Genomic DNA, 140702 nt, shown 5'->3' on the forward strand with positions numbered 1-140702 from the left:
GGGCAATTTTGGTTTTTTTCCACTCAAAAAACTAGTGTTTCAGGACCCAATTTCTGTTCTATTTAACTTAGAATGTTCATTTAAAAAGCACTAGGTAGGAAAACATTAATTCTAATGATCTACAAAGTTTTAAGACCCTACTCCATAAAAAACTCAAAAATTTTGGCAATTTTGGGTTTTTTCACCCGAAAACCACATGTTTCAGGACCCAATTTCTGTTCTATTCAACTTAAAATGTTCATTTAAAAAGCACCAGGTAGGAAAACATTAATTCTAATGATCTACAAAGTTTCAAGACCCTACTCCATAAAAAACTCAAAAATTTTGGCAATTTTGGGTTTTTTCACCCAAAAACCACATGTTTCAGGACCCAATTTCTGTTCTATTCAACTTAAAATGTTCATTTAAAAAGCACCAGGTAGGAAAACATTAATTCTAATGATCTACAAAGTTTCAAGGCCCTACTCCATAAAAAACCCAAAAATTTGGGCAATTTTGGTTTTTTTCCACTCAAAAAACTAGTGTTTCAGGACCCAATTTCTGTTCTATTTAACTTAGAATGTTCATTTAAAAAGCACTAGGTAGGAAAACATTAATTCTAATGATCTACAAAGTTTCAAGACCCTACTCCATAAAAAACTCAAAAATTTTGGCAATTTTGGGTTTTTTCACCCGAAAACCACATGTTTCAGGACCCAATTTCTGTTCTATTCAACTTAGAATGTTCATTTAAAAAGGACCAGATAGGAAAACATTAATTCTAATGATCTACAAAGTTTCAAGACCCTACTCCATAAAAAACTCAAAAATTTTGGCAATTTTGGGTTTTTTCACCCGAAAACCACATGTTTCAGGACCCAATTTCTGTTCTATTCAACTTAGAATGTTCATTTAAAAAGCACCAGATAGGAAAACATTAATTCTAATGATCTACAAAGTTTCAAGGCCCTACTCCATAAAAAACCCAAAAATTTTGGCAATTTTGTTTTTTTCACTCAAAAATCATGTGTTTCAGGACCCAATTTCTGTTCTATTCAACTTAGAATGTTCATTCAAGAAGTACCAGGTAGGAAAACATTAAATCTAATGATCTACAAAGTTTCAAGGCCCTCCTTCATAAAAAACCCAAAAATTTTGGCAATTTTGGTTTTTTTCACCCGAAAACCACATGTTTCAGGAACCAATTTCTGTTCTATTGAACTCAGAATGTTCATTTAAAAAGCATCAGGTAGGAAAACATTAATTTTAATGTTCCACAAAGTTTCAAGGCCCTACTCCATAAAAAACCCAAAAATTTTGGCAATTTTGTTTTTTCACTCAAAAAATGTTTGTTTCAAGACCCAATTTCTGTTCTATTCAACTTAGAATGTTCATTTAAGAAGCACCAGCTAGGAAAACATTAATTCTAATGATCTACAAAGTTTCAAGGCCCTACTCCATAAAAAACCCAAAAATTTTGGCCATTTTGGTTTTTTTCACCTGAAAACCACGTTTCAGGACCCAATTTCTGTTCTATTCAACTTAGAATGTTCATTCAAGAAGCACCAGGTAGGAAAACATTAATTCTAATGATCTACAAAGTTTCAAGGCCCTACTCCATGAAAAACCCAAAAATTTGGGCAATTTTGGTTTTTTCACTCAAAAAGGTTAAGTTCACCCACTTTTAAGTTTGTTTAAGTGATAAATACCAATAAAAAAGCTATTTTACTAACTCCTGCTCTTATTTCTATCGTTAGTTGAACGCATTGCTGCGTGGCAACATCGCGCGGTACCGAAGTGAACTGCTAAAGTCACAAATTACTTCCGATGTTGCCATGTGCCTTTTAATCATAATTTGCGGTTCTTTTGCCCACTAACCCTCCTGATTCGTCTTCATTTTCAATTAATATACTCAATATTAACAAACCATTTAATGGAGTGTACAATTCAAGAACCACACTCATACCACGAATTTTCTATTAATATGTATCCTGCTGGAGTTTATGACAATAAGTGTATAAGACCTTGAGTAGGTATAAAATTTCAGGAACGTACTTTCAACATGACGTACCTACCTCAGGTGATTATTTGTCAACTGACTCTCCTGACAAGTCTAATTTTAATTAAAACATTTAAACGAAGTCATTATCTGCCTAATGACTTGCTGACTGCCCCGACTTAGCATCACTTACTTTTACAATCCAATGTGTGGCAACAGAGCGGAATTAGATGCTGCCTGAAAGCTTTCCTTCAAAACCAGCTGCTAATCGAACAAATAATTTCCAACGTTGCCAATAGAACCATACAAAGAGCATACTTTAACGCACTTAAATCAACATTTTCCAGGTTTTTTGAGCTTTTTATTTAAAACAATTGACCCAATTGGTTCTGGAGAACCTTCCTGAAGCATGGAAAAATTAATCGAACCTAATTAAAGTCTATGCAACAGTGGAGGTACTGTGTGCTGTCACAACGAAACACAGACATTTATATATATGTATGTATGTCAGATCAGGATGGAAAAGTGAAAGAAAACAACAAATGGGCAATAAAGAATCGAGAAAAGTGAAAATCCAAGCCCTAATTAGATCCTAGCCGGTACGAGGAGCCGATTTTCGAAGCAAAAAGTGCCCGAATACAAGCGGAGCGGCCTAATCGAGCCGTGGAAACATGAATTGGATGCCGCAGATCGCTCGTTCCCATACGTTTTCACAGCTGGAGAGAACCAGTGAGTCTATTTTTGTGTTGTTTTTTTTTCCCTCTAACTGTTGTGGTACTTAGGCAGTAGATAGTACTGTAACATTCCAAACAGGAGAAGCAGTAAGAACAAAGACAAAAAGACCTAAATTAGAACTTTCTCTCTCTCTTTTAAACCCGAGGGATTAAATAAGAAAACAGTAAAAACAGTCTTTGACCGATATTTCAGGTCACATAACAGAATTTGTCCCCAGAATGAGCGGCTACTCCACGTCCCCCTCGTCGAGTTTCAGCCACAGTTCCTTCGTGTCGGTTTCCCCCTCGGCTTTTAACAGTTTGGCGAAAAAGTTTGAGGAACAAGAGCTCTCGGGGGGCGAGTCCACCCCCGTGAATCACTCCCCCGCGCACTCCAGCTCCCCGATACTCCAAGAGAAATTGAATGTCTCGAATGGGCCCGTGGTGGTGCCCGCTTATCACGAGAATGTTGGCGGTACCACCTACTTTTTCCAGCAGTACCCTCAGGACTCCAACGGAGGTAAGTGGTGCGAAAAGAGGAGGGTATTGTGTGTCATGAAATTGTTTTAAATTAGAAAGTAGTGAGGGTGTGCAACCGATTGTGGGTTCCTCGAATGAATATGTGCCGTTCGTGGCCAAATCTGAGATGTCTTACTTTGTTGCCGACGATATTAAGCAGGACGTGATGAACAGGAGTATGTTGAGTCTGTTGCAAGGGAATTCTACGCTGAATTCGGATTTGCCTCAGGAGGTGGAGAGCTATCATGAGTTGTACCCTTTGGAACCTATCTCGAATCAAGTGAGTATTTAGTGATTGAAATTTTGATGTTTTATTCAATTTAAGATGTTCATTCAAAAAGTGTCTTGTAGGAAAATATTAATTTTAATGGTCTACAAAGTTTCAAAGCCCTACTCAAAAAGAAACTCACAATTTTTTGGCAATTTTGGTTTTTTTCACTCAAAAATCATACATTTCAGGACCCAATTCCTGTTCTATTCAACTTAGAAGGTTCATTCAAAAAGGACCAGATAGGAAAACATTAATTCTAATGATCTACAAAGTTTTAAAGTCCTACTCAAAAAAAAACTCAAAATTTTTGGCAATTTTGGTTTTTTTCACTCGAAAATCATACATTTCAGGACCCAATTTCTGTTCTAATCAACTTAGAATATTCATTCAAAAAGCACCAGGTAGGAAAACATTAATTCTAAAGATCTACAAAGTTTCAAAACCCTACTCAAAAAAAAACTCAAAATTTTTGACAATTTCGGTTTTTTTCACTCAAAAACCCCATATTTCAGGACCCAATTTCTGTTCTAATCAACTTAGAATATTCATTCAAAAAGTACCAGGTAGGAAAACATTAATTCTAAAGATCTACAAATTTTCAAAACCCAACTCAAAAAAAAACTCAAAATTTTTGGCAATTTTGGTTTTTTTCACTCAAAAATCATACGTTTCAGGACCCAATTCATGTTCTAATCAACTTAGAATGTTCATTCAAAAAGTACCAGGTAGGAAAACATTAATTCTAAAGATCTACAAAGTTTCAAAACCCTACTCAAAAAAAAACTCAAAATTTTTGGCAATTTTGGTTTTTTTCACTCAAAAACCACACGTTTCAGGACCCAATTCCTGTTCTAATCAACTTAGAATGTTCATTCAAAAAGTACCAGGTAGGAAAACATTAATTCTAACGATCTACAAAGTTTCAAAACCCTACTCAAAAAAAAACTCAAAATTTTTGGGAATTTTGGTTTTTTTCACTCAAATATCATACGTTTCAGGACCCAATTCATGTTCTAATCAACTTAGAATGTTCATTCAAAAAGTACCAGGTAGGAAAACATTAATTCTAACGATCTACAAAGTTTCAAAACCCTACTCAAAAAAAAACTCAAAATTTTTGGGAATTTTGGTTTTTTTCACTCAAATATCATACGTTTCAGGACCCAATTCATGTTCTAATCAACTTAGAATGTTCATTCAAAAAGCACCAGGTAGGAAAACATTAATTCTAACGATCTACAAAATTTCAAAACCCTACTCAAAAAAAAACTCAAATTTTTTGGGAATTTTGGTTTTTTTCACTCAAAAATCATATGTTTCAGGACCCAATTTCTGTTCTAATCAACTTAGAATGTTCATTCAAAAAGCACCAGGTAGGAAAACATTAATTCTAACGATCTACAAAGTTTCAAAACCCTACTCAAAAAAAAACTCAAAATTTTTGGGAATTTTGGTTTTTTTCACTCAAATATCATACGTTTCAGGACCCAATTCATGTTCTAATCAACTTAGAATGTTCATTCAAAAAGTACCAGGTAGGAAAACATTAATTCTAACGATCTACAAAGTTTCAAAACCCTACTCAAAAAAAAACTCAAAATTTTTGGGAATTTTGGTTTTTTTCACTCAAATATCATACGTTTCAGGACCCAATTCATGTTCTAATCAACTTAGAATGTTCATTCAAAAAGTACCAGGTAGGAAAACATTAATTCTAACGATCTACAAAGTTTCAAAGTCCTACTCAAAAAAAAACTCAAAATTTTTGGCAATTTTCGTTTTTTTCACTCAAAAATCATACGTTTCAGGACCCAATTCCTGTTCTATTCAATTTAGAGTGTTCATTCAAAAAGCACCAGGTAGGAAAACATTAATTCTAACGATCTACAAAGTTTCAAAACCCTACTCAAAAAAAAACTCAACATTTTTGGCAATTTTGGTTTTTTTCACTCAAAAACCACACGTTTCAGGACCCAATTCCTGTTCTAATCAACTTAGAATGTTCATTCAAAAAGGACCAGATAGGAAAACATTAATTCTAATGATCTACAAAGTTTCAAAGTCCTACTCAAAAAAAAACTCAAAATTTTTGGCAATTTTGGTTTTTTTCACTCAGAAACCACATGTTTCAGGACCCAATTCCTGTTCTAATCAACTTAGAATGTTCATTCAAAAAGTACCAGGTAGGAAAACATTAATTCTAATGATCTACAAAGTTTCAAAACTCTACTCAAAGAAAAACTCAAAATTTTTAGCAATTTTGGTTTTTTCCACTCAAAAATCATACATTTCAGGACCCAATTCCTGTTCTAATCAACTTAGAATGTTCATTCAAAAAGCACCAGGTAGGAAAACATTAATTCTAAAGATCTACAAAGTTTCAAAACCCTACTCAAAAAAAAACTCAAAATTTTTGGCAATTTTGGTTTTTTTCACTCAAAAATCATACGTTTCAGGACCCAATTCCTCTTCTAATCAACTTAGAATGTTCATTCAAAAAGCACCAGGTAGGAAAACATTAATTCTAAAGATCTACAAAGTTTCAAAACCCTACTCAAAAAAAAACTCAAAATTTTTGGCAATTTTGGTTTTTTTCACTCAAAAATCATACGTTTCAGGACCCAATTCATGTTCTAATCAACTTAGAATGTTCATTCAAAAAGCACCAGGTAGGAAAACATTAATTCTAACGATCTACAAAGTTTCAAAACCCTACTCAAAAAAAAACTCAAATTTTTTGGGAATTTTGGTTTTTTTCACTCAAAAATCATATGTTTCAGGACCCAATTTCTGTTCTAATCAACTTAGAATGTTCATTCAAAAAGCACCAGGTAGGAAAACATTAATTCTAACGATCTACAAAGTTTCAAAACCCTACTCAAAAAAAAACTCAACATTTTTGGCAATTTTGGTTTTTTTCACTCAAAAATCATACGTTTCAGAACCCAATTCATGTTCTAATCAACTTAGAATGTTCATTCAAAAAGCACCAGGTAGGAAAACATTAATTCTAACGATCTACAAAGTTTCAAAACCCTACTCAAAAAAAAACTCAAAATTTTTGGCAATTTTGGTTTTTTTCACTCAAAAATCATATGTTTCAGGACCCAATTCCTGTTCTAATCAACTTAGAATGTTCATTCAAAAAGTACCAGTTAGGAAAACACTAATTCTAATGATCTACAAAGTTTCAAATTCCTACTCAAAAAAAAACTCAAAATTTTTGGCAATTTTGGTTTTTTATACTCAAAAATCATAAGTTTCAGGACCCAACTCCTGTTCTAATCAACTTAGAATGTTCATTCAAAAAGTACCAGGTAGGAAAACATTAATTCTAAAGATCTACAAAGTTTCAAAACCCTACTCAAAAAAAAACTCAAAATTTTTGGCAATTTTGGTTTTTTTCACTCGAAAATCATATGTTTCAGGACCCAATTCATGTTCTAACCAACTTAGAATGTTCATTCAAAAAGTACCAGGTTGGAAAACATTAATTCTAACGATCTACAAAGTTTCAAAGCCCTACTCAAAAAAAAAACTCAAAATTTTTGGCAATTTTGGTTTTTTTCACTCAAAAATCATACATTTCAGGACCCAATTCCTGTTCTAATCAACTTAGAATGTTCATTCAAAAAGCACCAGGTAGCAAAACATTAATTCTAAAGATCTACAAAGTTTTAAAACCCTACTCAAAAAAAAACTCAAAATTTTTGGCAATTTTGGTTTTTTTCACTCAAAAATCATACATTTCAGGACCCAATTCCTGTTCTAATCAACTTAGAATGTTCATTCAAAAAGCACCAGGTAGGAAAACATTAATTCTAATGATCTACAAATTTTCAAAACCCTACTCAAAAAAAAACTCATAATTTTTGGCAATTTTGGTTTTTTTCACTCAAAAATCACACTTTTCAGGACCCAATTCCTGTTCTAATCAACTTAGAATGTTCATTCAAAAAGCACCAGGTAGGAAAACATTAATTCTAATGATCTACAAATTTTCAAAACCCTACTCAAAAAAAAACTCATAATTTTTGGCAATTTTGGTTTTTTTCACTCAAAAATCACACTTTTCAGGACCCAATTCCTGTTCTAATCAACTTAGAATGTTCATTCAAAAAGCACCAGGTAGGAAAACATTAATTCTAAAGATCTACAAATTTTCAAAACCCTACTCAAAAAAAAACTCAAAATTTTTGGCAATTTTGGTTTTTTTCACTCGAAAATCATATGTTTAAACACCTAATTCCATTCAAATGTTTTCAAGAAACACTAGCTAGAAAACCATTAGTGTCTACAAAAGTTCCTAAAGCCATTAAAAAAAAAAATCAAGTAGTACCACATCTGGTAGACAGGCGGGCCCAATAGACTCAATAATTAAAATAATCAAAGAAAAACCATCAGGTACTGCACAAGGCCCACCTGGGCTACCAAACGTCCATGTACAAAGCGACCCACGCGAAAACCGGGGTGCGTTACTGCCTGCGCAGGATCCACGGCTTCCGTCTGCAAAACGCCAAATTCATGACGATGGTCGAAACGTGGAAGAAACTGAACCATCCGAATATCGTGCAGCTTAAAGAGGTCTTCACCACGAAGGCCTTCGGTGATAATTCCATGGTGTTTGTATATAGGTAAGACAAGAGTGTGTGTATATAGAAAGATGGAGGAGAGAACGAGATGGAATGAATTTTAAATTTCAGTTATTATCCGGGTTCGGAGACCCTGATGAACAAATTCTTCTCCAACGACCAACCGGGTTACCTGGACCCGTTCGCCAGCGACAAATCGACCCCGATGCCGTACAGTTATCAAAAGAACAACCTGCTACGGCACCAGCAGATCAATAAACTGTCGGAGGCCCTCATTTGGAACTACGTCATGCAGTTGGCCTCCGCCCTACGGTCGATCCATTCCAGTGGGTTGGCGTGTCGCAGTCTCGATCCCACCAAGATCATTTTGACCTCGAAGAACAGGTAACAGCGGTTTCGCCTTGTGTTTTTGAAAATTGTGCGTGTTTCGGTTATTCGGATTCGAATTTTAATGAAAGTCGGCTCATCGGAGAGGGTTTTTAATGCTGAACGAAAGAGAAGTCTACAGTTTTTATGCTGGACCTCATAGTTTTAGAGTTACGGGGCAATTTGCAAAGGTGTTTGAGATCTTGGCCATATTGAGAAGTTTTTTGGAATTTCGGGTATAACTTTTTTTTGGTACATTTTTCGAAAAAGTTTTATTAAGCTTTTTTAAAGGATTTCATTAGTTCTATCGATGTATTGAAATAAAATTAATTTTTTCCAAATTTTTTTTTTTTTCAAATTTTCCACCAAAAAGTTGGCAATTTTTCAAAAATCGTCCATAACTCCTTTATTTCGACATTTACGACTAAGAGTTATTCTATATCATTTGTAGTATTTTTGACTAGGAATCAAATGGTACAAGAAAATTTTCAATTTTCCCAACAGTTTTCGAGAAAATTCGGGAAAACTGTTTAGAGGTTTTTCCCGATTTTCTGGAAAACTATTGAAGATAAAATTAATTTTTTTATTGGATCTGATGCGCATTGACATTCCAAACAACTTTTATTAAAACATTTTTTTTCTCCAGCCAATAGTTTTCCCGGAAAAAAATAAAAACCAAAAAAACTAATATTTTTCCAGGGGTACCCCTTTGGATTTTTTGGGGAACGAATTTTTCGGAAAATCGGGTATAACTTTTTTTAAGTAAATTTTTGAAAAAAGTTTTATTAAGCTTTTTTGAAGGATTTTATTAGTTCTATCGATGTATTAAAAAAAATTTAATTTTTTCCAAAATTTTTTTTTTTTTCAAATTTTTCACCAAAAAGTAGCCAATTTTTCAAAAATCGTCCATAACTCCTTTATTTCGACATTTACGACTAAAAGTTATTCTACATAATTTGTAGTATTTTTGACTAGGAATCAAATGGTACAAGAAAATTTTCAATTTTCCCAACAGTTTTCGAGAAAATTCGGGAAAACTGTTTGGAGGTTTTTCCTGATTTTTTGGAAAACTATTGAAGATAAAATTATTTTTTTTATTGGATCTGATGCGCATTGACATTCCAAACAACTTTTATTATAACAATTTTTTTCTCCAGCCAATAGTTTTCCTGGAAAAAAATAAAAACCAAAAAAACTAATATTTTTCCAGGGGTACCCCTTTGGATTTTTTGGGGAAGAAATTTTTCGGAAAATCGGGTATAACTTTTTTTAGGTAAATTTTTGAAAAAAGTTTTATTAAGCTTTTTTAAAGGATTTTATTAGTTCTATCGATGTATAAAAAGAAAATAGTTTTTTTCAATTTTTTTTTTTTTTCAAATTTTTCACCAAAAAGTAGCCAATTTTTCAAAAATCGTCCATAACTCCTTTATTTCGACATTTACGACTAAAAGTTATTCTACATAATTTGTAGCATTTTTGACTAGGAATCAAATGGTACAAGAAAATTTTTAATTTTCCCTCCAGTTTTCGAGAAAATTCGGGAAAACTGTTAAGAGGTTTTTCCCGTTTTTCTGGAAAACTATTGAAGATAAAATTAATTTTTTTGTTGCATCTGATGCGCATTGATATTCCAAACAACTTTTATTAAAACATTTTTTTTCTTCAGCCAATAGTTTTCCCGGAAAAAAATTAAAACCGAAAAAATTAATATTTTTCCAGGGGGTACCCCTTTGGATTTCTTGGGGAAGAAATTTTTCGGAAAATCGGGTATAACTTTTTTTAGGTACATTTTTCGAAAAAGTTTTATTAAGCTTTTTTGAAGGATTTTATTAGTTCTATCGATGTATTAAAAAAAATTGAATTTTTTCGAAAAAATTTTTTTTTTCAAATTTTTCACCAAAAAGTTGCCAATTTTTCAAAAATCGTCCATAACTCCTTTGTTTCGACATTTACGACTAAAAGTTATTCTACATAATTTGTAGTATTTTTGACTAGGAATCAAATGGTGCAAGAAAATTTTTAATTTTCCCAACAGTTTTCGAGAAAATTCGGGAAAACTGTTTAGAGGTTTTTCCCGATTTTCTGGAAAACTATTGAAGATAAAATTAATTTTTTTGTTGCATCTGATGCGCATTGACATTCCAAACAACTTTTATTGAAACATTTTTTTTCTCCAGCCAATAGTTTTCCCGGAAAAAAATAAAAACCAAAAAAACTAATATTTTTCCAGGGGTACCCCTTTGGATTTCTCGGAGAAGAAATTTTTCGGAAAATCGGGTATAACTTTTTTTAGGTAAATTTTTGAAAAAAGTTTTATTAAGCTTTTTTGAAGGATTTTATTAGTTCTATCGATGTATTAAAAAAATTTAATTTTTTTCGAAAAAAATTTTTCAAATTTTTCACCAAAAATTAGCCAATTTTTTAAAAATCGTCCATAACTCCTTTATTTCGACATTTACGACTAAAAGTTATTCTACATAATTTGTAGTATTTTTGACTAGGAATCAAATGGTACAAGAAAATTTTCAATTTTCCCAACAGTTTTCGAGGAAATTCGGGAAAACTGTTTGGAGGTTTTTCCCGATTTTCTGGAAAACTATTGAAGATAAAATTAATTTTTTTGTTTCATTTGATGCGCATTGATATTCCAAACAACTTTTATTAAAACATTTTTTTTCTCCAGTCTTTAGTTTTCCTGGAAAAAAATAAAAACCGAAATAATGGAAATTTTCCCAGGGGTACCCCTTTGGATTTTTTGGGGAAGGAATTTTTCGGAAAATCGGGTATAACTTTTTTTAGGTGTATTTTTCAAAAAAGTTTTATTAAGCTTTTTTAAAGGATTTTATTAGTTCTATCGATGTATTAAAAAAAATTGAATTTTTTCGAAATTTTTTTTTTTTTTTCAAATTTTTCACCAAAAAGTTGGCAATTTTTCAAAAATCGTCCATAACTCCTTTATTTCGACATTTACGACTAAAAGTTATTCTACATAATTTGTAGTATTTTTGACTAGGAATCAATTGGTACAAGAAAAATTTTAATTTTCCCTCCAGTTTTCGAGAAAATTCGGGAAAACTGTTAAGAGGTTTTTCCGGTTTTTCTGGAAAACTATTGAAGATAAAATTAATTTTTTTGTTGTATCTGATGCGCATTGACATTCCCAACAACTTTTATTATAACAAGTATTTTCTCCAGCCAATAGTTTTCTCGGAAAAACATTGAAACCGAAATATTGATCATTTTCCCATAGGTACCCCTTTTCTAATTCTTAGACTGAGATTTTTGGGAATAGTGTCTGGAAATAGTGTTTTTCGGGTTTACCAGGTCTGATTATACTAGAAAAATATCACTTTATTACCATCCTCTTCTAATTCTTAGACTGAGATAGAGATATATAAATAAGAATTCATTTTTTCCAACCTATTGTCTATATCATTGTTTCTAGGCACAAAATGCTCATAACTCTGAAAATAATGAAGTTAGAGAGTTGAAAATTTAAACAGAACTTCCTCTAATAAAATCATTGGACACCTATTTCAGCATTTTTTCCAAAAAATGTTTTCAATAAAGATACATGCCTTGGAAGTTGAAAAAACAAATTTTACAAAGAAATTAAAGTTCCTAAGCACAAAATGCTCATAACTCTGAAAATAATGAAGTTAGAGAGTTGAAAATTTAGACAGGGCTTCCTCTAATAATATCATTGGACACCTATTTCAGCATTTTTTCCAAAAACTGTTTTTTAATAAAGATACATGCCTTGGAAGTTGAAAAAAACATTTTTTACAAAGAAATTAGAGTTCCTAAGCACAAAATGCTCATAACTCTGAAAATAATGAAGTTAGAGAGTTGAAAATTTAGACAGGGCTTCCTCTAATAAAATCATTGAACACCTATTTCAGCATTTTTTCCAAACATTTTTTTAAATAAAGATACATGCCTTGGAAGTTAAAAAAAACAAATTTTTCAAAGAAATTAAAGTTCCTAAACACAAAATGCTCATAACTCTGAAAATAATGAAGTTAGAGAGTTGAAAATTTAGACAGGGCTTCCTCTAATAAAATCATTGAACACCTATTTCAGCATTTTTTCCAAAAAATGTTTTTAATAAAGATACATGCCTTGGAAGTTAAAAAAAACATTTTTTACAAAGAAATTAAAGTTCCTAAGCACAAAATGCTCATAACTCTGAAACTAATGAAGTTAGAGAGTTGAAAATTTAAACAGAACTTTCTCTAATAAAATCATTGGACACCTATTTCAGCATTTTTTCCAAAAAATGTTTTTAATAAAGATACATGCCTTGGAAGTTAAAAAAAACATTTTTTACAAAGAAATTAAAGTTCCTAAGCACAAAATGCTCATAACTCTGAAACTAATGAAGTTAGAGAGTTGAAAATTTAAACAGAACTTTCTCTAATAAAATCATTGGACACCTATTTCAGCATTTTTTCCAAAAAATGTTTTTAATAAAGATACATGCCTTGGAAGTTAAAAAAAACATTTTTTACAAAGAAATTAAAGTTCCTAAGCACAAAATGCTCATAACTCTGAAACTAATGAAGTTAGAGAGTTGAAAATTTAAACAGAACTTTCTCTAATAAAATCATTGGACACCTATTTCAGCATTTTTTCCAAAAAATGTTTTCAATAAAGATACATGCCTTGGAAGTTGAAAAAACAAATTTTACAAAGAAATTAAAGTTCCTAAACACAAAATGCTCATAACTCTGAAAATAATGAAGTTAGGGAGTTGAAAATTTAAACAGAACTTCCTCTAATAAAATCATTGAACACCTATTTCAGCATTTTTTCCAAAAAATGTTTTTTAATAAAGATACATGCCTTGGAAGTTGAAAAAAACATTTTTTACAAAGAAATTAAAGTTCCTAAGCACAAAATGCTTATAACTCTGAAAATAATGAAGTTAGAGAGTTGAAAATTTAGACAGAACTTCCTCTAATAAAATCATTGAACACCTATTTCAGCATTTTTTCCAAAAACTGTTTTTAATAAAGATACATGCCTTGGAAGTTGAAAAAAACATTTTTTACAAAGAAATTAAAGTTCCTAAGCACAAAATGCTCATAACTCTGAAACTAATGAAGTTAGAGAGTTGAAAATTTAAACAGAACTTTCTCTAATAAAATCATTGGACACCTATTTCAGCATTTTTTCCAAAAAATGTTTTTAATAAAGATACATGCCTTGGAAGTTAAAAAAAACATTTTTTACAAAGAAATTAGAGTTCTTAAGCACAAAATGCTCATAACTCTGAAAATAATGAAGTTAGAGAGTTGAAAATTTAAACAGAACTTCCTCTAATAAAATCATTGGACAGCTATTTCAGCATTTTTTTCAAAAACTGTTTTTAATAAAGATATATGCCTTGGAAGTTGAAAAAACAAATTTTTCAAAGAAATTAAAGTTCTTAAGCACAAAATGCTCATAACTCTGAAAATAATGAAGTTAGAGAGTTGAAAATTTAAACAGAACTTCCTCTAATAAAATCATTGAACACCTATTTCAGCATTTTTTCCAAAAAATGTTTTCAATAAAGATACATGCCTTGGAAGTTGAAAAAACAAATTTTACAAAGAAATTAAAGTTCCTAAGCACAAAATGCTCATAACTCTGAAAATAATGAAGTTAGAGAGTTGAAAATTTAAACAGAACTTCCTCTAATAAAATCATTGGACACCTATTTCAGCATTTTTTCCAAAAAATGTTTTCAATAAAGATACATGCCTTGGAAGTTGAAAAAACAAATTTTACAAAGAAATTAAAGTTCCTAAGCACAAAATGCTCATAACTCTGAAAATAATGAAGTTAGAGAGTTGAAAATTTAGACAGGGCTTCCTCTAATAATATCATTGGACACCTATTTCAGCATTTTTTCCAAAAACTGTTTTTTAATAAAGATACATGCCTTGGAAGTTGAAAAAAACATTTTTTACAAAGAAATTAGAGTTCCTAAGCACAAAATGCTCATAACTCTGAAAATAATGAAGTTAGAGAGTTGAAAATTTAGACAGGGCTTCCTCTAATAAAATCATTGAACACCTATTTCAGCATTTTTTCCAAACATTTTTTTAAATAAAGATACATGCCTTGGAAGTTAAAAAAAACAAATTTTTCAAAGAAATTAAAGTTCCTAAACACAAAATGCTCATAACTCTGAAAATAATGAAGTTAGAGAGTTGAAAATTTAGACAGGGCTTCCTCTAATAAAATCATTGAACACCTATTTCAGCATTTTTTCCAAAAAATGTTTTTAATAAAGATACATGCCTTGGAAGTTAAAAAAAACATTTTTTACAAAGAAATTAAAGTTCCTAAGCACAAAATGCTCATAACTCTGAAACTAATGAAGTTAGAGAGTTGAAAATTTAAACAGAACTTTCTCTAATAAAATCATTGGACACCTATTTCAGCATTTTTTCCAAAAAATGTTTTTAATAAAGATACATGCCTTGGAAGTTAAAAAAAACATTTTTTACAAAGAAATTAAAGTTCCTAAGCACAAAATGCTCATAACTCTGAAACTAATGAAGTTAGAGAGTTGAAAATTTAAACAGAACTTTCTCTAATAAAATCATTGGACACCTATTTCAGCATTTTTTCCAAAAAATGTTTTTAATAAAGATACATGCCTTGGAAGTTAAAAAAAACATTTTTTACAAAGAAATTAAAGTTCCTAAGCACAAAATGCTCATAACTCTGAAACTAATGAAGTTAGAGAGTTGAAAATTTAAACAGAACTTTCTCTAATAAAATCATTGGACACCTATTTCAGCATTTTTTCCAAAAAATGTTTTCAATAAAGATACATGCCTTGGAAGTTGAAAAAACAAATTTTACAAAGAAATTAAAGTTCCTAAACACAAAATGCTCATAACTCTGAAAATAATGAAGTTAGGGAGTTGAAAATTTAAACAGAACTTCCTCTAATAAAATCATTGAACACCTATTTCAGCATTTTTTCCAAAAAATGTTTTTTAATAAAGATACATGCCTTGGAAGTTGAAAAAAACATTTTTTACAAAGAAATTAAAGTTCCTAAGCACAAAATGCTTATAACTCTGAAAATAATGAAGTTAGAGAGTTGAAAATTTAGACAGAACTTCCTCTAATAAAATCATTGAACACCTATTTCAGCATTTTTTCCAAAAACTGTTTTTAATAAAGATACATGCCTTGGAAGTTGAAAAAAACATTTTTTACAAAGAAATTAAAGTTCCTAAGCACAAAATGCTCATAACTCTGAAACTAATGAAGTTAGAGAGTTGAAAATTTAAACAGAACTTTCTCTAATAAAATCATTGGACACCTATTTCAGCATTTTTTCCAAAAAATGTTTTTAATAAAGATACATGCCTTGGAAGTTAAAAAAAACATTTTTTACAAAGAAATTAGAGTTCTTAAGCACAAAATGCTCATAACTCTGAAAATAATGAAGTTAGAGAGTTGAAAATTTAAACAGAACTTCCTCTAATAAAATCATTGGACAGCTATTTCAGCATTTTTTTCAAAAACTGTTTTTAATAAAGATATATGCCTTGGAAGTTGAAAAAACAAATTTTTCAAAGAAATTAAAGTTCTTAAGCACAAAATGCTCATAACTCTGAAAATAATGAAGTTAGAGAGTTGAAAATTTAAACAGAACTTCCTCTAATAAAATCATTGAACACCTATTTCAGCATTTTTTCCAAAAAATGTTTTCAATAAAGATACATGCCTTGGAAGTTGAAAAAACAAATTTTACAAAGAAATTAAAGTTCCTAAGCACAAAATGCTCATAACTCTGAAAATAATGAAGTTAGAGAGTTGAAAATTTAAACAGAACTTCCTCTAATAAAATCATTGGACACCTATTTCAGCATTTTTTCCAAAAAATGTTTTCAATAAAGATACATGCCTTGGAAGTTGAAAAAACAAATTTTACAAAGAAATTAAAGTTCCTAAGCACAAAATGCTCATAACTCTGAAAATAATGAAGTTAGAGAGTTGAAAATTTAGACAGGGCTTCCTCTAATAATATCATTGGACACCTATTTCAGCATTTTTTCCAAAAACTGTTTTTTAATAAAGATACATGCCTTGGAAGTTGAAAAAAACATTTTTTACAAAGAAATTAGAGTTCCTAAGCACAAAATGCTCATAACTCTGAAAATAATGAAGTTAGAGAGTTGAAAATTTAGACAGGGCTTCCTCTAATAAAATCATTGAACACCTATTTCAGCATTTTTTCCAAACATTTTTTTAAATAAAGATACATGCCTTGGAAGTTAAAAAAAACAAATTTTTCAAAGAAATTAAAGTTCCTAAACACAAAATGCTCATAACTCTGAAAATAATGAAGTTAGAGAGTTGAAAATTTAGACAGGGCTTCCTCTAATAAAATCATTGAACACCTATTTCAGCATTTTTTCCAAACATTTTTTTAAATAAAGATACATGCCTTGGAAGTTAAAAAAAACAAATTTTTCAAAGAAATTAAAGTTCCTAAACACAAAATGCTCATAACTCTGAAAATAATGAAGTTAGAGAGTTGAAAATTTAGACAGGGCTTCCTCTAATAAAATCATTGAACACCTATTTCAGCATTTTTTCCAAACATTTTTTTAAATAAAGATACATGCCTTGGAAGTTAAAAAAAACAAATTTTTCAAAGAAATTAAAGTTCCTAAACACAAAATGCTCATAACTCTGAAAATAATGAAGTTAGAGAGTTGAAAATTTAGACAGGGCTTCCTCTAATAAAATCATTGAACACCTATTTCAGCATTTTTTCCAAACATTTTTTTAAATAAAGATACATGCCTTGGAAGTTAAAAAAAACAAATTTTTCAAAGAAATTAAAGTTCCTAAGCACAAAATGCTCATAACTCTGAAAATAATGAAGTTAGAGAGTTGAAAATTTAGACAAGGCTTCCTCTAATAAAATCATTGAACACCTATTTCAGCATTTTTTCCAAACATTTTTTTAAATAAAGATACATGCCTTGGAAGTTAAAAAAAACAAATTTTTCAAAGAAATTAAAGTTCCTAAGCACAAAATGCTCATAACTCTGAAAATAATGAAGTTAGAGAGTTGAAAATTTAGACAAGGCTTCCTCTAATAAAATCATTGAACACCTATTTCAGCATTTTTTCCAAACATTTTTTTAAATAAAGATACATGCCTTGGAAGTTAAAAAAAACAAATTTTTCAAAGAAATTAAAGTTCCTAAGCACAAAATGCTCATAACTCTGAAAATAACGAAGTCAGAGAGTTGAAAATTTAAACAGAACTTCCTCTAATAAAATCATTGAACACCATTGACTATTTCATTATCATACAGTAAATTAAAGGTCATTAAATGCCCTTACTACAGGAAAAAACAGGACCAAAAACCCCTCATATAAATTTCAACTGAGAAGTAATTAAATCAAATTTAAGGTTAAGACTGAGCTGTCTGGCTGTGATGGACGTGGTGATCCACGAGGGAACCTCGGTGAACCACGTGGCCCTGGTGCAACACTACCAGCAGCAGGATCTCACCTCTCTGGGCAAACTGGTGCTCGCCCTCGCCTGTAAATCAACGGTAAATTGATTAGTTGGAGGAGGATTTTACGCGTGTTTCGCTTATTTCAGGAGGGCATCATCAGACTTTTCAAGGGAAACGCGTGTAACTTTCCCCCCTGGAACGCTTGGTTCTCGTTTATTTAAATCGAAATATTATTATTCGGCTACAGATGGCTGTACAAAGGGACAATATGCCCATAGCCTTGGAGATGGTGCAGCGCAGCTACAGTCCCGATCTACATCACTTGATCTCGACTTTGTTGAGTAATTCGCGGAAAAGCGTTACGGATCTGATGCCGACCATAGGGGCGCGGTTTTTCTCGCAACTGGACAATCTGCACGGTCACATCGACGCTTTGGACGGGGAATTGGCCAAAGAGGTGCAAAACGATCGACTTTTTAAGTTGATGGCGAAACTGACGACGATCAACGAACGGCCGGAGTTTAATATGGAGAGCACCTGGTCGGAAACCGGAGATCGGTACGAATTTATTTATTTTTTTTAAACTTTGGGTGGCACTTTCATTGTCAAAAGGGGCTTAATTAATATAAAACATGCCTTGTATCGCATCCAACAAACGCGTTAATTACGGTACAAGTTTTTCGATTTAATTTAGGTACCAAACTTGAAGGATTACATTATAATTTTGAAGTCTCTTGCATGCAACAAATGCAGAGTTTTTCGTCTATAGTATCCAATCTAATAGCACCGTTTCTGTATTAAATATTTATTAATATACATATAATTATATTAAATTTAAATATACAAACTGTGTTATTAGATTAGATATGAAAAAGCAATGATTTTTGTAAAGAATTTCTTACTGATAAGTAGTGTGGGGTGGGTGGGGGGCCAAGGCTAGAATAAATGAAAAACGCCTTTTTTGCAGAAAATAATTGCCTGAGAAAAAAATCCTTTTTACGAAAATTATACGCGATAAAAAAATCTATAGTTTTTGGATCTATACTTTTCTCACATAACCTTAAGGTTTTTGAGTAAAACGTGAAAAACCCATATTTTATCGCTATGAAAATTGCAGTAGTTGTGCCATTTTTTTCAATCGCCAATAAGTGGAAATTTTGCAAAAATTTCAGTTTCTCAGCAAGTTATTTGTATATTTATCAACCAGGTAAATTTATTGAACCGTAGAATATACGTACAGTGGTGGAAAAATGTATGGAAACCTTTTATTTTCACAAGTATATTTGTTTCTAATATTTATCGCACCATATGCATAGTAGAATACGATTTCTAACGATATTTATTTATGTTTTCATTTTATTAAATAATGATTATTCATATTAATAATTATAGCTAATTTTCGCACAACAATAAGTATGGAAACTTCTAGTATTTTATAAAACAAAAAAAAAACGGTATTCGTCAGCATCGAAGAGTACGTGACACTTTCTAGGCACGGAGTCGACCAATTTTTGACCAGTTTCTACAAAAATTTTCGACCACTCAGACTTAATAATGTCCCAAAGATGTTCAACGGGGTTCGGGTCTGGGGATCGAGATGGCCATTTAATTAGAGTTATTAACTTCGCGGACGAATGTTTCGGTTCGAATCATAAATGTCCTGTTGAAATATCCATCCCAATGGCATACCTATCTTCTTCTGCAAATGGTAGTAGCATTGTATTTTCCAATATTTTTTTATATTGTAATCGGTTCATTTAACCCTTCACTTGAGAAAACATCCCCAGACCATTATGTACTTTTGCCTCCATGCGCTTCGCAGTTGGAATTTTGGTACTTTGCTTTGAATCTTGCACCCATCTTACATATTTCCTACCATCGGATTCAAATAGGGAAAATTTGCTTTACCTAATACATTTGCTATTTCGTTTTTCTCGAGGCCAAGAGAGGAGCCTTTTGGGGCTTTTCTATTTTTCTTTGATAGAAGTTGTTCCTATATTTAAAAAGGGAATATGGATGATCCATGAAATCATCGACCAATATCAGGTAATGGTAGACTACCTGGTTGATGCATTTGAGGGGGGCAAGACAGTGAGTGCAATTTTCTGCGACCTCTCAAAAGCGTTCGACTGTGTCTCGCATAGTATTTTGTTGAGCAAGTTGGTTTTTTATGGTATCCGGGGTATTTGCCTGGAACTTATCCAGTCCTACCTTTGTGAGCGTCAGCAGATGGTGACTTGTGGAGGAAGAACATCCTCCATACTTCGAATAACAACAGGGGTGCCTCAAGGATCAATCTTGGGTCCTCTTCTGTTTTTACTTTATGTAAATGAATTACCCGCCGACTTCTCAGAGGTGATATCTGTACAATATGCGGATGACACAACTCTTCTCAGTCAGAATTCAGATCTGATTTTCCTATAGAATGGAACTAGTGCAACTCTTCACAAGTTAAAAGTATGGTTTGCTGACAATAATCTGTGCTTGAATCTTAATAAAACAGAGGTGGTTAATTTCTCTTTAAGGGAAAGACATCAGAGAATAGACGCGATCAAATTTCTGGGTGTTTATCTAGATAATAAATTATCATGGAAGAACCATATAATAGATCTGGCAATAAAACTCTCGTCGGTTCTTTTTCTGTTGCGCAGAATTGTTCAATTGGCGCCTCCAGTAGTATGTGAATGGCGTATATGGGACTTTTTCAATCAAAGTTGTCATATGGACTGTTATTTTGGGGTAACTCGGCTGACTGGCAGAGAGCATTTAAGTTGCAAAAATCAAAACAACTACATTCTAATAGATTTAAGCAAGTAACGAAAACCTGATTTTGGAGATCTGTCCATACTCATTGGACGAATTCTACAATAGTCTTTAACCTAGTCTATCAAAATTTATCGAATATTATACTTTCATATTTGTATAACAAATGTTTCATACATACTTGTGAGCATTTCTGATGCGAACCAAAATTGTATTTTGTTTAATTTTTTTTTTTTTATTTGCTATGTTATGTAGGTAAAACTCTGATAGATTAATGTCTCCCTTTGTGCACTGTATTATTGGCGTTTGACAGTCTATACCTTTTGACGATGCTAAGCTGTTGGATGTGTTTGAGCAAATAAAGAAGTATTATTATTATTATTAGAAGTGGCTTTTGAACAGCAACTTTCCCAAAAAAAAACCTCCCATCAAGCAGACGTTTTCTTACGGTTCTACTTGTTACGTTAACACCAAATTGCGTGCACCGGTTCTTAATGTGTGTGAAGGCTTTTCTAGGATCAAGTTTTGAGATTTCGAGGAGTGACTTTTTTCTATCCATTTTAAATAAATCCAAAATTTGTTGTCTGAGATCACATGGAGAATAACGCGGTGTTTTGGCATGATAAATTAATCTTTTACAGAACTATTTACACTGAAGGATTCACATTAAGAGGATCTTTGACACTTTTTTATAGAGCTTATAAAGCCCTATGCCTAACGGATGATTGAAATAGATATACATATTATGTACCTGAATCCCTTGTCAATTATTTTAAAAGCCTTAATTTTCTGCCTTTTGTAAACAGAATAGTATACGTAAATTCTCGCCTAGAATTTTTTCAGAAAGCATTTTTCTCTTAGGCAATTATTTTCTGCAAAAAAACCGTTTTTCATTAAGCCTACCCTTAGCCCCCCACCCACCCCACACAACTTACCAGTAAGAAATACTTTTCAAAAAACATTGTTTTCCAAAATAATACGTATGAATAACAGCCAGTTTTGTCGTTAATATCCAATCTAATAGCTCAGTTTGTTTATTTAAATTTAATATAATTTTATACTATTCCATAAATTTGTCCATTACTGTATATCATCACCTAAAAAACTGTCTATCCCCAAAAATAACCCGATTTCTTTGTGATTTACCCTTAAATCGCGATCTTTATCTTGTTTCTAGCAATAAATTGACTCTTTATGGCAAATAAATTTGAGTTCAATTCCAATTCGATTTACATTAATCAATCATAAGGACGTTCAAAAGTTTATAAATAAGCATTAAATCATTATTAGTGCGTCTTTTAAGTAAACTTCAGTTCACTCAACTCTTTCTAGTGCTATAGAATTATTCATGTAAAAAGGAGACCAAATTATTGATCCGTATTCAAACAAAGAGACAACGAAGGATATGTACAACCTTTTGCAAGTTTAAACTGACTAAAGAACTGTTTAAAATGCTTTACGATTATGCAAGACCAAAACACAGTCAACAACTTCTGCACACCACTAAATCATTCCTATCCCATATAGAGTTGAAAAAAAAATCTTTCAGTCACCCGATTGTGGTTCTAAAATTTTTTGTCAACGTGCCAATAACTCGAAAACCAAGAAAGTTACAATTCCAAGAAATAGTCCGTCTTTTCTCATTAAATACTAATGAAAACAAACTCCAAGTCACAGGTTTCGAATTTGTTAAATTAAAGTCAGATGATTGATTACACGTGTTTCGCCCGTACTAGACATCATCAGATCCACCTGGGTATTCACTCGTAGAAAAAAAAAAAAAGAAAAACGAAGCAGAGAAGAAAATCAAGGGTAGAAATCAAGTTCAAATTGGTAAAATCGGACGGAGCGAAAGTAGATATTAAAAAATTCATTAACCCTTAAGTACCCCGAGCCATTTAAAGGGAATCTTACTGAATTTAAGAATTTGTTTTTGAATTTTGAACAATCTAAAATAACTCAGGGGTCAATGCCAGGCATTCGAATGGCCCAAGTGCCTGGAATATTTAATTTAACCGAACTTGGAACTTTATTCTTTATTTCTAGAAGGTTTAAAGAGTTTCAAGGTCTAATTCCTGGCAGTCGAGTTGGTTTAATGCTTGGTAGGATTTGTCACAGGCATTAAATCCCTGGAATAATCTGTTTAAGTACTGAATGACCCAAGTGTCTGGAATATTTAATTTAACCGAACTTGGAACTTTATTCTTTATTTCTAGAAGGTTTAAAGAGTTTCAAGGTCTAATTCCTGACAGTCGAGTTGGTTTAATGCTTGGTAGGATTTGTCACAGGCATTAAATGCCTGGAATAATCCTTTTAAGTACTGAAAAGCGTCTTCCAGGCGTTTAGGAGGGATCTTATGGGAAGTAGGGTAAAAAATAAACTGCCTGGAAGTAACAATTTGCTTTTATCCCAAGGAGTTAAACGAAAATAATTTTTTTAGTTGTAATTTTTTCAGATATTAAGAATTTCAACTGCCTGGAAGTAACCAATTAATTTTTTTCAGGTAATTGAGTAAAAATCAAAGAGATTTTTCAATTCTAGGCATTTAATGTTTTACGATAATAATGACCGAAAAAAAATGCGTTTTTATTCATTTTAACATTGGTAAAGAATATTTCATTCAAACTGTTTAAATCACCGGTCTTCAGCTCTTGTAACTTAATTTTCTCATACTCTCTAAACCTTCTACTTCATTTTTTTTAATGGCATTTTTAAGTTATAAAAACCAATCGACAATCAAAAAACAATAGAAACTTCCTCTCTTACTTGATCGTCATCGATAATTCTCATTCGTTAAGGTTCATCGCTGTGAGAATTGCAGCAGTTGTGCCATTTTTTATCGCAAAAAAGTGGCAGTTTAGTTTTTTAAGAGAAGTCAATTAGATTGAAAGAACTCGTCCATTATCTCAAAGAGACCTACGTAACTAGAGAAAAAAAAATTAAAAAACTCCAAGTCTCTTCTTATATGTCACGAAGGTTACATGTTTCGCTAATAAAACATCATCAGACCTTATAGATAGATGACCTGCTAAGTACCAATGTACTTAGAGAGAGACTGAGACTTTGAGTTTTGAAGGAATTTCATTTTTTTTTTGGTTCTACACAACTTTTTATTATCTAGGTTCAAAAATATGTCTGTTTAATGATATCAGCTTGAATTACCATCATAACCTGGTGAAAAATACAAATTACTTGTGCACAAGGCCTTGTACTAGATAAAACATTCAGTTTATCCTTAGAACATTGAAGGGAACCTTTGAAAAGAACCTTTCAATGTTCTAAGATCATAATCTTTTTCGCTATTGGTCCGATCGGTTTGAAATTTCCGATGGCCATTAATAAATTTTGACAGATAATTGACGTTTGAGGTTCAGGTCGCGTGACTCCTAACTTTATTTGTACTGGTCCAAGGAATTTGATGTTTAATTTAAGATGCAGTTAATAAATTCTGACAGATATTTGACAAATTAAATCTTAAGATCATGTGACTTTCATAACTGATTGGTCATGGATTTTGTTGACATTCGGTATTTAAGATACCATTAATAAATTTTAACATATTGACATACAACGCTAGTATATAAATACAATATGGTTCTTTGAAGCATATTATAAACTTTGGCCCTCATGACTAACCAGACTTAAGTACACCGGATAATTTGTGATTTTTTTTCTTTTAATTCCTTGATAACTCTTCACAGACATGACCTAGACGTTCGAAACTGGTCTAGAAAGTAGGGGAGCAAAGCGGCATTTGTAATGGGATTGATCTCGTGTATTAATTAATTAATAACTTAATAATAGAAATGCAAAGTACCAGGATCTTCTTATTAAGGACATTTTTTGGCTTATATTATGACGATTGCTATTAAAACAAGGGAAAACGGTTTAGGTACATGCTGAAGCTGTTCAGGGACTACGTGTTCCACCAGGTGACGGAGGAGGGTCAGCCCTGGATCGACATGGGGCACATCATCCAGTGCCTGAACAAACTGGACGCCGGGGCGCCCGAGAAAATTTGTCTGATGTCCAGGGACGAGCAGAGCGTCCTGGTGGTGACTTACGCGGAACTGAAACACTGTTTCGAGCAGTCGTTCCAGGAGTTGTGCGCGAACGGCGCCCCTTTGCATCTACATCACGAGCTCGACGACAACAGTAAAGTTTAATTAATTAATTAATTGATTGATCGTTAATTAATTAATTTTTTTCTACTTTTATTTTTTTGGTTGTGTGTAAATATTCGAAAACGCGGACCGTGCGAAGAGAGCGCGCGACGTTGGTCGAGAACGCGCCACGAGATTCCAGTGTGTTTAAATTATTTAAATAGAATATTTTTTGCATATAAGTTATATTTTCTTGATAAAAATAAAAATTGTAAAAAATTTGTTTTGGTTTTGTTATTTGTTCTTGTTAATTTGGAAGGTTCATTTAAAAAGGACCAGGTAGGAAAACATTAATTCTAATGATCTACAAAGTTTCAAAGTCCTACTCAAAAAAAAAATTAAAATTTTTGGCAATTTTGGTTTTTTTCACTCGAAAATGACATGTTTCAGGACCCAATTTCTGTTCTATTCAACTTAGAAGGTTCATTTAAAAAGGACCAGGTAGGAAAACATTAATTCTAATGATCTACAAAGTTTCAAAGTTCTACTCAAAAAAAAACTCAAAATTTCAGGCAATTTTGGTTTTTTTCACCCGAAAATCACATGTTTCTGGACCCAATTTCTGTTCTATTTAACTTAGAAGGTTCATTTAAAAAGCACCAGGTAGGAAAACACTAATATAAATGATCTACAAAGTTTCAAAGGCCTACTCAAAGAAAAACTCAAAATTTTTGACAATTTTGCTTTTTTTCACCCAAAAATCACATGTTTCAGGACCCAATTCCTGTTCTAATCAACTTAGAAGGTTTATTCAAAAAGGACCAGGTAGGAAAACATTAATTCTAATGATCTACAAAGTTTCAAAGGCCTACTCAAAGAAAAACTCAAAATTTTTGGCAATTTTGGTTTTTTTCACCCGAAAATCACATGTTTCAGGACCCAATTTCTGTTCTATTTAACTTAGAAGGTTCATTTAAAAAGGACCAGGTAGGAAAACATTAATTCTAATGATCTACAAAGTTTCAAAGGCCTACTCAAAGAAAAACTCAAAATTTTTGGCAATTTTGGTTTTTTTCAGTTGAAAATCACATGTTTCAGGACCCAATTTCTGTTCTATTCAACTTAGAAGGTTCATTTAAAAAGGACCAGGTAGGAAAACATTAATTCTAATGATCTACAAAGTTTCAAAGTCCTACTCAAAAAAAAACTCAAAATTTTTGGCAATTTTGGTTTTTTTCAGTTGAAAATCACATGTTTCAGGACCCAATTTCTGTTCTATTCAACTTAGAAGGTTCATTTAAAAAGGACCAGGTAGGAAAACATTAATTCTAATGATCTACAAAGTTTCAAAGTCCTACTCAAAGAAAAACTCAAAATTTTGGGCAATTTTGGTTTTTTTCACCCGAAAACCGCATGTTTCTGGACCCAATTTCTGTTCTATTTAACTTGGAAGGTTCATTTAAAAAGCACCAGGTAGGAAAACACTAATATAAATGATCTACAAAGTTTCAAAGGCCTACTCAAAGAAAAACTCAAAATTTTTGACAATTTTGCTTTTTTTCACCCAAAAATCACATGTTTCAGGACCCAATTCCTGTTCTAATCAACTTAGAAGGTTTATTCAAAAAGGACCAGGTAGGAAAACATTAATTCTAATGATCTACAAAGTTTCAAAGGCCTACTCAAAGAAAAACTCAAAATTTTTGGCAATTTTGGTTTTTTTCACCCGAAAACCACATGTTTCAGGACCTAATTCCTGTTCTTATCAACTTAGAAGGTTCATTCAAAAAGCACCAGGTAGCAAAACATTAATTCTAATGATCTACAAAGTTTCAAAGTTATACCCAAGGAAAAACTCCAAATTTTTGGCAATTTTGGTTTTTTTCACCCGAAAATCACATGTTTCAGGACTCAATTTCTGTTCTATTCAACTTAGAAGGTTAATTTAAAAAGGACCAGGTAGGAAAACATTAATTCTAATGATCTACAAAGTTTCAAAGTCATACTCAAAGAAAAACTCAAAATTTTTGGCAATTTTGGTTTTTTTCACCCGAAAACCACATGTTTCAGGACCCAATTTCTGTTCTATTCAACTTAGAAGGTTCATTTAAAAAGGACCAGGTAGGAAAACATTAATTCTAATGATCTACAAAGTTTCAAAGTCCTACTCAAAGAAAAACTCAAAATTTTTGGCAATTTTGGTTTTTTTCACCCGAAAACCACATGTTTCAGGACCTAATTCCTGTTCTTATCAACTTAGAAGGTTCATTCAAAAAGCACCAGGTAGCAAAACATTAATTCTAATGATCTACAAAGTTTCAAAGTCATACTCAAAGAAAAACTCAAAATTTCAGGCAAATTTGGTTTTTTTCACCTGAAAATCACATGTTTCAGGACCCAATTTCTGTTCTATTCAACTTAGAAGGTTCATTCAAAAAGGACCAGGTAGGAAAACATTAATTCTAATGATCTACAAAGTTTCAAAGTCATACTCAAAGAAAAACTCAAAATTTTGGGCAATTTTGGTTTTTTTCACTCAAAAATCATACGTTTCAGGACCCAATTCCGGTTCTATTCAACTTAGAATGTTCATTCAAAAAGCACCAGGTAGCAAAACATTAATTCTAATGATCTACAAAGTATCAAAGCCCTACTGAAAGAAAAACTCAAAATTTTTGGCAATTTTGGTTTTTCTCACCCGAAAATCACATGTTTCAGGACCCAACTTCTGTTCTATTCAACTTAGAAGGTTCATTTAAAAAGGACCAGGTAGGAAAACATTAATTCTAATGATCTACAAAGTTTCAAAGCCCTACTGAAAGAAAAACTCAAAATTTTTGGCAATTTTGGTTTTTCTCACCCGAAAATCACATGTTTCAGGACCCAACTTCTGTTCTATTCAACTTAGAAGGTTCATTTAAAAAGGACCAGGTAGGAAAACATTAATTCTAATGATCTACAAAGTTTCAAAGTCATACTCAAAGAAAAACTCAAAATTTTTGGCAATTTTGGTTTTTTTCACCCGAAAACCACATGTTTCAGGACCCAATTTCTGTTCTATTCAACTTAGAAGGTTCATTTAAAAAGGACCAGGTAGGAAAACATTAATTCTAATGATCTACAAAGTTTCAAAGTCCTACTCAAAGAAAAACTCAAAATTTTTGGCAATTTTGGTTTTTTTCACCCGAAAACCACATGTTTCAGGACCTAATTCCTGTTCTTATCAACTTAGAAGGTTCATTCAAAAAGCACCAGGTAGCAAAACATTAATTCTAATGATCTACAAAGTTTCAAAGTCATACTCAAAGAAAAACTCAAAATTTCAGGCAAATTTGGTTTTTTTCACCTGAAAATCACATGTTTCAGGACCCAATTTCTGTTCTATTCAACTTAGAAGGTTCATTCAAAAAGGACCAGGTAGGAAAACATTAATTCTAATGATCTACAAAGTTTCAAAGTCATACTCAAAGAAAAACTCAAAATTTTGGGCAATTTTGGTTTTTTTCACTCAAAAATCATACGTTTCAGGACCCAATTCCGGTTCTATTCAACTTAGAATGTTCATTCAAAAAGCACCAGGTAGCAAAACATTAATTCTAATGATCTACAAAGTATCAAAGCCCTACTGAAAGAAAAACTCAAAATTTTTGGCAATTTTGGTTTTTCTCACCCGAAAATCACATGTTTCAGGACCCAACTTCTGTTCTATTCAACTTAGAAGGTTCATTTAAAAAGGACCAGGTAGGAAAACATTAATTCTAATGATCTACAAAGTTTCAAAGCCCTACTGAAAGAAAAACTCAAAATTTTTGGCAATTTTGGTTTTTCTCACCCGAAAATCACATGTTTCAGGACCCAACTTCTGTTCTATTCAACTTAGAAGGTTCATTCAAAAAGCACCAGGTAGGAAAACATTAATTCTAATGATCTACAAAGTTTCAAAGCCCTACTGAAAGAAAAACTCAAAATTTTTGGCAATTTTGGTTTTTCTCACCCGAAAATCACATGTTTCAGGACCCAACTTCTGTTCTATTCAACTTAGAAGGTTCATTCAAAAAGCACCAGGTAGCAAAACATTAATTCTAATGATCTACAAAGTTTCAAAGTTATACCCAAGGAAAAACTCCAAATTTTTGGCAATTTTGGTTTTTTTCACCCGAAAATCACATGTTTCAGGACTCAATTTCTGTTCTATTCAACTTAGAAGGTTAATTTAAAAAGGACCAGGTAGGAAAACATTAATTCTAATGATCTACAAAGTTTCAAAGTCATACTCAAAGAAAAACTCAAAATTTTTGGCAATTTTGGTTTTTTTCACCCGAAAACCACATGTTTCAGGACCCAATTTCTGTTCTATTCAACTTAGAAGGTTCATTTAAAAAGGACCAGGTAGGAAAACATTAATTCTAATGATCTACAAAGTTTCAAAGTCCTACTCAAAGAAAAACTCAAAATTTTTGGCAATTTTGGTTTTTTTCACCCGAAAACCACATGTTTCAGGACCTAATTCCTGTTCTTATCAACTTAGAAGGTTCATTCAAAAAGCACCAGGTAGCAAAACATTAATTCTAATGATCTACAAAGTTTCAAAGTCATACTCAAAGAAAAACTCAAAATTTCAGGCAAATTTGGTTTTTTTCACCTGAAAATCACATGTTTCAGGACCCAATTTCTGTTCTATTCAACTTAGAAGGTTCATTCAAAAAGGACCAGGTAGGAAAACATTAATTCTAATGATCTACAAAGTTTCAAAGTCATACTCAAAGAAAAACTCAAAATTTTGGGCAATTTTGGTTTTTTTCACTCAAAAATCATACGTTTCAGGACCCAATTCCGGTTCTATTCAACTTAGAATGTTCATTCAAAAAGCACCAGGTAGCAAAACATTAATTCTAATGATCTACAAAGTATCAAAGCCCTACTGAAAGAAAAACTCAAAATTTTTGGCAATTTTGGTTTTTCTCACCCGAAAATCACATGTTTCAGGACCCAACTTCTGTTCTATTCAACTTAGAAGGTTCATTTAAAAAGGACCAGGTAGGAAAACATTAATTCTAATGATCTACAAAGTTTCAAAGCCCTACTGAAAGAAAAACTCAAAATTTTTGGCAATTTTGGTTTTTCTCACCCGAAAATCACATGTTTCAGGACCCAACTTCTGTTCTATTCAACTTAGAAGGTTCATTTAAAAAGGACCAGGTAGGAAAACATTAATTCTAATGATCTACAAAGTTTCAAAGTCCTACTCAAAGAAAAACTCAAAATTTTTGGCAATTTTGGTTTTTTTCACCCGAAAATCACATGTTTCAGGACCCAATTCCTGTTCTAATCAACTTAGAATGTTCATTCAAAAAGGACCAGGTAGGAAAACATTAATTCTAATGATCTACAAAGTTTCAAAGTCCTACTGAAAGAAAAACTCAAAATTTTTGACAATTTTGGTTTTTTTCACCCGAAAATCACATGTTTCAGGACCCAATTTCTGTTCTATTCAACTTAGAAGGTTCATTTAAAAAGGACCAGGTAGGAAAACATTAATTCTAATGATCTACAAAGTTTCAAAGTCCTACTCAAAGAAAAACTCAAAATTTTTGGCAGATTTGGTTTTTTTCACTCAAAAACCACGTTTCAGGACCCAATTTCTGTTCTATTTAACTTGGAAGGTTCATTTAAAAAGCACCAGGTAGGAAAACACTAATATAAATGATCTACAAAGTTTCAAAGGCCTACTCAAAGAAAAACTTAAAATTTTTGGCAATTTTGGTTTTTTTCACCCGAAAATCACATGTTTCAGGACCCAATTCCTGTTCTATTCAACTTAGAAGGTTCATTTAAAAAGCACCAGGTAGGAAAACATTAATTCTAATGATCTACAAAGTTTCAAAGTCCTACTCAAAGAAAAACTCAAAATTTTTGGCAATTTTGGTTTTTTTCAGTTAAAAATCACATGTTTCAGGACCCAATTTCTGTTCTAATCAACTTAGAAGGTTCATTCAAAAAGCACCAGGTAGGAAAACATTAATATAAATTATCTACAAAGTTTCAAAGTCCTACTCAAAGAAAAACTCAAAATTTTTGACAATTTTGGTTTTTTTCACTCAAAAATCACATGTTTCAGGACCCAATTTCTGTTCTATTCAACTTAGAAGGTTCATTTAAAAAGGACCAGGTAGGAAAACATTAATTCTAATGATCTACAAAGTTTCAAAGTCCTACTCAAAGAAAAACTCAAAATTTTTGGCAATTTTGGTTTTTTTCACCCGAAAATCACATGTTTCAGGACCCAATTCCTGTTCTAATCAACTTAGAATGTTCATTCAAAAAGGACCAGGTAGGAAAACATTAATTCTAATGATCTACAAAGTTTCAAAGTCCTACTGAAAGAAAAACTCAAAATTTTTGGCAATTTTGGTTTTTTTCAGTTAAAAATCACATGTTTCAGGACCCAATTTCTGTTCTAATCAACTTAGAAGGTTCATTCAAAAAGCACCAGGTAGGAAAACATTAATATAAATTATCTACAAAGTTTCAAAGTCCTACTCAAAGAAAAACTCAAAATTTTTGACAATTTGGGTTTTTTTCACCCGAAAATCACATGTTTCAGGACCCAATTTCTGTTCTATTCAACTTAGAAGGTTCATTCAAAAAGCACCAGGTAGGAAAACATTAATTCTAATGATCTACAAAGTTTCAAAGCCCTACTCCAAAAGAAACTCAAAATTTTTGGGAATTTTGTTCTGTTTCATCTGGAAAAATTCAAGTACAAATATGTTTAATTCTTTAAAGCAATATAATCTTCTTTTTTTTGTTGTTATCTCATAAGTCTTCACTATAATAATTAATATGGTACAATTAGGCACACACACAAATTCCCAATTCATCACACATCTGTTTTATTACATCTGTTACACTGTATCTTTTGCTAAAAAAATCTCATTGATATTTGTATTCCATATAGGTTTAAATTTATTTCATATGGCAATTTTTATTAAGTCAGGGGCATATAAAAAAAGCCATGGATAAAAAATCCAAAGGCCCTAGGTCAGGATCACGGGAAGGCCAATAAAAATAAACAAAACCAACAGGTACAATAATTTATATTACAATAACAACACGTTCAAAAAAGAAAAAAAAATCCTCTAAGGTCACACCTACTTACTGGATAAAGGCAGTCTGAGCTATCCACGCCTTAGGCCCCAATTTGAAAAATAATAAACAAGACTTGCGTATGTATCACAGACTAATTTAAATAAAATTTCTGGGATAATATATGACAACCTCCCTCCCACCCCCTTTGTAAAAATCATCACTTGCTAAGTACTAAAAGTAACCAGTTTATTAAAAAAATAGCTATATAATAATATATAGTAAGATTTCCTTGCACTAGACCGAATCATCTGCAACAAAAAAAAAACAGTTAAAATAACAATTAAAAAGGCCCGAATCACTTCTCATTTTACCATGGTACCACCACTTTGTCTTCTTTGGGTTTTTATTGCATGTCTTCACATAGAAGGCATTATCAGGGGGCCTTTGCTACAAAAAACACCAGAAATTAAACCAATTTTTAAGAAAAACACCCTATGAAGTACCTTTTCCTTGCAACTACTGAGCATGGAAATAATGGAAAGACACACAGACTGCACTGACAGTGCGGGAGACCAGTCGTCCGTTAAAATCGATAAGCATATGTGCCCGTTACTGTATATGTGAGGGTGCACTGGGATGTTAGCCCCGGTAAATGTGACCTAAAAAACCCCTTATTTTATAAGAAGTCTCTCGGGTTATGTGGCACTCACCTCTGGTGAATCAAAGGGATATTTACTACTAAATTTAAACTGTAATTGAAAGCGTTCGCCCTCATAGAGGGTGCCGGGGGCACCGTCCATATGAATAGTCCATCTTTAAACCATAACAAGAAAAAAAAGGGTTTTTTGACCTAGAAAAGGGAGAGATTTACTTACAAGGAGAGATTCTGTTCGGCTTGGTCCGCGTCCACGGACACCCCTGGCGGCGGGTCTTTTACCAGGGACATCAGTTCTTTTTGTAACCTTTTCTACAATATTTAAGTGTGTGTGAGTAAACAATTTTTGAGGGAGGACAAAGACCCCCCCCTGTATAGTTTTACTTACCTCAGAGGGAGACATCGCTGGAGAGGTCCGCGTCAAGCATAAGGTGCTTCTTTATTGTTTGTTTTTTTAGCTAAACGGACATTACAGCATCTTTTTTGCGATTTAATAACGTTTTTTGAGGCGAAAAAACAAAATATAGTACTACTTTTGTTGTTGACAAGGACAATGTCGGGAATGACTTTGACAGCCCGCATGACGTTGTTGTGTCAAAGTCATTCACGGTTGCAGTAAAATTAGGGAGTTATTGGAGGTGTCTTTATTTTATTATCGGTAATTCTGTGGGCACTTCACTATTCACTTACACACAAAAAAAACCCGGTAGATATATAAAAAAACATGTATTATTACGAAAAAATTAATTGTATATGTCTTTTGCTAAGTTTGTATGTCTTTAATTTGTAAAATAAGAAGTAATTGGTCGAAAAATAATAAAAATGCTCTACGTAAAAATAATATACCGGTTTAACACCAATAAATACCTATTAAGTAATTATTGGTACCTTGTATTATTTAATACCTGCAATATAAAATGTCATGACTACTTTGTTATCAAACATTTCACACAAACTAAGGTACAGAAGTTTAAAATGTTATAAGCTTAAAAATTACCGTATCGGCTATAAATAAAATAGCGTTTACGGGCACCCGTTTACTAGCTCCCTATTTAATAAGGGGCCGCGTTGCCACATCTAGTGTCATTTCTGTTTTCTTAACTCTTTAGGCGTTTTTAAGGCCTTTAAAACTAAAAAACCCTTTATGACAAAGAGATTTAAGAAAAACCACTGAGGCTGGAGCCCCCCTAAGGCTTTAAACGCCCTAAAACCCTCAATAAAGTCTTAATCAGGCCATGAACGGCAACGCCGCGTCTAAAGCCAACGAAAATACTACTCGTTTAAATGAAGATGCTTTTCCAAGGGGGCTTTTTTAGGGGGGTTTCGGAGGTTTATGGGGCCCCCGGAGGCTTCTGGGGCCTCCCCCGGGGGCCAAATTGCCTAAAACTAATCCATTATGCCAGCAGTCGGAATCTTCTAGAAGAACTTTTGGCGACCAGTCGATAAACCTGACCAATGGGGCGAGGGCATTTCGAGGGGCGTGCTTTCGACCGCGCTCCTATTCGTTTCGCTTTAGAAATGTGATCGGTTCAGTTATATCACGTGACTTTTAGCATGACAAACTGACGCTCGAGTGACAGATAAGTTGCCCCGGAGCGAGTAAGAGGGACGAAAACGAACGAGCGGGGGCCCCCCAGTCCGCCATTTTGTACGCGTCTTTCGCGGTGCGATTGTTTGAGAAACGCTCTCGCGGCCAGCGTTTTTAACACGCTAGTAGTATCGTGTAAAATAAATATACAGCAGGAGAAAGTAAAGTTTCTCCGAGCATAGTAGTAGTAAATCGTTTAAGTGTAAGTTAAGAGGGAAAACCGGCGATGGGCGATTATCAGGTCGGCGTACAACAGGACGCGTTGGGGGCCGTACAGTTGGAACTCGGCGGGAATCCCAACAGTTTGGCGTTGAGACGACCGTTCGACCCGCTGGCCCACGACCTGGAAGCGAGTTTCCGGTTAACGCGGTTCGCCGACTTGAAGGGCCGGGGGTGCAAGGTGCCCCAGGAGGTGCTCAACAAACTGGTCGAGGGACTGCAGCAGGACTACAACAGCGGCGGGGACCATGAGCACTTTATGCATATGGCCATCCCGCGGATCGGTATCGGCTTGGATTGTTCGGTGAGGGCCCCCCACGATTTATTTAATTAATAATTATTTGTTTGTTTACTGGGGTTGCTATCCTGTTATTTCGAAACATAACCTCAATTATTTCACCCTTTTCGGTTAGGGCTTCAGTCAAGTGTTATAACAAATAATTCCCTATTTATTTACACTGTTTTTTTGAATAATAACTAAATTATCCCAAGAAGTATAGATAGATAGGTGGTGTAGCCGAGGAACTAGGTACCTCATTTTTTTAGGAGCGAGCAAATATAACCTTTTCAGGTAGGGTTCTATAAGAAATTGATTATCAACAAGTTTGTTTACACTTTGGGCTTTATTCACACCATCTACTGGCCAAACATTTAACTATACAAAAAAAAAAATAGGGAGGCCAAGGAATTAGGTACATAACCTCACTTTTTTCGGGGTTCAGGGTGAGGATGGGGGTAATATCACAAGAATCAAGAATTTCTAATTAATTTTTACTGTCTTGGTACCATTTCTTTGCCCAGGAAAGAGGAAATGAGTGTAGCCGAGGAATGGGACTACATAACCGCAATTTTTGAATGGGAAAAGCACCTTTTGGGGCGGGTCTTCAGTGGAAATTAATTATCCACAGAACCTTAATTAATTTTCACTGTTTTGGGCTTCGTTTGTACCATTTCCTTATCAACAATTTAACTATCCAAGAGGAAATGATGTAGCCGAAGAATGAAGTACATAACCTCAGTTTTTGTAGGGGGGCGAAGCACCTTTTCAGGTAGTGCTCCAATGGAAATTAATTATTTCAAGAGTTCTTGGCATTTTTAATTTAAAGCCTCGACTAAGGACCTACAAACATTTATTTCACAAGACAATCCCTTTTTCCTTAAATACCTTTAAGAAATTTTTGCCGTTTACTAAAGTGCCTGTAACTTAATTCAACTTTAACGCAACAAGACGTTTCATACATGAAATCCGTCCTCAGGAAGCCCTTTTCATTGGAGCGAAAGAATGGTGAAATTCTCTTGTATGGTTCCGAAGTTATGCCTGGAAATGTCTCCCGATGAATTTTTTATTTGATATCAAGTAGTTCCAGGTGAAAAAATGATGTTTCAGCGATTAAATGCCTCCACGGGAGGTGCACATTTGAAATGTCTGAAAAACAAAATTGAATGCCTGAAACATGTAAGAATTCACCTGAATATTCAAGAAATCACTGCAAATGAGCGAGGAAGATATGCTTTCAAGGGTCTGGAATGAGACCTGGAAGGAATCCCTCGATTTCAAATGCCTGGGATAAAATTGTTAGTTCCTTTAAAAGTCTGGAACCTTTTCCAAAAGAAATCATCAAAACTGCCTCAAACTGGACTAACGAATACTTTAAATTCCTGGAAGGAATTCCTTGACTTAAACTGCCCGGAATACAATTGTTAGTACCTTTAAAAGTCTGGAACCTTTCCCAAGAGAAATCATCAAAAGTGCCTCAAAGTAGACTAACAAATACTTTAAATTCCTGCAAGGAATTCCTTGACTTAAACTGCCCGGAATACAATTGTTAGTTCCTTTAAAAGTCTGGAACCTTTGCCAGCAGAAATCATCAAAAGTGCCTCAAAGTAGACTAACGAATACTTTAAATTCCTGGAAGGATTTCCTTGACTTAAACTGCCCGGAATACAATTGTTAGGTCCTTTAAAAGTCTGGAACCTTTCTCAGACGAAATCATCAAAAGTGCCTCAAACTAGACTAATGAATACTTTAAATTCCTGGAAGGAATTCCTTGACTTAAACTGCCTGGAATACAATTGTTAGTTCCTTTAAAAGTCTGGAACCTTTCCCAAAAGAAATCATCAAAAGTGCCTCAAACTCGACTAACGAATACTTTAAATTCCTGGAAGGAATTCCTTGACTTAAACTGCCCGGAATACAATTGTTAGTACCTTTAAAAGTCTGGAACCTTTCCTGGAAAAAATCATCTGATTCAAACATTTGGGAGAGAATTAAAAGGACTTTAAATGCCAGGAAGAAAAAATTGAAAATTCCTTCAAAAGTTTGTAGAAATTGACATTAATAAACTTAGATGTTCTGAACGTCCATGTGTCATATATTCAAGAGTCTCTATAATAATTTCAATAATAAATACTCTAAATGCCTGGACTAAAAATGAAAAATGACCCAAAGTATCTAAGATACAAGAGGAAAAATTGCTTAAAATATCACACAGATATCTCTAAAATGACCTCATATGCCTGGCACACTTTAAAAATACATCGAGAAGTGACCTCAAACCATGATATCGATGAATGCCTCGGGGGAAAGGCTTCAAATTTCAGAAATGGTGCCAAATGCCTGGAAGATCACCACCTCAATTTGGGTTAGATCAGGTGCTCAGGCAGGCCGATAAATAAAAAACCTCTAGAATCTCATAGAAAGAACTTCAATCTTCAGGGTAAGAAAAGTAGACTTGGTTCCTTTGCCTCTTAAGGACAATTTCCTTGTGTTTAATCTGGTGGGTCACGGTAAATTGACGTTCTTTAACGACTACTATATCTATAAGTAAATAATTGTATTACGAAGGGTTTTGTTAAAAATTAAAGTTCATATATATATCTTTTAAATACTGAGATAATGAGTCTATTTTCTCTTTCTTTTCAATATTTGAGAGCGCGTGAGACAGTATCAAAACTAAATTGATTTTTACTATATAAGTGACATAATACCCGACAAAACAAGCGAAAAACTCTTCGCAGGTGACCCCGTTACGTCACGGGGGTCTCGTCCTGGTCCAAACCACCGATTTCTTTTACCCCCTGGTGGACGACCCTTACATGATGGGCAAGATCGCGTGCGCGAACGTCCTAAGCGATTTATACGCGATGGGCGTGACCGAGTGCGACAACATGCTGATGCTCCTCGGGGTCAGCACCAAAATGACCGAGAAAGAGAGAGACGTCGTTATCCCGTTGATAATGAGAGGGTTCAAGGATTCCGCTTTGGAGGCGGGTACGACCGTGACCGGGGGTCAGACGGTGGTGAACCCGTGGTGTACCATCGGGGGCGTCGCCTCCACCGTCGCGCAACCCAACGAGTACATCGTGCCCGATAATGCGGTCGTGGGGGACGTGTTGGTACTCACTAAACCGCTTGGAACCCAGGTAAGGAGTGCGGTTGTTGTTTTTTTGATTGTTGATTGTTTTTTTTTTTTTAATATGGGAGTAGAAGGCTTGGGGGGTGAGAAAAAAATTGCAAAAAGAGCTAAATTATGTTAAATAGTGACAGTGATGTAGTTAAGTCTGTTTTTGATTGAGAATTTAAAGAAATTGAACTATTGGACACAATGTCCATAACTCAAAAAATTGAACAGGTACAGTTATGAAAATTTGTACAAATATTCTCTGGACAATTTGGTTGGACACTTGTTTCAGCGTTTTTCCAAATTCGTACAATATTACGAAAAACGGTGATTTTTTGCAAGAATTTCTCACTGGTAAGTTGTGTGGGGTGGGTGGGGGGCCAAGGGTTGTCTAATGAAAAACAATGTTTTTGCAGAAAATATTAATTTAATATGTAATTTAATAGCACTATTTAGTATAAAAAGAGCGTTATTAGATTGGGTAATATGGTCAAAAAACAGCGATTTTTCAGGAGAATGACATCAAATATTTGAGGTGTAGTATTCCAGTTTAAAAACTAGATATGTCGTAAATCCCGTGTAATTTTTTTATTATTTTCACCTTTTTTGTAAACAGAATAGTATATGATATACGTATATTCAACAGCTTAATAAATATACCAAAACCAAAAATTTACCAAAAAATCGTTGTATAAATACCTTAAAAGAGTTTTAATCTTCTCCCGAAGATGCTAACATCGTTATCGAAACACGTGTCGAGAGTAAAAATATAAAGAGTTTTGATTAGTGGAAAAAATGTCTCGTAATTTGAGCATCACACCAAAGGTCCAACCACAGGTCAATTTAATTAGGATAATTTATATTAGCTTTGTCAAGAAGATTTAAATATTATGATTGATTCATTGTACCTGATGGACGTGTTTGATTAGAATGACTTGCATTAAGACAATTTGTACAAAGTTTTTTAGCCTCAAAAATAAGGAAATTGACGAAAAACGCAAAGTCACGGTTTCACAACACGCAATAAAACGGGCTACACGTGTTTCGTTCGAGTTAGAGCATCATCAGGCCTTTAGAAGCCATCCACACACTTCACAGTACATAAATAAACCTGTGTTTGAAACCTATGTTTATTTATGTACTGTGACGTGTGTGGATGGCTTCTAAAGGCCTGATAATGCTCTAATTAGAGCGAAACACTTGTAGACTTTTTACCTTGAGGCCTCCTTTTCTTTTTTTCTGAAACGGAATAATTTGTTCAGATGTCACCGATGGAATTTTGCTGGAAACTTGTGTTGATGTAGAAGGCTTTTCTGGTGTCAAAAGATTTATTGTATTGGTAGTATTATTGCTTGGTTTCCAGAATTCTTTTGTGTGCCGCTTGTGCTCGGAAGAAAATAAGACAAAGGCACATCATCCGAGTCTGCTACAGAATTCAAGTCATTTTTCTCTTTCTCTGCTTCTTTATCTGTGACTTTGGAAGGAAGAAAATCATCTCCTGTAAACAGGTTCCTGTTTATTGGATATATTCCACACACTTCAAAACCGGTAACACCTCTGACCATAGTCGAACAACGTTCGTATGCCTTGCCAAGCAGCTTAGGAATTTGGAAGTGATTAATTTGCCTTCCTGGATTGTTCGTTAACCATTGGTCATATTCATCTGCATAGAACGTTTAAACTTTAAAGGGTCTTAACACGTTGAAGGACACCTGCTTTTTCCTTAGGTTTATTTTTGCAATCTGGTCCCGGGAGAAGAGTGGATACGCTGTGTTTTGTGCAAGAAGTGGGCACACTTAAAGTGCACCACTGGTCGCAATATACTGAGTTCTATGAATGTATAAACTGCGAGTCTGACAGTGACTGATTTTTTTCTTTTATATACCCAATATTTTAGGCTTATTATATGTATATTAGTAAATTAATCTCAGAATTACATACAAATAGTTTAATAAACGTTTTTTCATTAAATTTAGGAAACTTGCGGTTCAAAATAGGAAACCAGTGTCCTAAATTGGACCAATGACTCTATTTTTTTTGCTAACCACAGGAACAGGTTTTAGCCTGTTTTGTTATTATTTATAACAGGCCTAAAGTTATGTACAATTTTTTTGTTACAATTTGGTTCACAAAATTTCATTTTACAGAGGTATTTTGTTAGGTGGTCCAATATAGGTACCTTTCCCCTAAGTCTTTGGAGTTGTTGTTAAAGGTTCTGCATATAATTCATATTCCCTTCTAGTATTATTATTATTCAATTTAAGGCTGATTTCGTTGCTTTCGTCATACCTTATTGACCGTCGACAGTTTGTTGAGGTGGAAGGTTGCAGATCTAATACCTTTGTTTCAACTTCTGGAGTCCCACAGGGATCCAATCTCGGCCCCCTTCTTTTTATCTTTTATATTAATGATCTTATAGAATATGATTTCCTGCCTTAGACTAGCGCTTATGCTGATGATCTGAAAATATTCTGGTGTATCAATAGTATCTCGGACTGCTTGTTTTTACGGAGTAACTTGGACCTAATTGGATCACTGGTGTGATCTCCTTTCACCGAACCAAGGATCCTTTTTTGTTTAATTACAATATAGACAATCAATCAAATCCTCTGTAGAAGCAGTTCTATTAAAGATCTAGGGGTTGTATTCGACGATAGGCTCACATTTGTGCCACATATTGAACAGACATCTTATTTTCTTTTTTTTATCCATTCGGCGAACAACAAACTTTCAACAACGATTTTCAGTAAACGTGTGGGCTGGAAGAATTGTAAACGGAAAATACTTATTGGCCCTTTCATTTTGGATAATCGTCCAACTGGTGCTCTTTATTTACAATTCTTGCGACAAAATTTGGCGGTACTCCTTGAAGAAGTCCCTCTTCACATTAGGCAGAATTTGTGGTTTCTTCACGATGGTGGTGCTCCACCACATTTTGCGCGACCAGTGCGACGGCATTTGAATCGAATGTGCCCCGAACGATGGATAGGCCGAGGTGGTCCGATTGGATGGCCTCCTCGGTCACCCGACCTTAATCCGCTTGACTTTTATTTTTGGGGCCACCTAAAATCTCTGGTGTATGTAACCGAAGTTGACAACGAACGAGAATTAAGAAATCGGATATTTGCTGCCGCCGAGGAAATTCAACTACAACCTGGATTAGTTGCTGTCTGCAACTCTTGGATTAGGCGTGCTCAATTATGTATTGAAAGTCATGGAAATAACTTCGAACAGTTACTATAATAGTTAAATAAACATTTATTATGGAGAATTTACCTTTTTTTTTTTAATTTTAATTAATAAGTCGTTTATCTCCGTAACTAAAACTATTTTACTAAAGTTGTTTCACTATTAGTCATTATTTGCCTCAGCAATAATTTCCCAAGTTTATGCGTATAGGTTAAGAAACACTTCTTCTTTTTCTTCTTCTTTGTTTTAAAGAACTCTGAATACCTGGAGGAAATTATTGATTTCTTAAAGGGCAATTAAATCAAACCTTTCTTCTTCTTCTTCTTCTTTGTTTTAAAGAACCTCGAATGCCTGGAAAAAGTTCTTGATTTCTTACAGGCAGTTGAATCAAGCGTGTTTTCTTGTTTTTGTTATTCTTCTTCATTATTATTTTTTTCTTCCTTTTTATGTACCTCAAATGCTTGGAAAAAATTATTAATTTCTTACAGGCAATTGAGTCAAACGTCTCTTTTTGTTCCTCTTCCTCTTCTTCCTCTTTTAGGACCTCAAATGCCTGGAAGAAGTTATTGATTTCTTACAAACAGTGGAGTCAAACGTTTCTTTTTGTTCCTCTTCCTCTTCTTCCCCTTTTAGGACTTCAAATGCCTGGAAGAAGTTATTGATTTCTTACAAACAGTCGAGTCAAACTTTTCTTCTTTTAGCTCTTTAAGGACCTTAAATGCCTGGAAGAAGTTATTGATTTCTTACAGGCAGTCGAGTCAAACTTTTCTTCTTGAATTCCTTCTTCTTTTTCTTTAAGGACTTCAAATGCCTGAAAAAATTTATTGATTTCTTTAAGGCAGTTGAGCCAACCTTTTCCTTATTCTTCTTTATCTTCTTCTTCTTCTTCTTCCTCTTTAAAGACCTTAAATGCGTCAAACCTTTCTTCTCGTTTTTCTTCTTCTGCTTCATTATTATTTGTCTCTTTTTATGTACCTCAAATGCTTGGAAAAAATTATTAATTTCTTACAGGCAATTGAGTCAAACGTCTCTTTTTGTTCCTCTTCCTCTTCTTCCTCTTTTAGGACCTCAAATGCCTGGAAGAAGTTATTGATTTCTTTAAGGCAGTTGAGCCAACGTTTTCCTTATTCTTCTTTATCATTTTCTTCTTCCTCTCTAAAGACCTCAAATGCCTGGAAGAAATTATTGATTTCTTACAGGCAGTCGAGTCAAACTTTTCTTTTTATTCTTCTTCTTCCCCTTTAAGGACCTCTAAATCGGCATCTACATTTTGCCGGTTGTATATTTTCATCCTTTAAACATAAGCTGAAAGAAATGATTTTGTAGCCAAGAGTCGAACATATTATTTGTGCACCTTATTGTAAATATTTTTTTTTTTTTTAAATTTTGTTGCCTAGTTTTTTTTCTCTGGGTACCTATTTTCTTATTATTTTTGTTAATTTTTATTTAGTTTATACTAAAAATGCGCTTTTTTTAAAAAACCTGCTTTTTCGCTAACTTGAAACTTCTGGGTTTTGTCATTTGGTCAAGCCCAAAACTATTCAACACTACAAATCTCCAAAGGGCTTTAAATTTGCATCATATTCCCCTAGTCCTTGGACGCCAGACCTAACAACGGCGATCGAAGCGCACCTGTATTGTAATGTGACTTTTACGCGGGTGGCGTCTTGCGTGTTACCTTTTTAGGATTAATTCACTCGGTCTTCAATAGTCAGAGACGTCGGTCTAATTTAGCCGGCCGTGCAAGACATTCGCACACTCGTAATTCATAACTCGGTAAAGACTCCAAGCCATTCCGGGGTGCTTTAGATTGTCGGGTTAATTTGACATTTTACACTTTCATTTTATTGCACCTTTGTCGTTTAAGTAACTGTTGTAAGAAGTAGTTAGTTCGGGTTGTAATAAATGTGAGCTATCGAAATTTATACCAGCAGTCATTCTTTTCCGTCTCCTTATATGGGTGGAAAGTCACTAATCCCCACCATCATTCGAAATAGCCGACTCTTTAACAATTTAAACTCAATAAAACTATTGTACTTTTCCTTTGTTAGATCAAGACTGGAATACAGTTCCTTGGTGTGGTGTCCTTTCTATAAAAGCCCTGTTGGCTACATCGAGAGTGTTTAATTAATTGTTTGTTTAATTAATTGTTTTGTGTTTATTTAATTTGAATTAATGAAAAACGTTTTTTTCCAGTAAATGGTTTTGTGCAAAAAAAAACATTTTTTATTAATTCTACCAATAGCCCCCCACCCACCCCACACTACTTACCAGTAAGAAATTCTTTGGAAAAAATCACCGTTTTTGTATTAAATATTTATTAATGTACATTTATATAATTATATAAAATTTAAATAAACAAAGTGTGTTATTAAATTAAATATGAAAAACAATGATTTTTGAATACAATTTCTTACTGGTAAGGTGTGTAGGGTGGGTGGGGGGCTAAGGGTATAATTAATAAAAAACGATTTTTTTGCAGAAAATAATTGCCTGAGAAAAAAATGTCTTTTAACAAAATTATTGGTGATAAAAAATTCTATAGTTTTTGTATCTACACTTTTCTCACATAACTTCAAGGTTTTCGAGTAAAACGTGAAAAATTTATTACTCAAATTATTACTTACTCGTATGTCACATTTCACGTTAAAGGTTATTGAACATTATTTAGACATTCCAAAAACCAAATAGCTATTAAAAAAACTCGAAAAAAAATTTTAAGATATTTTTCCTTAACCGGTAAATTACTCCTGTATCGGTCATTGTTAGATATTGTTTAGTGTGTTTGGCAGTTTGAATTTATTGTTTTTTTCAAAATGGTTAATTCTTGTTCATTGGAGGAAAAAGTAGAAGCAATTTTTATTTATGGAGCAACGCGTAATTTTCATGAGACTGAAAGGGTTTTCAACGAACGTTTTCCCGATCGTCCTATTTGCCGTAAATATTTAAGGGAACTTGTAAATAAATTTACAACTACTGGTACTGTCCAGGATAAAAAACGCCCAGGCCATATGTCTATTTCAGAAGAAAAGCAAGTCCAAATAATTGGCGAAATAATAGAAAATCCCCAACATTCTACTCCAACTGTTGCTGATATCTACAGTTGTTGCTCTACACACTTCTGAAATAGAGTATAGATACAAATGTTCTACAAATAGAAAACGTTAAATTTTCTAATGAATCAATGTTTATGTTTATTGGTATCGTAAGTCGTTAACATTGTCGTTATTGGGAAGACAAAAACCCACCGCACGTTGACTTGTACTTCAGAAACTTTCAATGTGTAAGCAGGAATTCTTGGGATCTTAAATAATGAATAATAGTGGAAAATCTTAGGGTACCTAAAATTATTGCGTTAAGGTCCTCCACCTTGTTCCGAATTTTTTTCCTGACATCCTAAATAGCAACATGTGGTTTTAATCGGATAGCGCCTTTTCATTTTGCAATACATGTTCGTGAGTACTTGAATTATGTATTTCTGGGCGAATGGGAGAAGAGGACTCTTTAAATGGCCATCTAGATCTCCGGACTTAACACCTTTGGACTTTTTCTTACTTGAAGAGCAAAGCAACAAATATTAAGGATATGACAAAACCAATAAGAAGTGATTAGAAATTATTATTAAAACGAGTTTCAGTTCCATTTAGGCTTTTGTCAGTTAATAAACTATGAAATTGAATTCACTTTTTGTATTGTCAAATCGCTTCCATGAACCCAGTTAATAATTTGAACCTTTTGCTTTCTTTTTCTTAACTGAACTGCTGGGGGTAATTAATAAAGAACCAGCAGTCGACAAAGTTCTCAAGGTGATTAGATTGGGTGAGAAAAGAGGAAACAAGTTGAGACCACTTAAAGTGGTATTCTCTGACTGTAAGATTGCACGGGACATACTAATAATGGGAAATAAGAAGTCAAATTTACATGCATACAAATTAAAGAATGACTTAACAGTGATGCAAAGAGAATGCATCAGGAAGGTGGTTGCAGAGCTAAACAGAAGAAAAGAAGAAGGAGAGGAGAATTTAATAATTAAATATATAGAAATAATGTGCCATACATAGTAAATTCTACCTCAAATAATGTTAGAAACAATAGAAAAAACGTAAATTAGCCCCATTGCAAGTATTTTGCTATAATGTTGGTGGCCTAAGAACTAAAATTAATGAATTAATTAAAGTTGTTTTATGCTCGCACTATGATATTTTGATATTTGTTGAGAGTTGGCTCTCTGATGACTACTCCGATGCTGAACTGTCTGTAAAGTCATTTAGTCTGTTCAGATGTGATCGTTCACCTTCTTCTAGCAGCAAAAGTCGCGGAGGAGGAATTTTGATATATATCAGGGATGTTATTGATTCAAGGAAGCTTACGTTGGTGTATGATTCAGTCGAACAATTATATATATTATGTAGAATTGGTAGTATTAGCTTTATAATTGGGGGAGTTTATATTCCCCCAAATTCTCCAATTAACTTATATGAAAGTCACTGCCATACTGTTGACATTCTCAGGCAAGAATATTCAGGTTGTGATTTTTATATTTTTGGTGATTTTAATGTACCTGATTCAAGTTGGGGGAATGACGACAATGGTGTGGTGGTGACTTGTCCTTTAAACTCGGCGGGTCTAGTTTTAGGTCAGCATTATGCTTGTTTGAGTTTTTATCAGAATATTACAATTCCAAATGATAGGCTTGTTTATTTAGATCTAATTTTTTCAAGCAAGCAAACTCTTGCTGTAAATGATTGTCTTTTTGAGGGGTCATTAAATCACAAAGGGTATAATTTTGAAATTGATTTTAGTTGTGAAACTCAGTCGAATTTAAACTATGTAGATTTTAAAATGGGTGATTATATTGGTATTAATAATTACTTATGTGGAATTAATTGGGACTTGGTTTTAAGCTCAGCAGATATTAATATAGCAGTCTCACATTTTTATCATATACTGGATATGGCTATAGCACTTGTTGTTCCTCTAGGGAGATACAAAACTTCAAAGTTTCCTAGTTGGTTTTCAGCTGAATTAAGATATTTAGTTAGGCAAAAGAAAATTGCTCACAAATGCTACAGGGTCAGTCATAATGTGGCAGATTATATTACTTTTTCAAACATTAGGGCTAGATGTAAAACTTTGACTGATATTTGTTATGATAATTATATTTCAAACTTAGACCAACTACTCTACACTAACCCTAAAAGTTTTTGGTATAACATAAACAATAAAAGATCAATTAATAAACTTCCTAATTTAATGTATTATAATGATAATGAGTTTGTTGGCTGTGAACAGATAGCTGAAGGTTTTGCCCAGTTTTTTCAACAGTCTATAGTCCGATTAATAATATAAACAATAATGGTGCTTTTATCAATCAGCAAGCAAAGTTAAATATGACCATTCCTAATCCCACCCTTTCCGTTGGGTTGATTTTTGATAAAATTACCAAGTTGCCACCCAAAGTTAGTTCAGGACCCGATGGCATTCCGAATTATTTTCTAATAAAGTGTGTATGTACTATTTCATACCTCTTTTTATAATTTTTAAAAGATCTGCAATTTTTCCAACCTTGTGGAAACATAGTTTTGTAATGCCAATTTTTAAATCTGGCGACAATAGCAAAATCGAGAATTACAGAAGTGTTTGTATACAATCAGCCATTCCGAAGCTCCTGGACAGTCTTATCTATGATCAATTATATTTTTATTGTAAAGAGTTGTTACTTAGCGAACAACATGGATTTATTTCTGGAAAGTCTACTGTGACTAATTTGTTAGTGTTTCAGCAGAATCTGTTGAATGCCTTGGAGAGGAGATGTCAGATGGATGTAATCTACACCGACTTCTCCAAGGCGTTCGACATCAGAGTTGACCATGGTATTTTGGCAAAGAAATTGGATATTTTTGGATTTTCAATTCAATATATTCAACTTCAATATAAAATATTACAATTCTAAGAATATAAAGCACCTAGATACCAGAATATCTGTATGTGCTATGGTAGAAACAATTTAAAAATTCTAATATATCAATGTTGTTACCCTTAGCAGGCTAGCCGTTATATAAATTAGTTCACAATATTTAACATTTTAAATAAGTTTACCCAAAAACTACATAACAAAATCAAAAACCAAACAATAAAAATAAGAAAAAGAGAAAAAAAAAAGATTCATATACTCTATACACATACATTTTAACTACAAAGGTATTATGTAGTATTTTACAGAATTTTCTAGTCTTTGGTACCTAAAACCTATAATATTTGAAACAAAATAAATAATTGAATAAATGTCCATACTGAGATTTTTTTCTTTTTCCCTTATGTATTTATGTTGTGATTGCTAGCGAGTAAGAAAATAAAAAGTTTGGTGAAAAGCAGAATATTGATACAAGCACATATGATCAATCAACAAAATTTTCTTTTGTTTCCTAATATATAACTTAGGGCATGCTCATTAAACTTTTTGTAATATTTCTGTTGTTTGACATTTTCTGGGAGAAGGTTATAAAATTTTGGAGCTAAAAATACTGCCGAATGTTGACCAAAATCTCGAATCATATAAGGTAGTACAATTTGCTGGTGTTTATTAGCTCGGGTTTGGTGTCTATGGTTTATTATACTTTGTTTACCATAGAATTTATGAACATAAGAGCAACAGGTTGTTATAAAAAGAGTTTTAAAATCTTGTATTTCAGAATTATATAATTGCTTTGTTGAAAATAACCTAGGTCTCTTTAACATTATCTTTACTATTGAGTTTTGTATTGTTTTAAGATTTTTTAGACTGTTTTCATATGCCCCACCCCAAATCAATATCCCATACCTTAATAGGGGTTCCACGAGAGCTTTATAGATCAACACAATCAGTTTTCTGCACAAAATTTCCCTTAGTAAATAAAATTTATGTAAGAGTGCCTTTATCTTTTTTGTTAAATAATCAATGTGTATATCCCATTTTAGATGTTTGTCTATATGGACTCCCAAATATTTTATAGAGTTTACCTGTGCAATTGGTTCATTAATATTGTTTACAATAATATTTTGAAAGTTTGGTCTATTTAAACTGTTTATGGAAAATGCTATATATTTAGATTTTTTTGGATTTAGTGACAATTTAAAGGTGTCGAAAAAATTTTTGATTAATGATAGACCTTCTTGAAACTTAACTTTTGCCTCTTGCCATGTGTCTCCAATAAATATAATTCCTGTATCATCTGCATAGGATATTACTTTGCCAGGAGTTTTTATATCATTCACTGCATTTATATAAACATTGAAAAGTAGGGGTCCTAGTACAGTGCCCTGCGGTATTCCAATTTTAATGATATCAGGATCGCTAAGGTTACTTTTTATCTTGGTGTATTGCATTCTGTTTGATAGATAACTCTGTAAAAGTTGTAATACTTTGCCTCTGATACCATATTTTTCTAATGTTTGTAATAATATTTGGTGTGACACTGTATCGAATGCTTTTGTTAGGTCGAGAAACACCGCAAGGCACTTTTTATTTTTGTCCATACTTTTAGTTATATCACTAACAAGCTCATATATAGCATCTATTGTACTGACTCCTCGAGTAAAACCAAATTGATTTTTTGATAGTACATTATTTTGGTCAAAATAACATAACAGTCTATCCTTAAAGCATTTTTCGAAGACTTTTCCCAGGTTAGAGATGACACTTATTGGTCTATAATTATCCATCAATTCCTTACTTCCGGACTTAAAAACTGGACTCACCACAGATACTTTAAAATGACTTGGCACTACACCAGTTTTAAAAATTAAGTTTATAATATGTACAAGTGGTGGTAAAATGTGCATATGGAGCAGTTTTAAGATTTTTGCAGAAATTCCATCTTTACCAGGTGAGCCATTATTTTTTAAAGAATTTATATATTTAATTATCTCATTCTGAGTAACGGGTTTCAAATACATGGAGTTTGGGAATGTCCTGTTTATTGTGAAGGGGTGAGGGGGAGTATTAATGCTTGACATTCTCAAGCAATAACAATATTGTTCTCAAATCCTCTAAGAATCTGGGTTTTGTACTAAGGAACTGTAAAGAATTTTCTATAGAGACCTGTAAGAGGTTGTACATATCATTGGTTGTTTCATTGCTGGAATATGGCTCAGTGATATGGTCGCCCTTTTACATGAATAATTGCTTGTCCTTGGAAAGAGTTCAGAACAAATTTATTAGGTTTTGTCTCTATAAACTTCGAATAAGAATTCCGGATGATCATGTTTATGATATGGTTTTAGAAATGCTTGATATGAAGACATTGAGACAAAGACGGATATATGCAGATTTAATTTTTTTGTATAAATTATTGAATGGTCAGATAATTTGTCCAGAACTTCTGATGACAATACAATTTAATATTCCATCTAGGAATTTAAGGCAGTATCGTGTCTTTTCATTACCATTTCATAGCGCCAATTATGCATTACATGCTCCTATTGAAAGAACTCTAAGAATTGTCAATACTAGGGAGGTTGAAATTTTGGGCATTTCCTTATCTGGATTTAAGAGTCAAATAAGAGAAATTGTTTGATTTTTTTTCATTTTTTTTTTTTTAGGGCAATACTGAATATTATACTTTAGTAGGGTATGTTTTTAGTATTTTTAGAATTCTGTTATATTGATTTAAGTTATAAAACTATTTTCGGTATTTTACATTTATAAGTAGGCTTTATTACTGCTTAATAGTTAGTATTTTACTGTTAAGTATGGTTCAATTGATTTTGTATTTAATTTACTGTTGTAATGGGGTTGATCCCGTAAAATAAATAAAAAAATCTTAGGTGGCGGTGAACGCGCACCAATGGCTCGACCAACCGGAACGCTGGAACCGCATCAAGTTGGTGGTGAGCGAGGAGGACGTGCGCAAGGCGTACCACCGCGCGATGGACTCGATGGCCCGCCTTAACCGGATCGCGAGCCGCCTGATGCACAAGTATAACGCGCACGGCGCCACCGACGTGACCGGTTTCGGCCTGCTCGGCCACGCCCAAACTTTGGCCTCCCACCAAAAGAACGAGGTGTCGTTCGTCATTCATAATTTGCCGGTGATCGCGAAGATGGCGGCGGTGGCGAAAGCGTGCGGCAACATGTTTCAGCTGCTCCAGGGTCACTCGGCTGAAACGTCCGGCGGTCTCTTGATTTGTTTGCCGCGCGAGCAGGCCGCCGCCTACTGCAAAGATATCGAGAAACAGGAGGGGTACCAGGCGTGGATCATCGGGATCGTGGAGAAGGGCAACAGGACCGCGAGGATCATCGATAAGCCGAGGGTGATCGAGGTGCCCGCCAAGGAATAATTTTTGTTTTTTGTCTTCTTTCAGTCTTTTTTTTTTTTTGTTCAATTTTCGGTCGTCTCACTCACTTTTCCTCCCGATTGGTTCCCGCGCTGGACGAACTGGTTCGGGCACACGACGGTTCTTTTAGGAAAAACGCGTAGTAACAATTATTGTGTTTTTTGCAAAGATAAATATTTTTTTTTAATAATAAATAAGTGTAGGTTATAGAAACGGTATATGTAAAGAATGTGTTTTTTGATATTCCCTATTATTATATTATTACGATGAATTTAGGCTGTAAGTTTTCTTCTTGCGGTATTTTGTAAAATATTTTATGAATATATTATGTTCCCTGTTCGGTAAATTAAAATTCAGTTCGGTTCCGCTGTCGAGTGTTTTATTTATTTATTTTTTCAGCGAGGGTCAGATCTGGCGTCCGAGAAGGCCATTCTTTCCTCAGAGTTACGATTTTTCTCTCAATGGAATTTAAATCTGGTCTGCTGACCGGCCAGTAATAGTGGTAAGTACATTAGGAGATTTGGAAGGCCAGAAGTTGAAATTTTCTTAGTGGGAGTCGGGTCAAGCTTTGGAGTGGATTGTTTCTTCAAAAAAATGACAATTTTCTTAGTGGGACTTAAATCAGGTGGTCAGGTAGGCTAAGACACTGTATAATCTAAGGGATTTTATAATGGAAGTCAAATCTGGCTTCATGGAACGCCTTTTAATTTTACATCAGATCTTTGAGATGGATCTCTCCTCAAAATTATGAATTTTTCAATGGAATTTAAATCCGGTCTTCAGGCAGGTGGGGAATTGAGTTTTAGTGGTAAAAACCTTTTGGTAAGTTCATTAAAAAGATTTGGAAGGCCAGAAGTTGAAATTTTCTTAGTGGGAGTCAGGTCAAGCTTTGAAGTGGATTGTTTCTTCAAAAGAATGACAATTTTCTTAGTGGGACTTAAATCAGGTCGTCAGGTAGGCCAAGAAACTGAATAAATAAAGGATTTTTACCATAGTACTCAGATTTGAGTTTGAAGAAAGCTGTCAAAAGGAAATTGTCTCAGTGGGACTTACAGTAAATTTATGAACGATTGTAAGGAACGAAGAAGTTTTTTTCTATTCAGTTCGGTTCACGCGTTTTATTTTTCTCAACGAGGGTCAGATCTGGTGTCGGAGAAGGCCATTCAATCACACATCGTGCCTTTGACGTCAATCTTTCTTCACAGTTACGATTTTTTTTCTCAATGGGGTTTAAATCTGGTCTGCTGACCGGCCAGTAATAGTAGTAAGTACATTAAGAAGGTTTGGAAGGTGAAAAGTTGAAATTTTCTTAGTGGGAGTCGGGTCAAGCTTCGGAGTGATTGTTTCTTCAAAAGAATGATAATTTTCTTAGTGGGACTTAAATCGGGTTGTCAGGTAGGCTAAGACACTGAATAATCTAAGGGATTTTATAATGGAAGTCAAATCTGGCTTCATGGAACGCCTTTTAATTTTACATCAGATCTTTGAGATGGATCTCTCCTCAAAATTATGAATTTTTTCAATGGAATTTAAATCCGGTCTTCAGACAGGTCGGGAATTGAGTTTTAGTGGTAAGAACCTTTTGGTAAGTTCATTAAAAAGATTTGGAAGGCCAGAAGTTGAAATTTTCTTAGTGGGAGTCAGGTCAAGCTTTGATGTGGATCTTCTCTTCAAAAAAGTGATAATCTTCCTAAAGGGACCTAAATCAGGTCGTCAGGTAGGCCAAAAAACTGAATAATTAAAGGATTTTTACCCTAGTACTCAGATCTCACTTTAAAGAAAGCTGTCAAAAGGAAATTTTCTTAGTGGGACTTACAGTAAATTTATGAACGATTGTAAGGAACGAAGAAGTTTTTTTCTATTCAGTTCGGTTCACGCGTTTTATTTTTCTCAACGAGGGTCAGATCTGGCGTTGGAGAAGGCCATTCAAACACACATCATGCCGTTGAAGTCGATCTTTCTTCAAAGTTACGATTTTTTTTCTCAATGGGGTTTAAATCTGGTCTGCTGACCGGCCAGTGATAGTGGTAAGTACATTAAGGAGGTTTGGAGGGCGAAAAGTTGAAATTTTCTTAGTGGGAGTCGGGTCAAGCTTCGGAGTGATTGTTTCTTTAAAAGAATGATAATTTTCTTACTGGGGCTTAAATCAGGTTGTCAGGTAGGCCAAAAAACTGAATAATTAAAGGATTTTTACCACAGTACTCAGATTTGACTTTGAAGAAAGCTGTCAAAAGGAAATTATCTCAGTGAGACTTACAGTAAATTTATGAACGATTGTAAGGAACGAAGAAGTTTCTTTCTATTCAGTTCGGTTCGCGCGTTTTATTTTTCTCAACGAGGGTCAGATCTGGCGTCGGAGAAGGCCATTCAAACACACATCTTGCCTTTGAAGTCAATTTTTTTTTAAAGTTACGATTTTTTTCCTCAGTGGGGTTTAAATCTGGTCTGCTGACCGGCCAGTTATAGTGGTAAGTACATTAAGAAGGTTTGGAAGGTGAAAAGTTGAAATTTTCTTAGTGGGAGTCGGGTCAAGCTTCGGAGTGATTGTTTCTTCAAAAGAATGACAATTTTCTTAGTGGGACTTAAATCGGGTTGTCAGGTAGGCTAAGACACTGAATAATCTAAGGGATTTTATAATGGAAGTCAAGTCTGGCTTCATGGAACGCCTTTTAATTTTACATCAGATCTTTGAGATGGATCTCTCCTCAAAATTATGAATTTTTTCAATGGAATTTAAATCCGGTCTTCAGACAGGTCGGGAATTGAGTTTTAGTGGTAAGAACCTTTTGGTAAGTTCATTAAAAAGATTTGGAAGGCCAGAAGTTGAAATTTTCTTAGTGGGAATAGTCAGGTCAAGCTTCGGAGTGGATTGTTTCTTCAAAAAAATGACAATTTTCTTACTGGGGCTTAAATCAGGTCGTCAGGTAGGCCAAGAAACTGAATAATTAAAGGATTTTTACCACAGTACTCAGATTTGACTTTGAAGAAAGCTGTCAAAAGGAAATTGTCTCAGTGGGACTTACAGTAAATTTATGAACGATTGTAAGGAACGAAGAAGTTTCTTTCTATTCAGTTCGGTTTACGTGTTTTATTTTTCTCAACGAGGGTCAGATCTGGCGTCGGAGAAGGCCATTCAATCACACATCGTGCCTTTGACGTCGATCTTTCTTCAAAGTTACGATTTTTTCTCAATGGGGTTTAAATCTGGACTGCTGACCGGCCAGTAATAGTGGTAAGTACATTAAGAGATTTGGAAAGCGAAAAGTTGAAATTTTCTTAGTGGGAGTCAGGTCAAGCTTTGATGCGGATCTTCTCTTCAAAAAAATGACAATTTTCTTACTGGGACTTAAATCAGGTTGTCAGGTAGGCCAAGAAACCGAATAATTAAAGGATTTTTACCATAGTACTCGGATCTGACTTTGAAGAAAGTTGTCAAAAGGAAATTTTCTCAGTGGTACTTACAACAGGCCAATACACTAAATTTATGAACTCTTCTAATGATCAAGTAAGGAACGAAGAAGTTTTTTTCTATTCAGTTCGGTCTCCTGACCGGCCAGTAATAATGGTAAGTACATTAAGAAGGTTTGGAAGGCGAAAAGTTGAAATTTTCTTAGTGGGAGTCAGGTCAAGCTTTGGAGTGGATTGTTTCTTCAAAAAAATGACAATTTTCTTAGTGGGACTTAAATCAGGTGGTCAGGTAGGCTAAGACACTGTATAATCTAAGGGATTTTATAATGGAAGTCAAATCTGGCTTCATGGAACGCCTTTTAATTTTACATCAGATCTTTGAGATGGATCTCTCCTCAAAATTATGAATTTTTCAATGGAATTTAAATCCGGTCTTCAGACAGGTGGGGAATTGAGTTTTAGTGGTAAGAACCTTTTGGTAAGTTCATTAAAAAGATTTGGAAGACCAGAAGTTGAAATTTTCTTAGTGAAGAGGTTAGATCAAGCTTTGATGTGGATCTTCTCTTCAAAAAAGTGATAATCTTCTTAAAGGGACCTAAATCAGGTCGTCAGGTAGGCCAAGAAACCGAATAATTAAAGGATTTGTACCATAGTACTCAGATCTGACTTTGAAGAAAGCTGTCAAAAGGAAATTGTCTCAGTGAGACTTACAGTAAATTTATGAACGATTGTAAGGAACGAAGAAGTTTCTTTCTATTCAGTTCGGTTCATGTGTTTTATTTTTATCAACGAGGGTCAGATCTGGCATCTGAGAAGGCCATTCAATCACACATCATGCCGTTGAAGTCAATCTTTCTTCAAAGTTACGATTTTTTTCCTCAATGGGGTTTAAATCTGGACTGCTGACCGGCCAGTAATAGTGGTAAGTACATTAAGAAGGCCAGAAGTTGAAATTTTCTTAGTGGGAGTCAGGTCAAGCTTTGTAGTAGATCTTCTCTTCAAAAAAGTGAAAATTTTCTTAGTGGGACTTAAACCAGGTCGTCAGGTAGGCCAAGAAACTGAATAATCTAAGAGAGATCTACAGAGATTTTACAATGGCTTCATGGAAGGCCATTTAATTTTACATCAGATCTTTGGGATGGACCTATCTCTCCTCAAAATTATGAATTTTTCAATGGGATTTAAATCCGGTCTTCAGACAGGTCGGGAATTAAGTTTTAGTGGTAACAACCTTTTCGTAAGTCATTAAAAAGATTTGGAGGGCAATTTTCTTAGTTAATCAAAATGGAATTTTAGTGGGAGAGTTTCGTTTGTTCAATGGGGTTTAAATCTGGTATTCGAACCGGTCAGAAATCAATTCTTATTGCCAGTAGGTACATTAAGAAGACGGTTAGCAAGGTAAAAAGTTTACATTTTCTTAATGGGAGTCAGATCAAGCTTCAGAGTGAATCTTCAAGAAACTTACAATTTTCTAAGTGCAACCTAAATCAAGTGCTCAGGCAGGCCAAGAAATTAAATAATCTAAGAGATTTTTCAGTGGGAGTCACATCTGGCGTCAAAAAAGGTCATTTTAAGGTTAAAATGTCCTTTGTGGGACTTACACACAGCCTTTGGGGTAGATCTTCCCTTAAAGTCATGATTTTTTTCAATGAGCTTTAAATGTAGTCACCAGACAGGCTAGAAATTAAATAATTAAAGTCTTAATGGGAATCAGATGAGGCTTTATTTGGGAGTGAATTTTCTCTTTAAAAAAAGTGACAATTTTCTTAGTGGGACTTAAATCAGGTCGTCAGGTAGGCCAAGCACTGAATAATTAAAGGGATTTTTCAATGGGAGTTAGATTCGGCTTTAAAGGGGCTATGTAAAGTGAGTACACACAATGGGACTAAAATCAGGACCTTACAGACCAAGAAACTTAATAATCTAAGCGAATTTTCAATGGTAGTAAGATCTGGTTTTGGGGCAGGTCATTTATTCTCACATCAGGTCTTTGGGGCTGATCTTCCCTCAAAGTTGTTAGGTCTAAAGGTCTTTGGACAAGCCAGAAATTAAGTCAGAGTGGTAAGAATTTTCAAGAAGGTTAGAAACGAAAAAGGGGTCAAATTTTCTTAGTGGGGCTTAAATCAGGCCGTCAGGCAGGCCAGAGAATGAATAATTAAAGTCTCAGAAGTGACATTTTTAGGTATGTATAGTTAGAAAGGCAAAAAAGTTCAAATTTTTGAAGTGGGACTCGGATCAAGCTTTGGGGAAGAGAAATCAGATCATCTGGCAAGCAAAAAAATTGAATAATCAAAGAGACTTTTCAATGGGAGTTAAGTCTGGCCTTGATGGGGACTGCCTAAAGGGTGTTTTCTCAGTGGGGCTTAAATCAGGACCTCAGAGGTCCATAAACTGATTAATCTAAGAGATTTTTCAATGGGAGTTAAGTCTGGATTTGAGAGGGACTGTCTATAGGGAGTTTTCTCAATAACAACTTAAATTAGAACTTAAACACTCGAAAATCCTGCAAAATGTGTCTAAATGCCTGGAATAACAGGAAAAATTAATTCAAATTTTTAAAATACAGAAGAAGTGTCTTGTATCTAAATGAAATCATGATCTGAATGAATGCCTTGTGGAAATGTCATTAAATCCCTGGACAGAACATGAAATTGAAGCATGCATCAAGGAAGTTTTCTCAATGGGACTTAAATCAGGTGATCAGGGAGGCCAACAAAAAAAAACACCAAAACATTAGTACAAAGAACCTTTATCTTCGGGGTACAAAAAGTAAATGGTGACTTCCCCCTGCCTCATATAGACAGTTTCCTTATGTTTAATCAGGTAAATGGCGGCAATTCCGTAGGCTAAACAAGGCAGCCCTAAAATACACGAATCTTACTACAGATCCCTCCTTTTTAGACCCATTTTTTTTTACCTAAATTAATGACTTTAATTGCTCGATAAAAGGAGTCCTCCAGGGACAAATCCTGCCGTTTCCTCTTGGTGCAGTGGTACTTTATAAAAGGGAAACAGCCCGTGCGTAAAATGTGATAATTCGAGGCACCCACTTGCCAGTTAAAGTGCGATTGGCCCCACTGATCGTCCCTTATACTGGAATACTTTTAAGGAAAATTAAAAATTCCCCAGATTTTTCAAAACTCTTACTTTGACAAAGTAGGAGGTCCAAGGGGGTTCCTTGCACTGCCTCAGATATTGGGTCAGAACCTCGGAAGATGTGGGCAAACTGGCAAACCTTTTTATTAACATATTATTTAAAGCCCTTAAGTGCATTCCTAGTTTGTTTACATAATAAATCAGCTGATAGTGACATTTGAATGGAAGTGTTGCCAGTTATAAAGCAACTTTCACAGATCAGAGGACGTTTTGAATCCAAGAAGTTTCATTGTTTCCTCTTGGCAACAGTGGATTAATGTCACAATATGAATGGGGTTATGTCAATGGGGGGTGAGTAGTAAACAAACCCACAAATAATAATCCAAAATGAAAATGCCTCAAAAAGACCCCCACAAGTGTTAACAAAGTTTATGGGGTGCTAGGGTCAAAAATAGGTTCGCACTGCCCCAATTAGGCCCTAAAATATGTTGGCCAGACGAACGAGGATCAAGGGGATAGCCAATATTCCCCAAAGGAAAAAGCCTGACCCACCTTCGAAAACTGTTACAGAAGAAGAGGGTGCCTCGGTTAGCCCTGATCCAGGCCCCACAGAGCCTAAACCTGAGGAAATCCCTACTCCTGCTGAGCCCCAACCTCAGGAGGAATCGAAACCTGCCCCGGCAAGAAGGAAATTCCTTAAGCCGGGCATTAATTTGAACTCAATTAAGCAGAGAACCCCTAATCAGCAAGTTGACACTCCCCCGGAACCATCTGGTCCCGGTAAAGTGGTTTTATTAAGTGAACTTAGACTCCCTGCAGTCGGTAATGTCTCGGAGCCCCCCCAGGGTGAAACTGAAGACACTTTAGGTGATAATCCGGTTGTTGGTAAGTAGGAAAATGTTTAAAGGGGGTCTCGGGGGTTGCTAAAAAGGGGTTTTTTTAGGCCCCAAAAGGGTTGTAATAGAGAATGCGGCGTCGGATTCTGAGTATCCGGGGCCCCCTCCCAGCCCCAGTAAAATAAATAGGGCCAGAATTAAGGCAGTACCCAAGTTGGGTCTGAGGAAGACCAGTTGCAGTGCAAGCGAATCGGAAGATGAGAGTCGCAAATACGGGAGAATCAGAAATAATTCGGTAAGAGGGATTTTTTTGTTGCTTGTTTTTTTTTTTTCATTAAAAAACTATTTGGGGTAGAATGTTGAAATTTATCGGGGAGATGGTCTCAGGTACTGCCTATAAGCCTTGAAAGTTTCGTATTTATAAGCCTCATCAGTCAAAAGTTATTTAGGTCTAATCATTAGACTGATGCAAAATTTAATTGAACATGACTCTCACTTGTTTATTTTTTAATTAAAAACTACTTGGGCTAGAAACTTGAAATTTTCTGGAAAGATGGCCTCAGGTACTGCCTATAAGCCCTGAAAGTTTCGTATTTATAGGCCTCCTCAGTCAAAAGTTATTTAAGTCCAAGCATCAAACTGATGCAAAATTTAATTGAACATGACTCCCACTTGTTTATTTTTTAATTAAAAACCACTTGGGCTAGAAACTTGAAATTTTCTGGAAAGATGGCCTCAGGTACTCCCTATAAGCCCTGAAAGTTTCGTATTTATAAGCCTTATCAGTCAAAAGTTATTTAGGTCTAAGCATTAGACTGATGCAAAATTCAATTGAACATGAGTCATACTTAATTATTTTTTAATTAAAAACTACTTGGGCTAGGAACTTGAAATTTTCTGGAGAGATGGCCTTAGGTGATGCCTATGAGCCCTGAAAGTTTCGTATTTATAGGCCTCATCAGTTAAAAGTTATTTAGGTCTAAGCATTAGACTGATGCAAAATTTAATTGAACATGAGTCCCGCTTGATTATTTTTTAATTAAAAACCACTTGGGCTAGAAACTTGAAATTTTCTGGAAAGATGGCCTCAGGTACTCCCTATAAGCCCTGAAAGTTTCGTATTTATAAGCCTTATCAGTCAAAAGTTATTTAGGTCTAAGCATTAGACTGATGCAAAATTTAATTGAACATGACTCCCACTTGTTTATTTTTTAATTAAAAACCACTTGGGCTAGAAACTTGAAATTTTCTGGAAAGATGGCCTCAGGTACTCCCTATAAGCCCTGAAAGTTTCGTATTTATAAGCCTTATCAGTCAAAAGTTATTTAGGTCTAAGCATTAGACTGATGCAAAATTCAATTGAACATGAGTCATACTTAATTATTTTTTAATTAAAAACTACTTGGGCTAGGAACTTGAAATTTTCTGGAGAGATGGCCTTAGGTGATGCCTATGAGCCCTGAAAGTTTCGTATTTATAGGCCTCATCAGTTAAAAGTTATTTAGGTCTAAGCATTAGACTGATGCAAAATTTAATTGAACATGAGTCATACTTAATTATTTTTTAATTAAAAACTACTTGGGCTAGGAACTTGAAATTTTCTGGAGAGATGGCCTCATGTAATGCCTATAGGCCCTGAAAGTTTCGTATTTATAAGCCTCATCAGCCAAAAGTTATTTAGGTCTAAGCATTAGACTGATGCAAAATTTAATTGAACATGAGTCATACTTAATTATTTTTTAATTAAAAACTACTTGGGCTAGGAACTTGAAATTTTCTGGAAAGATGGCCTCAGGTACTGCCTATAAGCCCTGAAAGTTTCGTATTTATAGGCCTCCTCAGTCAAAAGTTATTTAAGTCCAAGCATCAAACTGATGCAAAATTTAATTGAACATGACTCCCACTTGTTTATTTTTTAATTAAAAACCACTTGGGCTAGAAACTTGAAATTTTCTGGAAAGATGGCCTCAGGTACTCCCTATAAGCCCTGAAAGTTTCGTATTTATAAGCCTTATCAGTCAAAAGTTATTTAGGTCTAAGCATTAGACTGATGCAAAATTCAATTGAACATGAGTCATACTTAATTATTTTTTAATTAAAAACTACTTGGGCTAGGAACTTGAAATTTTCTGGAGAGATGGCCTTAGGTGATGCCTATGAGCCCTGAAAGTTTCGTATTTATAGGCCTCATCAGTTAAAAGTTATTTAGGTCTAAGCATTAGACTGATGCAAAATTTAATTGAACATGAGTCCCGCTTGATTATTTTTTAATTAAAAACCACTTGGGCTAGAAACTTGAAATTTTCTGGAAAGATGGCCTCAGGTACTCCCTATAAGCCCTGAAAGTTTCGTATTTATAAGCCTTATCAGTCAAAAGTTATTTAGGTCTAAGCATTAGACTGATGCAAAATTTAATTGAACATGACTCCCACTTGTTTATTTTTTAATTAAAAACCACTTGGGCTAGAAACTTGAAATTTTCTGGAAAGATGGCCTCAGGTACTCCCTATAAGCCCTGAAAGTTTCGTATTTATAAGCCTTATCAGTCAAAAGTTATTTAGGTCTAAGCATTAGACTGATGCAAAATTCAATTGAACATGAGTCATACTTAATTATTTTTTAATTAAAAACTACTTGGGCTAGGAACTTGAAATTTTCTGGAGAGATGGCCTTAGGTGATGCCTATGAGCCCTGAAAGTTTCGTATTTATAGGCCTCATCAGTTAAAAGTTATTTAGGTCTAAGCATTAGACTGATGCAAAATTTAATTGAACATGAGTCATACTTAATTATTTTTTAATTAAAAACTACTTGGGCTAGGAACTTGAAATTTTCTGGAGAGATGGCCTCATGTAATGCCTATAGGCCCTGAAAGTTTCGTATTTATAAGCCTCATCAGCCAAAAGTTATTTAGGTCTAAGCATTAGACTGATGCAAAATTTAATTGAACATGAGTCATACTTAATTATTTTTTAATTAAAAACTACTTGGGCTAGGAACTTGAAATTTTCTGGAAAGATGGCCTCAGGTACTGCCTATAAGCCTTGAAAGTTTCGTATTTATAGGCCTCCTCAGTCAAAAGTTATTTACATAAGTCCAAGCATCAAACTGATGCAAAATTTAATTGAACATGACCCTCACTTGTTTATTTTTTAATTAAAAACCACTTGGGCTAGGAACTTGAAATTTTCTGGAAAGATGGCCTCAGGTACTGCCTATAGGCCCTGAAAGTTTCGTATTTATAGGCCTCATCAGTCAAAAGTTATTTAAGTCCAAACATCAAACTGATGCAAAATTTAATTGAACATGACTCTCACTTGTTTATTTTTTAATTAAAAACTAGTTGGGCTAGAAACTTGAAATTTTCTGGAAAGAAGGCCTCAGGTACTGCCTATAGGCCCTGAAAGTTTCGTATTTATAAGCCTCATCAGTCAAAAGTTATTTAGGTCTAAGCATTAGACTGATGCAAAATTTAATTGAACATGACTCCCACTTGTTTATTTTTTAATTCAAAACCACTTGGCCTAGAAACTTGAAATTTTCTGGAAAGATGGCCTCAGGTACTGCCTATAAGCCTTGAAAGTTTCGTATTTATAGGCCTCATCAGTCAAAAGTTATTTAAGTCCAATCATCAAACTGATGCAAAATTTAATTGAACATGACTCCCACTTGTTTATTTTTTAATTCAAAACCACTTGGCCTAGAAACTTGAAATTTTCTGGAAAGGTGGCCTCAGGTACTGCCTATAGACCCTGAAAGTTTCGTATTTATAGGCCTCCTTAGTCAAAAGTTATTTAAGTCCAATCATCAAACTGATGCAAAATTTAATTGAACATGACTCCCACTTGTTTATTTTTTAATTAAAAACCACTTGGGCTAGAAACTTGAAACTTTTTATACACGTGGCCTAAGGTACTGCCTATAATCCATGAAAGTTTCGTCCTTATAGGCCTCATCAGTCAAAAGTTATTTAAACCCAAAGTATCAAATGGGTGCATTTTTTTTTCGGCAAATATGGTTTCCAGGTGTGCTCGGTGGTGTCCCAAGAGGCCCCCTCGACCCCAAAACTGCCAGAAACGTGGGCTAAAAAAGAGGAGGGCCCCCCGATACAGAAGAAACTGCACAGGAGCGACCAGTCGAGAAAACTGGCCGAGGCCAGGAGGGAATTTTATAAGAAATTCGGCACCACTGTTCCGGACAAACACAAACTCCGGATGATCGATTTGATCTTTTACAATCCGTCCAATAGTCCCCTGAGTAAGAAAGAGGACCCGAAAGAGAGTGAGAAGGAAACGATCGTAGATGAACCTCCAGGGGAGCTGCTTGAAGTGGAGGAGTCTACCGCGGGGGAGAGAGAAGATGCGGCAGAGGAAGAGGACAACAATATGCCCGTGCCCCAAATCAAAATCGGACCCTCGGGTGAAATTATCCTGGACGAGCAGAGTTTGGTGGTGGAGAACAAAAAGTTGGCAAAACAGAAGGAACAAATGGCAAAATCGAACGTGGTAGACGGAGACTTCGATACCGGATACGGAGTTTTTAAAAAAGTGAAAAGATCCACCCCGTGGTCGGAAAAGGAAACTTTGAAGTTCTACAAGGCCTTGAATTGCATAGGTAATTGAATTTTTTATTATTTGTGAAAGTTTCGTACTTATAGGCCTCATCAGTCAGAAGTTATTTATTTTCAAACACCATTGTAGGTCATAAGTTAATTGCACTTTACTGTCATTTAATTTATTTTTTTTTAATTAAAAAGCTACTTGAGCTAGAAAGCTGAAATTTTCCAGGGATATGCTCTAGGGCACTGTCTATCAAACCTGAAAGTTTCGTGCCAATAGGTCTCATCAGTCAAAAGTTATTTAATTTCAAACACCTTACTAAGTCATAATTTAATTAAACACTTCACTCTCATTTAATTTATTTTTTAATTAAAAAACTACTTGAGCTAGAAAGCTGAAATTTTCCAGGGATATGCTCTAGGGTACTGTCTATCGAACTTGAAAGTTTCGTGCCAATAGGTCTCATCAGTCAAAAGTTATTTGATTTCAAACACAATACTAAGGCATAATTTAATTAAGCACTTCACTCTCATTTAATTTATTTTTTAATTAAAAAACTACTTGAGTTAGAAAGCTGAAATTTTCCAGAGATATGCTCTAGGGCACTGTCTATCCAACCTGAAAGTTTCGTGCCAATAGGTCTCATCAGTCAAAAGTTATTTAATTTCAAACACCTTACTAAGTCATAATTTAATTGAGCACTTCACTCTTATTTAATTTATTTTTAATTGAAAAAGTACTTTAGTTAGAAAGCTGAAATTTTCCAGAGATATGCTCTAGGGCACTGTCTATCGAACCTGAAAGTTTCGTGCCACTAGGTCTCATCAGTCAAAAGTTATTTAATTTCAAACACCTTACTAAGTCATAATTTAATTGAGCACTTCACTCTTATTTAATTTATTTTTAATTGAAAAAGTACTTGAGCTAGAAAGCTGAAATTTTCCAGAGATATGCTCCGGGGCACTGTCTATCGAACCTGAAAGTTTCGTACCAATAGGCCTCATCAGTCAAAAGTTATTTAATTTCAAACACCTTACTAAGTCATAATTTAATTGAGCACTTCACTCTCATTTAATTTATTTTTAATTGAAAAACTACTTGAGCTAGAAAGCTGAAATTTTCCAGAGATATGCTCTAGGGCACTGTCTATTAAACCTGAAAGTTTCGTGCCAATAGGTCTCATCAGTCAAAAGTTATTTAATTTCAAACTCCATACTAAGGCATAATTTAATTAAGCACTTCACTCTCATTTAATTTATTTTTTAATTAAAAAACTAATTGAGCTAGAAAGCTGAAATTTTCCAGAGATATGCTCTAGGGTACTGTCTATCGAACCTGAAAGTTTCGTGCCAATAGGTTTCATCAGTCAAAAGTTATTTGATTTCAAACACCATAGTAGGTCATAATTTAATTGAGCACTTCACTCTCATTTAATTTATTTTTTAATTAAAAAACTAATTGAGCTAGAAAGCTGAAATTTTCTAGAGATATGCTCTAGGGCACTGTCTATCGAACCTGAAAGTTTCGTGCCAATAGGTCTCATCAGTCAAAAGTTATTTGATTTCAAACACCTTACTAAGTCATAATTTAATTAAACACTTCACTCTCATTTAATTTATTTTTTAATTAAAAAACTACTTGAGTTAGAAAACTGAAATTTTCCAGACATATGCTCTAGGGCACTGTCTATCGAACCTGAAAGTTTCGTGCCAATAGGTCTCATCAGTCAAAAGTTATTTAATTTCAAACACCATAGTAGGTCATAATTTAATTAAACACTTCACTCTCATTTAATTTATTTTTTAATTAAAAAACTAATTGAGCTAGAAAGCTGAAATTTTCCAGAGATATGCTCTAGGGCACTGTCTATCGAACCTGAAAGTTTCGTGCCAATAGGCCTTATCAGTCAAAAGTTATTTAATTTCAAACACCATACTAGGGCGTAATTTAATGAAGCACTTCACTCTCATTTAATTTATTTTTTAATTAAAAAACTAATTGAGCTAGAAAGCTGAAATTTTCTAGAGATATGCTCTAGGGCACTGTCTATCGAACCTGAAAGTTTCGTGCCAATAGGTCTCATCAGTCAAAAGTTATTTAATTTCAAACACCTTACTAAGGCATAATTTAATTCAGCACTTCACTCTCATTTAATTTATTTTTTAATTAAAAAACTACTTGAGCTAGAAAGCTGAAATTTTCTAGAGATATGCTCTAGGGCACTGTCTATCAAACCTGAAAGTTTCGTGCCAATAGGTCTCATCAGTCAAAAGTTATTTAATTTCAAACACCTTACTAAGGCATAATTTAATTCAGCACTTCACTCTCATTTAATTTATTTTTTAATTAAAAAACTACTTGAGCTAGAAAGCTGAAATTTTCTAGAGATATGCTCTAGGGCACTGTCTATCAAACCTGAAAGTTTCGTGCCAATAGGTCTCATCAGTCAAAAGTTATTTAATTTCAAACACCTTACTAAGGCATAATTTAATTCAGCACTTCACTCTCATTTAATTTATTTTTAATTAAAAAACTACTTGAGTTAGAAAGCTGAAATTTTCTAGAGATATGCTCTCGGGCACTGTCTATCGAACCTGAAAGTTTCGTGCCAATAGGTCTCATCAGTCAAAAGTTATTTAATTTCAAACACCTTACTAAGGCATAATTTAATTCAGCACTTCACTCTCATTTAATTTATTTTTTAATTAAAAAACTACTTGAGCTAGAAAGCTGAAATTTTCTAGAGATATGCTCTAGGGCACTGTCTATCAAACCTGAAAGTTTCGTGCCAATAGGTCTCATCAGTCAAAAGTTATTTAATTTCAAACACCTTACTAAGGCATAATTTAATTCAGCACTTCACTCTCATTTAATTTATTTTTTAATTAAAAAACTACTTGAGTTAGAAAGCTGAAATTTTCCAGAGATATGCTCTAGGGCACTGTCTATCAAACCTGAAAGTTTCGTGCCAATAGGTCTCATCAGTCAAAAGTTATTTAATTTCAAACACCATAGTAGGTCATAATTTAATTAAGCACTTCAGTCTCATTTAATTTATTTTTAATTGAAAAACTACTTGAGCTAGAAAGCTGAAATTTTCCAGAGATATGCTCTAGGGCACTGTCTATCGAACCTGAAAGTTTCGTGCCAATAGGTCTCATCAGTCAAAAGTTATTTAATTTCAAACACCATAGTAGGTCATAATTTAATGAAGCACTTCACTCTCATTTAATTTATTTTTAATTAAAAAATTACTTGAGTTAGAAAGCTGAAATTTTCTAGAGATATGCTCTAGGGCACTGTCCATCAAACCTGAAAGTTTCGTACCAATAGGTCTCATCAGTCAAAAGTTATTTAATTTCAAACACCATAGTAGGTCATAATTTAATTAAGCACTTCACTCTTATTTAATTTATTTTTGATTGAAAAACTACTTGAGCTAGAAAGCTGAAATTTTCTAGAGGTATGCTCTAGGGCACTGTCTATCAAACCTGAAAGTTTCGTACCAATAGGTCTCATCAGTCAAAAGTTATTTGATTTCAAACACCATAGTAGGGCATAATTTAATTAAGCACTTTACTCTTATTTAATTTATTTTTTAATTAAAAAACTACTTGAGCTAGAAAGCTGAAATTTTCCAGAGATATGCTCCAGGGCACTGTCTATCGAACCTGAAAGTTTCGTGCCAATAGGTCTCATCAGTCAAAAGTTATTTAATTTCAAACACCTTATTAAGTCATAATTTAATTAAACACTTCACTCTCATTTAATTTATTTTTTAATTAAAAAACTACTTAAGCTAGAAAGCTGAAATTTTCCAGAGATATGCTCCGGGGCACTGTCTATCGAACCTGAAAGTTTCGTACCAATAGGCCTCATCAGTCAAAAGTTATTTAATTTCAAACACCTTACTAAGTCATAATTTAATTGAGCACTTCACTCTCATTTAATTTATTTTTAATTGAAAAACTAATTGAGCTAGAAAGCTGAAATTTTCCAGAGATATGCTCTAGGGCACTGTCTATTAAACCTGAAAGTTTCGTGCCAATAGGTCTCATCAGTCAAAAGTTATTTAATTTCAAACTTCATTGTAGGTCATAAGTTAATTGCACTTTACTGTCATTTAATTAATTTTTTTTTTAATTAAAAAACTACTTGAGTTAGAAAGCTGAAATTTTCCAGAGATATGCTCCGGGGCACTGTCTATCGAACCTGAAAGTTTCGTACCAATAGGCCTCATCAGTCAAAAGTTATTTAATTTCAAACACCTTACTAAGTCATAATTTAATTGAGCACTTCACTCTCATTTAATTTATTTTTAATTGAAAAACTAATTGAGCTAGAAAGCTGAAATTTTCCAGAGATATGCTCTAGGGCACTGTCTATTAAACCTGAAAGTTTCGTGCCAATAGGTCTCATCAGTCAAAAGTTATTTAATTTCAAACTTCATTGTAGGTCATAAGTTAATTGCACTTTACTGTCATTTAATTAATTTTTTTTTTAATTAAAAAACTACTTGAGTTAGAAAGCTGAAATTTTCTAGAGATATGCTCTAGGGCACTGTCTATCGAACCTGAAAGTTTCGTGCCAATAGGTCTCATCAGTCAAAAGTTATTTAATTCCAAACACCATACTAGGGCGTAATTTAATGAAGCACTTCACTCTCATTTAATTTATTTTTAATTAAAAAAACTACTTGAGCTAGAAAGCTGAAATTCTCCAGAGATATGCTCTAGGTTACTGTCTATCAAACCTGAAAGTTTCGTGCCAATAGGTCTCATCAGTCAAAAGTTATTTGATTTCAAACACCATACTAGGGCGTAATTTAATTAGGGACTTCACTCTCATTTCATTTATTTTTTAATTAAAAAACTACCGGAGCTAGAAAGCTGAAATTTTCCAGAAAGGCACCTTAGGGCCCCGCCTACTTACCCGGAAAGTTTCGTCCCTTTACTCATCGTCAGTCACCAATTACGCCGCGCCATTTCAGGTACCGATTTCACCGCGATGACGCAACTATTCCCGAAACGTACCAGACGCGACCTGAAGATGAAATTCAAAAAGGAGGAAAAACTGAACCGCCTGTTGGTCAATAAGGCGGTGCGGCAACACTGTTGCTACAACTTCGCCGATTTAAAGAGGGAGGCGCAGGTGGAGGCGGAGGAGGAGGCGTTCCTCCTCCAGTTACGCGAGGAGGAAACGCGAAAAAAGAAGGAGGAGAGGGCGGAAAAGTTGAAGAAACACCGCGAGAAACTTGGCAACAAGAAAAGTGAGGAGAGGGGGAGTGAGGAGGGTGCGGCGGAAGCGGTTTTTAGTAATAATCACGTAGACGAGACCATTGAGGAGGTTTTGAGGTCGATTAGAAAGCGAACCGGTGAGGAGGAGAAGGAGGAAAACGAGGCCGATTTACCAATGAAAAAACGAATTTCGGGAGTGAAGAGGCGGAAATCGACGGTTAAAGTCGTCGCCTCCTCGAGTGACGAGGACGCGGACGTTTCCGACTGTGAGGAGGAGGAGGAGGAAGAAGAGGAGGAATTCATCCCGTTTCTGAAACCCACCAGGTCCGGACGTATGCCCAAAAGCACCATCAAGTTCCAAGAGGTGGTGGAGGTGGAGGAGGCGCAGCAGCCCCCGAAACGCGTGAGGAGGCCCTCGGAAACGAGGAGAGGGAGGGGGGCCCCCCGGAAAACCCCCGCGGAGCCTCCCGGTGACGTCACCGCCGCGAAAAATCGCCGGTTTTCCAGCACTTCCAGTATGGACTCGAATGCGGACAAATTGGTAAGTTAAATTGTATTCAATTGTTTTTAAAGTAAAAAAGTAGTGGGGGTAGAAAGTTGAAATTTTGTGGAAAGATGGCCTAGGGTACTGTCTACAAGCCCTGAAAGTTGCGTACTTATAACCCTCATCAGTCAAAAGTTATTTAAGTCCAAACGTCAAGGTGATGCAAAATTTAATTGAACATGACTCTCACTTGTTTATTTTTTAATTAAAAACTAGTTGAGCTAGAAAATTGAAATTTTCTGGAAAGATGGCCTTAGGTACTGTCTACAAGCCCTGAAAGTTTCGTACTTATAACCCTCATCAGTCAAAAGTTATTTAAGTCCAAACGTCACGTAGATGCAAAATTTAATTGAACATAACTCTCATTTGTTTAATTTCTAATTAAAAGCTAATTAAGCTAGAAAGTTGAAATTTTCAGGAAAGATGCCCTAGGGTACTGTCTACAAACCCTGAAAGTTTCGTACTTATAACCCTCATCAGTCAAAAGTTATTTAAGTCCAAGCATTAAAATGATGCAAAATTAATTAAACATGACTCTCACTTGTTTATTTTTTGATTAAAAACTAGTTGAGCTAGAAAATTGAAATTTTCTGGAGAGATGGCCTAGGGTACTGTCTACAAGCCCTGAAAGTTTCGTACTTATAACCCTCCTCAATCAAAAGTTATTTAAGTGCAAGCATTAAAATGATGCAAAATTTAAGTGAACATGACTCTCACTTGTTGATTTTTTAATTCAAAAACTAGTTGAGCTAGAAAATTGAAATTTTCTGGAAAGATGCCCTAGGGTACTGTCTACAAGCCCTGAAAGTTCCGTACTTATAACCCTCCTCAATCAAAAGTTATTTAAGTCCAAACGTTAAGGTGATGTAAAATTTAATTAAACATGACTCTCACTTGTTTAATTTCTAATTAAAAGCTAATTAAGCTAGAAAGTTGAAATTTTCTGGAAAGATGGCCTAAGGTACTGTCTAAAAGCTCTGAAAGTTTCGTACTTATACCCCTCATCAATCAAAAGTTATTTAAGTCCAAACGTCAAGGTGACGCAAAATTTAATTGAACATGACTCTCACTTGTTTATTTTTTAATTAAAAACTAGTTGAGCTAGAAAATTGAAATTTTCTGGAAAGATGGCCTCAGGTACTGTCTACAAGCCCTGAAAGTTTCGTACTTATAACCCTCATCAGTCAAAAGTTATTTAAGTCTAAACATTGAAGTGATGCAAAATTTAATTGAACATGACTCTCACTTGTTTAATTTCTAATTAAAAGCTAATTAAGCTAGAAAGTTGAAATTTTTAGGAAAGATGCCCTAGGGTACTGCCTACAAGCCCTGAAAGTTTCGTACTTATAACCCTCCTCAATCAAAAGTTATTTAAGATTACTAAAGATGGCCCCAAGTACCACCCATAAGCCCCGAAAGTTTCGTACTTCTAGGTCTCATCAATCGAAAATTATTTAATGGTCCAATTTAAAGGGTTCCCTAATGGAAACTTGCTTTTCCTTTAAGGTTCCGGGTTCCGTGGTGGTAACCACCGAGGAAAGTTCCGGAGGGAAACCGGAGTATAAAGTGTTCATGGTGACCCCGGAACGTCGCCTGACCGGTTTAGAGTTGGAATCTGACGTCATCGCGATGCTAGTGGCCGATAAACAAGGAGAGACTACTACTACTACTGATGCCGCGTTAAAAGAGGACGAGAATAATCTAACGATTCCGGCGAAACTTGACAACACTGTTGACGAAAATTCGGAGGGATCCGGCAGCATCGCCATGGTGGACTAAATGGTTTATTTATTATTTAAAACGCTTAATTTATATTATCAAATGCTCAATACAATAAATTGATTTGTTTTATTGTCATTTGTTTTATTTAAGGTACCACCTATAGGTACTGAAAGTTTCGTAGTTATAGCCTTCATCAGTCAAAAGTTATTTAAGTTCAAATGTCAAAGTGAGACAAAATTTAATTAAACATGTTTGTCACTTATTTATTTTTTAATTAAAAACTGCTTGAGCTAGAAAGCTGAAGTTTTCTGGAGAGATTGCCTTTGGTACTGCCTACAATCCCTAAAAGTTTCATCTTTATAGACCCCATCAGTCAAAAGTTATTTAAGTCCAAGCATCACACCGATGCAAAATTTAATTGAACATGTTTGTCACTTATTTATTTTTTAATTAAAAACTGCTTGAGCTAGAAAGCTGAAATTTTCTGGAGAGATTGTCTATGGTACTGCCTACAAGCCCTGAAAGTTTCATATTTATAGACCTCATCAGTCAAAAGTTATTTAAGTCCAAGCATCAAACTGATGCAAAATTTAATTGAACATGCCGTCACTTATTTATTTTTTAATTAAAACGCACTTAAGCCAAAAAGCTGAAATTTTCTGGAGAGATTGTCTATGGTACTGCCTACAAGCCCTGAAAGTTTCATCTTTATAGACCTCATCAGTCAAAAGTTATTTAAGTCCAAGCATTAAACTGATGCAAAATTTAATTGAACATGACTGTCACTTATTTATTTTTTAATTAAAAACTCCTTGAGCTAGAAAGCTGAAATTTTCTGGAGAGATTGCCTTTGGTACTGCCTACAATCCCTGAAAGTTTCATCTTTATAGACCGCATCAGTCAAAAGTTATTCAAGTCCAAGCATCAAACCGATGCAAAATTTAATTGAAAATGACTGCTACTTATTTATTTTTTAATTAAAAACTACTTTAGCTAAAAAGCTGAAATTTTCTGGAGAGATTGTCTATGGTACTGCCTACAATCCCTAAAAGTTTCATCTTTATAGACCTCATCAGTCAAAAGTTATTTAAGTCCAAGCATCAAACCGATGCAAAATTTAATTGAACATGACTGTCACTTATTTATTTTTTAATTAAAAACCGCTTGAGCTAGAAAGCTGAAATTTTCTGGAGAGATTGTCTATGGTACTGCCTACAAGCCCTGAAAGTTTCATCTTTATAGACCTCATCAGTCAAAAGTTGTTCAAGTCCAAGCATCAACCCGATGCAAAATTTAATTGAACATGACTGTAACTTATTTATTTTTTAATTAAAAACTGCTTAAGCTAGAAAGCTGAAATTTTCCGGAGAGATTGTCTTTGGTACTGCCTATAAGCCCTGAAAGTTTCATCTTTATAGACCTCATCAGTCAAAAGTTATTCAAGTCCAAGCATCAAACCGATACAAAATTTAATTGAAAATGACTGCTTCTTATTTATTTTTTAATTAAAAACTACTTGAGCTAGAAAGCTGAAATTTTCTGGAGAGATTGTCTATGGTACTGCCTACAATCCCTGAAAGTTTCATCTTTATAGACCTCATCAGTCAAAAGTTATTTAAATCCAAGCATCAAACTGATGCAAAATTTAATTGAACATTCCGTCACTTATTTATTTTTTAATTAAAAACTGCTTGAGCTAGAAAGCTGAAATTTTCTGGAGAGATTGTCTATGGTACTGCCTACAAGCCCTGAAAGTTTCATATTTATAGACCTCATCAGTCAAAAGTTATTTAAGTCCAAGCATCAAACTAATGCAAAATTTAGTTGAACATGCCGTCACTTATTTATTTTTTAATTAAAAACTGCTTGAGCTAGAAAGCTGAAATTTTCTGGAGAGACTGTCTATGGTACTGCCTACAATCCCTAAAAGTTTCGTCTTTATAGACCTCATCAGTCAAAAGTTATTCAAGTCCAAACATCAAACCGATGCAAAATTTAATTGAACATGACTGTCACTTATTTATTTTTTAATTAAAACGCACTTAAGCCAGAAAGCTGAAATTTTCTGGAGAGATTGTCTATGGTACTGCCTACAAGCCCTGAAAGTTTCATCTTTATAGACCTCATCAGTCAAAAGTTATTTAAGTCCAAGCATCAAACCGATGCAAAATTTAATTGAACATGACTGTCACTTATTTATTTTTTAATTAAAAACCGCTTGAGCTAGAAAGCTGAAATTTTCTGGAGAGATTGTCTATGGTACTGCCTACAAGCCCTGAAAGTTTCATCTTTATAGACCTCATCAGTCAAAAGTTGTTCAAGTCCAAGCATCAACCCGATGCAAAATTTAATTGAACATGACTGTAACTTATTTATTTTTTAATTAAAAACTGCTTAAGCTAGAAAGCTGAAATTTTCCGGAGAGATTGTCTTTGGTACTGCCTATAAGCCCTGAAAGTTTCATCTTTATAGACCTCATCAGTCAAAAGTTATTCAAGTCCAAGCATCAAACCGATACAAAATTTAATTGAAAATGACTGCTTCTTATTTATTTTTTAATTAAAAACTACTTGAGCTAGAAAGCTGAAATTTTCTGGAGAGATTGTCTATGGTACTGCCTACAATCCCTGAAAGTTTCATCTTTATAGACCTCATCAGTCAAAAGTTATTTAAATCCAAGCATCAAACTGATGCAAAATTTAATTGAACATTCCGTCACTTATTTATTTTTTAATTAAAAACTGCTTGAGCTAGAAAGCTGAAATTTTCTGGAGAGATTGTCTATGGTACTGCCTACAAGCCCTGAAAGTTTCATATTTATAGACCTCATCAGTCAAAAGTTATTTAAGTCCAAGCATCAAACTAATGCAAAATTTAGTTGAACATGCCGTCACTTATTTATTTTTTAATTAAAAACTGCTTGAGCTAGAAAGCTGAAATTTTCTGGAGAGATTGTCTATGGTACTGCCTACAAGTCCTGAAAGTTTCATCTTTATAGACCTCATCAGTCAAAGTTTATTAAAGTCCAAACATCACACTGAAGCAAAATTTAATTGAACACATCATCTATCACATAATTATTTAATTAAAAAACGCTTTTACAAATACAAAAATTTCCAAATAGATAGTATAAGGGAATGCCTATTTACCTTGAAAGTTTCTTACTTCCAGGTCTCATCAGGGAAACCTTATATCAGTCCGAACATACATACAGTTGGGGAGTAGTAAATCTCGAAGACATCACTGGAATCGTAACAAGTAAATAAATGTTTCGTTCATGGTTTGTTTATTTTTGATGTGAAAGGGGGCGAAGGGATAAATTTATTAAGACATTATACAAAAAAAAATTATTAAATTAAATTATTAACCACTTCCCACCTCTATGACCTCACACGGGACCCATTTGGAGCTCTCGAGGGCGTCCCAAAAGTTACTGTCCTGGTCGATTTTCTCCCTGTTCATTTTGTCCACGTCCAGAGGTCCCGAGTGTTCTAAAAATCAAATTATTAAATAAATCACTTCTATAATATACAAATCATACCGATTAGCTCTAAATCGTCTTCCTTCTTATGCTCCTGGGGAGGGACGTAGGCCTGCTGCATCTGCGCCTGATTCTGGTCATAATATCCTTGCTAAAAACCCCAAAAAAGTGCAAATTTTCACTAAAAAAAGCCCCAAAAACCCCCCCTTTACCTGTTGCCAACTTGCCGCATAATTCTGCCAATAACTGGAGGGATCGTAGTAATTGTAATTGGGTTCGGCAGTGGAGGCCTGTCCGTTGGCCTCTTGCCCTTTCGGCTTTGGTACTGCTGTACTGATTTTCAACAGTTTAGTACCCAATCCTGCGTAACCGTTCATGTTTATCAAACTGTCCCTCATTTCGTCCTCACTACCGAACCTCACAAAACCGTAACCCTTACTAAAGCCACTGCTGTCCAAAATAACTGCAAAACATTATCAAATAGATATTAAATAATAACGAAAGTGGGAAAACAAGTACCTTTGGCCGTCTTAATAGTGTTATACTTGGAGGAAAAGACTCTGTATAAATTATAGTCGTCCACGTCGGGGCTCAGGTCCCCCACCCAAACCGAAAACTCTCTGTCCATTATCTGTCTCTGTTGGCTGTTGCTCGCGTTATTCAGCCTGAAACGTACCACCGGATTGGTACCGGGGATCGGTTTCGAGTTCAACTTGTGCATGGCATTGATGGCCTCCTCGTCGTTGGCGAAATGGACGAAACAGTACCCCGCTGGCTCCCCGGTGAACTTGTTTCGCATTATTTTTACGCTCAGGGGCATCTCCCCCATTTTCCTGAAGGCGCTCAAAATGAAACTCTCCGTCATGAAAGACTCCAGCTGGAAAATTCATCCGGTTAAAGAGAAATTTATGAAACCGATTGATTAAAGGAATATTTACGCTTCCCATCCATAATTGGCAATGGGGGTGAGACATTTTCGTACCCCTTTTTACACCGATAAAGACAATAACAACAATAATACTGAGGGGGGACGCGGAAACTTTGGGAGGTTATGTTTACTTAAGGGAAAATGTATAGGTTATGTTGTCAAAAGTGACGTTTGACAACAGTGACAAAAAAAAGTGAGTATTAGTTAACCTCACTTTTTTTTTAGTTTATAGTAATTAATTGCTCATTAATTAATTTTTTCTGGATGCTGCAAGGATCTTCCTTTCCCTTTTCCAGGCTCCTAAAGAGTAATTTTGATTTTCTTCCAGGCAGTCCTTAAGTTTCTGAGAAGCCATCTGTCAAATCTGACGTTTATCTTTAAAGGTCTTTAAAGCTTCAAGGATCTTTCCATCCCTTTTCCAGGCTGCTAAAGTGTAATTTTGATTTTCTTTCAGGCAGTCCTTGACTTTCTGAGGGGCCATCCGTCAAATCTGACGTTTATTTTTAACCTCACTTTTTTTTGGTTCATAGTCATTAATAACTTGTATGCTTTTTAATGAAAGTAATTTTTCTGGATGCTTCAAGGGTCTTTTCATCCCTTTTCCAGGCTGCCAAAGAGTAATTATATTCCAGGCAGTCCTTGACTTTCTGAGAGGCCATCTGTCAAATCTGACGTTTATCTTTAACCTCACCTTTTTTAGTTCATAGTAATTAATTACTTGTATGCTTTTCAATGAAAGTAATTTTTCTGGATACTCTAAGGGTCTTTACATTCCTTTTTCCAGGCTGCTAAAGAGTAATATAAATTTTATTCCAGGCAGTCCTTGTTGACTTTCTGAGGGGTATCTGTCAAATCTGACGTTTATCTTTAACCTCACTTTTTTTTGGTTCAGAGCAATTAATAACTCATATGCTTTTCAATGAGAGTCATTTTTCTGGATGCTTCAAGGGTCTTTTCATCCCTTTTCCAGGCTGCTAAAGAGTAATTTTGATTTTCTTCCAGGCAATCCTTGACTTTCTTAGGGGCCATCTGTCAAATCTGACGTTTATCTTTAACCTCACTTTTTTTTAGTTCAGAGCAATTAATAACTCGTATGCTTTTCAATGAAAGTAATTTTTCTGGATGCTTCAAGGGTCTTTCCACCCCTCTTCCAGGCTGCTAAAGAGTAATTTTCTTCCAGGCAGTCCTTGACTTTCTTAGGGGCCATCTGTCAAATCTGACGTTTATCTTTAACCTCACTTTTTCGTTATTAATTAACCAACGATTGCCCCGATATTTTCACAATAATTTAAAGGGTTTTCCTCAATTAAAATGAGCACGAAAACGAAAAATTCGGATAAAAACGGCTCCGGGGCAAAAAAAGAGGTTTCTGTGTGGACCAGGGCGGTCACCGGCAAGTCAGAATGGCCTGACAAGGTTAGTCTCTATACTATAACTTAAGCCCCCGGTCATCCCGATTTTGTTCCAGGAGGAATTCCTTGACGTTATTTACTGGCTAAGGCAAGCCCTAGGGTTCTTTTTGGGGATACTGTGGGGCGTCATACCCCTTCAGGGCTTCTTGGGGTTGGCATTGTAAGTTACTCTTATATGTGCTTGTGTGCGAGAGGTTCTATGCTCCTTGATTTTCAGGTTTGTACTGATAAACGCTGGCCTCCTATATGTTTACTTTAATAATTTTCAATGTATTGAGGAAGAGGAGTTCGGGGGGCCCTGGGAGCTCACCAAGGAAGGATTTATGACCTCTTTCGCAGGCTTTTTGGTAAATACTCTTTATTTTTTTTAAATGTTTGCCACTACTTTATTGCTTCGTCTTTTTAAGGTTATGTGGATAATTGTTTATACGGGGCTGTACTATGATCCGGAGCAGTCCTCTTGATACAGTGTCATTCCAATTTTAAGTGAGAAAATGGCAATAAGAGTGCAAAATCGTTCCTGTTTTAAGTGTGCGTTTGTATACAAGTAATTGTTCAATAAAAACAGCATTTTTACTTAAGGAATACGTTTTTTTTTTAATTGTCTTTTAAGGTATAAAAAGGAATACAGTTTCTCTCTAAAATATTGGAAGCGAAGTACATAAGGAAGTATATAATAATAATAATAAAATAACATAAATTTAAAAAAATCACATAACACCGGGTTTGTACAATATTAGGGCCTCACTTAGATAAGATTGTTTAATAATATTATACAAACGAATAAGTCATGGGTGCATATTTCGGGTATATATACAATAAATTATATAAAAAACACGCAATTTTTTCGCAAAATTAACTCTGGAATGTGACCGGAAGGGTAGAGCTTCAGTCTGTACAAAGTCCATAGGAAAACATTTGAATTATTGCACTTTTTAATGTAAATAAAGTTGTTAACTGGCAGTCAAGTCGATGTTTAGGCCCTAAATATGAAACTACGGGGGGGCCCTCAACCCCCCTTGTCCCTCAAGAAACTCCCAATTTTCCAATCGGAAAAACTCTATAGACAAGCCGGGAAAATTCGTACGTACATTACAAACACGCTAAATTCTACAGTGAGCCAAGGTATTAACGAGTTTTTTGTTAACGAAGGTGTGAGACGTGTGTCTTAGCTCGATAAAACCATATAAAATAAACAAAATAATTCATCTATCTGTCCTTCTTTTTAAGTTGTTTAAGGAGTATTCTTGTCTTTTTTCTGGATAGTTCAAGTGTTTCTGCCCAGGAAGTTGATGAGCTGTCCTTCCAGGCAGTCATTTTGTCTTTTTTCTGCACAGTTAAAGGGTCATTCTATCTTTCTTCCAGGCTGTCAATGAGCCATTTTGTCGTTTTCCTAAAAAGTTAAAGAGTCATTCTGTCTTACTTCCAAGAAGTCAAAAAGTCTGTCTGTCTTTTTCTCAAGCAGCAAAAGAGAAATTTGGTTTATTTTTTGCACAGTTAAAGGATCATTCTATCTTTCTTCTAGGGTGTCAAAGAGTGATTTTGTCCTTTTTCTGCACAGTTAAAGGATCATTCTATCTTTCTTCCAGGCTGTCAAACAGTCATATTGTCTTTTTTCCGCACAGTTGAAGTGTCATTCTGTCTTTCTTCCAGGCAATTGGAGGGTCTTTCTATCTCTCTTCCTGACAATTGAAGAATCTGTCTGTCTTTCTTCCAAGCAGGTAAGGAGTAATTTTGTCTCTTTTCTGCACAGTTGAAGAGTCATTATGTCCTTCGTCTACGTTGTCAAACAATCATTTTGTCTTTCTTTCAAGTAATGAAAGAGTTACTTTGTCTTATTTCTGCACAGTTAAAGGATCATTCTATCTTTCTTCCAGGCTGTCAAAGAGTCATTCTGTCTTACTTCTAAGAAGTCAAAGAGTCTGTCTGTCTTTCTCCCAAGCAGCAAAGGAGTCATTTTGTCTCTTTTCTGCACAGTTGAAGAGTCATTATGTCCTTCGTCTACGTTGTCAGAGAATCATTTTGTCTTTCTTTCAAGTAATGAGAGAGTTACTTTGTCTTTTTTCTGCACAGTTAAAAGATCATTCTATCTTTCTTCCAGGCTGTCAATGACTCTGTCTGTCTTTTTCCAAAGCAGCGAAGGAGAAATTTTGTCTCTTTTCTACCCAGTTAAAGGATCATTCTATCTTTCTTCCAGGATGTCAATGAGCCATTTTGTCCTTTTCCTGGACAGTTCAAGAGTCATTCTGTCTTACTTCCAAGAAGTCAAAGAGTCTGTCTGTCTTTCTCCTAAGTAGCAAAGGAGAAATTTTGTCTCTTTTCTGTACAGTTGAAGAGTCATTATGTCCTTCGTCTACGTTGTCAAAGAATCATTTTGTCTTTCTTTCAAGAAATGAAAGAGTTACTTTGTCTTTTTTCTGCACAGTTAAAGGATCATTCTATCTTTCTTCCAAGCTGTCAAACAGTCATATTGTCTTTTTTCCGCACAGTTGAAGTGTCATTTTGTCTCTTTTCTGCACAGTTGAAGAGCCATTATGTCCTTCGTCTACGTTGTCAAAGAATCATTTTGTCTTTCTTTCAATTAATGAAAGAGTTACTTCGTCTTTTTTCTGCACGGTTAAAGAATCATTCTATCTTTCTTCCAGGCTGTCAATGAGTTATTTTGTCCTTTTCCTAGACAGTTGAAGAGTCATTCTGTCTTACTTCCAAGAAGTCAAAGAGTCTGTCTGTCTTTCTCCCAAGCAGCAAAGGAGAAATTTTGTCTCTTTTCTGCACAGTTAAAGGATCATTCTATCTTTCTTCCAGGCTGTCAAACAGTCATTTTGTCCCTTTTCTGCATAGTTGAAGAGTATTTTTATCTTTCTTCCAGGCTGTCAAACAGTCTGTCTTACTTCTAATAAGTCAAAGAGTCTGTCTGTCTTTCTCCCAAGCAGCAAAGGAGTCATTTTGTCTCTTTTCTGTACAGTTGAAGAGTATTTCTGTCTTACTTTCGAATTATCAAATAGTATCATTTCATCCTTTTTTTTTGTACGGTTTAAGAGTCGTTCTATCTTTCTTCTAGACAGTTGAACAGTCTGTTTGTCCTTCTTGTAGGCTGCTAAGGGTCAGACAATAATTGCCTGGAAAAGAGACAGAAAGACTCCTCAACTGCCTGGAAGAAAGACAGAATGACTCTTTAACTCTGTAGAAGAGAGACAGTGGGATTCAAGACAGAGGAACAGAGACAGAAAGACTCCTCAACTGCCTGGAAGAAAGACAGAATGACTCTTTAACTCTGTAGAAGAGAGACAGTGAGTTTTAAGACAGAGGAACAGAGACAGAAACACTCCTCAACTGCCTGGAAGAAAGACAGAATGACTCTTTAACTCTGTAGAAAATAGACAGTGAGATTTAAGACAGAGGAACAGAGACAGAAACACTCCTCAACTGCCTGGAAGAAAGACAGAATGACTCTTTAACTCTGTAAAAGAGAGAGTGAGATTCAAAATGGAGGAACAGAGACAGAAAAACTATTCAACTGTTTGGAAGAAGGACAGAAATACTCGCACTCCCTTCGCAACCCCCTGGACGTAATCCTGCCTTTTAATGTCTGATGATGCCTTAAGCCGATGGAAACACGTGTTACTATTAAACTCGCGATATTATAAATTGGCGTTTTTCTCTTTTATGTTTAATTTTAATAAGTTTAACCTACAGTATCGAGCTAAGACGTACGTTCAACCAAAAATAAAATTAAAAAACCGTAAACTCGCTATCTAATAACATGCGCCCCACCGAAATTGTTCTGCCGCCGGTCGGCGGTACCTCCCACGGCGGCGGCGGTTCTCTCGTGGGTCGACTTACTGCGGGTTATCTGCTTTTTTGCAAAAATAAAAAAAATAAAAATTAACCCACCACTGGTTTCACCCCCCCTCCACGCATGAAAAATGAAACAAACGAAAGAAGCAAACAAACGACGAAAGGCCATATCTAAGCAAAAAAAATTACCTTGTATCGATCGAGAAAGTCGAACTCGCTTCTATACCCGTTCATCAAAACACCTTCGGAAACAACAGAAAAAAAAAACAAAATTAAAGAAGCGACATAAAGTGGTGCAAAAACAAATGAACGCGATAATGAGGCGGTGCATAAACAATTAAAAAAACAAACAAACAAACAAAAGACAACTCACCGACTTTTTTCAATTTCCGATCGATCGAACTCGACTCGGAACTGTCCGGGGCGTCGGCGGCCGAGTCCGGGGTGTTCCCCGTCGAATTGTTCGGACTCGAGCCGTCGCTCAGAAGACTCAGATCCGATTTTTGCTGTTCCGTGTTCGTGACCATCGACCACGGTCTCGGTTTCTGAGTCGGTTTCAGTTTAAAGTGCTTTATCGGATCGGTGGCCTCCTCTACGATCGACAAATTATTAACAATAAACAAAAATGATCGATCAAGGGTCAAGGCTTTCGAGAGCTCACCTTTTAGACTGGAGGGCGAGTGGTCGTAGGTGGACTCGGTGGTCAGACTACCCTCGCTGCTCTGTTGACTCACCAAACTGTCACCTGTTAATTTATTTATTTATTTATTTAAAATACAAGTTCGACTGTCTGTCTATACAGTCTCACAATAGATGGATTTACCCTAAAAGTAGACGGAAACAAAATCGAGGAAGAAGTCCAAGATGGTGGAAATAAATAAATAAATAAATAAATAAATAATATCTTTATTTAGCAAGAAGCTACATTCAATAAAAATATAGGTGATATATAAATAAACTAAAAGTGTAAATTGGCTATAACTGTATCAGGACACTAAAATAGGAAGGAAAACAGGAAATAGGGCAGAGAGACTCTTTAACTGTCCAAGAAAAGGACAAAATGACTTAAAGGCCTGTAAAGGAGGTGCAATGTGTCTAATAGCCTGGAAGAAGGACAAAATGACTCTTCAACAGTCTGGAAGTAAGACAAAGCGACTGTATTTAAAGAGACTCCAAATAAAAATGTACTCCAGCTAGTTGGAAGGAACAAAAAATGACCTCGACTGCCTGGAAGATATTTAAAAATTTTCGAAAGACACTTTTGAGTGTAATTCAAAAACCGCTCAATGAATTTTATTGATTCTTTTAGTAGATTGTGTAGGATTTTTCAAGGATCAATTTGATGCATAAATCATTATTTTAAGTGAAAAAATTAATGAGCTACAGCCATTTTGGCCAATCCATGTCTAATATCAATTTCTTTGACAAAAATCAGACTTTGAGGCAGAATAATTTAAGAACTATTTGAGGCATTCTAATGAGGTTTTCAATCAAAGATAGAGCAATTCTTAACAAACAAGATCATATATAAAGAATCCTTGTAGCTCAGCAACTTTCTGAGATAGACTCAGATTTACGATAGATGGACCTAAGGAAGGCCAAAATTGGTATATAAGAGATACTTTTGAGTGTAATTCAAAAACCCCTCGACGAATTTTAATAATTCTTTTAGTAGAGTGTATAGGATTTTAAAAGGATGAATTCGATGTATAAAACATCACTTTAAGTGAAAAACTGAATAAGCTGCAGCCATTTTGGCCAATCCATGTCTTCCATCAATTTCTTTGACAAAAATCAGACTTTGAGGCAGGATAATTTAAAAACTATTTGAGGCATTTTGATGAGGTTTTCAATCAAAGTTAGAGCGATTCTTAACAAACAATTTCATATATAAAGAATCCTTGTAGCTCAGCAACTTTCTGAGCTCGACGCAGATTTGCGATAGATGGACCTAAGGAAGGCCAAAATTGGTATATAAGAGATACTTTTGAGTGTAATTCAAAAACCCCTTGACGAATTTCTATAATTCTTTTAGTAAATTGTGCAGGATTACTTAAGGATGGATTTAATGTATAAAACATTTTTTTAAGTGAAAAAATGAATAAGCTACAGCCATTTTGGCCAAGCCATGTCTAACATCAATTTCTTTGACAAAAATCAGGCTTTGAGGCAGGATAATTTAAGAACTATTTGAGGCATTTTCATGAGGTTTTCAATCACAGTTAGAGCGGTTCTTAACGAACAATTTCATATATAAAGAATTCTTGTAGCTTAATAAGTTTCTGAGTTAGACTCCGATTTGCCAGGAATGGACCTAAGGAAGGCCAAAAATGGAATATAAGAGACACTTTTAAGTGTAATTCAAAAACCCCTTGACAAATTTTAATAATTCTTTTAGTAGAGCGTATAGAATTTCAAAAGGATGAATTCGATGTATAAAACATCACTTTAAGTGAAAAAATGAATAAGCTACAGCCATTTTGGCCAAGCCAAGTCCAGTATCAATTTCTTTGACAAAAATTACACTTTAATGCAGGATAATTGAAAAACTAGCCGAGGCATTCTAATGAGGTTTTCAATCAAGGTTACAGGCATTCTTAACAAACAATTTCATATACGAAGAATTTTTGTAGCTCAGCAACTTTCTGAGTTAGACTTAGAATTGCCAGGGATGGACCTAAGGAAGGCCAAAATTGGTATATAAGGGACACTTTTGAGTATAATTCAAAAACCCCTTGACGAATTTTTATAATTCTTTTAGTAAATTGTGCAGGATTTCTTAAGGTTGAATTTGATGTATAAAACATCACTTTAAGTGAAAAAATGAATAAGCTACAGCTATTTTGGCCAAGCCATGTCCAGTATCAATTTCTTTGACAAAAATCAGATTTTGAGGCAGGATGATTTAAGAACTATTTGAGCCATTCTAATGAGGTTTTCAATTAAAATTAGAGCCATTCTTAACGAACAATTTCATATATAAAGATTCCTTGTAGCTCAGCAACTTTCTGAGATACACTCAGATTTGTGAAGGGTGGACCTAGAGAAGGCCAAAATTGGTATATAAGGGATACTTTTGAGTATAATTCAAAAACCCCTTGACGAATTTTAATAATTCTTTTAGTAGAGTGTATAGGATTTCAAAAGGATGAATTCGATGTATAAAACATCACTTTAAGTGAAAAAATTAATAAGCTACAGCTATTTTGGCCAAGCCATGTCCAGTATCAATTTCTTTGACAAAAATCAAACTTTGAGGCAGGATAATTTAAGAACTATTTGAGGCATTTTGATAAGGTTTTCAATGAAAGTTAGAGCCATTCTTAACGAACAATTTCATATATAAAGAATCCTTGTAGGTCAGCAACTTTCTGAGATACACTCAGATTTGCGAAGGGTGGACCTAAGGAAGCCCAAAATTGGTATATAAGGGACACTTTTAAGTATAATTCAAAAACCCCTTGACGAATTTCTATAATTCTTTTAATAAATTGTTTGGCACTTCTTAAGGATAAATTCGATGAATAAAACATCATTTTATGTGAAAAAATGTATAAGCTACAGCCATTTTGGCCAAGCCATGTCCAACATCAATTTCTTTGACAAAACTTACACTTTAACGCAGGATAATTTAAGAACTATTTGAGGCATTCTAATGAGGTTTTCAATCAAAATTAGAACGATTCTTAACGAACAATTTCATATATAAAGAATCCTTGTGGGTCAGCAACTTTCTGAGATAGACTCAGATTTACGAGGGATGGACCTAAGGAAGGTCAAAATTGGAATATAAGAGACACTTTTGAGTATAATTCAAAAACCCCTTGACGAATTTCTATAATTCTTTTAGTAAATTGTTCGGCACTTCTTAAGGATAAATTCGATGTATAAACCATTGCTTTAAATGAAAAAATTAATGAGCTATAGCCATTTTAGTCAAGCCACGTCTAATATCAATTTTTTTTCAGTTTAATGCAAGATATCTTTAATTGCCTGGAAAAAGGATAAAGAGACAATACTTTCCCGACCAATATCCATCATTTAATCATCAAAAAAACACAAGATTTAAGGGTAAGATGAGGTAAGAGTCGAGGGTAAACTTACCGGTCATACGACGTCCGAGGGGCGATTCCGCGGCGGTTTTTCGCGCCAATCCCGGCGAACACTTTTCCAAATTGTCGATGGAGCGAGATCGGGGCGTCGGGGTGGCCAAACCTAAACACATACAAAAAAAAACCCCATTTAAGAACCCTACTTAAGCACAATTTCGTTTATTCACAAATTTACTTCGGAATAACGGAGAGTTCCGGTTCGGTTTCGGCGTTTTCCGATCTTCGCTCAGACATGGTGAGTGAAACTCGTGATTGGGACTGCCATCTAGCTGGAACGAGTGACACTCGTCCGAGGTGGGGGTGACCGAGCCAGGACGGAAAAACGTGTCCAGACCCTCGATTAAATCCTGAAAAATGTCCGTGAATTTATCGGTATAATAAAGGGACGGAAAAAAAAGTCAATAGACCTGCGAGACCGAATCGGGCGCGTCGGGAGGCTTTACCACGGGTCTGGTGGGGGCGCGCGTTTTTGCCCTCCTGGGACGCCCTGATTAGAGAAAAAAAAAAATTTAGATCATGATTATACGGAGGGGGGGAGGGGGGATTTCAGAGGTGTATAGAGTAATAAAAAAGGAGCTTTTCTTCTCGGGCCTGATTTCCAGAAAATTGAATAAAAAAGGTTCTAATGCGCGGATTTTCATGATTTTTTCATTAAAAGCTTTAGAACAGTCCAAAGAAACTTTTAAAACAAAAACCAACCCGATCTGAGCACTAGAAGTGGATCTATGACCCCGGTTACCTAAGACCCTCTTCCCCCTTGGACCTGATTTGCAAAAACTTGCATAAAAAAACCTCTGATGCACGGATTTTCATGATTTTTTCACTAAAACCTTCAGAACACCCCAAAGAAACTTTCCAATTACTCTATACACCCCTGAGGCACAATATAAGGGCGAAATTCGAACCTTTATTCAAGAAAATGCCCTTGACTAAATGCTGCAGCTGTTGTCCGGCGTTCGGGAGTTCAGTAACAGAGTCCTCCTCTTCCCCTTTCCCAGGTAAATTGGGTAAAAGACTGGGAATGTCGTCCGCGGAAAGACCCTCGACGCTGTCCACCACCGATTTCGGACGTAGTTTTCTCGTGTGGACGCTACGGCGTTTTATGGACAAGTGCGGGGTGGCCTTAAAGAGTCTTTTGTTTATTAAATGCCCTTTAAAAAGGGTGGAAGTTGAAGGTGGTTATGCATAAACTCAATGAAACTATTGAGTTAAAATTTTAGGAAGGAAAATTAATTTTTAACTTCAATAGTTTGTCAGAAAATTGGGGGAAAGCTCTAAACAGTTTTTTTGGATTTTCTCGAAAAGTATTGGGAAAATTGAAAATTTTCTTTTACCGTTAGATTCCTCTCTAAAAATGCTACAAATGATGTAGAATAATATTTAGTCGTAAATTTCAAAATAAAGGAGTTATGGACGATTTTTGAAAAATTGGAAAATTTTTAGTAAAAATTTTTTTTTTCGAAAAAATAATTTTTTTTTGGCACATCGATAGAATATATAAAATGCTTCAAAAAAGCTTAATAAAACTTTTTTGGAAAACGGACCAAAAAAAAGTTATATCCAAAAATGTCTCGCCAAAAAATCCAAAGGGGTACCCATAGGAAAATTTCCAATATTTCAGTTTTTATTTTTTTCCGGAAAAACTATTGGCTTCAGAAAAAAATTGTTATAATAAAAGTTGTTTGAAATATCAATGCACATCACACGCAACAGAAAAATAATTTCTATCTTCAATAGTTTTCCAGAAAATCGGGAAAAACCTCTAAACACTTTTCCCGAATTTTCTCAAAAACTATTGGGAAAATTGAAATTTTTCTTTTACCATTGGATTCCTAATCAAAAATACTACAAATGATGTAAAATAACTTTTAGTCGTAAATTTCAAAATAAAGAAGTTATGAGCGATTTTTGAAAAATTGACAAATTTTTGGTGAAAAATTTGGAAAAAAAAATTTTCTCAAAAAATTAATTTTTTTTTGGTACATTGATAGAACATCTAAAATCCTTCAAAAAAGCTTAATAAAACTTTTTTGGAAAACGGACCAAAAAAAAGTTATATCCAAAAATGTCTCGCCAAAAAATCCAAAGGGGTACCCATAGGAAAATTTCGAATATTTCAGTTTTTATTTTTTTCCGGAAAAACTATTGGCTTCAGAAAAAAATTGTTATAATAAAAGTTATTTGAAATGTAAATGCGCATCACATGCAACAGAAAAATAATTTCTATCTTCAATAGTTTTCCAGAAATTTGGGAAAAACCTCTAAACAGTTTTCCCGAATTTTCTCGAAAACTATTGGGAAAATTGAAATTTTTCTTTTACCATTGGATTCCTAATCAAAAATACTACAAATGATGTAAAATAACTTTTAGTCGTAAATTTCAAAATAAAGGAGTTATGGGCCTTTTTTGAAAAATTGATAAATTTTTGGTGAAAAATTTGAAATGTTTTTTTTTTTTTTTAATTAATTTTTTTTTTTGGTACATCGATAGAACATCTAAAATCATGCAAAAAAGCTTAATAAAACTTTTTTGGAAAACGGACCAAAAAAAAGTTATATCCAAAAATGTCTCTCAAAAAATCCAAAGGGGTACCCATAGGAAAATTTCCAATATTTCAGTTTTTATTTTTTTCCGGAAAAACTATTGGCTTCAGAAAAAAATTGTTATAATAAAAGTTGTTTGAAATGTAAATGCGCATCAGACGCAACAGAAAAATAATTTCTATCTTCAATAGTTTTCCAGAAAATTGGGAAAAACCTCTAAACAGTTTTCCCGAATTTTCTCGAAAACTATTGGGAAAATCAAAAATTTTCTTTTACCATTGAATTCCTTATCAAAAATACTACAAATGATGTAAAATAACTTTTAGTCGTAAATTTCAAAATAAAGGAGTTATGAGCGATTTTTGAAAAATTGACAAATTTTTGGTGAAAAAATTGAAAAAAATTTTTTTTTCAAAAAATTAATTTTTTTTTTGGTACATCGATAGAACATCAAAAATCATTCAAAAAAGCTTAATAAAACTTTTTTGGAAAACGGACCAAAAAAAAGTTATATCCAAAAATGTCTCGCCAAAAAATCCAAAGGGGTAGGAAAATTTCCAATATTTCAGTTTTTATTTTTTTCCGGAAAAACTATTGACTTCAGAAAAAAATTGTTATAATAAAAGTTATTTGAAATATCAATGCGCATCAGATGCAACAGAAAAATAATTTCTATCTTCAATAGTTTTCCAGAAAATTGGGAAAAACCTCTAAACAGTTTTCCCGAATTTTCTCGAAAACTATTGGGAAAATCAAAAATTTTCTTCTACCATTGGATTCCTTATCAAAAATACTACAAATTATGTAAAATAACTTTTAGTCGTAAATTTCAAAATAAAGGAGTTATGGACGATTTTTGAAAAATTGACAATTTTTTTGGTGAAAAATTAAAAAAAAAAAATTTTTTTTTTAAATTAATTTTTTTTTGGTACGTCGATAGAACATCTAAAATCATGCAGAAAAGCTTAATAAAGTTTTTTTGGAAAATGTACCAAAAAAAAGTTATATCCGAATTTCCGAAAATCCATTCCACTCTGGAAAAATATCGGTTTTTATTTTTTTCCGGAAAAACCATTGCCTGCAGAAAAAAATTGTTATAATTAAAGTTGCTTCAAATGTTAACGCGCATCAGATGTATTAAAAAAATAATTTTTATTCCCAATAGTTTTCCAGAAAATTGGGAAAAACCCCTAAACAGTTTCCTGGCATTTTCTCGAAAACTATTGGCAAAATTTACAATTTTCTTTTACCGTTGGATTCCACATTAAAAGCCCTACAGATCATCTAAAGTAACATTTTCACTTAAATCTCAAAATAAAGAAGTTATTGAGAATTTTCGATAATCTAACAAAAATTCATGCATAACTACGTCCATTTAAAAAGTGACTTACTAAGTTCAAATATTCCAACATCTGCATGAAAATAAACAAAATTTCGGTTGAAAAATTCAGTTTTATATAAATTTATTGTTGGTTCTTACCATCGGGGAATGATCGCTAATGTGACTGGTACTGTCCGTAATAGACATGTCACTCGCCCCATGTCTCGAACTGTCAGTACTACTCAACCTGGACCTGCGGGGGGGCGAGTCGATGCGAATCGCGCTCTCATCGCCCACCAGGATCTTGTAACTTTGCATTAAAGCCTCGTAGACCTCGTCTGTTACTTGCTCGCTCAATTCTGAGGCCATCACCAAGTTTAATTCCCTAGGAAAAAAGGGATAAGGTTCACAAAAACCTGGATAAAAAAACTTCTAGGGCGTGAATTTTCTTGGCTCTTATACTAGAAGTCGAGGAATATTCCAAGGAAACTTTTAAAGTAAAAGTCAAAGTACTCTGAGTACCAGAACCAAAGTTATGAAGCAAGATACTCAAGACTGACAAATTTCTTCTCATATACAGGACATGCCTCACAAAAGCCTGGATAAAATAGCGTCTACTGGATGGATTTTCTTGATACTTACTCTGAAAGCTCAGAAATATTCCAGGGAACGTTTTAAAGTAAAAATCAAAGTAATCTGAGTACTAGAACCAAAATTATGAAGCAAGGTACTCAAGAGTGACAAATTTCTTCTCATTTACAGGATATGCCTCAGAAAAACGTGGATAAAGTAGCGTATACTGGATGGATTTTCTTGATACTTACTCTGAAAGCTCAGAAATATTCCAGGGAACATTTTAAAGTAAAAATCAAAGCAATCTGAGTACCAGAACCAAAGTTATGAAGCAAGGTACTAAAGACTGACAAATTTCTTCTCATATACAGGACATGCCTCACAAAAACCTGGATAAAATAGCGTATACTGGATGGATTTTCTTGATTCTTTCACTAAAAGTTAAAGAACATTCCAAAGAAACTTTCACAACAAAAACTAAGGTAATCTGAGCAGCACAACCGAAGTTATGAACCAATTTACCTGAGACAACCTGAACTTCTTCTCATACACCAGTAAAAGCAACATTTCCTCATAAGTCTGACCTTTATTTAATAAAGAAACTTTAAAAAGCCCCTTAAAGCCTCAGCTGAACAATTAAAAACAATTAATCTTTGACTCCCACAAAATTTAACAAAACACAATTCAAATTTCCCGCCCAACAGTGGGGCGTCGACCATGTTTTTCATACGTCAAACGAGAAAGTGAGGTTAACAGAATCAAAACATTCATTGTTGTTGTTGTTTGGAAAATGTGATTTCCTTAGATAAATCAATTGGAAAATGGCAATGGACATGGAGTGTGTCCCGAATATAAAAAGGGACGCCCCCAATATCCTGATAACCGGTACCCCGGGCGTAGGGAAATCCACCTTGTGCGCCCAATTAGCCGAGAAAACTGGCATGCGTTGGCTGGAAATATCGAAAATCGCCAAGGAAAATAACTGTTTGGAGGAGTACGACGAGGTAGGTCCTTTAGGAAGGCCCCCTCTATTGCCCCATAATGCTCCATTCAATTTTTTTAGGAATACAAGTGCCCCATATTAGATGAAGACAAACTCCTCGATGGCCTCGAGGAGATCATGTGCCAAGGTGGGAATATTGTGGATTACCACAGTTGTGAGTTCTTTCCAGGTAGGTTTCAGGCATTAAAAAGACACAATTAATTAAAGATTAATTAAAACCCCTTTTAGAGAGGTGGTTTGATGTGGTCTTTGTACTGAGGGCAGATAACACAACATTATACGATAGGTTAAGAGGAAGAGGTTACGAGGGTAAGAAACTGGAGGATAACATCGACTGCGAGATATTTCAAGTGAGTTTTTCAGGAGTTTATTGAGGGGGAGAAACCTTTGAAAGTTGAGTATTTTTTTTAAGGTTATATTGGACGAAGCCAAGAACTCTTATAAAGCGGATATTGTGCACGAAATCACCAGTGTTACCGAGGTACAGTTACAGGAGAATCTGGAGAGGATTGTTTTGTGGATCCAGGATTGGTTTAGGAATAACGAATGTTAATGTTTGTGTTGATAATAAAGAGATTTTTTTATGTATTAGTGGTTTTTTTGATTACCTAAGGTGGGGCTTTCAAAAAGGGGGATAGTAAAGCTTCTAGTGTATGGATTTGCTTGATTCTTTTACTGGAAGTTAGGGAATATTTCAAGGAAAGTTTTAAAGTATAAATCAAGGCAATATTGATCCCAGAACCAAAGTTATGGAGCAAATTACCTAAGAGTGACAATTTCCGATGACAAACAAGACATACTTTACAAAAAGCTGAATAAAAAAGCTTCTGGGGCATGGATTTTCATGATTCTTGCACTAAAAGGTTAAAAACATTCCAAGGAAACTATTAAAACTAAAACCAAAGCAATCTGAGAACCAGAACAAAAGTTATGAAGCAAATTACCTAAGAGTGACAATTTCCGATGACATACAAGACATACTTCACAAAATGCTGAATAAAAAAGCTTCTAGTGCATGGATTTTCAAGATTCATGCACTAAAAAAATGAAAACATTCCAAGGAAACTTTTAAAACCAAAATCAAGGCAATCTGAGCACCAGAACCAAAGTTATGGAGCAAATTACCTAAGAGTGACAATTTCCGATGACATACAAGATACACTTTACAAAAAACTGAATAAAAAAGCTTTTAGTGCATGGATTTTCATGATTCTTGTACTAAAAGCTTAAAAACATTCCAAGGAAACTTTTAAAACAAAAATCAAGGCAATCTGAGCACCAGAACAAAAGTTATGATGCAAATTACCTAAGAATGACAATTTCCGATGTCATACAAGACATACTTTACAAAAAGCTGAATAAAAAAGCTTTTAGTGCATGGATTTTCATGATTCTTATACTAGAAGCTTAAAAGAATTTCAAGGAAACTTTTAAAACCAAAATCAAGGCAATCTTGACACCAGAACCAAAGTTATGGAGCAAATTACCTAAGAGTGAGAATTTCCGATGACTTACAAGACATACTTTATAAAAAGCTGAATAAAAAAGCTTTTAGTGCATGGTTTTTCATGATTCTTGTACTAAAAGATTGAAAATATTCCAAGGAAACTTTTAAAACCAAAATCAAGGCAATCTTGACACCAGAACAAAAGTTATGAAGCAAATTACCTAAGAGTGACTATTTCCGATGACTTACAAGACATACTTTACAAAAAGCTGAATAAAAAAGCTTTTAGTGCATGGATTTTCATGATTCTTATACTAGAAGCTTAAAAGAACTTCAAGGAAACTTTTAAAACCAAAATCAAGGCAATCTTAACACCAGAACCAAAGTTATGGAGCAAATTACCTAAGAGTGACAATTTCCGATGACTTACAAGACATACTTTATAAAAAGCTGAATAAAAAAGCTTTTAGTGCATGGTTTTTCATGATTCTTGTACTAAAAGATTGAAAACATTCCAAGGAAACTTTTAAAACCAAAATCAAGGCAATCTGAGCACCAGAACAAAAGTTATGAAGCAAATTACCTAAGAGTGACAATTTCTGATGACATACAAGATACACATTACAAAAAACTGAATAAAAAAGCTTTTAGTGCATGGATTTTCATGATTCTTGTACTAAAAACTTAAAAACATTCCAAGGAAACTTTTAAAAAGAAAATCAAGGCAATCTGAGCACTAGAACAAAAGTTATGAAGCCAATTACCTAAGAGTGACAATTTCTGATGACATACAAGATACACTTTACAAAAAACTGAATAAAAAAGCTTTTAGTGCATGGATTTTCATGATTCTTGTACTAAAAGCTTAAAAACATTCCAAAGAAACTTTTAAAACTAAAATCAACGTAATCTGAGCACCAGAACAAAAGTTATGAAGCAAATTACCTAAGAGTGACAATTTCCGATGACTTACAAGACATACTTTACAAAATGCTGAATAAAAACGCTTTTAGTGCATAGATTTTCATCATTCTTGTACTAAAGCTTAAAAACATTCCAAAGAAACTTTTAAAACTAAAACCAAAGCAATCTAACCTATAGGACAAATTTTATTGAAGGATTTACCCCATACCACCCAAAAACAAAAAAAAAATGGTTTTACTAGCATTTACCTCAGTCTATTCATAATATCTACACCGGCTTGGTGCCTCACGCAACTCTGCACAAAATCCAACGGGATCTGCTTCTTTTTCTTGCACTCTTTCTTAATATCCTGCACCACCTGGTCGTCCCTTAAGACGTACGGACACTGTTCCCTACACGTTTTCAACATTTTCTCGATCATCACCTAAAAAGGAAATTAAATCAGTTTTCCCTCGATGATTTTCCACCGAATTTCCACCGCTCACTTGTATACTATCACAAACGCTATTGTAAATATCACCGGAGACTTGTTGCAGCCGTTCTTCGACCGGATGTTTGTCGTTACGGTGCTGCGCGACCTCCTGCAGCCGAATCAGCAACTGTTTGCAGTTTTCCGCGTCGCGAATCACGTCAACGGCCTGGTTGATGTCGTTAGAGTCGCTGCCGAAGGAAACTTTTATCGCCTCTTCGGTTTGCGTTACCAGTCTACCATAAGGGGAAAATAAGACACTTAAAATTTTAAGTATTGGAGAAAAAGCTGGATAAAAAAGGTTCTGGTGAATGGATTTGCTTGATTCATGTACCGAAAGCTTAAGAATTTTCCAAGGAAACTTTTAAAAGAAAAATGAAGAAAATCTGAGTACTAGAACTAAAGTTATGATGCAAGTTACCTAAGGGTGATAAGTTTCTTGTCCATTAGAAGACTTGCTTTCCAAAAAGCTGGATAAAAAATGTTCTAGTGCATGGATTTTCTTGATTCTTACGCCAAAAGCTTAAAAATATTCCATGGAAACTTAAAAAGCAAAAATCAAAGTGATCTGAGCACTAGAACCAAAGTTATGGCACAAGTTACCCAGGAGTTACAAATTTCTTGCTGTTTACAGGACATGCCTTCCAAAAATTTGGATAAAAAAAGTTCTAGTGCATAGATTTTCTTGACTCTTATGCTACAAGCTTAAAAATATTCCATGGAAACTTTAAAAGCAAAAATCAAAGTGATCTAAGCACTAGAATCAAAGTTATGGCACAAGTTACCCAGGAGTTACAAATTTCTTGCTGTTTACAGGACATGCCTTCCAAAAATTTGGATAAAAAAAGTTCTAGTGCATAGATTTTCTTGATTCTTGTGCTAGAAGCTTAAAAACATTCCACGGAAACTTTAAAAGCAAAAATCAAAGTACTCTGAGCACTAGAACCAAAGTTATGGCACAAGTTACCCAGGAGTTACAAATTTCTTGCTGTTTACAGGACATGCCTCCCAAAAATCTGGATAAAAAAAGTTCTAGTGCATAGATTTTCTTGATTCTTGTGCTAGAAGCTTAAAAACATTCCACGGAAACTTTAAAAGCAAAAATCAAAGTACTCTGAGCACTAGAACCAAAGTTATGGCACAAGTTACCCAGGAGTTACAAATTTCTTGCTGTTTACAGGACATGCCTCCCAAAAATCTGGATAAAAAATGTTCTAGTGCATAGATTTTCTTGATTCTTGTGCTAGAAGCTTAAAAACATTCCACGGAAACTTTAAAAGCAAAAATCAAAGTACTCTGAGCACTAGAACCAAAGTTATGGCACAAGTTACCCAGGAGTTACAAATTTCTTGCTGTTTACAGGACATGCCTTCCAAAAACTTGGATAAAAAAAGTTCTAGTCCATAGATTTTCTTGATTCTTATGCTAGAAGCTTAAAAATATTCCATGGAAACTTTAAAAGCAAAAATCAAAGTGATCTGAGCACTAGAACCAAAGTTATGGCACAAGTTACCCAGGAGTTACAAATTTCTTGCTGTTTACAGGACATGCCTTCCAAAAATCTGGATAAAAAAAGTTCTAGTGCATGGATTTTCTTGATTCTTACCCCAAAAGCTTAAGAACATCCCAAGGAAACTTTTAAAATAAAAATGAAAACAATTCTAGTACTAGAACCAAAGTTATGGCACAGTTACCTAGGAGTGCCAAATTTCTTCTCACCTACAAGACACGCTTTCCAAAAAGCTCGATAAAAAAAGTTCTACTGCATGGATTTTCATGAATTTTACACCAAAGGCTTAAAAACATTTCAGAAAAACTTTTAAAACACAAATCAACACAATCCGAGCACCAGAACCAAAGTTATGCCCCGAGGTACCCACGACTTTCCTACCTTTCTAACGCTTGCTGCTTGGAACTAAGCAAAAATCCGGGCTGCAAGGACAAATGCTTCGTCGAATGCTGCTTAAACGACACGTTCCTGTTCAGCAAATCCTGAATTTTCCTCATCACCAGATCGGTTCGTTCCGCGGACGCTTTCATGCAAGGCGCCACGTCGAAAATCGGAAACGGAATGTACTGTAGGGTCCTTAAAGTGCAAAAATTACCATAAATACGCACGGAAAAGTATTCCGGTGGGGTGGTACCTGTTGCTCTCCAAAGCGTACGCGATATCGTGGTACCCCTGCAAACTGATATTATTGCGATCCAGCACGATCGTTTTCAGTTTTCCGTTGATTTGTAACGCTTTGGCCAACAGTCTCGCCCCGGAATCCCCGATGAGATTTCCGCTTATGTCCAACATTTCCAACGATTTATTGTCCCCCAATGCGTTCAGTAAATTGTACAAATCGCCCCTTAAACGGCAATCGGGAATTATGAGACTTTGCAGGATACACTCGTCGTCCTGGATCACTTGCACCACCGAGTCCATTATCAGGGACAAATGTTTCTTCATACTGCGCCCCATATTTAAGTGTTTTAGGGATTTATTTTTGCTTATTGCTAAGATTACATTGCACAAGTCGGAGTCCATATCTAAAAATGTCGTTTTTTGTTTGTTTTAATGAGGTAGTAAGGGGTACAGGTGGTCCCGAATTCGAGGGTGCATGATTATCTTGATACGGTCAAAGGCTTTACACAAAGCCAATTATTTTGAAAACTTCTTAAAGGATTTTAGTGGTTTTAGTGTCATAGGAAAGCCAATGAGTTACTTTACAAAAAAGGTCTTTACAAGTTTCCTTGTAGACGCAACTGTTTTGAAGTTATTGAGTTGTTTTTCAATGCATTCAAAAAATCTTGATTCTGTCAGAGGCTTTACAAAAATCCAAATATTTTGAAAACCCCTTGAAGGATTTTATTGATCTTACTGTCATATGAAAGCCAATTAGTTGTGCTACCAAAAAGATCCTTACAAGTTTCCTGCTAAATGCAACCATTTTTGAGTTATTGAGTAGTTTTTCAATACATTGAAAAAAATTTGATACTGTCAAAGGCTTTACAAGAATCCAAATATTTTGAAAACTCCTTGAAGGATTTATTGATTTTACTGTCATATGAAAGCTAATTAGTTGTGCTACCAAAAAGGTCCTTACAAGTTTCCTGCTAAATGCAACCATTTTCGAGTCATTGAGCAGTTTTTCAATACATTGAAAAAAAATTTGATACTGTCAAAGGCTTTACAAAAATCCAAATATTTTGAAAACTCCTTGAAGGTTTTTATTGATTTTACTGTCATATGAAAGCCAATTAGTTGTGCTACTAAAACGATCCTTACAAGTCTCCTGCTAAATGCAACCATTTTCGAGTTATTGAGCAGTTTTTCAACACATTGAAAAAAAAATTGATACTGTCAAAGGCTTTACAAAAATCCAAATATTTTGAAAACTCCTTGAAGGTTTTTATTGATTTTACTGTCATATGAAAGCCAATTAGTTGTGCTACCAAAAAGGTCCTTACAAGTTTCCTGCTAAATGCAACCGTTTTCGAGTTATTGAGCAGTTTTTCAATATATTAAAAAAAAAATTGATACTGTCAAAGGCTTTACAAGAATCCAAATATTTTGAAAATCCCTTGAAGGATTTTATTGATTTTACTGTCATATGAAAGCCAATTAGTTGTGCTACTAAAAAGGTCCTTACAAGTTTCCTGCTAAATGCAACCGTTTTCGAGTTATTGAGCAGTTTTTCAATATATTAAAAAAAAAATTGATACTGTCAAAGGCTTTACAAGAATCCAAATATTTTGAAAATCCCTTGAAGGATTTTATTGATTTTACTGTCATATGAAAGCCAATTAGTTGTGCTACTAAAAAGGTCTTTACAAGTTTCCTGCTAAATGCAACCATTTTCCAGTTATTGAGCAGTTTTTCAATACATTGAAAAAAAATTTGATACTGTCAAAGGCTTTACAAAAATCCAAATATTTTGAAAACTCCTTGAAGGATTTTATTGATTTTACTGTCATATGAAAGCCAATTAGTTGTGCTACCGAAAAGGTCCTTACAAGTTTTCTGCTAAATGTACCCATTTTCGAGTTATTGAGCAGTTTTTCAATGAATTCAAAAAATCTTGATACTGTCAAAGGCTTTACAAAAATCCAAATATTTTGAAAACTCTTTGAAGGATTTTTTTGATTTTACTGTAATATGAAAGCCGATTAGTTGTGCTACTAAAAAGATCCTTACAAGTCTCCTGGTAAATGCAACCGTTTTCGAGATATTGAGCAGTTTTTCAACACATTGAAAAAAAAATTGATACTGTCAAAGGCTTTACAAAAATCGAAATATTTTGAAAACTCCTTGAAGGATTTTAGTGATCTTACTGTCATATGAAAGCCAATTAGTTGTGCTACCAAAAAGGTCCTTACAAGTTTCCTGCTAAATGCAACCATTTTCGAATTATTGAGCAGTTTTTCAATGCATTAAAAAAATCTTGATTCTGTCAAAGGCTTTACAAAAATCCAAATATTTTGAAAACTCCTTGAAGGATTTTATTGATTTTAGTGTCATATGAAAGGCAATTAGTTGTGCTACCAAAAAGGTCCTTATAAGTTTCCTACTAAATGTAACCGTTTTCGAGTTATTGAGCAGTTTTTCAATGCATTGAAAAAATCTTGATACTGTCAAAGGCTTTAGAAAAATCCTAATATTTTGAAAACTCCTTGAAGGATTTTATTGATTTTAGTGTCACATGAAAGCCAATTAGTTGTGCTACCAAAAAGGTCCTTACAAGTTTCCTGCTAAATGTAACCGTTTTCGAGTTATTGAGCAGTTTTTCAATACATTGAAAAAAAAATTGATACTGCCAAGGGCCTTACGAAAATCCAAATATTTTGAAAACCCCTTGAAGGATTTTATTGATTTTACTATCATATGAAAGCCAATTAGTTGTGCTACCAAAAAGGTCCTTACAAGTTTCCTGCTAAATGCAACCATTTTCGAGTTATTGAGCAGTTTTTCAATACATTGAAAAAATCTTGATACTGTCAAAGGCTTTAGAAAAATCGAAATATTTTGAAAACTCCTTGAAGGATTTTATTGATTTTAGTGTCATATGAAAGCCACTTAGTTGTGCTACCAAAAAGGTCCTTACAAGTTTCCTGCTAAATGTAACCGTTTTCGAGTTATTAAGCAGTTTTTCAATACATTGAAAAAAAATTGATACTGTCAAAGGCTTTACAAAAATCCAAATATTTTGAAAACTCCTTGAAGAATTTTATTGGTTTTAGTGTCATATGAAAGCCAATTAGTTGTGCTACCAAAAAGGTCCTTACAAGTTTCCTGCTAAATGCAACCGTTTTCCAGTTATTGAGCAGTTTTTCAATGCATTGAAAAAAAATTTGATACTGTCAAAGGCTTTAGAAAAATCCAAATATTTTGAAAACTCCTTGAAGGATTTTATTGATTTTAGTGTCCTATGAAAGCCAATTAGTTGTGCTACCAAAAAGGTTCTTACAAGTTTTCTGTTAAATGCAACCATTTTCGAGTTATTAAGCAGTTTTTCAATACATTGAAAAAAATTTGATAGTGTCAAAGGCTTTACAAAAATCGAAATATTTTGAAAACTCCCTGAAGGATTTTATTGATTTTAATGTCATATGAAAGGCAATTAGTTGTGCTACCAAAAAGGTCCTTACAAGTTTCCTGCTAAATGCAACCATTTTCGAATTATTGAGCAGTTTTTCAATACATTGAAAAAATCTTGATACTGTCAAAGGCTTTACAAAAATCCAAATATTTCGAAAACTCCTAAAACGATTTGACTGATTTTGGTATGATATAAAACCTATTGAGTTACTTTACCAAAAAAGTCACCATCAAATTCGGGACAGCCTGTACAACCGATATGGGCGTGGCCTCAAATGAACAAACAATTTCTGGACAAAATTCCCTCAATCTCGGCCAATCCTTCACCGATTTTCACGAAAATCAGACCGAAAAAGAGGAAATTTAGTACCGAACATAAAAAAAAGTCAATAGGGTTAAAGTCGGGACTCACTATTATCGGAAATATCCAGACTAGAAATGCACCGGACCCCGTGGACGCAGGACTCCAACACGTGCGCCCCGTGACTCCCCAATCCGTTATTACTTAAGTCTAAAGTCATTTCTTTGGTAAATTCGTTACACGCTAACCCTAGCAGTAAGTTCCTAAAAACAAATGACGATTTTATGGACAATAGAGGAGGACAAAAGGGCACTTACTTGAGAGCCTCCTGGGGCCACTTAACAATATGCGAAATATTCAAATATTTCAAGTTCAAGGTGCTGCTAAAGAACTGCTTAAAGGACACCGGGGCCTCTTTGTTCTTCTTGGTGCTAAAAGGGTTCCGGGAGACGTTCAGGTGCACCAGGTTCGTGGTGCAGCCCTTCACCAAAGCCCCAAAAAGCTTTAAAAACATTCATTTACTTATTATAGCGACGATTTTCAATCGAGAGCACCGACTTACGTTTTCCAATACGACGTCCGTCGAGGATATATCGATGTGCTGTAACGCGTTCGATTGCGAAAAAAAATTAATTAAATGCGTGACGTCGTCCTTGAGACTGTTCCCGCTCAAATTGAGGTACGCGAGGGTGTTAAAGTTGGCGGGGTTCGCGCAGAGGGCGGCAAACACGTGATTCACGCCTTTGGAACTGAACCCGCAATGGGATACGTTTATGTGCACCAGCCCTTTGGGCAGACGACCGATGCACTGGCTCAAGTAACTCGCCCCTAAAAATTTCAGGAAAATTAGTCTTGGAATCAAGAGGATATCTTTAATAGGAAGAAAGTTATTGAAGGTAAGGGTGAACTGAGGAAAACTTCAATAAAAAAGATTCTTATCCATGGATTTCGTTGTTTCTTTCACTGGAAGCTTAGGAATATGCCAAGGAAACTTTTAAAATAAAAATGAAAGCAATATGACCACTAGGACCAAAGTTATAAACCACGTTATGCAAGGGTTACAAATTTCTTTACACATACAAGACTTGCTTTGGAAAAAGCTGGATAAAAAGGGTTTTAGTTCATGGATTGGGTTGATTTTTTTACTGGAAGCTTAAGAATATTCCAAAGAAACTTTTAAAATAAAAATGAAAGCAATATGACCACTAGGACCAAAGTTATAAACCACGTTATGCAAGGGTTACAAATTTCTTTACACATACAAGACATGCTTTGGAAAAAGCTGGATAAAAAAGGTTCTAGTTCATGGATTTGGTTGATTCTTTAATTGGAAGCTTAAGAATATTCTAAATAAACTTTTAAAATAAAAATGAAACCAATCCAAGCACTAGGGCCAAAGTTATAAAATAAGTTATCGAAGGGTTACAAATTTCTTTACACATACAGGACTTGCTTTGGAAAAAGCTGGAAAAAAAGGGTTCTAGTTCATGGATTTGGTTGATTCTTTAACTGGAAGCTTAAGAATATTCCAAAGAAACTTTTAAAATAAAAATGAAAGCAATATGACCACTAGGACCAAAGTTATAAACCACGTTATGCAAGGGTTACAAATTTTTTTACACATACAAGACATGCTTTGGAAAAAGCTGGATAAAAAAGGTTCTAGTTCATGGATTTGGTTGATTCTTTAACTGGAGGCTTAAGAATATTCCAAAGAAACTTTTAAAATAAAAATGAAAGCAATATGACCACTAGGACCAAAGTTATAAACCACGTTATGCAAGGGTTACAAATTTCTTTACACATACAAGACATGCTTTGGAAAAAGCTGGATAAAAAAGGTTCTAGTTCATGGATTTGGTTGATTCTTTTACTAAAAGCTTAAGAATATTCCAAAGAAACTTTTAAAATAAAAATGAAAGCAATATGACCACTAGGACCAAAGTTATAAACCAAGTTATGCAAGGGTTACAAATTTCTTTACACATACAAGACTTGCTTTGGAAAAAGCTGGATAAAAAGGGTTCTAGTTCATGGATTTGGTTAATTCTTTTACTGGAAGCTTAAGAATATTCCAAGGAAACTTTTAAAATAAAAATGAAAGCAATCTATGCGGTAGAACCGAAGATTTCAACCAAATTACCCAAGGGTCACAAATTTCTTTACGCGTACAAGACATGCCTTGGAAAAGCCTGGATAAAAAAAGTTCCAGTGCACGGATCTTCTTTATTTTTGTACTAAAAGCTTAAGAATATTCCGGGGAAAGTTCTAAAACAAAAATGAAAACAATTTGAGCACTATAACTAAAGTTATGAAGCAAATTACCCAAAAACGACAATTTTCCTCACATTAAAAACCTAGATAAAAAACACTCTAACTCCTGAAATTTATTGTTTATTTCACTGGAAGCTTACCAACATTCCAAAAAAACACAACCACCCTAGACTTTTCAACACTTCTAACAAAAAAAGGCTCAAAAACAACAGAATTTCCCGCTGTCTTACCCTTATCCTCGATGGGGTTATGACTCAAATCCAAAGTATGCAAGGCCGAAACCGGATTCAACTTGAGCGTATTCGACAGTTTATTAACGAAATCCCCCTTCAGGCCCAAATTGTCCAAATAGAGCTCCTCCAGGTTCAAACTTTTCCGCAACACGTGCAGGATCTTGTCCAAATTGTCGTGGGACAACCTCACCTGGTTCGCCCTCAGTTTGCTGAACCACGTGTTGTATTCGAGGGCGTTTATTATCGGTATCAGGTCCCTTAAAAAAAGGGAAATTTCACCATCAGTTTATAACAAATTATAGCGAGAAAAATTAATTTACTTCTGATCCAGATACTCGAAGTCCTTCAAGTTCAACTCGCGCGTATTGAGGGAGAAATAAATGTTGTCCACGTCCCAGGCGACTTCCTCGCGGTAAGTCATGCCGTGGTAATCGCAGTAGCAGGCGTATTGGGTGGAAAACCCGCCGCAGGGCCCCACCTCCCTCCTGCTGCTCGCTATCGCCTCCAAATCGCGTAATTGCTGTAACCTGGTGCTCGGAATGACTTCGATCTGTAGCGGGAACATTCCGTCGTTATTAAATTTGCTATCGAAACAAGTCGCTAACGGTTACTTTTTTAATGATGTGCTGCAGAGGTACCGTGGGAAAAATGTTCCGCACGGCGTTATTTAACGCCCCGATCATGTTGTCCACCTCGGTACTGTTGGAGGAGTCCTCGCCCGTCAGGAATGAGTAGACCTTGTCGTTGATGGTCAAGCTCAGGTGGTTCCCCCGTTTGCTTTCCAGCGCCTGGATTTCCAGGTAGTGGAAATGGTTGTCGATCTGGCGTGAAAGTTAAAACGGTTATCCAGATTTGTATTTTTGGAAAATGCTCAAGATGTGTGTGAAAGTTGCTTTATGAGTTGTAAAATGGTTTTTGAATCAAGTGTCTAGCTTGAATAGCAAGAGAGTTATTAATGTTTTTGTTTGAGGTGGGTTGAACTGAGGAAATGTTGGATAAAAGAGTTTCTAATGCATGGATTTTCTTGATTCTTGCACGGGAAGCTTAGGAATATTCTAAGGAGACTTTCAAAGTGAAAATCAAATTGATCTGAGTACTAGAACCAAAGTTATGGAGCAAGGTACGTAAGACTGAGATATGCCTTCCAAAAACCTGGATAAAAAATCTTCTAGTGCATGGATTTTCTTGACTCTTGCACTGGAAGCTCAGGAATATTTCAAGGAAACTTAAAAAGGAAAAATCAAAGTAATCTGAGTACTAGAACCAAAGTTATGGAGCAAGGTATTCAAGAGTGACACATTTTTACTCATATACAAGACATGCCTTACAAAAACCTGGATAAAAAAGCTTCTAGTGTATGGATTGTCTTGATTTTTGCACTCGAAGCTCAGGAATATTCCAAGCAAGCTTTTAAAGTAAAAATCTAATTAATCTGAGGAGTAGAACCCAAGTTATGAAGCAAGGTACCCAAAAAAGATAAATTTCTTCTGATAATCAGCACATGCTTGTCAAAAAACTGGATAAAACAGCTTCTAGGGCATGGATTTTCTTGATTCTCTCACTGGAGGCTCAGGAATATTCCAAGAAACCTGTAACGTAAAAATCAAAGTAGCCTGAGTATCAGAACTAGAGTTATGGAGCAAGTTACTTAAGACTGGGACATGTCTTCCCAAAATGTGGATAAAAAAGCTTCTTGTTCATGGATTTTCTTGATTCTTGCACGGGAAGCTCAGGAATATTCCAAGGAAACTTTAAAAGGAAAAATCAAATTAATCTGAGTACTAGAACCAAAGTTATGAGCGAGGTACCTTAGAGTGCTAAATTTCTTTTCATATACAGGACTTGCCTGCCAAAAAGCTGGATAAAACAGCTTCTAGTGTATGGATTTTCTTGATTCTTGCACTAGAAGTGCAGGAATATTCCAAAGATGTTTTAAAAATAAAAATCAAAGTAATCTGCGTACTAGAAACAAAGTTATAGAGCAAGGTATCCAAGAGTGACACATTTTTTCTCATATACAAGACATGCCTTCCAAAAACCTGGATAAACAAGCTTCTAGTGCATGGATTTTCTTGACTCTTGCACTGGAAGCTCAGGAATATTCCAAAGAAACTTTTAAAATAAGAATCAAATTGATCTGAGTACTAGAACCAAAGTTATGGAGCAAGGTACCCCAGAGAAACAAGTTTCTTCTTGCATACAAAACATGCCCTCCAAAAACCTGGATAAAAAAGTTTCTAGTTCATGGATATTCTTGATTCTAGTATTGGAAGCTCAGGAATATTGCAAGGAAGTTTTTAAAGTAAGAATCACAGTAATCTGAGTACTAGAACCAAAGTTATGGACAAGGAACCCAAGAGTGATAAATTTCTTTTATATAAAGGAAATGCCTTCTAAAAACCTGGATAAAAAAGCTTCTAGGGCATGGATTTTTTTGATTTTTGCACTGGAAGCTCAGGAATATTCCAAGAAACTTGTTACGTAAAAATCAAAGTAGCCTGAGTACCAGAACTAGAGTTATGGAGCAAGTTACTTAAGACTGGGACATGTCTTCCAAAAATGTGGATAAAAAAGCTTCTAGTGCATGGATTTTCTTGACTCTTGCACTGGAAGCTCAGGAATATTCCAAAGAAACTTTTAAAGTAAGAATCAAATTGATCTGAGTACTAGAACCAAAGTTATGGAGCAAGGTACCCCAGAGAAACAAGTTTCTTCTTGCATACAAAACATGCCCTCCAAAAACCTGGATAAAAAAGTTTCTAGTTCATGGATATTCTTGATTCTAGTACTGGAAGCTCAGAAATATTGCAAGGAAGTTTTTAAAGTAAGCATCACAGTAATCTGAGTACTAGAACCAAAGTTATGGGGCAAGGTACCCAAGAGTGACAAATTTCTTCTGATAATCAGCACATGCTTGTCAAAAAACTGGATAAAACAGCTTCTAGGGCATGGATTTTCTTGATTCTCTCACTGGAAGCTCATGAATATTCCAAGAAACTTGTAACGTAAAAATCAAAGTAGCCTGAGTATCAGAACTAGAGTAATGGAGCAAGTTACTGAAGACTGGGACATATCTTCCAAAAATGTGGATAAAAAAGCTTCTTGTTCATGGATTTTCTTGATTCTTGCACGAGAAGCTCAGGAATATTCCAAGAAATCTTTTAAAGTAAAAATCAAATTAATCTGAGTACTAGAACCAAAGTTATGAGCGAGGTACCTTAGAGTGCCAAATTTCTTTTCATATACAGGACTTGCCTGCCAAAAAGCTGGATAAAACAGCTTCTAGTGCATGGATTTTCTTGACTCTTGCACTGGAAGCTCAGGAATATTCCAAGGAAACTTTTAAAGTAAGAATCAAACTAATCTGAGTACTAGAACCAAAGTTATGGAGCAAGGTACCCCACAGAAACAAGTTTCTTCTTGCATACAAAACATGCTCTCCAAAAACCTGGATAAAAAAGTTTCTAGTTCATGGATATTCTTGATTCTAGTATTGGAAGCTCAGGAATATTGCAATGAATTTTTTAAAGTAAGCAACACAGTAATCTGAGTACTAGAACCAAAGTTATGAACAAGGAACCCAAGAGTGATAAATTTCTTTTCATATAAAGGAAATGCCTTCTAAAAACCTGGATAAAAAAGCTTCTAGGGCATGGATTGTCTTGATTTTTGCACTCGAAGCTCAGGAATATTCCAAGCAAGCTTTTAAAGCAAAAATCAAATTAATCTGAGGAGTAGAACCCAAGTTATGAAGCAAGGTACCCAAAAGTGATAAATTTCTTCTGATAATCAGCACATGCTTGTCAAAAAACTGGATAAAACAGCGTCTAGGGCATGGATTTTCTTGATTCTTTCACTGGAAGCTCATGAATATTCCAAGAAACTTGTAACGTAAAAATCATAGTAGCCTGAGTACCAGAACTAGAGTTATGGAGCAAGTTACTTAAGACTGGGACATATCTTCCAAAAATGTAGATAAAAAAGCTTCTTGTTTATGGATTGTCTTGATTCTTGCACGGGAAGCTCAGGAATATTCCAAGGAAACTTTTAAAGTAAAAATCAAATTAATCTGAGTACTAGAACCAAAGTTATGAGCGAGGTACCTTAGAGTGCCAAATTTCTTTTCATATACAGGACTTGCCTGCCAAAAAGCTGGATAAAACAGCTTCTAGTGTATGGATTTTCTTGATTCTTGCACTAGAAGTGCAGGAATATTCCAAAGATGTTTTAAAAATAAAAAATCAAAGTAATCTGAGTACTAGAACCAAAGTTATAGACCAAAGTATCCAAGAGTGACACATTTTTTCTCATATACAAGACATGCCTTCCAAAAACCTGGATAAACAAGCTTCTAGTGCATGGATTTTCTTGACTCTTGCACTGGAAGCTCAGGAATATTTCAAAGAAACTTTTAAAGTAAGAATCAAATTGATCTGAGTACTAGAACCAAAGTTATGAGCGAGGTACCTTAGAGTGCCAAATTTCTTTTCATATACAGGACTTGCCTGCCAAAAAGCCGGATAAAACAGCTTCTAGTGTATGGATTTTCTTGATTCTTGCACTAGAAGTGCAGGAATATTCCAAAGATGTTTTAAAAATAAAAATCAAAGTAATCTGAGTACTAGAACCAAAGTTATAGAGCAAGTCATCCAAGAATGACACATTTTTTTTCATATACAAGACATGCCTTCCAAAAACCTGGATAAAAAAGCTTCCAGTGCATGGATTTTCTTGACTCTTGCACTGGAAGCTCAGGAATATTCCAAGGAAACTTCTAAAGTAAGAATCAAATTAATCTGAGTACTAGAACCAAAGTTATGAGCGAGGTACCTTAGAGTGCCAAATTTCTTTTCATATACAGGACTTGCCTGCCAAAAAGCCGGATAAAACAGCTTCTAGTGTATGGATTTTCTTGATTCTTGCACTAGAAGTGCAGGAATATTCCAAAGATGTTTTAAAAATAAAAATCAAAGTAATCTGAGTACTAGAACCAAATTTATAGAGCAAGTCATCCAAGAATGACACATTTTTTTTCATATACAAGACATGCCTTCCAAAAACCTGGATAAAAAAGCTTCCAGTGCATGGATTTTCTTGACTCTTGCACTGGAAGCTCAGGAATATTTCAAGGAAACTTCTAAAGTAAGAATCAAATTAATTTGAGTACTAGAACCAAAGTTATGAGCGAGGTACCTTAGAGTGCCAAACTTTTCATATACAGGACTTGCCTGTCAAAAAGCTGGATAAAACAGCTTCTAGTATATGGATTTTCTTGATTTTTGCACTAGAAGTGCAAGAATATTCCAAGGATGTTTTAAAAATAAAAATCAAAGTAATCTGAGTACTAGAACCAAAGTTATAGAGCAAGGTATCCAAGAATGACACATTTTTTTTCATATACAAGACATGCCTTCCAAAAACCTGGATAAAAAAGCTTCTAGTGCATGGATTTTCTTGACTCTTGCACTGGAAGCTCAGGAATATTCCAAGGAATCTTTTAAAGTAAGAATCAAATTGATCTGAGTACTAGAACCAAAGTTATGGAGCAAGGTACCCAAGAGTGGCAACTTTCTTCTTGTTAAAGACATTGCTCATAAAAACCTGGATATTAAAGCTTCTAGTGCATGGATTTACTTCATTCTTGCACTAAAATCTTAAGAATATTTCAAGGAAACTTTTAAAACAAAAAACAAGGCAATCCGAGCATTATAACCGAAGTTATAACTCAAATTACCCAAAAGTAAAGATCATAAAGCAACCAACACAAACTGTTTGCATTTAACACGCCTGCTTACCTTGGTAGGTACTTTGGCGGTAAGCAGCAAGATTCTGCATGGCGAAAAAACCTAAAAAACCATTAAAATTGATCATTATATCTATTTAAAAAAAAAACAATACAAATTTAATACATTTATTTATCATCTAACTCTCATAAATTTTACAGACGTCCTCGTATTGTACCCCGTCGACCCTCCTGCCCTGCAGCACCCCCCTGGCGATTTCCACATTAACGCAGAAATTCTTCTCGTCCAAGCTGAGCAACGTGGCAACTTCGCCGGCATAGGCCCCGTTAACTATCCGCACGGGCATCCCGAGGGCCGGTATAACCGTCTCCACATGTTCCTGGTCCAGTTTCAGTTTCTTCCCGTTGTCGAACAGTTTAATCACCGCCCCATATTTATCGATGACCTCGCGCACCACCCCTTTTTGCTTGTAAAACTCCTCCCCCAACGATTTGGTTATCACTTTAACGACAATGTTCTCGGTGAGCCAATAGTCTTTGCGTTTCTTTTGTTCTTTGGCTTTTTCCTCTTCTTCGATCAGTTCATCCAGGGCAGTTTTTTTTCTTTTGTTTGGGTTTGGTTTGTTGCTCGTGCTGGTTACGGTGGCGGGTTTTTTGAACACTTGGTCGGCAATAGGGAGCACCTTTTTTTCCGGTTTCCAGTTTAGGTCCAGCTTAATCAGTTCGTCTTCGTGTTCCCTAACGAATTCCGTGTAAACCGGTTCAGGGATGGGGCCGGCGGACTCCAGCCCCTTTTTTATTTGCCTCTCGATGAACTCCATGGTTCTCTCCTCGTCATTCTTCTCCATTTTCTCTTTTCTCTTTTTGCGTTCCTCTTTTTGGACTGTCTCAGGGCTCCGGTCTATATAAGTGATGAACCAACCTTTCTCGGTTTCGTCCACCACCGCCTGCCCAGTTTTCCCTAGCCATTTTACGAACCCAGTCAGCGTAACCCATCTGGTACCGTTCATATGCACATGGTCCTTATCGGAAATGTATTCCTGATACACCCTGTTCGCGTTCACCCTTTTACTGCCGAACTGTCTCTTTAAAATGCCAATATAGCCCTTGGCAAAGTCGAAGGAGAAGTCATCGATGTACCTCTTGGAATTGTCGGCGAATAGTAAGAGTTGCCTCTGATGGGACTCGCTCATTGTATGGCATTTGAAGCCGTTTTCGTCTCGGCACTGTTTCTGGCACATCTGGCAGTACCAGCGTAACTTTTGGAGCCCCTTGGCCTTCATTTTGTTCGCCAGGTACTTTGGGGTACCCACTTCGGCACGAGGCATCTTTGATTAAGTTTTAGGAGCCTTTTTTAATGAGGAATTGATAAAAGGGGCGCACAAATTCACTGTTTACCCTTGCAAAGGCACTTTGAGGTGCAAATTGGATATTTTATTTAGGTTTGTGTGGGAATAAATAAACAGAGAAGTGTCATCTGCCAAGTGACAGGACACGCCCGCGTTGCCACATTGCGTTGCTTTTCTGAAGGGTTTTTTATGCTTCAAGGCATTCATTGGGTAAAAAGGGGTTAAATAAGGGCCATAACACAGTGCCACATTGCCACAAATTTCCCTTTAAAATCCTTTATAATTTATTATTGATTTCGCCCTACTCTCGGAGGAAATAAGAGATAAACAAACGCCAAAAAAAAAAACAAAAGACAACAAAACTCTTACCAGAACCCTATTTTCGGTCTTGTCGCCCTTAGTTTCCAGTCTGACCACATTTTTAAATAAAATCTTCACCTTGTTGCCCACCGAGGATTTAATACTCTCTAAAAAAAAAATAAAAAAATTAATTCTCGACATCTTGTTTAATCAGAATTGTTTAAAAAATTCCTCCCAATTTCGGTTAATAATAATAATAATAATAGAAATAATGCATTCGTAGGCTTAAAGTTGCGATAAATATGCGGAGCAGGTCCCCAATTAATTTAACTTAATTGAGAATTCTGGTGAGCCACTTACTTATAGTTTATCAGGTCAAAATAACAATAATAATTCAATTAAAACGGTGTGAGTCAGTGATTTCTTTGAATGTTTATTATTACAAAGGGATGAGTAATTCGGGTTTAATAGGGCCCCTAATTAAGGAGGGAGTAATTAAAGTAGAAGGCCCCCAAATGATTGTTCAGCCACATAATATGTGAATATTTTAAAAGAAAAAAATTGGGAAAATTCCAGGCACTCCCCTCTGGATAACTTGTGAGGACCATGTAAACATTCCGGCCTATAAGGGCCGAATTATAAATGAAAATTGCACTTTTACCGTTCAAATCCTTGGTAAGCTGAGACCGGGTAGACATAGTTTCGCCTTAATAAGCACCGCACTCATTAAAAACACCAATAAATCGACATTTTTCCTCGCAGTTTTTTCATTAATTGGGATAAATTTTCATTTTTTCTTTTTTAGCACCTACTTTCGTGCACTGTCATTTGTCAACTGTTTGGGGGAAATTACCGAAGGTGCCTGCCCGCGCCCCTAAAACCCGAGACAGTTGCCAACATGTCCGCCCGTCAAAATCAGCTGTTGGGGCTGACATTGACATGGCAACTGGCATCCAAACATGACAATTAATATAGAGAGGCTGCAGTAGTACCTAATTTAATTCGTGCGAAATAAATATGTTGTTTTACCAATCCGCCCCTTGAGAGATCACTCCCATTAAAACACCCCCCGTTAAAGAAATCTCCCTTAAAGAAAACAGTGAAAAGTGTTTGTTTCCTTCTAGGATGTAACTGCGGGGGTACTACCTACCAATCTATACGATGGCGGACTCGGGGCCTCTTAAAAACGGTTCCAGCCGCGTTCAGAACCACAATTCCAAGACGGTGACGGGGCCCAGGGTGGTGGTGATCAAGAAAACCGAAACCGGGTTCGGGTTCAATGTCAGAGGCCAAGTGAGCGAGGGGGGCCAACTGAGGAGCATCAACGGGGAACTGTACGCCCCCCTGCAGCATGTGAGCGCGGTGCTGGACCAGGGGGCCGCGGAACAAGCGGGGATCAGAAAGGGCGATCGGATATTGGAGGTGAATGGGGTCAATGTGGAGGGAGCGAACCATAAACAGGTCAGTAAAGGGGTTTTGATTGGTGCTTGAGGGGTTCGGTGAGGTTTGTAGGGTCAGAGGTTTCTTTTTTGTATTAGGTAAGGTTTTTCTTAATGTAGGACCATAGGAAATTTGGGTGAAACTAGCCCTATTGGACATGTATGGGTGGGTACCTCTTTCGATGGATATTTGAGTGTAGCTTGTTTCCGGTACTTTTTTGAAAAAAGTTTTATTAAGCTTTTTTAATGCTTTTTGAATGATTTATCATTTGCCGAAAAAAAAAAATCAGTTTTTTTAAATAATTTTTTTTTTTTGGTTTTTCACCGAAAATTTTCCCATACTGCAAAAATCGTCCATAACTCCTTTATTTTGGGATGTATGGAAAAATGGTTCTCTAGATGATTTGTAGTATTTTTGATGGGGAATTCAGTGATACAAGAAAATCCTCAATTTTCCAGATAGTTTTTGAGGAAATTAGGAAAAACTATTTAGAGGTTTTTGCCAGTTTTCTGGAAAACTATTGGAGATAAACATTATTTTTTTATTGTATCTGATGCGCATTAAGATTTCAAACAACTTTTATTAAAACATTTTTTTTCTCCAGGCAATAGTTTTTCTGGAAAAAAATAAAAACTGACAATTTTTCCATGGGTACCCCTTTGGATTTTTTGGGGATAAATTCGGATATAACTTTTTTTTGGTACATTTTCCAAAAAAGTTTTATTAAGCTTTTTTGAAGGATTTTAGATGTTCTATCGATATACCAAAAAAAATGAGTTTTTTGAAAAAAAATTTTTTTTTCAAATTTTTTACCAAAATTTTGCCAATTTTTCAAAAATCATCCATAACTCCTTTATTTTCAAATTTACGACTAAAAGTTATTTTACATAATTTGTAGCATTTTTGATCAGGCATCTAATGGTGAAATAAAATTTTAAATTTTTCCAATAGTTTTCAAGAAAATTCGGGAAAACTGTTAAGAGGTTTTTCCCAATTTTCTGGAAAACTATTGAAGATAGAAAATATTTTCTTGTTGCACCTGATGCGCATTAACATTCCAAATAACTTTTATTATAACAATTATTTCGTCCACCCAATAGTTTTCCCAGAAAAAAATAAAAACCCGAAAATTTAAAATTTTCCCATGGGTACCCCTTCGGATTTTTTTGGGAAGAAATTCAGGTATAACTTTTTTTTGGTACATTTTCCAAAAAAGTTTTATTAAGCTTTTTTGAAGGATTTTAGATGTTCTATCGATATACCAAAAAAAATGAGTTTTTTGAAAAAAAATTTTTTTTTCAAATTTTTTACCAAAATTTTGCCAATTTTTCAAAAATCATCCATAACTCCTTTATTTTCAAATTTACGACTAAAAGTTATTTTACATAATTTGTAGCATTTTTGATCAGGCATCTAATGGTGAAATAAAATTTTAAATTTTTCCAATAGTTTTCAAGAAAATTCGGGAAAACTGTTAAGAGGTTTTTCCCAATTTTCTGGAAAACTATTGAAGATAGAAAATATTTTCTTGTTGCACCTGATGCGCATTAACATTCCAAATAACTTTTATTATAACAATTATTTCGTCCACCCAATAGTTTTCCCAGAAAAAAATAAAAACCCGAAAATTTAAAATTTTCCCATGGGTACCCCTTCGGATTTTTTTGGGAAGAAATTCAGGTATAACTTTTTTTTGGTACATTTTTGAAAAAAGTTTTATTAAGCTTTTTTGAAGGATTTTAGATGTTCTATCGACATACCAAAAAAAAATGAGTTCTTTGAAAAAAATTTTTTTTTCAAATTTTTCACCAAAATTTTGCCAATTTTTTAAAAATCATCCATAACTCCTTTATTTTGAAATTTACAACTAAAAGTTATTTTAGATAATTTGTAGCATTTTTAATCAGGAATCTAATGGTGAAAGAAAATTTTAAATTTTTCCAATAGTTTTCGAGAAAATTCGGGAAAACTGTTAAGAGGTTTTTCCCAATTTTCTGGAAAACTATTGAAGATAGAAAATATTTTCTTGTTGCTTCTGATGCGCATTAACATTCCAAACAACTTTAATTAAAACAATTTTTTTCTCCAGTCGATAGTTTTCCCGGAAAAAAATAAAAACCCAAATATTGAAAATTTTCCCATGGGTACCTCTTGGCTAAGAATTTTTTGCCTATAACTTTTTTTTGGGACATTTTTCAAAAAAGTTTTATTAAGCTTTTTGGAATATTTTTAAATGATTTATCAAGCTACCAAAAAAAAAAAAAAATTTTTTTCAAATTTTTTTTTTCCAAAATTTTTCAAAAATCCTTCATAACTCCTTTATTTTCAGATTTACAAGCAAAAGTCATTCTAGCTTATTTGTACTATTTTTGATAGTGAATCCACTGAAAAAAGAAAATCTTAAATTTTCCCAAAAATTTTTGAAAACATTTGAGAACCTCCAAGCAGTTTTTCCTAATTTTCTGGAAAAGTATTGGAAATTTCACTTATTTTTCTGTTGCATCTAACGCACATTGGAATTCCAAACAACTTTTATTATAAAAATTTTTTCACTCAACAAGTAGTTCTCCAGAAAAAAAATTAACATCCTCCTATGGGTTCCCTTCCTCTTTCGAATATTTCAATTTTTCCCAACTTTGACGCGCCATATCTTGGAAACTATTAATAGCACGAGTTTCCCAGTGGTACCAAACGATTCAGAAGACTCCAAACATTCTAGAAACACCGTAAAAAACATTTGAAAATCAACAGTTTTGAAAACATTCAAGTCAGACTTTGAAGGGCCACATCTTGGGCACTATCAATCGTACGTCATTCCCAGTGGTACCAAACGATTTGCGAAGCTTTAAAAAAAAAACATTTCAACAAAAAATCAACAAACTTTTCCCTGACGCAGGTGGTAGACTTAATAAAATCGGGAGGGGACGTCCTGAGACTGACCGTGATCTCGGTGACGCAACAGGAAGCGGAACGCCTGGAACCGTTGGACGACAGCCAGATCTACTACGACTACAGCGAGAAACGCTCGTTGCCGATCAGCATCCCGGACCATCATTACAGCGAGCGGGGGGGCGAGCGGTACGTCGCCTTCAACATTTACATGGCCGGACGGCACATCTGTTCGAGGCGGTACCGGGAGTTCGCCAAACTCCACGGCGACCTGAAACAGGAATTCGTCGGCTACAATTTTCCGAAGTTGCCGAGCAAATGGCCGTTCGCGTTGAGCGAGCAACAGGTCGACGCGAGGCGGCGCGGCCTGGAGCAGTACTTGGAACGGGTAAGCGAGAAAACGGTTGACGGTTTTTGCCTGGGGAAAATACTTGCGGGTACGGGGACGTTTCTTATATTCCTTCCCTCCTCCCCCCCACTGAAGTTTTTTTGGACAACCCTGTATAAAACAATTGGTGTGAAATTAATTTTTTTTTTTTTTAAGATAAGTTTTGAAAATAAAATTGTAGGGTAGAAGATTATAAACTTATTGGTCTCATTTCTTACGAGGGATCTTTAACTGGTGAAAGGTATATGGAATTTTTAACAATTATTATGAAATATGATAAGGTAGGCGAGGGACCATTAACTGGCCATCAAATAGTCCAGATCTTACACCCTTAGATTCATTTTTGTGGAGGTTTTTTAAATGACAAATATCAAGGAACTCGGTTTGTTTTCAAAGACACGTTTTCCAAAAACAGGGATAAGAAGGCTTCTAGGGCATGGATTTTCTGGATTATTTCCTGGAAGCTCAGGAATATTCCTAAGAAACTTTCGAAGTAAAAATCAAAGTAATCCGAGTACTAGAACCAAAGTTATGGAGCAAGTTATCAAAGAGTGACAAATTTTTTCTCATATACAGGACGTGCCTTTTGAAAACCTGGATAAAAAAGCTTCTAGGGCATGGATTTTCTGGATTATTGCCTGGAAGCTCAGGAATATTCCTGAGAAACTTTTGAAGTAACAATCAAAGTAATCTGAGTACTAGATCCAAAGTTATTGAGCAAGTTATCAAAGAGTGACAAATTTCTTCTCATATACAGGACATGCCTTCTGAAAACCTGGATAAAAAAGCTTCTAGTGCATGGATTTTCTTGACTCTTGCACTGGAAGCTCAGGAATATTCCAAAGAAACTTTTGAAGTAAAAATCAAAGTAATCTAAGTACTACAACCAAAGTTATGGGGCAAGTTATCAAACAGTGACAAATTTCTTCTCATATACAGGACATGCCTTCTGAAAACCTGGATAAAAAAGCTTTTAGGGCATGGATTTTCTAGATTATTCCCTGGAAGCTCAGGAATATTCCTAAGAAACTTTTGAAGTAAAAATCAAAGTAATCCGAGTACTAGAACCAAAGTTATGGAGCAAGTTATCAAACAGTGACAAATTTCTTCTCATATGTAGGACCTGCCTTGTAAAAACCTGGATAAAAAAGCTTCTAGGGCATGGATTTTCTAGATTATTGCCTGGAAGCTCAGGAATATTCCTAAGAAACTTTCAAAGTAAAAATCAAAGTAATCTGAGTACTAGAACAAAAGTTATGGAGCAAGTTATCAAACAGTGACAAATTTCTTCTCATATACAGGACGTGTCATGTAAAAATCTAGATAAAAAAGCTTTTAGGGCATGGATTTTCTGGAATATTGCCTGGAAGCTCAGGAATATTCCTAAGAAACTTTCGAAGTAACAATCAAAGTAATCTGATTACTAGAACGCAAGTTATGGAGCAAGTTATCAAAGAGTGACAAATTTCTTTTCATATACAGGACATGCCTTCTAAAAACCTGGATAAAAAAGCTTCTAGGGCATGGATTTTCTAGATTATTGCCTGGAAGCTCAGGAATATCCCTAAGAAACTTTCAAAGTAAAAATCAAAGTAATCTGAGTACTAGAACAAAAGTTATGGAGCAAGTTATCAAAGAGTGACAAATTTCTTCTCATATACAGGACATGCCTTCTAAAAATCTGGATAAAAAAACTTCTAGGGCATGGATTTTCTGGATTATTGCCTGGAAGCTCAGGAATATTCCTAAGAAACTTTCCAACTAAAAATCAAAGTAATCTGAGTACTAGAACCTAAGTTATGGAGCAAGATATCAAAGAGTGACAAATTTCTTCTCATATACAGGACATGCCTTCTGAAAACCTGGATAAAAAAGCTTCTAGGGCATGGATTTTCTGGATTATTGGCTGGAAGCTCAGGAATATTCCAAAGATGCTTTAAAAATAAAAATCAAAGTAATTTGAGTACTAGAACTAAAGTTATGAATCAAGTTATCAAAGAGTGACAAATTTCTTCTCATATACAGGACATGCCTTCTGAAAACCTGGATAAAAAAGCTTCTAGGGCATGGATTTTCTGGAATATTGGCTGGAAGCTCAGGAATATTCCAAAGATGCTTTAAAAATAAAAATCAAAGTAATTTGAGTACTAGAACCAAAGTTATGGAGCAAGTTATCAAAGAATGACAAATTTCTTTTCATGTACAGGACATGCCTTCTGAAAACCTGGATAAAAAAGCTTCTAGGGCATGGATTTTTTGGATTATTACCTGGAAGCTCAGGAATATCCGTAAGAAACTTTTGAAGTAAAAATCAAAGTAATCTGAGTACTAGAACCAAAGTTATCAAAGAGTGACAAATTTCTTTTCATATACAGGACATGCCTTCTGAAAACCTGGATAAAAAAGCTTCTAGGGCATGGATTCTCTGGATTATTGCCTGGAAGCTCAGGAATATTCCAAAGAAACTTTTGAAGTAAAAATCAAAGTAATCCGAGTACTAGAACCAAAGTTATGGAGCAAGTTATCAAACAGTGACAAATTTCTTCTCATATACAGGACATGCTTTCTGAAAACCTGAATAAAAGAGCTTCTTGGGCATGGATTTTCTGGATTATTGGCTGGAAGCTCAGGAATATTCCTAAGAAACTTTTAAAGTAAAAACCAAAGTAATCTGAGCACTAGAACCAAAGTTATGAATCAAGTTATCAAAGAGTGACAAATTTCTTCTCATATACAGGACATGCCTTCTGAAAACCTGGATAAAAAAGCTTCTAGGGCATGGATTTTCTGGAATATTGGCTGGAAGCTCAGGAATATTCCAAAGATGCTTTAAAAATAAAAATCAAAGTAATTTGAGTACTAGAACCAAAGTTATGGAGCAAGTTATCAAAGAATGACAAATTTCTTTTCATGTACAGGACATGCCTTCTGAAAACCTGGATAAAAAAGCTTCTAGGGCATGGATTTTTTGGATTATTACCTGGAAGCTCAGGAATATCCGTAAGAAACTTTTGAAGTAAAAATCAAAGTAATCTGAGTACTAGAACCAAAGTTATCAAAGAGTGACAAATTTCTTTTCATATACAGGACATGCCTTCTGAAAACCTGGATAAAAAAGCTTCTAGGGCATGGATTTTCGAGATTATTCCCTGGAAGCTCAGGAATATTCCTAAGAAACTTTCGAAGTAAAAATCAAAGTGATCTGAGTACTAGAACCAAAGATATGGAGCAAGTTATCAAACAGTGACAAATTTCTTCTCATGTACAGGACACGCCTTCTGAAAACCTGAATAAAAAAGCTTCTAGTCCATGAATTTTCTTAATTCTTTCACTGAAATTCAAGGAATATTCCAAAGAAACTTTTAAAGTGAAAATCAAAGTGATCCGAGTACTAGAACCAAAGTTATGGGCAAGTTAGCCAAGAGCAACAAATTTATTTGCATACACTTCTCATTTACACTTTTAATTTTTGTATACAGTCCCAAACAAGTTAGAGGGGGTGGGCAAATATAAGGAAAGACCCCGTACAGGAGTTTGAGGGAAGCAACAGGTTTTTTCTTTCGGTGGTACCGATAACCTCAATTTACGGGGGGGGGGGGGAGGCAAGGGGGATGTTTTACTGTTTATTAGGGAAATTGTGGCTTTCAGGTTTGCGCGGTACGCGTGATCGCCGAATCGGACATAATGCAGGAGTTCCTCACCGATCCGGACGACGACAGTAACACGATCCCGGTGGACCTAAAAGTGCTGCTGCCCGATCGCGAGTTCGTCACGGTGACGATGAAAAAAAGCGCGAACGCGGACGAGGTCTACGGCGCGGTCGTCAAAAAGATCAACATGAGCAAACAGACGGCCCGGTACTTTTACCTCTTCGAAATAGTCGAGTACAATTTCGAGCGTAAACTGTTACCGAGCGAGTACCCGCACAACCTGTACATCCAGAACTACAGCACCGCGACCAGTACCTGTCTCAGCGTGCGCAAGTGGCTCTTCTCCCTACAGAAGGAGATCGATCTGATCGAGTCCGATCCCCGGGCGGCCTCTTTCATCTTTTGGCAGGCCGTAGACGAGGTGAACCGCGGTCACGTCCAGGCGGGCGAACGACTCTACCAACTGAAGGCCCTGCAGGACAACACGCGGGCCCGCGAGTACTTGAAATTGGCGCGGGAACTGCCCGGGTACGGGGAAATCGTGTTTCCGCATTGCGCGTGCGATTCCCGCAAGGACGGCCACGTGGTACTCGCGATCGGTACCAAGGGGGTGAAACTGCAGGCGTGCCGCGACGACGGCAAATTGGAGGGTCAAGTGGTGGTGCTGGAGTGGGACGCGATCAGACAGTGGGAAGTGGACGAGGAGGGAATGGCCTTCTGTCTGAAATACAACAGACAACAACAGGAGAACAACAACAAGTCGGGCCAGAGGTGGTTGAAGATCTTCACCCCGTACCATCACTTTTTGTTGGATTGTTTCGAGCGACTGGTGGAGGAAAGTAAGTGGATCGATTGCGGGGATTGAAGGGGGAGGAAAACATGCTTAGTTCATCAATGAAATGTCAATAGTAATTTAAGCGGCCCTATACGGGGCGGAGCCCTAATTTAATCTCTCTCTTTGTCATCCCTATTATGCATTTCTCGTTCTCTCTTTATAGTAGGCAATTATATAGATACGTCATATAGGTTGTAGTAAGTGAAAAAAGTTAGATCTGTTGTCTGTTTTCTAGTCTAAATTGTTTGTAAAAAAGAAGTCGCCTAAATTGTTTTTATTTGAACGTTTTACGATAGATTTAAGGTCAATATCAGTATAATACTCAAATAGTAAAAACTGTGCGGCGTCAGGGTTGTTTTTTATATTTTCCCTTATTAGAGAAAAATAAATAAAAGGTATGAAGAGTAACCCTGCGCGTGTAGCGTCGTGTGGATCACATTTAGTAGTAAGTAGGCTACCTAATTTAAATCGTTTAATAGTATATAATGTTAGAAAATCAAAAATATTAAAGTATTAGTTAAGCGATTTCGAGGGTTTTATTTGTGTTTACCTAAAGGGACATTTAAGAAAGAAGAGGCTGCCAGAAGAACCAGACGGTAAGAAAAGAGAAAAACTTCGAGCGACTTTTCAAAGTGCTCTCATTCCCTTATTTCTGATCGAATCCCGTTATAACCCGGTGTTTTCGACATCTAGGTGACACGATAAAGACGTTGGTATAGTTAGTTCGAATTCGAAAAAATTCAATTTTTGGTGAAAAATTCGATACGGGGGGGTATACCCTAAAAATGAAAAATTCCAAACTTTGGAGGTCGATATCTCGGCTTCTATGGGCACGATCTGGAAAACTCCAACGGTTTTCTCTTAGTTTCGTCGTTCTGAATCCAACGAGACCATCCACAAGTTTGTAGGTCTCATATTAGCTGAGATCTCGCATTTTTGAGGCCCATTTTTGGGCTCAAAAACGAGGTCAGAAAGTGACAATTTCCGAATTTTCAGAGTGCTCTCATTCCCTTATTTCTGATCGAATCCCGTTATAACCCGGTGTTTCAGACATCTAGGTGACACGATGAAGACGTTGGTATAGTTAGTTCGAATTAGAAAAAATTCAATTTTTGGTGAAAAATTCGATACGGGGGGGTATACCCTAAAAATGAAAAATTCCAAACTTTGGAGGTCGATATCTCGGCTTCTATGGGCACGATCTGGAAAATTCCAACGGTTTTCTCTTAGTTTCGTCGTTCTGAATCCAACGAGACCATCCCCAAGTTCGTAGGTCTCATATTAGCTGAGATCTCGCATTTTTGAGGCCCATTTTTGGGCTCAAAAACGAGGTCAGAAAACGACAATTTCCGAATTTTTAGAGTGCTCTCATTCCCTTATTTCTGATCGAATCCCGTTATAACCCGGTGTTTTCGACATCTAGGTGACACGATAAAGACGTTGGTATAGTTAGTTCGAATTCGAAAAAATTCAATTTTTGGTGAAAAATTCGATACGGGGGGGTATACCCTAAAAATGAAAAATTCCAAACTTTGGAGGTCGATATCTCGGCTTCTATGGGCACGATCTGGAAAACTCCAACGGTTTTCTCTTAGTTTCGTCGTTCTGAATCCAACGAGACCATCCACAAGTTTGTAGGTCTCATATTAGCTGAGATCTCGCATTTTTGAGGCCCATTTTTGGGCTCAAAAACGAGGTCAGAAAGTGACAATTTCCGAATTTTCAGAGTGCTCTCATTCCCTTATTTCTGATCGAATCCCGTTATAACCCGGTGTTTCAGACATCTAGGTGACACGATGAAGACGTTGGTATAGTTAGTTCGAATTAGAAAAAATTCAATTTTTGGTGAAAAATTCGATACGGGGGGGTATACCCTAAAAATGAAAAATTCCAAACTTTGGAGGTCGATATCTCGGCTTCTATGGGCACGATCTGGAAAATTCCAACGGTTTTCTCTTAGTTTCGTCGTTCTGAATCCAACGAGACCATCCCCAAGTTCGTAGGTCTCATATTAGCTGAGATCTCGCATTTTTGAGGCCCATTTTTGGGCTCAAAAACGAGGTCAGAAAACGACAATTTCCGAATTTTTAGAGTGCTCTCATTCCCTTATTTCTGATCGAATCCCGTTATAACCCGGTGTTTTCGACATCTAGGTGACACGATAAAGACGTTGGTATAGTTAGTTCGAATTCGAAAAAATTCAATTTTTGGTGAAAAATTCGATACGGGGGGGTATACCCTAAAAATGAAAAATCCCAAACTTTGGAGGTCGATATCTCGGCTTGTATGGGCACGATCTGGAAAATTCCAACGGTTTTCTCTTAGTTTCGTCGTTCTGAATCCAACGAGACCATCCGCAAGTTCGTAGGTCTCATATTAGCTGAGATCTCGCATTTTTGAGGCCCATTTTTGGGCTCAAAAACGAGGTCAGAAAGTGACAATTTCCGAATTTTCAGAGTGCTCTCATTCCCTTATTTCTGATCGAATCCCGTTATAACCCGGTGTTTTCGACATCTAGGTGACACGATAAAGACGTTGGTATAGTTAGTTCGAATTCGAAAAAATTCAATTTTTGGTGAAAAATTCGATACGGGGGGGGTATACCCTAAAAATGAAAAATTCCAAACTTTGGAGGTCGATATCTCGGCTTCTATAAGCACGATCTGGAAAATTCCAACGGTTTTCTCTTAGTTTCGTCGTTCTGAATCCAACGAGACCATCCGCAAGTTCGTAGGTCTCATATTAGCTGAGATCTCGCATTTTTGAGGCCCATTTTTGGGCTCAAAAACGAGGTCAGAAAGTGACAATTTCCGAATTTTCAGAGTGCTCTCATTCCCTTATTTCTGATCGAATCCCGTTATAACCCGGTGTTTTCGACATCTAGGTGACACGATAAAGACGTTGGTATAGTTAGTTCGAATTCGAAAAAATTCAATTTTTGGTGAAAAATTCGATACGGGGGGGTATACCCTAAAAATGAAAAATTCCAAACTTTGGAGGTCGATATCTCGGCTTCTATGGGCACGATCTGGAAAATTCCAACGGTTTTCTCTTAGTTTCGTCGTTCTGAATCCAACGAGACCATCCGCAAGTTCGTAGGTCTCATATTAGCTGAGATCTCGCATTTTTGAGGCCCATTTTTGGGCTCAAAAACGAGGTCAGAAAACGACAATTTCCGAATTTTTAGAGTGCTCTCATTCCCTTATTTCTGATCGAATCCCGTTATAACCCGGTGTTTTCGACATCTAGGTGACACGATAAAGACGTTGGTATAGTTAGTTCGAATTCGAAAAAATTCAATTTTTGGTGAAAAATTCGATACGGGGGGGTATACCCTAAAAATGAAAAATCCCAAATTTTGGAGGTCGATATCTCGGCTTCTATGGGCACTATCTGGAAAATTCCAACGGTTTTCTCTTAGTTTCGTCGTTCTGAATCCAACGAGACCATCCGCAAGTTCGTAGGTCTCATATTAGCTGAGATCTCGCATTTTTGAGGCCCATTTTTGGGCTCAAAAACGAGGTCAGAAAACGACAATTTCCGAATTTTTAGAGTGCTCTCATTCCCTTATTTCTGATCGAATCCCGTTATAACCCGGTGTTTTCGACATCTAGGTGACACGATAAAGACGTTGGTATAGTTAGTTCGAATTCGAAAAAATTCAATTTTTGGTGAAAAATTCGATACGGGGGGGTATACCCTAAAAATGAAAAATCCCAAATTTTGGAGGTCGATATCTCGGCTTCTATGGGCACTATCTGGAAAATTCCAACGGTTTTCTCTTAGTTTCGTCGTTCTGAATCCAACGAGACCATCCACAAGTTCGTAGGTCTCATATTAGCTGAGATCTCGCATTTTTGAGGCCCATTTTTGGGCTCAAAAACGAGGTCAGAAAGTGACAATTTCCGAATTTTCAGAGTGCTCTCATTCCCTTATTTCTGATCGAATCCCGTTATAACCCGGTGTTTCAGACATCTAGGTGACACGATGAAGACGTTGGTATAGTTAGTTCGAATTCGAAAAAATTCAATTTTTGGTGAAAAATTCGATACGGGGGGGTATACCCTAAAAATGAAAAATCCCAAACTTTGGAGGTCGATATCTCGGCTTCTATGGGCACGATCTGGAAAATTCCAACGGTTTTCTCTTAGTTTCGTCGTTCTAAATCCAACGAGACCATCCACAAGTTTGTAGGTCTCATATTAGCTGAGATCTCGCATTTTTGAGGCCCATTTTTGGGCTCAAAAACGAGGTCAGAAAACGACAATTTCCGAATTTTTAGAGTGCTCTCATTCCCTTATTTCTGATCGAATCCCGTTATAACCCGGTGTTTTCGACATCTAGGTGACACGATAAAGACGTTGGTATAGTTAGTTCGAATTCGAAAAAATTTAATTTTTGGTGAAAAATTCGATACGGGGGGGTATACCCTAAAAATGAAAAATCCCAAACTTTGGAGGTCGATATCTCGGCTTCTATGGGCACGATCTGGAAAATTCCAACGGTTTTCTCTTAGTTTCGTCGTTCTGAATCCAACGAGACCATCCACAAGTTCGTAGGTCTCATATTAGCTGAGATCTCGCATTTTTGAGGCCCATTTTTGGGCTCAAAAACGAGGTCAGAAAGTGACAATTTCCGAATTTTCAGAGTGCTCTCATTCCCTTATTTCTGATCGAATCCCGTTATAACCCGGTGTTTCAGACATCTAGGTGACACGATGAAGACGTTGGTATAGTTAGTTCGAATTCGAAAAAATTCAATTTTTGGTGAAAAATTCGATACGGGGGGGTATACCCTAAAAATGAAAAATCCCAAACTTTGGAGGTCGATATCTCGGCTTCTATGGGCACGATCTGGAAAATTCCAACGGTTTTCTCTTAGTTTCGTCGTTCTGAATCCAACGAGACCATCCGCAAGTTCGTAGGTCTCATATTAGCTGAGATCTCGCATTTTTGAGGCCCATTTTTGGGCTCAAAAACGAGGTCAGAAAACGACAATTTCCGAATTTTTAGAGTGCTCTCATTCCCTTATTTCTGATCGAATCCCGTTATAACCCGGTGTTTTCGACATCTAGGTGACACGATAAAGACGTTGGTATAGTTAGTTCGAATTCGAAAAAATTCAATTTTTGGTGAAAAATTCGATACGGGGGGGTATACCCTAAAAATGAAAAATCCCAAATTTTGGAGGTCGATATCTCGGCTTCTATGGGCACTATCTGGAAAATTCCAACGGTTTTCTCTTAGTTTCGTCGTTCTGAATCCAACGAGACCATCCGCAAGTTCGTAGGTCTCATATTAGCTGAGATCTCGCATTTTTGAGGCCCATTTTTGGGCTCAAAAACGAGGTCAGAAAACGACAATTTCCGAATTTTTAGAGTGCTCTCATTCCCTTATTTCTGATCGAATCCCGTTATAACCCGGTGTTTTCGACATCTAGGTGACACGATAAAGACGTTGGTATAGTTAGTTCGAATTCGAAAAAATTCAATTTTTGGTGAAAAATTCGATACGGGGGGGTATACCCTAAAAATGAAAAATCCCAAATTTTGGAGGTCGATATCTCGGCTTCTATGGGCACGATCTGGAAAATTCCAACGGTTTTCTCTTAGTTTCGTCGTTCTGAATCCAACGAGACCATCCACAAGTTCGTAGGTCTCATATTAGCTGAGATCTCGCATTTTTGAGGCCCATTTTTGGGCTCAAAAACGAGGTCAGAAAACGACAATTTCCGAATTTTTAGAGTGCTCTCATTCCCTTATTTCTGATCGAATCCCGTTATAACCCGGTGTTTCAGACATCTAGGTGACACGATGAAGACGTCGGTATAGTTAGTTCGAATTCGAAAAAATTCAATTTTTGGTGAAAAATTCGATACGGGGGGGTATACCCTAAAAATGAAAAATCCCAAACTTTGGAGGTCGATATCTCGGCTTCTATGGGCACGATCTGGAAAATTCCAACGGTTTTCTCTTAGTTTTGTTATTCTGAATCCAACGAGACCATCCACAAGTTCGTAGTTCTCATATTAGCTGAGATCTCGCATTTTTGAGGCCCATTTTTGGGCTCAAAAACGAGGTCAGAAAGTGACAATTTCCGAATTTTCAGAGTGCTCTCATTCCCTTATTTCTGATCGAATCCCGTTATAACCCGGTGTTTTCGACATCTAGGTGACACGATAAAGACGTTGGTATAGTTAGTTCGAATTCGAAAAAATTCAATTTTTGGTGAAAAATTCGATACGGGGGGGTATACCCTAAAAATGAAAAATCCCAAACTTTGGAGGTCGATATCTCGGCTTCTATGGGCACGATCTGGAAAATTCCAACGGTTTTCTCTTAGTTTCGTCGTTCTGAATCCAACGAGACCATCCACAAGTTCGTAGGTCTCATATTAGCTGAGATCTCGCATTTTTGAGGCCCATTTTTGGGCTCAAAAACGAGGTCAGAAAGTGACAATTTCCGAATTTTCAGAGTGCTCTCATTCCCTTATTTCTGATCGAATCCCGTTATAACCCGGTGTTTCAGACATCTAGGTGACACGATGAAGACGTCGGTATAGTTAGTTCGAATTCGAAAAAATTCAATTTTTGGTGAAAAATTCGATACGGGGGGGTATACCCTAAAAATGAAAAATCCCAAACTTTGGAGGTCGATATCTCGGCTTCTATGGGCACGATCTGGAAAATTCCAACGGTTTTCTCTTAGTTTCGTCGTTCTAAATCCAACGAGACCATCCACAAGTTCGTAGGTCTCATATTAGCTGAGATCTCGCATTTTTGAGGCCCATTTTTGGGCTCAAAAACGAGGTCAGAAAACGACAATTTCCGAATTTTTAGAGTGCTCTCATTCCCTTATTTCTGATCGAATCCCGTTATAACCCGGTGTTTTCGACATCTAGGTGACACGATAAAGACGTTGGTATAGTTAGTTCGAATTCGAAAAAATTTAATTTTTGGTGAAAAATTCGATACGGGGGGGTATACCCTAAAAATGAAAAATCCCAAACTTTGGAGGTCGATATCTCGGCTTCTATGGGCACGATCTGGAAAATTCCAACGGTTTTCTCTTAGTTTCGTCGTTCTAAATCCAACGAGACCATCCACAAGTTTGTAGGTCTCATATTAGCTGAGATCTCGCATTTTTGAGGCCCATTTTTGGGCTCAAAAACGAGGTCAGAAAGTGACAATTTCCGAATTTTTAGAGTGCTCTCATTCCCTTATTTCTGATCGAATCCCGTTATAACCCGGTGTTTTCGACATCTAGGTGACACGATAAAGACGTTGGTATAGTTAGTTCGAATTCGAAAAAATTCAATTTTTGGTGAAAAATTCGATACGGGGGGGTATACCCTAAAAATGAAAAATCCCAAACTTTGGAGGTCGATATCTCGGCTTCTATGGGCACGATCTGGAAAATTCCAACGGTTTTCTCTTAGTTTCGTCGTTCTAAATCCAACGAGACCATCCACAAGTTCGTAGGTCTCATATTAGCTGAGATCTCGCATTTTTGAGGCCCATTTTTGGGCTCAAAAACGAGGTCAGAAAGTGACAATTTCCGAATTTTCAGAGTGCTCTCATTCCCTTATTTCTGATCGAATCCCGTTATAACCCGGTGTTTTCGACATCTAGGTGACACGATAAAGACGTTGGTATAGTTAGTTCGAATTCGAAAAAATTCAATTTTTGGTGAAAAATTCGATACGGGGGGGTATACCCTAAAAATGAAAAATCCCAAACTTTGGAGGTCGATATCTCGGCTTCTATGGGCACGATCTGGAAAATTCCAACGGTTTTCTCTTAGTTTCGTCGTTCTGAATCCAACGAGACCATCCACAAGTTCGTAGGTCTCATATTAGCTGAGATCTCGCATTTTTGAGGCCCATTTTTGGGCTCAAAAACGAGGTCAGAAAGTGACAATTTCCGAATTTTCAGAGTGCTCTCATTCCCTTATTTCTGATCGAATCCCGTTATAACCCGGTGTTTTCGACATCTAGGTGACACGATAAAGACGTTGGTATAGTTAGTTCGAATTCGAAAAAATTCAATTTTTGGTGAAAAATTCGATACGGGGGGGTATACCCTAAAAATGAAAAATTCCAAACTTTGGAGGTCGATATCTCGGCTTCTATGGGCACGATCTGGAAAATTCCAACGGTTTTCTCTTAGTTTCGTCGTTCTGAATCCAACGAGACCATCCGCAAGTTCGTAGGTCTCATATTAGCTGAGATCTCGCATTTTTGAGGCCCATTTTTGGGCTCAAAAACGAGGTCAGAAAGTGACAATTTCCGAATTTTCAGAGTGCTCTCATTCCCTTATTTCTGATCGAATCCCGTTATAACCCGGTGTTTTCGACATCTAGGTGACACGATAAAGACGTTGGTATAGTTAGTTCGAATTCGAAAAAATTCAATTTTTGGTGAAAAATTCGATACGGGGGGGTATACCCTAAAAATGAAAAATTCCAAACTTTGGAGGTCGATATCTCGGCTTCTATGGGCACGATCTGGAAAATTCCAACGGTTTTCTCTTAGTTTCGTCGTTCTGAATCCAACGAGACCATCCGCAAGTTCGTAGGTCTCATATTAGCTGAGATCTCGCATTTTTGAGGCCCATTTTTGGGCTCAAAAACGAGGTCAGAAAGTGACAATTTCCGAATTTTCAGAGTGCTCTCATTCCCTTATTTCTGATCGAATCTCGTTATAACCCGGTGTTTTCGACATCTAGGTGACACGATAAAGACGTTGGTATAGTTAGTTCGAATTCGAAAAAATTCAATTTTTGGTGAAAAATTCGATACGGGGGGGTATACCCTAAAAATGAAAAATTCCAAACTTTAGAGGTCGATATCTCGGCTTCTATGGGCACGATCCGGAAAATTCCAACGGTTTTCTCTTAGTTTCGTCGTTCTGAATCCAACGAGACCATCCGCAAGTTCGTAGGTCTCATATTAGCTGAGATCTCGCATTTTTGAGGCCCATTTTTGGGCTCAAAAACGAGGTCAGAAAGTGACAATTTCCGAATTTTCAGAGTGCTCTCATTCCCTTATTTCTGATCGAATCCCGTTATAACCCGGTGTTTTCGACATCTAGGTGACACGATAAAGACGTTGGTATAGTTAGTTCGAATTCGAAAAAATTTAATTTTTGGTGAAAAATTCGATACGGGGGGGTATACCCTAAAAATGAAAAATCCCAAACTTTGGAGGTCGATATCTCGGCTTCTATGGGCACTATCTGGAAAATTCCAACGGTTTTCTCTTAGTTTCGTCGTTCTGAATCCAACGAGACCATCCGCAAGTTCGTAGGTCTCATATTAGCTGAGATCTCGCATTTTTGAGGCCCATTTTTGGGCTCAAAAACGAGGTCAGAAAGTGACAATTTCCGAATTTTCAGAGTGCTCTCATTCCCTTATTTCTGATCGAATCCCGTTATAACCCGGTGTTTTCGACATCTAGGTGACACGATAAAGACGTTGGTATAGTTAGTTCGAATTCGAAAAAATTCAATTTTTGGTGAAAAATTCGATACGGGGGGGTATACCCTAAAAATGAAAAATCCCAAACTTTGGAGGTCGATATCTCGGCTTCTATGGGCACTATCTGGAAAATTCCAACGGTTTTCTCTTAGTTTTGTTATTCTGAATCCAAAAAGACCATCCACAAGTTCGTAGGTCTCATATTAGCTGAGATCTCGCATTTTTGAGGCCCATTTTTGGGCTCAAAAACGAGGTCAGAAAGTGACAATTTCCGAATTTTCAGAGTGCTCTCATTCCCTTATTTCTGATCGAATCTCGTTATAACCCGGTGTTTTCGACATCTAGGTGACACGATAAAGACGTTGGTATAGTTAGTTCGAATTCGAAAAAATTCAATTTTTGGTGAAAAATTCGATACGGGGGGGTATACCCTAAAAATGAAAAATTCCAAACTTTAGAGGTCGATATCTCGGCTTCTATGGGCACGATCCGGAAAATTCCAACGGTTTTCTCTTAGTTTCGTCGTTCTGAATCCAACGAGACCATCCACAAGTTCGTAGGTCTCATATTAGCTGAGATCTCGCATTTTTGAGGCCCATTTTTGGGCTCAAAAACGAGGTCAGAAAACGACAATTTCCGAATTTTTAGAGTGCTCTCATTCCCTTATTTCTGATCGAATCCCGTTATAACCCGGTGTTTTCGACATCTAGGTGACACGATAAAGACGTTGGTATAGTTAGTTCGAATTCGAAAAAATTCAATTTTTGGTGAAAAATTCGATACGGGGGGGTATACCCTAAAAATGAAAAATCCCAAACTTTGGAGGTCGATATCTCGGCTTCTATGGGCACGATCTGGAAAATTCCAACGGTTTTCTCTTAGTTTCGTCGTTCTGAATCCAACGAGACCATCCACAAGTTCGTAGGTCTCATATTAGCTGAGATCTCGCATTTTTGAGGCCCATTTTTGGGCTCAAAAACGAGGTCAGAAAGTGACAATTTCCGAATTTTCAGAGTGCTCTCATTCCCTTATTTCTGATCGAATCCCGTTATAACCCGGTGTTTTCGACATCTAGGTGACACGATAAAGACGTTGGTATAGTTAGTTCGAATTCGAAAAAATTCAATTTTTGGTGAAAAATTCGATACGGGGGGGTATACTCTAAAAATGAAAAATCCCAAACTTTGGAGGTCGATATCTCGGCTTCTATGGGCACGATCTGGAAAATTCCAACGGTTTTCTCTTAGTTTCGTCGTTCTGAATCCAACGAGACCATCCACAAGTTCGTAGGTCTCATATTAGCTGAGATCTCGCATTTTTGAGGCCCATTTTTGGGCTCAAAAACGAGGTCAGAAAGTGACAATTTCCGAATTTTCAGAGTGCTCTCATTCCCTTATTTCTGATCGAATCCCGTTATAACCCGGTGTTTTCGACATCTAGGTGACACGATAAAGACGTTGGTATAGTTAGTTCGAATTCGAAAAAATTTAATTTTTGGTGAAAAATTCGATACGGGGGGGTATACCCTAAAAATGAAAAATCCCAAACTTTGGAGGTCGATATCTCGGCTTCTATGGGCACTATCTGGAAAATTCCAACGGTTTTCTCTTAGTTTTGTTATTCTGAATCCAAAAAGACCATCCACAAGTTCGTAGGTCTCATATTAGCTGAGATCTCGCATTTTTGAGGCCCATTTTTGGGCTCAAAAACGAGGTCAGAAAACGACAATTTCCGAATTTTTAGAGTGCTCTCATTCCCTTATTTCTGATCGAATCCCGTTATAACCCGGTGTTTTCGACATCTAGGTGACACGATAAAGACGTTGGTATAGTTAGTTCGAATTCGAAAAAATTTAATTTTTGGTGAAAAATTCGATACGGGGGGGTATACCCTAAAAATGAAAAATCCCAAACTTTGGAGGTCGATATCTCGGCTTCTATGGGCACGATCTGGAAAATTCCAACGGTTTTCTCTTAGTTTCGTCGTTCTGAATCCAACGAGACCATCCGCAAGTTCGTAGGTCTCATATTAGCTGAGATCTCGCATTTTTGAGGCCCATTTTTGGGCTCAAAAACGAGGTCAGAAAGTGACAATTTCCGAATTTTCAGAGTGCTCTCATTCCCTTATTTCTGATCGAATCCCGTTATAACCCGGTGTTTTCGACATCTAGGTGACACGATAAAGACGTTGGTAAAACAGTCTCGTGAGAGTAAAATTTAATTTTTGGTGAAAAATTCGATACGGGGGGGGTATACCCTAAAAATGAAAAATCCCAAACTTTGGAGGTCGATATCTCGGCTTCTATGGGCACTATCTGGAAAATTCCAACGGTTTTCTCTTAGTTTTGTTATTCTGAATCCAAAAAGACCATCCGCAAGTTCGTAGGTCTCATATTAGCTGAGATCTCGCATTTTTGAGGCCCATTTTTGGGCTCAAAAACGAGGTCAGAAAGTGACAATTTCCGAATTTTCAGAGTGCTCTCATTCCCTTATTTCTGATCGAATCCCGTTATAACCCGGTGTTTTCGACATCTAGGTGACAAGATAAAGACGTTGGTATAGTTAGTTCGAATTCGAAAAAATTCAATTTTTGGTGAAAAATTCGATACGGGGGGGTATACCCTAAAAATGAAAAATTCCAAACTTTGGAGGTCGATATCTCGGCTTCTATGGGCACGATCTGGAAAATTCCAACGGTTTTCTCTTAGTTTCGTCGTTCTGAATCCAACGAGACCATCCACAAGTTCGTAGGTCTCATATTAGCTGAGATCTCGCATTTTTGAGGCCCATTTTTGGGCTCAAAAACGAGGTCAGAAAACGACAATTTCCGAATTTTTAGAGTGCTCTCATTCCCTTATTTCTGATCGAATCCCGTTATAACCCGGTGTTTTCGACATCTAGGTGACACGATAAAGACGTTGGTATAGTTAGTTCGAATTCGAAAAAATTCAATTTTTGGTGAAAAATTCGATACGGGGGGGTATACCCTAAAAATGAAAAATCCCAAACTTTGGAGGTCGATATCTCGGCTTCTATGGGCACGATCTGGAAAATTCCAACGGTTTTCTCTTAGTTTCGTCGTTCTGAATCCAACGAGACCATCCACAAGTTCGTAGGTCTCATATTAGCTGAGATCTCGCATTTTTGAGGCCCATTTTTGGGCTCAAAAACGAGGTCAGAAAGTGACAATTTCCGAATTTTCAGAGTGCTCTCATTCCCTTATTTCTGATCGAATCCCGTTATAACCCGGTGTTTCAGACATCTAGGTGACACGATGAAGACGTTGGTATAGTTAGTTCGAATTCGAAAAAATTCAATTTTTGGTGAAAAATTCGATACGGGGGGGTATACCCTAAAAATGAAAAATCCCAAACTTTGGAGGTCGATATCTCGGCTTCTATGGGCACGATCTGGAAAATTCCAACGGTTTTCTCTTAGTTTCGTCGTTCTAAATCCAACGAGACCATCCACAAGTTCGTAGGTCTCATATTAGCTGAGATCTCGCATTTTTTGAGGCCCATTTTTGGGCTCAAAAACGAGGTCAGAAAGTGACAATTTCCGAATTTTCAGAGTGCTCTCATTCCCTTATTTCTGATCGAATCCCGTTATAACCCGGTGTTTTCGACATCTAGGTGACACGATAAAGACGTTGGTATAGTTAGTTCGAATTCGAAAAAATTCAATTTTTGGTGAAAAATTCGATACGGGGGGGTATACTCTAAAAATGAAAAATCCCAAACTTTGGAGGTCGATATCTCGGCTTCTATGGGCACGATCTGGAAAATTCCAACGGTTTTCTCTTAGTTTTGTTATTCTGAATCCAACGAGACCATCCACAAGTTCGTAGTTCTCATATTAGCTGAGATCTCGCATTTTTGAGGCCCATTTTTGGGCTCAAAAACGAGGTCAGAAAGTGACAATTTCCGAATTTTCAGAGTGCTCTCATTCCCTTATTTCTGATCGAATCCCGTTATAACCCGGTGTTTTCGACATCTAGGTGACACGATAAAGACGTTGGTATAGTTAGTTCGAATTCGAAAAAATTCAATTTTTGGTGAAAAATTCGATACGGGGGGGTATACCTTAAAAATGAAAAATCCCAAACTTTGGAGGTCGATATCTCGGCTTCTATGGGCACGATCTGGAAAATTCCAACGGTTTTCTCTTAGTTTCGTCGTTCTGAATCCAACGAGACCATCCACAAGTTCGTAGGTCTCATATTAGCTGAGATCTCGCATTTTTGAGGCCCATTTTTGGGCTCAAAAACGAGGTCAGAAAGTGACAATTTCCGAATTTTCAGAGTGCTCTCATTCCCTTATTTCTGATCGAATCCCGTTATAACCCGGTGTTTTCGACATCTAGGTGACACGATAAAGACGTTGGTATAGTTAGTTCGAATTCGAAAAAATTCAATTTTTGGTGAAAAATTCGATACGGGGGGGTATACCCTAAAAATGAAAAATCCCAAACTTTGGAGGTCGATATCTCGGCTTCTATGGGCACGATCTGGAAAATTCCAACGGTTTTTTCTTAGTTTCGTCGTTCTGAATCCAACGAGACCATCCACAAGTTCGTAGGTCTCATATTAGCTGAGATCTCGCATTTTTGAGGCCCATTTTTGGGCTCAAAAACGAGGTCAGAAAGTGACAATTTCCGAATTTTCAGAGTGCTCTCATTCCCTTATTTCTGATCGAATCCCGTTATAACCCGGTGTTTTCGACATCTAGGTGACACGATAAAGACGTTGGTATAGTTAGTTCGAATTCGAAAAAATTCAATTTTTGGTGAAAAATTTGATACGGGGGGGTATACCCTAAAAATGAAAAATCCCAAACTTTGGAGGTCGATATCTCGGCTTCTATGGGCACGATCTGGAAAATTCCAACGGTTTTCTCTTAGTTTCGTCGTTCTGAATCCAACGAGACCATCCACAAGTTCGTAGGTCTCATATTAGCTGAGATCTCGCATTTTTGAGGCCCATTTTTGGGCTCAAAAACGAGGTCAGAAAGTGACAATTTCCGAATTTTCAGAGTGCTCTCATTCCCTTATTTCTGATCGAATCCCGTTATAACCCGGTGTTTTCGACATCTAGGTGACACGATAAAGACGTTGGTATAGTTAGTTCGAATTCGAAAAAATTCAATTTTTGGTGAAAAATTCGATACGGGGGGGTATACCCTAAAAATGAAAAATTCCAAACTTTGGAGGTCGATATCTCGGCTTCTATGGGCACGATCTGGAAAATTCCAACGGTTTTCTCTTAGTTTCGTCGTTCTGAATCCAACGAGACCATCCGCAAGTTCGTAGGTCTCATATTAGCTGAGATCTCGCATTTTTGAGGCCCATTTTTGGGCTCAAAAACGAGGTCAGAAAGTGACAATTTCCGAATTTTCAGAGTGCTCTCATTCCCTTATTTCTGATCGAATCTCGTTATAACCCGGTGTTTTCGACATCTAGGTGACACGATAAAGACGTTGGTATAGTTAGTTCGAATTCGAAAAAATTCAATTTTTGGTGAAAAATTCGATACGGGGGGGTATACCCTAAAAATGAAAAATTCCAAGCTTTAGAGGTCGATATCTCGGCTTCTATGGGCACGATCTGGAAAATTCCAACGGTTTTCTCTTAGTTTCGTCGTTCTGAATCCAACGAGACCATCCGCAAGTTCGTAGGTCTCATATTAGCTGAGATCTCGCATTTTTGAGGCCCATTTTTGGGCTCAAAAACGAGGTCAGAAAGTGACAATTTCCGAATTTTCAGAGTGCTCTCATTCCCTTATTTCTGATCGAATCCCGTTATAACCCGGTGTTTTCGACATCTAGGTGACACGATAAAGACGTTGGTATAGTTAGTTCGAATTCGAAAAAATTCAATTTTTGGTGAAAAATTCGATACGGGGGGGTATACCCTAAAAATGAAAAATCCCAAACTTTGGAGGTCGATATCTCGGCTTCTATGGGCACGATCTGGAAAATTCCAACGGTTTTCTCTTAGTTTCGTCGTTCTGAATCCAACGAGACCATCCACAAGTTCGTAGGTCTCATATTAGCTGAGATCTCGCATTTTTGAGGCCCATTTTTGGGCTCAAAAACGAGGTCAGAAAGTGACAATTTCCGAATTTTCAGAGTGCTCTCATTCCCTTATTTCTGATCGAATCCCGTTATAACCCGGTGTTTTCGACATCTAGGTGACACGATAAAGACGTTGGTATAGTTAGTTCGAATTCGAAAAAATTCAATTTTTGGTGAAAAATTCGATACGGGGGGGTATACCCTAAAAATGAAAAATTCCAAACTTTGGAGGTCGATATCTCGGCTTCTATGGGCACGATCTGGAAAATTCCAACGGTTTTCTCTTAGTTTCGTCGTTCTGAATCCAACGAGACCATCCGCAAGTTCGTAGGTCTCATATTAGCTGAGATCTCGCATTTTTGAGGCCCATTTTTGGGCTCAAAAACGAGGTCAGAAAGTGACAATTTCCGAATTTTCAGAGTGCTCTCATTCCCTTATTTCTGATCGAATCCCGTTATAACCCGGTGTTTTCGACATCTAGGTGACACGATAAAGACGTTGGTATAGTTAGTTCGAATTCGAAAAAATTCAATTTTTGGTGAAAAATTCGATACGGGGGGGTATACCCTAAAAATGAAAAATTCCAAACTTTGGAGGTCGATATCTCGGCTTCTATGGGCACGATCTGGAAAATTCCAACGGTTTTCTCTTAGTTTCGTCGTTCTGAATCCAACGAGACCATCCGCAAGTTCGTAGGTCTCATATTAGCTGAGATCTCGCATTTTTGAGGCCCATTTTTGGGCTCAAAAACGAGGTCAGAAAGTGACAATTTCCGAATTTTCAGAGTGCTCTCATTCCCTTATTTCTGATCGAATCCCGTTATAACCCGGTGTTTTCGACATCTAGGTGACACGATAAAGACGTTGGTATAGTTAGTTCGAATTCGAAAAAATTCAATTTTTGGTGAAAAATTCGATACGGGGGGGGTATACCCTAAAAATGAAAAATCCCAAACTTTGGAGGTCGATATCTCGGCTTCTATGGGCACTATCTGGAAAATTCCAACGGTTTTCTCTTAGTTTTGTTATTCTGAATCCAAAAAGACCATCCACAAGTTCGTAGGTCTCATATTAGCTGAGATCTCGCATTTTTGAGGCCCATTTTTGGGCTCAAAAACGAGGTCAGAAAACGACAATTTCCGAATTTTTAGAGTGCTCTCATTCCCTTATTTCTGATCGAATCCCGTTATAACCCGGTGTTTTCGACATCTAGGTGACACGATAAAGACGTTGGTATAGTTAGTTCGAATTCGAAAAAATTTAATTTTTGGTGAAAAATTCGATACGGGGGGGTATACCCTAAAAATGAAAGATCCCAAACTTTGGAGATCGATATCTCGGCTTCTATGGGCACGATCTGGAAAATTCCAACGGTTTTCTCTTAGTTTCGTCGTTCTAAATCCAACGAGACCATCCACAAGTTTGTAGGTCTCATATTAGCTGAGATCTCGCATTTTTGAGGCCCATTTTTGGGCTCAAAAACGAGGTCAGAAAGTGACAATTTCCGAATTTTTAGAGTGCTCTCATTCCCTTATTTCTGATCGAATCCCGTTATAACCCGGTGTTTTCGACATCTAGGTGACACGATAAAGACGTTGGTATAGTTAGTTCGAATTCGAAAAAATTCAATTTTTGGTGAAAAATTCGATACGGGGGGGTATACCCTAAAAATGAAAAATCCCAAACTTTGGAGGTCGATATCTCGGCTTCTATGGGCACGATCTGGAAAATTCCAACGGTTTTCTCTTAGTTTCGTCGTTCTAAATCCAACGAGACCATCCACAAGTTCGTAGGTCTCATATTAGCTGAGATCTCGCATTTTTTGAGGCCCATTTTTTGGGCTCAAAAACGAGGTCAGAAAGTGACAATTTCCGAATTTTCAGAGTGCTCTCATTCCCTTATTTCTGATCGAATCCCGTTATAACCCGGTGTTTTCGACATCTAGGTGACACGATAAAGACGTTGGTATAGTTAGTTCGAATTCGAAAAAATTCAATTTTTGGTGAAAAATTCGATACGGGGGGGTATACCCTAAAAATGAAAAATCCCAAACTTTGGAGGTCGATATCTCGGCTTCTATGGGCACGATCTGGAAAATTCCAACGGTTTTCTCTTAGTTTTGTTATTCTGAATCCAACGAGACCATCCACAAGTTCGTAGTTCTCATATTAGCTGAGATCTCGCATTTTTGAGGCCCATTTTTGGGCTCAAAAACGAGGTCAGAAAGTGACAATTTCCGAATTTTCAGAGTGCTCTCATTCCCTTATTTCTGATCGAATCCCGTTATAACCCGGTGTTTTCGACATCTAGGTGACACGATAAAGACGTTGGTATAGTTAGTTCGAATTCGAAAAAATTCAATTTTTGGTGAAAAATTCGATACGGGGGGGTATACCCTAAAAATGAAAAATCCCAAACTTTGGAGGTCGATATCTCGGCTTCTATGGGCACGATCTGGAAAAATTCCAACGGTTTTCTCTTAGTTTCGTCGTTCTGAATCCAACGAGACCATCCACAAGTTCGTAGGTCTCATATTAGCTGAGATCTCGCATTTTTGAGGCCCATTTTTGGGCTCAAAAACGAGGTCAGAAAGTGACAATTTCCGAATTTTCAGAGTGCTCTCATTCCCTTATTTCTGATCGAATCCCGTTATAACCCGGTGTTTTCGACATCTAGGTGACACGATAAAGACGTTGGTATAGTTAGTTCGAATTCGAAAAAAATTCAATTTTTGGTGAAAAATTCGATACGGGGGGGTATACCTTAAAAATGAAAAATCCCAAACTTTGGAGGTCGATATCTCGGCTTCTATGGGCACGATCTGGAAAATTCCAACGGTTTTCTCTTAGTTTCGTCGTTCTGAATCCAACGAGACCATCCACAAGTTCGTAGGTCTCATATTAGCTGAGATCTCGCATTTTTGAGGCCCATTTTTGGGCTCAAAAACGAGGTCAGAAAGTGACAATTTCCGAATTTTCAGAGTGCTCTCATTCCCTTATTTCTGATCGAATCCCGTTATAACCCGGTGTTTTCGACATCTAGGTGACACGATAAAGACGTTGGTATAGTTAGTTCGAATTCGAAAAAATTCAATTTTTGGTGAAAAATTCGATACGGGGGGGTATACCCTAAAAATGAAAAATCCCAAACTTTGGAGGTCGATATCTCGGCTTCTATGGGCACGATCTGGAAAATTCCAACGGTTTTCTCTTAGTTTCGTCGTTCTGAATCCAACGAGACCATCCACAAGTTCGTAGGTCTCATATTAGCTGAGATCTCGCATTTTTGAGGCCCATTTTTGGGCTCAAAAACGAGGTCAGAAAGTGACAATTTCCGAATTTTCAGAGTGCTCTCATTCCCTTATTTCTGATCGAATCCCGTTATAACCCGGTGTTTTCGACATCTAGGTGACACGATAAAGACGTTGGTATAGTTAGTTCGAATTCGAAAAAATTCAATTTTTGGTGAAAAATTCGATACGGGGGGGTATACCCTAAAAATGAAAAATTCCAAACTTTGGAGGTCGATATCTCGGCTTCTATGGGCACGATCTGGAAAATTCCAACGGTTTTCTCTTAGTTTCGTCGTTCTGAATCCAACGAGACCATCCGCAAGTTCGTAGGTCTCATATTAGCTGAGATCTCGCATTTTTGAGGCCCATTTTTGGGCTCAAAAACGAGGTCAGAAAGTGACAATTTCCGAATTTTCAGAGTGCTCTCATTCCCTTATTTCTGATCGAATCTCGTTATAACCCGGTGTTTTCGACATCTAGGTGACACGATAAAGACGTTGGTATAGTTAGTTCGAATTCGAAAAAATTCAATTTTTGGTGAAAAATTCGATACGGGGGGGTATACCCTAAAAATGAAAAATTCCAAACTTTAGAGGTCGATATCTCGGCTTCTATGGGCACGATCCGGAAAATTCCAACGGTTTTCTCTTAGTTTCGTCGTTCTGAATCCAACGAGACCATCCGCAAGTTCGTAGGTCTCATATTAGCTGAGATCTCGCATTTTTGAGGCCCATTTTTGGGCTCAAAAACGAGGTCAGAAAGTGACAATTTCCGAATTTTCAGAGTGCTCTCATTCCCTTATTTCTGATCGAATCCCGTTATAACCCGGTGTTTTCGACATCTAGGTGACACGATAAAGACGTTGGTATAGTTAGTTCGAATTCGAAAAAATTCAATTTTTGGTGAAAAATTCGATACGGGGGGGTATACCCTAAAAATGAAAAATCCCAAACTTTGGAGGTCGATATCTCGGCTTCTATGGGCACGATCTGGAAAATTCCAACGGTTTTCTCTTAGTTTCGTCGTTCTGAATCCAACGAGACCATCCACAAGTTCGTAGGTCTCATATTAGCTGAGATCTCGCATTTTTGAGGCCCATTTTTGGGCTCAAAAACGAGGTCAGAAAGTGACAATTTCCGAATTTTCAGAGTGCTCTCATTCCCTTATTTCTGATCGAATCCCGTTATAACCCGGTGTTTTCGACATCTAGGTGACACGATAAAGACGTTGGTATAGTTAGTTCGAATTCGAAAAAATTTAATTTTTGGTGAAAAATTCGATACGGGGGGGTATACCCTAAAAATGAAAAATCCCAAACTTTGGAGGTCGATATCTCGGCTTCTATGGGCACTATCTGGAAAATTCCAACGGTTTTCTCTTAGTTTTGTTATTCTGAATCCAAAAAGACCATCCACAAGTTCGTAGGTCTCATATTAGCTGAGATCTCGCATTTTTGAGGCCCATTTTTGGGCTCAAAAACGAGGTCAGAAAACGACAATTTCCGAATTTTTAGAGTGCTCTCATTCCCTTATTTCTGATCGAATCCCGTTATAACCCGGTGTTTTCGACATCTAGGTGACACGATAAAGACGTTGGTATAGTTAGTTCGAATTCGAAAAAATTCAATTTTTGGTGAAAAATTCGATACGGGGGGGTATACCCTAAAAATGAAAAATCCCAAACTTTGGAGGTCGATATCTCGGCTTCTATGGGCACGATCTGGAAAATTCCAACGGTTTTCTCTTAGTTTCGTCGTTCTGAATCCAACGAGACCATCCACAAGTTCGTAGGTCTCATATTAGCTGAGATCTCGCATTTTTGAGGCCCATTTTTGGGCTCAAAAACGAGGTCAGAAAGTGACAATTTCCGAATTTTCAGAGTGCTCTCATTCCCTTATTTCTGATCGAATCCCGTTATAACCCGGTGTTTCAGACATCTAGGTGACACGATGAAGACGTTGGTATAGTTAGTTCGAATTCGAAAAAATTCAATTTTTGGTGAAAAATTCGATACGGGGGGGTATACCCTAAAAATGAAAAATCCCAAACTTTGGAGGTCGATATCTCGGCTTCTATGGGCACGATCTGGAAAATTCCAACGGTTTTCTCTTAGTTTCGTCGTTCTAAATCCAACGAGACCATCCACAAGTTCGTAGGTCTCATATTAGCTGAGATCTCGCATTTTTGAGGCCCATTTTTGGGCTCAAAAACGAGGTCAGAAAGTGACAATTTCCGAATTTTCAGAGTGCTCTCATTCCCTTATTTCTGATCGAATCCCGTTATAACCCGGTGTTTTCGACATCTAGGTGACACGATAAAGACGTTGGTATAGTTAGTTCGAATTCGAAAAAATTCAATTTTTGGTGAAAAATTCGATACGGGGGGGGTATACTCTAAAAATGAAAAATCCCAAACTTTGGAGGTCGATATCTCGGCTTCTATGGGCACGATCTGGAAAATTCCAACGGTTTTCTCTTAGTTTTGTTATTCTGAATCCAACGAGACCATCCACAAGTTCGTAGTTCTCATATTAGCTGAGATCTCGCATTTTTGAGGCCCATTTTTGGGCTCAAAAACGAGGTCAGAAAGTGACAATTTCCGAATTTTCAGAGTGCTCTCATTCCCTTATTTCTGATCGAATCCCGTTATAACCCGGTGTTTTCGACATCTAGGTGACACGATAAAGACGTTGGTATAGTTAGTTCGAATTCGAAAAAATTCAATTTTTGGTGAAAAATTCGATACGGGGGGGTATACCCTAAAAATGAAAAATCCCAAACTTTGGAGGTCGATATCTCGGCTTCTATGGGCACGATCTGGAAAATTCCAACGGTTTTTTCTTAGTTTCGTCGTTCTGAATCCAACGAGACCATCCACAAGTTCGTAGGTCTCATATTAGCTGAGATCTCGCATTTTTGAGGCCCATTTTTGGGCTCAAAAACGAGGTCAGAAAGTGACAATTTCCGAATTTTCAGAGTGCTCTCATTCCCTTATTTCTGATCGAATCCCGTTATAACCCGGTGTTTTCGACATCTAGGTGACACGATAAAGACGTTGGTATAGTTAGTTCGAATTCGAAAAAATTCAATTTTTGGTGAAAAATTCGATACGGGGGGGTATACCCTAAAAATGAAAAATCCCAAACTTTGGAGGTCGATATCTCGGCTTCTATGGGCACGATCTGGAAAATTCCAACGGTTTTCTCTTAGTTTCGTCGTTCTGAATCCAACGAGACCATCCACAAGTTCGTAGGTCTCATATTAGCTGAGATCTCGCATTTTTGAGGCCCATTTTTGGGCTCAAAAACGAGGTCAGAAAGTGACAATTTCCGAATTTTCAGAGTGCTCTCATTCCCTTATTTCTGATCGAATCCCGTTATAACCCGGTGTTTTCGACATCTAGGTGACACGATAAAGACGTTGGTATAGTTAGTTCGAATTCGAAAAAATTCAATTTTTGGTGAAAAATTCGATACGGGGGGGTATACCCTAAAAATGAAAAATTCCAAACTTTGGAGGTCGATATCTCGGCTTCTATGGGCACGATCTGGAAAATTCCAACGGTTTTCTCTTAGTTTCGTCGTTCTGAATCCAACGAGACCATCCGCAAGTTCGTAGGTCTCATATTAGCTGAGATCTCGCATTTTTGAGGCCCATTTTTGGGCTCAAAAACGAGGTCAGAAAGTGACAATTTCCGAATTTTCAGAGTGCTCTCATTCCCTTATTTCTGATCGAATCTCGTTATAACCCGGTGTTTTCGACATCTAGGTGACACGATAAAGACGTTGGTATAGTTAGTTCGAATTCGAAAAAATTCAATTTTTGGTGAAAAATTCGATACGGGGGGGTATACCCTAAAAATGAAAAATTCCAAGCTTTAGAGGTCGATATCTCGGCTTCTATGGGCACGATCTGGAAAATTCCAACGGTTTTCTCTTAGTTTCGTCGTTCTGAATCCAACGAGACCATCCGCAAGTTCGTAGGTCTCATATTAGCTGAGATCTCGCATTTTTGAGGCCCATTTTTGGGCTCAAAAACGAGGTCAGAAAGTGACAATTTCCGAATTTTCAGAGTGCTCTCATTCCCTTATTTCTGATCGAATCCCGTTATAACCCGGTGTTTTCGACATCTAGGTGACACGATAAAGACGTTGGTATAGTTAGTTCGAATTCGAAAAAATTCAATTTTTGGTGAAAAATTCGATACGGGGGGGTATACCCTAAAAATGAAAAATCCCAAACTTTGGAGGTCGATATCTCGGCTTCTATGGGCACGATCTGGAAAATTCCAACGGTTTTCTCTTAGTTTCGTCGTTCTGAATCCAACGAGACCATCCACAAGTTCGTAGGTCTCATATTAGCTGAGATCTCGCATTTTTGAGGCCCATTTTTGGGCTCAAAAACGAGGTCAGAAAGTGACAATTTCCGAATTTTCAGAGTGCTCTCATTCCCTTATTTCTGATCGAATCCCGTTATAACCCGGTGTTTTCGACATCTAGGTGACACGATAAAGACGTTGGTATAGTTAGTTCGAATTCGAAAAAATTCAATTTTTGGTGAAAAATTCGATACGGGGGGGTATACCCTAAAAATGAAAAATCCCAAACTTTGGAGGTCGATATCTCGGCTTCTATGGGCACTATCTGGAAAATTCCAACGGTTTTCTCTTAGTTTTGTTATTCTGAATCCAAAGAGACCATCCACAAGTTCGTAGGTCTCATATTAGCTGAGATCTCGCATTTTTGAAGCCCATTTTTGGGCTCAAAAACGGGGTCAAAAAGTGACAATTTCCGAATTTTCAGAGTGCTCTCATTCCCTTATTTCTGATCGAATCCCGTTATAACCCGGTGTTTTCGACATCTAGGTGACACGACAAAGACGTTGGTATAGTTAGTTCGAATTCGAAAAAATTCAATTTTTGGTGAAAAATTCGATACGGGGGGGTATACCCTAAAAATGAAAAATCCCAAACTTTGGAGGTCGATATCTCGGCTTCTATGGGCACGATCTGGAAAATTCCAACGGTTTTCTCTTAGTCTCGTCGTTCTGAATCCAACGAGACCATCCACAAGTTCGTAGGTCTCATATTAGCTGAGATCTCACATTTTTGAGGCCCATTTTTGGGCTTAAAAACGAGGTCAGAAAGTGACAATTTCCGAATTTTCAGAGTGCTCTCATTCCCTTATTTCTGATCGAATCCCGTTATAACCCGGTGTTTC

At 35.9% G+C, this 140702-nt stretch overlaps 11 protein-coding genes and 2 long non-coding RNA genes across 22 annotated transcripts; 6 read left to right on the plus strand and 7 right to left on the minus strand.

Moving 5' to 3' along the window:
- The first annotated feature begins 2324 nt into the window (after positions 1-2324).
- On the plus strand, positions 2325-25077 carry LOC126747644 (PAN2-PAN3 deadenylation complex subunit PAN3). Of its 3 annotated transcripts, none has more exons than XM_050456400.1 (8): positions 2325-2707; positions 2931-3211; positions 3267-3490; positions 7874-8115; positions 8185-8457; positions 17882-18026; positions 18178-18488; positions 24586-25077. In XM_050456400.1, the coding sequence occupies exons 2-8, from the start codon at positions 2932-2934 to the stop codon at positions 24857-24859; spliced, it is 1749 nt and encodes a 582-aa protein (XP_050312357.1). In that variant the 5' UTR covers positions 2325-2707; position 2931; the 3' UTR covers positions 24860-25077. The 3 variants fall into 3 exon arrangements, with proteins under 3 accessions (XP_050312357.1, XP_050312355.1, XP_050312356.1); XM_050456398.1 differs by having other exon boundaries at positions 2340-2707; positions 2906-3211; XM_050456399.1 differs by having other exon boundaries at positions 2357-2707; positions 2906-3211; positions 7886-8115.
- LOC126747671 (uncharacterized) lies at positions 12373-17671 on the minus strand. 3 transcript variants are annotated; one of them, XR_007664318.1, is made up of 3 exons: positions 17578-17671; positions 14503-14683; positions 12373-12513 (listed from the first exon to the last, which is right to left on the minus strand). It is a non-coding gene; the product is annotated as an uncharacterized LOC126747671 (long non-coding RNA). The 3 variants fall into 3 exon arrangements; XR_007664317.1 differs by lacking the exon at positions 17578-17671 and adding an exon at positions 17397-17490; XR_007664319.1 differs by lacking the exon at positions 17578-17671 and adding an exon at positions 16673-16748.
- A 6800-nt stretch (positions 25078-31877) lies between the features above and the next one.
- On the minus strand, positions 31878-33114 carry LOC126747658 (ubiquitin-conjugating enzyme E2 W). Its single transcript, XM_050456422.1, has 6 exons — positions 32929-33114; positions 32761-32852; positions 32596-32698; positions 32389-32544; positions 32257-32332; positions 31878-32193 (listed from the first exon to the last, which is right to left on the minus strand). Exons 1-6 carry the CDS (start codon positions 32941-32943, stop codon positions 32180-32182), a joined length of 456 nt encoding a protein of 151 aa, XP_050312379.1. The 5' UTR covers positions 32944-33114; the 3' UTR covers positions 31878-32179.
- Positions 33115-34155: 1041 nt separating this feature from the next.
- Positions 34156-50621, plus strand: LOC126747649 (inactive selenide, water dikinase-like protein). Its single transcript, XM_050456408.1, has 3 exons — positions 34156-34651; positions 37366-37770; positions 49743-50621. The coding sequence occupies exons 1-3, from the start codon at positions 34355-34357 to the stop codon at positions 50253-50255; spliced, it is 1215 nt and encodes a 404-aa protein (XP_050312365.1). The 5' UTR covers positions 34156-34354; the 3' UTR covers positions 50256-50621.
- Positions 50622-56392: 5771 nt separating this feature from the next.
- Positions 56393-56975, minus strand: LOC126747659 (uncharacterized protein C15orf61). The gene is made up of 3 exons (XM_050456423.1): positions 56808-56975; positions 56578-56761; positions 56393-56521 (listed from the first exon to the last, which is right to left on the minus strand). Exons 1-3 carry the CDS (start codon positions 56931-56933, stop codon positions 56394-56396), a joined length of 438 nt encoding a protein of 145 aa, XP_050312380.1. The 5' UTR covers positions 56934-56975; the 3' UTR covers position 56393.
- Positions 56976-57079: 104 nt separating this feature from the next.
- Positions 57080-69783, plus strand: LOC126747640 (transcription factor TFIIIB component B'' homolog). 2 transcript variants are annotated; one of them, XM_050456392.1, is made up of 5 exons: positions 57080-57641; positions 57700-57887; positions 61617-62205; positions 67054-67928; positions 69438-69783. In XM_050456392.1, the coding sequence occupies exons 1-5, from the start codon at positions 57242-57244 to the stop codon at positions 69708-69710; spliced, it is 2325 nt and encodes a 774-aa protein (XP_050312349.1). In that variant the 5' UTR covers positions 57080-57241; the 3' UTR covers positions 69711-69783. The 2 variants fall into 2 exon arrangements, with proteins under 2 accessions (XP_050312349.1, XP_050312350.1); XM_050456393.1 differs by having other exon boundaries at positions 57081-57641; positions 67141-67928.
- LOC126747669 (uncharacterized) lies at positions 63203-67301 on the minus strand. The gene is made up of 3 exons (XR_007664316.1): positions 66904-67301; positions 64206-65104; positions 63203-64025 (listed from the first exon to the last, which is right to left on the minus strand). It is a non-coding gene; the product is annotated as an uncharacterized LOC126747669 (long non-coding RNA).
- A 2937-nt stretch (positions 69784-72720) lies between the features above and the next one.
- On the minus strand, positions 72721-74230 carry LOC126747654 (tRNA selenocysteine 1-associated protein 1). Of its 2 annotated transcripts, XM_050456417.1 has the most exons (6): positions 74073-74230; positions 73654-74011; positions 73347-73597; positions 73195-73285; positions 73032-73144; positions 72721-72896 (listed from the first exon to the last, which is right to left on the minus strand). In XM_050456417.1, exons 1-6 carry the CDS (start codon positions 74106-74108, stop codon positions 72894-72896), a joined length of 852 nt encoding a protein of 283 aa, XP_050312374.1. In that variant the 5' UTR covers positions 74109-74230; the 3' UTR covers positions 72721-72893. The 2 variants fall into 2 exon arrangements, with proteins under 2 accessions (XP_050312374.1, XP_050312373.1); XM_050456416.1 differs by lacking the exon at positions 72721-72896 and having other exon boundaries at positions 72923-73144.
- Positions 74231-75108: 878 nt separating this feature from the next.
- On the plus strand, positions 75109-76059 carry LOC126747660 (respirasome Complex Assembly Factor 1). Its single transcript, XM_050456424.1, has 4 exons — positions 75109-75478; positions 75531-75634; positions 75692-75821; positions 75882-76059. The coding sequence occupies exons 1-4, from the start codon at positions 75374-75376 to the stop codon at positions 75936-75938; spliced, it is 396 nt and encodes a 131-aa protein (XP_050312381.1). The 5' UTR covers positions 75109-75373; the 3' UTR covers positions 75939-76059.
- Positions 76060-77188: 1129 nt separating this feature from the next.
- LOC126747639 (F-actin-uncapping protein LRRC16A) lies at positions 77189-108350 on the minus strand. 4 transcript variants are annotated; one of them, XM_050456389.1, is made up of 23 exons: positions 108111-108350; positions 107519-107616; positions 105853-105903; positions 100669-100878; positions 100378-100607; positions 100055-100314; positions 98113-98378; positions 97868-98052; positions 97662-97813; positions 93810-94200; positions 93557-93751; positions 91682-91901; positions 91445-91620; positions 87409-87634; positions 87320-87340; positions 84290-84506; positions 83792-83871; positions 83560-83731; positions 83377-83487; positions 79934-80017; positions 79646-79864; positions 79462-79514; positions 77189-79327 (listed from the first exon to the last, which is right to left on the minus strand). In XM_050456389.1, the coding sequence occupies exons 1-23, from the start codon at positions 108145-108147 to the stop codon at positions 79226-79228; spliced, it is 3756 nt and encodes a 1251-aa protein (XP_050312346.1). In that variant the 5' UTR covers positions 108148-108350; the 3' UTR covers positions 77189-79225. The 4 variants fall into 4 exon arrangements, with proteins under 4 accessions (XP_050312346.1, XP_050312345.1, XP_050312347.1 ...); XM_050456388.1 differs by having other exon boundaries at positions 77189-79330; XM_050456390.1 differs by lacking the exon at positions 79462-79514 and having other exon boundaries at positions 77189-79330.
- LOC126747656 (adenylate kinase isoenzyme 6) lies at positions 88554-89413 on the plus strand. The gene is made up of 4 exons (XM_050456420.1): positions 88554-88826; positions 88886-88994; positions 89054-89175; positions 89238-89413. The coding sequence occupies exons 1-4, from the start codon at positions 88644-88646 to the stop codon at positions 89376-89378; spliced, it is 555 nt and encodes a 184-aa protein (XP_050312377.1). The 5' UTR covers positions 88554-88643; the 3' UTR covers positions 89379-89413.
- On the minus strand, positions 105955-107259 carry LOC126747650 (DNA/RNA-binding protein KIN17). Its single transcript, XM_050456409.1, has one exon. The coding sequence runs from the start codon at positions 107126-107128 to the stop codon at positions 105980-105982; it is 1149 nt and encodes a 382-aa protein (XP_050312366.1). The 5' UTR covers positions 107129-107259; the 3' UTR covers positions 105955-105979.
- Positions 108351-108355: 5 nt separating the features above from the next.
- Positions 108356-117177, plus strand: LOC126747647 (sorting nexin-27). The gene is made up of 3 exons (XM_050456405.1): positions 108356-108910; positions 111786-112166; positions 115815-117177. Exons 1-3 carry the CDS (start codon positions 108611-108613, stop codon positions 116679-116681), a joined length of 1548 nt encoding a protein of 515 aa, XP_050312362.1. The 5' UTR covers positions 108356-108610; the 3' UTR covers positions 116682-117177.
- Positions 117178-140702: the final 23525 nt, after the last annotated feature.

This window comes from Anthonomus grandis, chromosome 19 (genome assembly GCF_022605725.1).
Source record: "Anthonomus grandis grandis chromosome 19, icAntGran1.3, whole genome shotgun sequence".
In the NCBI taxonomy this organism is placed as follows: domain Eukaryota; kingdom Metazoa; phylum Arthropoda; class Insecta; order Coleoptera; family Curculionidae; genus Anthonomus; species Anthonomus grandis.

Excerpts from the sequence above, each read along its gene's own strand:
- LOC126747644 (XM_050456398.1), top strand. The coding sequence starts at position 2,650 with ATGAATTGGATGCCGCAGATCGCTCGTTCCCATACGTTTTCACAGCTG. Across the intron at positions 3,212-3,266 it reads CCCTCAGGACTCCAACGGAG|AAAGTAGTGAGGGTGTGCAA; the intron begins GTAAGTGGTGCG and ends GTTTTAAATTAG. Across the intron at positions 8,116-8,184 it reads TCCATGGTGTTTGTATATAG|TTATTATCCGGGTTCGGAGA; the intron begins GTAAGACAAGAG and ends TTTAAATTTCAG.
- LOC126747658 (XM_050456422.1), bottom strand. Across the intron at positions 32,699-32,760 it reads GCCGAACAGAATCTCTCCTT|ATGGACTATTCATATGGACG; the intron begins GTAAGTAAATCT and ends TATGGTTTAAAG. Across the intron at positions 32,545-32,595 it reads ATCCCTTTGATTCACCAGAG|GTCACATTTACCGGGGCTAA; the intron begins GTGAGTGCCACA and ends GGGGTTTTTTAG.
- LOC126747649 (XM_050456408.1), top strand. The coding sequence starts at position 34,355 with ATGGGCGATTATCAGGTCGGCGTACAACAGGACGCGTTGGGGGCCGTA. Across the intron at positions 34,652-37,365 it reads GTATCGGCTTGGATTGTTCG|GTGACCCCGTTACGTCACGG; the intron begins GTGAGGGCCCCC and ends AACTCTTCGCAG. Across the intron at positions 37,771-49,742 it reads CTAAACCGCTTGGAACCCAG|GTGGCGGTGAACGCGCACCA; the intron begins GTAAGGAGTGCG and ends AAAAAATCTTAG.
- LOC126747659 (XM_050456423.1), bottom strand. The coding sequence starts at position 56,933 with ATGCACTTAAGGGCTTTAAATAATATGTTAATAAAAAGGTTTGCCAGT. Across the intron at positions 56,762-56,807 it reads GGACCTCCTACTTTGTCAAA|TATTCCAGTATAAGGGACGA; the intron begins GTAAGAGTTTTG and ends TTTCCTTAAAAG. Across the intron at positions 56,522-56,577 it reads AATTAAAGTCATTAATTTAG|GGCTGCCTTGTTTAGCCTAC; the intron begins GTAAAAAAAAAT and ends CGTGTATTTTAG.
- LOC126747640 (XM_050456392.1), top strand. The coding sequence starts at position 57,242 with ATGTTGGCCAGACGAACGAGGATCAAGGGGATAGCCAATATTCCCCAA. Across the intron at positions 57,642-57,699 it reads AGGTGATAATCCGGTTGTTG|GCCCCAAAAGGGTTGTAATA; the intron begins GTAAGTAGGAAA and ends GGGTTTTTTTAG. Across the intron at positions 67,929-69,437 it reads ACTCGAATGCGGACAAATTG|GTTCCGGGTTCCGTGGTGGT; the intron begins GTAAGTTAAATT and ends TTTTCCTTTAAG.
- LOC126747654 (XM_050456416.1), bottom strand. The coding sequence starts at position 74,108 with ATGTCTCACCCCCATTGCCAATTATGGATGGGAAGC. Across the intron at positions 73,598-73,653 it reads CACTATTAAGACGGCCAAAG|TTATTTTGGACAGCAGTGGC; the intron begins GTACTTGTTTTC and ends AATGTTTTGCAG. Across the intron at positions 73,286-73,346 it reads ATGCGGCAAGTTGGCAACAG|CAAGGATATTATGACCAGAA; the intron begins GTAAAGGGGGGG and ends TGGGGTTTTTAG.
- LOC126747660 (XM_050456424.1), top strand. The coding sequence starts at position 75,374 with ATGAGCACGAAAACGAAAAATTCGGATAAAAACGGCTCCGGGGCAAAA. Across the intron at positions 75,479-75,530 it reads AGTCAGAATGGCCTGACAAG|GAGGAATTCCTTGACGTTAT; the intron begins GTTAGTCTCTAT and ends ATTTTGTTCCAG. Across the intron at positions 75,635-75,691 it reads GGCTTCTTGGGGTTGGCATT|GTTTGTACTGATAAACGCTG; the intron begins GTAAGTTACTCT and ends CTTGATTTTCAG.
- LOC126747656 (XM_050456420.1), top strand. The coding sequence starts at position 88,644 with ATGGCAATGGACATGGAGTGTGTCCCGAATATAAAAAGGGACGCCCCC. Across the intron at positions 88,827-88,885 it reads GTTTGGAGGAGTACGACGAG|GAATACAAGTGCCCCATATT; the intron begins GTAGGTCCTTTA and ends CAATTTTTTTAG. Across the intron at positions 88,995-89,053 it reads CAGTTGTGAGTTCTTTCCAG|AGAGGTGGTTTGATGTGGTC; the intron begins GTAGGTTTCAGG and ends AACCCCTTTTAG.
- LOC126747650 (XM_050456409.1), bottom strand. The coding sequence starts at position 107,128 with ATGCCTCGTGCCGAAGTGGGTACCCCAAAGTACCTGGCGAACAAAATG.
- LOC126747639 (XM_050456388.1), bottom strand. The coding sequence starts at position 108,147 with ATGTCTACCCGGTCTCAGCTTACCAAGGATTTGAACG. Across the intron at positions 84,507-87,319 it reads TGTTGGAATATTTGAACTTA|GCCACCCCGCACTTGTCCAT; the intron begins GTAAGTCACTTT and ends AGACTCTTTAAG. Across the intron at positions 80,018-83,376 it reads CCTCGGACGTCGTATGACCG|GTGACAGTTTGGTGAGTCAA; the intron begins GTAAGTTTACCC and ends ATAAATTAACAG.
- LOC126747647 (XM_050456405.1), top strand. The coding sequence starts at position 108,611 with ATGGCGGACTCGGGGCCTCTTAAAAACGGTTCCAGCCGCGTTCAGAAC. Across the intron at positions 108,911-111,785 it reads AGGGAGCGAACCATAAACAG|GTGGTAGACTTAATAAAATC; the intron begins GTCAGTAAAGGG and ends TCCCTGACGCAG. Across the intron at positions 112,167-115,814 it reads TGGAGCAGTACTTGGAACGG|GTTTGCGCGGTACGCGTGAT; the intron begins GTAAGCGAGAAA and ends TGTGGCTTTCAG.